Raw genomic sequence first — 142643 nt, forward strand, 5'->3', positions numbered from 1 at the left:
AGCCTTTGAGCCACATGTGTCTGGCACTGAATCACAATCTAAAGCGGTGTCTGTTTTTTTTAGAGTAGCTTCTGCTGGATTTGTCTAAGTCATAACCTTTGCATTCAGTGACTCAAAAAAAGATCTTAGACTGCACAGAAAAATGTGTTATATACACGCCATGTGGGGTGGAAAGAAAAAGACCAAAACGACATTCAACTTAAAAGACTTGTAGAGAAAAACACATTCAGACAGGTTGGTGCTTTCAGCTCTTACTTAGCCTTGAGCTAACGTCGTTGTGGTTCTTTCTGTTGTGTCAGACATGTTTGCTGCTTGTTAACACGCTGCATCTTTGACAGGCAACGATTTGTTTAGTTGGCTGCCATTTTCTATAAAAAGTTAGCTTGCACTATCACTGATAAGAAGCAGTGTTGCTGCGATTTCTTCGCCAAGTTTGTGCTACTTTAGTCTCCTAAAATGTACTGAAGATACAGCCCTGTGCAAATGTTTTAGGAAAGAAAAGTTAACTTTATTGTCCCTAAAGGGAAATTTGTCGAAGGAAAATGCTTTTAAAATGAACACATTCAATAATTTTAATTTGTCACTTGAATTAACTCCATGCAAAGTGCAGTAAACCAGAATAACTGGTGCCTTTCTTTTTGCATCTTCCAGAGCTTTCTGCAGCTCTTCTGTGGATTTAGAGTTTCTCGGTTACTTCTGTCTCTTCAGATAAACCCCAGACTGACTTGATCATGTTGTGTGGGACTCTTTGCCCATCTTCTTTCTGCACACAGTTCTTACTGATGCATGTTTGGATTTGTTGTCCTGCTGAAAAATGAATTGGGATCAAGCAGATTTCCTTCCTAATGTTGGCATGCAATGGAAACAAATCCAAACATCAAGATACCCAGATCTTCAGCACTTCTGCTGAAGGTTGCAATTTAATCGTTTAAGCTGGCCAAGACGTGAGAAGCTAAGAAACAATGCACACTAGAGCTCCATCTGAAGTATTAGAATAATTTACAGTAGAATAATAATCACATTACATTATAACAGAAATCTAATAGAAATATAATAGCTCATATAATAGCTCCTGTAATAGCTTCATATTTATAATGCAAATAAAGAACTTTTTACAGAAAACCTACAGTACTCTGCAAAATCTTCAAGCCACCCATCATTTCTTTATGCTTTGCTTCCCAGGAGCAAGACTTTCTTGTATTTTTAAACTGCTTATGAGCAATAGTTCTCCGGGCTTTCTGACATTCTTTCATAAAAGAAGCAGATGAACAGTATCTGAAAGCCATGTAATAAAAAAGTATCAAAACAGCAAAGACCTTGCACAGGACCTTAGATGTACATTTGTGCCTTCAGCTGATCCGTCTACTGAAGCCTCACCAGAAATTATAAATGCAAGTGTGGCTGTCAAAAAGAAGCCAAGGGAAACAGAAAGACAAGACTGAGGTATGCCAAATTAAACAAGATTTGGACTGAAGATCAGTGGCAACAGTGTGCATCATCAGTATGCATGAGTGGGGTCAGGAGAGAGGTACAACAATGAGTATCTACAACCATCTGTAAAAAAAGGGGGGCGGCTCTGTAATTGTTTGGTCATGCACTTCAGTCAGTGGTGTTGTCAAAGATCTTGTCAAAATTGATGAAATTATGAATGCACAAAGTCCTGTCAGATTTTGATCAGCAACAGAATACCATCTGGAAAGCGTCTGATAGACAAAAGCTTCATTTTTCAGCATGATAATGATTCCAGACCCACTGCCAGTGCAGTAAAAGCATACACAGAAAACAGTCAGTGGAGCCATACCAGTTGTGCACTGGCCTCCACAGAGCTTGGACCCCAACATTACCGAAGCAGTGTGTGATCACATTGACAGAGAATGGACTAAAAGGAAGCCAACATCCAAAGCAGAGCCTTGAATGTCCTTCAAGAAGCCTGAAGAACTGTTCCTGAAGACTACTTAAAGTAACTATAGCTTGACTAAGAAAGTTCAGGCTGTGTCAAAGAATAAAAGTGGTCAAACCAAATATTGATTTTCTATCTTGTATACTGCACTTATTTCCCGTCTCCTAGCAAAATATAAAGGAATAAGGAGCATCTCAAGACTTTTGCACATACTGTATAATCTCCAGCAAACAAAACTCACAAGTGATGAATACAAGCAGTGAAAAGAGTATCAGCCTCTCTTGTCAGTTACTTTTAAATTCTCTATACTGTCTTCGCTGCTCCAACACTCGGGTCCAGAGGTCTTCTCATTTGCCTTCAGTTTTGCAATGAAAAGCCTTTTTAATTTTTTTCTATTTCATTTTCAAGTTGTTACAACTGAATTTTCTTTATACTCTTCTTGATTGCATAAATTAAGATAAACCATTATTAAAACTTGACCTGGACCATCTACAGCAAAAAACTGCCTCATTTAGCCTTGTGCACAGTGAAAATGACCTGAGCACCTGTTTGAGCAATAGAAAAAAACTTTTGTGTGCCTCATTTCGTATTTACACAAAAACCATCATTTCTGTGGAGTAGAGTGAGAGCTGTTTTAAGGAGTCAAGGACGTCGAGGAGAGGAAAAGTTGTGCTGCTAAGTGGATTACAAGCGTCAGTTAAAGAAAATAAGCCAGTCCAATCTGGAGTGTGAGGATCCTCTCACCTTCAAGATCAATTTTAAACAGGTGCTCAGCAGTGATGTAAATACAGCGAGGCAGATGGAAGGAGGGAGGCGAAGAGCGGGTACCGTTCTGTGTTCCCATGAGGCTGTCAGGTGTAACAAGGTAATAATCAGCTAATGGTTGGATGGGTACAACTGGAACACACAAAAAAAGCCTCTGAAATAAGTGATTTTCTTGCAACAACTGGTAAAACTGATGCTATGCGTATGTATTTGTTGTTTTATACCCAGCCCATTATTTGTATAACAGGCAGGCCCACAGCTGTAGACGTGCTAATGCTGCATTTACATTGCAATATTTAAAAACCCCTTCTGGCCTCGAATAAGTTGAACAGAGCAGCACATTCTGCTCTGCTGAGTCTGCTCAGCTGTGCACTTTTTGGGGGTAGTTTGCTGGGTATTTATTCATTTCAACAATTGGGTATCTGCAGCAGCTTTCCAACGTTTTGCAAACTCGCAGGGTAATCTTACTTACAATTGCAAATTCACAGTCATAAGAAGTTTTGTTGGGGTTGTAAAATGCAGAATAGAGACCGGTGCAGCATTTGGTCGGGATCTGGGCGGCTTAATACATTTTGAAATGATTTACCGCAGCATCTTCAACTGCTGCAGTCGACATCAGCGGCGCCCCAGTCTCCTATCGACTCTCATCATTGTGGGAATGAGTGAAATTCATTTTGCCATCAACTGTCCACATGTGGTTGAAGTTTACAAGAGCTGTTTCCATAAAGGCAGAAACAGTGGGGGAGAGGCAGAAGAAGAATGTCCCGTGGAGTGACAGAATGAAAGAGGAAAATAAAAATGAGGCCAAACACAGCACACTCCACAAAGCTTTTTTTCAAACAGAGGTTTTTGCACCTTACAACAGCACCTTCACTCTAATTGCTCTTTTCTCTTCATAGCGGTGTAATCAAGATGCATGCAATTCATCAAATTCCTAAGTGCCTCAAAGTGCCGAAACAAGAAGTTGATTAAATTATTAGGTATAAGCGTTTTGATAGCTAGTTAATCATTTAATGTAATAATGATGCAAAAATTGCAAGAATTTGTTTCAGTTTCTCAAATGTGACAATTTGAATGAACAGAGTTTGATGTAAAAAGTAGTTTTTAAAAGTTTGCTGGATGAACCAAGAAGAATATTATTGCTATATTATTATTATTATTTGACATTTCAAAGACTGAACTTTTGAAAAGATCACAGCCGTGCTTCCACATGAAAAAGAAGAAACCGATATTTAGGATACCGAATGTCATTTTGGTTCACAAAATTACATAAAATGTGTAGGAAATGTGTAAGAGAAAATAATATATTAGCAACACGGAATCATATGCTGTTGCATTACTGTTTCTACACTGAGTAGTTAGTTGTAGCTTCCAATCAAGCATTTATGTCCTCAATTTGTGCCAAGGACTGAAAAATAATGGAGTACTGTCTAAAACTTTGAATTACGTTGAATTTATTGTGCAAAACGGCAAACACGTGATGGGGAAGTGCACACTGCACCCTGGGAAGATGGTAAGTCATAGCTAGTAGGAAAATACCCCCGGGCCCAGAGTGATGGCAGAGTGTATGCTGACTTCAGAGAGTCGGTTTCCTGCTGATTAACGGATATGATTTTTACTCTTTTTAACTGATCCACACTTCAGCATTACTCTTGAATTTTGATTAGCCTTGCATGAATTCACAGAGTACAATCAGTGAATGAATAACTGAACATGGAGTTCTCCCTTGCACTGAATTGAAGCTGCAGTAGCACTGGTGAGTCTTCGCACTCTCTTTTATACTCGCCAGCATAATATTTTGTGTACATGTTTATCCGGGAAGTTTGCTGAAATTACAGAAAACTTAAAGATGCGCTTTGTGTTCTTGTGGCTTTGTATGTGCAGCCACGTGAGAAAATAGGCCATTGATCATCTTGCACCATTGATTATGTTGCACTAGCTCCCAGCAACACTAGTCACACACTCAAAGAAAAGAATGGCTTCCATGCAAGTGGATCCCCGCAGAAGGATGACTTGAATCACTCACTCAGTGTGCATCCATGCACGTTTGCTTCCAACTGAGTGAGAACTAAAAGGACCTGAGAACTGAATGGATTCTTTCTAGAAGCAACTGTGTTCAGCTTATTCATCCAAAAGATTAGTTCACCTGTGACACAAACACTAATGTGCACAAATTCAGTGCACTGTTAGGATCACAGAGAAGGTCAACTATGTCTAGAAAAAAAATAAAATAAGAGAGTGTTTCTGTTTTTAAGAAAAAAGAATAATAAATGCTGCAAGAGGGAGAGCAATTTTGAAAAAGGTGGGTTTAAACAGTCTTTACTAACCTCATGCAAACCAAAAGGAAACAGCTGTTATCAGGTTATTGATATGTCACTACAAGATTGTTGACGTTCAAGTTGTCATCCTTACATTTTCCCGTGTATTAGCACGTCAGAGTACTTTGTCAGAAACTGAAGAGGAACCTTAACCCTTTGTTACCAGAGCAGCCAAGTGCAGTCACACTGATTTAAAAAGGAAGTCACTCAATAATTTTACAACATTCTGATGCTGCACGCAGCACATATCAGCAGGACCCAGAAAATACGGGTACCTCAGTGAGTAAGTGGATGCTTGCAGCATTTCACCTGCAGGTTTTAATCTGATTGATCCAGCAGTGACCGATAGCAGGATAACGTAAGAAATATATATCATACTTTATATGTGGAGAAGGTTTAGGCTAAGTGCACAATCTGCTTTCCTGCTAGGCTGTATCTTGCAGTTGAAGGCTTTCAATGTTGGAATTAGACGTTTTATTAGTATTAGCAGTAACTTACAAAGAGCAAACAGACAGTAGTGTAGCTGTTAATTGTAAAAATCTGTGCAGGATTTTATCGCTGTATCACCATCCTGGGATCCCCCTGTGCTTAGATACACAACCTGAGAGAGACTGAAATAATTACTAAATGTAAATGTATTAAAATGACTATAAACACATTTATTACTTAAAATGAGGCTTGAGTTAAAGCCAAACTGCAGCCAAACTATTATGCTTTGTCCTTATTTTCTGTGCAAACAGTGTATGTGGTATCCCCACGGCGCTGTTCTTGCATCGTCATAATTATCAGTGGCGGTCCTAGCCTGTTTGGCGGCCCGGGCGAACACTCCCTCTGCCCCCCCCCCCACACACACACACACATAAAACATATTAAGGATTATACATTAACATAAAACTGTTGTTGGAACCATACTGAATTTCGCCAGAGAAACACACACACACACATATGAAGAGAGAGAGAGTATGCATTGTATGCAAACGACTACCAAACAGCCATCATAATACGTCATACAATGAGAACAGGACAAATCAACAATTGACACTGACTAATTAATATTAAAATCTGTAACATAATGTTTGGAGTTTAGTCTGTTACTGTTACTATTTTTACCATTTCTTTTTGGAGCAACTGTAATCCACATTATTTCCTTGGGGATTAATAAAGTATCCTGATTCTGATTGTTTCAGGGTGTCCTGCCATTATCCAATGACACATCTGCTTACCTGCATCTTTTGCTCGTTTCTCCTCCTCTTCTTTTCTAGTTATGGCCCATTATGGGCTTTGAACTTTTCTTGTCCATCTTACATTGGTTTTAATTTTGCACTCCAGTATGAACACAAATCCCCCAACTCGAGGATCGCCACAACATAACCTAATAGACCTACACCTTAGTTCACAGATTCACTTTGTCTAAGGTTTATTTCTGGGATTTCACACAACCCAAGGTTCAAATCATGAATACATAATGGGCTTGGATTTACATCATTATGAATGAAATGTGCTCTATCTGGAAGCAGCAGGTCTCCCTCCCCTTTCGACAGCTTGTGTGTGAGACTTTAAATCATCAAACTGTAAATTATAAATTTTCAATTGTTATTGATCCCTTTACCCCGAGTCCTAAAGTGTATATTTACTTTCTTACTCTTCTTATATATAAATTGTTTGTTTACTGCTGTAACTGGAGCCTCGTCGTCTCGTCTCTCTATATACTGGACTGTATGTAGCGGAGATGACAATAAAGTTTACTTTGACTTCAGCACCGAGCAGGCACACCGAGGGCTCTCGCGCTCACTTTTCGAGTATAGAATTTCGAGAGAAAAAAAACATCGGTGCAAATTATAAGTCTGTATCATAATGTCTGGTGTTTTTGTGTTTGTTGGTCTTTTGGATTAAATAGCAAGTATTTTCTTTATTAGATTATTCAATATAACAAATATATTGTCAAGTTAGCTTTGCTGTTAGCCAAATTTGGGTTACTTGTGTTGGTTTACTTGCTAACTTCTTGGCTAATGCTAACTGAATACCCAGACAATATTATGATGTTGAAATAACAGCAAAACAGGGATATCAGATCGTGGATGTGCAACTAATCCCTGTGATCTAAATGCTCAGGCGTCATACTGCTGCACACGCTAGGTTTTAAACAGTTTTTCTTCTCTTGGCTCTTTATAATGTCAGTGAGGGCAGTTATTCCTAATATTGGGTTCTGTTTATCATAGGCAGCTGATAAGGAGAAAGTTGGGGTTGGAAAGAAACATATAAAAAGAAAAGAAAAAAGGCTAAAAACCTGGGGTCTGTGCCAAGGCTGGGTGTAGGATAAATAATGATTGTTTTGAATTCTGAATCACGCAAACCTACTTCAGTGAAATCCAAGAATAAAAACATGTAGTTATAGATGAGTATAGGTCCCTTTAGGGATTATAAGGAGCTCTTTTAGATAATAAACTTTTGCATTAATACGTAATGTGATGTGTAATGATTCACATTAATTAGTACAGTGTGTGGCGAGCAGTGTTGGTCAAGTTACTTGAAAAAAGTAATCAGTAACTAATTACTGATTACTTCCCCAAAAAAGTAATCCCATTACTTTACTGATTACTTATTTTCAAAAGTAATTAATTACTTAGTTACTTAGTTACTTTTTAAAAACACGATTTACAACCTGAAGAGGTGATAAAGTGATAGATCTTTCAGCCCAATTCTACTTTTTCTGCATAATCCATCATACAAAATGTAATCAAATGGAAAAGTCTCTTTTTTTTAACTTGTTTTATTAGTTTTAATCTTTTAACTTTATGCATCAAGCAAAAATTGAATTATATGCAACATTCTCTGACTTGAATAAATTAGTTTAACATTTAAACCTATTTTCTGCACATTCCAGCACATAAAATAAAATATTGTGTTTACACTCACTCTTTCAAATAGATGCAAGTAAAACACAGCAGAACATAAATAAAGTCAAAGACTCAGCGGTCCTGTTGCTCTATTTTCACCTGTAAAGCAGGAGTGGGGTAGGCGGAGGTTTACCCTGGTGCAGGTGTGCCGCAGCGGTCAGTTGAAGAATCCGCGAGTTTCTCTGAGAGTTTCCCATTATGTTGCGCACTCGGTGCTTGCTTGGAAGTTTAGGGTTTTTTTCGCTGTAAAAAGAAGTTTTCTTCCCACGCACAACGGACGCTAATGTTTTTGTCACTTTTTATGGAATCAAACTCAAACTAAGGTCAGTACTTCTGCGCTTTAAACGCTGCACGCTCATACTCTCTCCCACAATCGATATGTGATCCATTGTTGATCTGCACACAGCCGTTGTCACTAACGGCGCACTCGCTTACGTCACTGTCATGAGACATTCTCGCAAAAAATCACGGTTTTAGTAACGCAGTAACGCAGCGTTCCTACTGGAAAGTAACGGTAATCTAATTACCGTTTTTGCAATAGTAATCCCTTACTTTACTCGTTACTTGAAAAAAGTAATCAGATTACAGTAACGCGTTGCAAGTAACGCGTTACTGCCCATCTCTGGTGGCGAGGAATGACTTTTTCACCCTTCAAAGAAAGACATAGCAGTAAAAAGACCCTCACAACAGCAGCGGTAATATGGGATATTAATGAAAAATAATTACCAGGAACATCAATACTAAAAATAGCCATTCGTTCTTAATCATTAGGAGACGACAAACTGAACATTCAACATCACGACTTCAATATTTAGATTCAGCGTGTACTCAATTCATCATGTTAAATCGATCCCATGTTGCAAGTGAATCGACAGCAAAGAGTTAGCAACCTGAGAAGAAAATCTGTCTCAGCAGCAGCAGCAGCACTGGAGCTGCGAAACAACTCGTTCATGAACTATGAACACTCTCAGGCTCTGGGTTGTGTTTGCTATTGTGGCCCCCGATCCCATTGTCCCACCATTGTTAATGATAATGTCAGCGGTGATGGGTTTGCGAGGTGTGTGTGTGCGCGTCTGTTTGCACAGCGTTCCAGCCTCTGTGTGCGCCGTGTGTGTATCACAGCCGCGTGCCTGAGACCAGAGGTGACCCATTGGTGTCCCTGCTGGTCCAGAGCAGGGATAACACCCTCTGGAGGCGATGCTCATTAATCATCCCATTCAAACGCACAGAACGCAATCCATCCTCCCATCCACTCCTCCTCCTGCTCCTCCTTCCCTCGCCTCCTCTTCCTCCGCCGCTCTGCTGCACCGCCGCTCCGTAATGGGGTCACTGCTCCCATTTAACAGAGACAGACAGAGGAGAGAGAAAAGGAAAAGGGGAAGGGATAGAGTTGGGGGGGGGGGAGCAAAAATGAACTGAGATTAAATAAGAAGTAAGGAAGGGGGGAGGCAGAAATAATAAAAAGAGGGGGAGGGCAATGAGGGGAGACAAGAAAGAAATAATTACGGAGGGAGGTGTTTGAAAGTAGGGGTGATTAGGAGGAGAGGGAGGGGTAATAGAGTTAGGGAGAATATGTAAAGATGCAAGAAAAGAGGGGTAAAAAAAATGGTCTGAAAAACAGTAAAAGTCTTTCCCTCTGATTGATGTTGTGCAAAAAAGAAGCAAAAACATTGTGTTCTTTGGAAATGTGGAGAAGAATCTTTGGAATTTCTCACTGTGGGGACCCAGCACTAATTATGTGACTCCGTGTGTGTGTGATTCATTCCAGTGCTGGAGGACAAGCATGTGTACATAACCAGCACACGGAGAAGCACAAAAGCTGGCAGAGGCACATAGGCAGACACACACAAACACACGCGCGCAGACAAACACGCTAGCTAGCGAGCGATGCCAGGGGACCTCGGTAGAACTAGGTTCCTCCTCCTGCTGCATTATTCTCTTTGGAATGTTGTTTTTATTTCCTGGTTCCACACTGCGGTGCATCGCCCCCGGTTATCCAGCATCACACACACGCGCGCGCGCGAGTCGGAACGCTTCACTCATCCTCATCGCACCACCACTTTCGCGAAAACAGTCTGACAGATGCCCTAAACAAAAAGAGAATCTGAAGGCCGCAAAAAAAAAAAATAGATCTGAGCCTGACAAAGTGTCGCTTTCTCTCCCTTGTGCATGGCCTGAAAATAGCAAGTTCATTCTGTTTCCTGGTGGATGGCGGCCTCCTGTAGATGTCCCTCTATTCTTAAAGCAAAAGTTTGACAATTTGGGAAATTATTCCGTTTATTCCCTTTCTGGCAGAGAGCGCGAGTTGGAAAGATCAATAGCACTCCTCCCTCAGTGCAGAAAATATGGAGCCACAAGTTGGCTTAGACTGGCACCGAGACTGGGAAACAGCAGGAAATAGCTAGCCCCGCTCTGCCCACCAAAATCTGCCTAGCAGCAACTCTAAAGCTCTGTAATTAACTGGTAATATTTCCTTTGTTTAATCATTTGTCTAATCCAGAGGCGGTGGGGTGATTGGAGTGGGGAGAGATGTGAAGCAGAGATACCACATGAGCTGAAAGGGACAGGTGTGTACATGCCGATGTTCCATTAATAACTGGATGTTATTGTGGTTCGGCCTGCTGATTCGGCCTGCTTATCAACACTGAGCAGTTGGAGCGGCTGTGACACACAGCTCATGGAGGCAATTAAGGTACTTTGAGAGCTTAGCGTAGGGCTCAGTTGCCGCAGTTTGCATCAGAAACAGCACTACTCTTCACAGAGGTGCAGCTCAAATCTGGAACAGTATTTAGCTTCATTAAGGCTTACACTTGTTATCTCTGATGTGAAATGAACTAAACATAAGGTTAACAAAATGCTCACAGTGTAACTCGTGCAATCCTGTTTACATCCCCGTGGGCCAGGCTAGCGGTTTCCCTCTGCTTCCTGCCTCTGTGCTAGGCAAAGCTAACATAATATGCAATGAGAGTGGTATCCATCTTCTCATCGAACTCTGTGCCAGAAAGTGAATAAGCATATTTCCCAAAAGGTTTATTCTTTTGCAGAAAAGATCATGGCTGTCTCTTGTAGTCGCAGTGATTTCTCCCAACTGAGTGCAGAGCGGTCTGGGCATTTGGTGTCGACAGAGAGAGCTCTGTCTGCCAGAGACGAAGAAGCTAATTTAAATAAGAATGGGATGGAGATTAAGACCTCTGAGAGTATTATGGATTTGGGGAATTAAGCATAATGGATTTCATGTAGGGCTTTCTTTTACGAGTCCGCTGTTGGAGAGAGGTACACAGTCTTGAGAGCAGATCTGATTCATTCCACGGCTGAAGAACTGGCACATGCACGTACCAGAGGGCTCTCACTCAGCAAAACACATGCACACAACACACGCACACATTTGTTATGCTTGTATTTATTTAAACAGCAGCTCCCCGGGATGAGCTATGGTTCCAAAACTGTCTGAACTAAAATGCCTTTTGTCATCCCCAAGTGTATATTTATGAAGATTTTACACTTCTATTTCACACTGCTCTGGTTTTTGAAACATGGAACCCAGAAAATCATCAAAACCGCAAACAAATACAATGCACGACACAGCAAGTGTTGTGTGAGACAAAGTGGAACCGTCAGAAATAAAATCAGGGGGCTTTTTTTTGTAAAGAGCCTTAAAAATTGTCTGCCTCGGTTACATTTTGAAGACTAACTGTTCAAAGTATGAAGGATGTGCGCATGCTGTAATGCTATCCAGCACAAGAGCAACACCAACACTTGAATTGCAAAAGGGATTAACTGCAAGTTTGAGTTATGCACAGGTTTAACATTTAAGCGTAACTCTTAAACATTAAATGCTTGCATTAATTATTAAAGTGTTAAAATTTCAATGACAGCATATATAATGCATAAGAATGACCGTGTTCATCTCACACACATACGCATACAAATAAAAGAGAAAATTTGTTATGAATATTTTCTTTTTTTTCCTCGTCTTTTTTCCCGACAATCTTTTTAACCTTGCATTTTTTAGTCAAATTCTGTTTACTACATCAAATCAAGGTTAACTCATGAGTTTTTAATGATCTATTAAAATTCTCTATCACTTTCTTGCTTTGATCATTTCATAGTGAGTTTAATCAACAAGGTATTATCACCTGCAGAGCCGGGTGATAATTCTGTAAGTTCTTCACAACTACCAGCTCCTTTCACATTACTCGGGAGTCATTTGATCCATTGTTAATATAAAAATATTGACTTGCGTGGCTTCAAAGATTTGTTTTTCTCCGTGATGGTTTGCTAACTAATGCTTGGTGAGAGCGTCATAACTCTCACAGATGTCAATATTGGCCACTGATTCACTTGTTACTACATTATGATGGATAGGTGGATGAAACAGCAGCAGTCTAAACAATGTCCTTATTGCATCATCAGTCTACCTGGTGTGTGTGTGTCTGTCTGTGTTTGCATATCAAAGATTGAGACAAAAGCAGTGTTTGATATTAAAGTATTGCATTTGGGACATCACAACATCCCTCTCTAACTGTATTTCCTGTCAGTCTCTCTGTTGTAATCCCATTTAAAAAAAACTGGACTTGAGCTTAAATGAATTAAGGTAAGTTTGGTTTCCAGTGAAATTTAAGGCACCAAAAATGTTATAACCTTTACTAAAAGTAATATTATGGCATTTTCCACCATTCATCGGCATAAATTGCAACACTATTGATTTCTTTATGCATTTATGTGCACAGTAATAGTAATTGTTTATTCTCAAGTTTATTCTCGAGAGCTTAAGTTGTTTTCTCACCCACACTGCAGTCCTGAACTTTTGCAGACATGTACTGGCAGAGCTGAACGTAAGAGCTAAATGTCCAAACCGAGTGTCATAATGGTGAAGAAAGGTGATTTATGTGACTTTGAATGCGGCATGGTTCTTAGTACCAGATGAGATGGTCTGAATATTTCAAAAGCCGTTAATCTACTGGGATTTTCCCACACGGCCATCTCTAGGGTTTACACAGAATGGTCCAAAAAAGAGAAAATATCCAGGGGAGCGGCAGTTCTCTTGGTAAAAATACAGTGCTGATGCCAGAGGTCAGAAGAGAATTGCCATAGAGCTTCAAGCTGATAGGAAAGCAACAGTGACTCAAATAACCCACTCCTTACAACAAAGTATACAGAAGATCAGGAAACTAAAGCTACAATTCGCAGCAACACTTGAGAATAGAAGATTAGAAAAATATCGCACGCCTGGTCTGTTGAGTCTTGATTTCTTGCAACATTTAGTAGGGTCAGAATGTGCCATAAAAACATGAAAGCTTGGATCCATCCAGCCTGATAGAAACCATTTAGGATGGTTGTAATGGCGTAATATGGTTCTTAGCACCAGAGTGACTTAGTATCAACTGAACATCATTTACTTTTTTAGTATATTGTGGCATGTCACGAATGCAGATCAAACTGGTTTCTTGAACATGACAAGTACCCAAATAGTCCCCAGATCTCAATGCAGGAACACATCTGAAAAGGGAGATTTGTATCATGGATGTGCAGCCAACAAATCCACAGCAACTACATGATGCTGACATGTGAAAATAGACCAAAATCTCTGAGGAATGATTCCAGCAAGCTGTTAAATCTATGTAAGAAGAGGGTGTGCCCCAATACTAGCAAGATGCACCTAATGAATTGGTCAGTGAGCGCAGCATGTGACCATGGAAGCCACACCTACATGCTGTTCAAAACTTCTGTTTGCGAAGGGCAGCCAGTGAGAGAAAACCAAACTGAAATTAAAGGTGGCCTTAAAAGGAGTAGAGCTAAACCAGCTTGTTTCAAACAGAGGATGAACCGATGTGCACCAACAGCTCAGTATAAGATAAATAAGGATTATTCTGAACAGCGAATCAAACAAATCTATTTTAGTAGAGTCCAGTATTGAAATTATAGAGGTACAATTAAAGGGTAGATCCCCTTTAACAGTCTATAACTTCATTTTCTAGAATGAAGTTGGATAATGTCCAATTAAGCCCATGTGGGAATAGCACAGCTAACTATCTTGAGAGCAGGCAGGTGAGTGGGTATCATGTGTCCTGCCTGCTAAAAGCTCTGCCCAAGTAAAGTCATTGTTGAAACCATCAGAGAGTGCAGGCTTGACTCAAAAATCTTCGGTGTGCTACATGTGATAAACGGCGACTCCGGACAATATCCCCAGTCTGATTCTCCCAACACTGTTGGGGGTTCATGTGTGAAAACAGCTTTGAAGGCATCATTCCCCGAGGATTTTTCTGTAACCGATCGGGAGATCAAAGTGTGCGAACTTTATGTTGTGGCTGGTTGGATTTAGTTGTTTGATGCCATAACTGCAGTGATGAAAAAGTAAAGCCACGGTCCAGAACTCCCCTCTGTGCACAGGACCCATAAATCACTGTTACGGCCCTGCACACATACACATAAACACAATCGCACTCCCAGTTTCAGAGCCTCACTTGGAGGGAGAGAAGACATTCTGGGTTATCTCTATGAACGGGTGCCTTCCCCTGGCTCCCACTCCACTCGCCTTCCCCGCCAGATAAACATGTTGTTCCAAACACTGGTTCAACACACGGCGACGAGCAGAGATTAAGACCGACTTAAGTTTATCATAAATGAAGTGCAAAGTCGACAGTTGTGTGGCCCACTGCCTCTCAAAACTAAAAACCACCAGCTGGGGTATTTAGGAAGCGTTGGGAGCTGTGCAGTAGCAGCCACCAGGCATTCCAGTGTTGAGGTAGGCTCTAATCCTCTGCTCCTGGCTCGCTTCTGACTACGAAGGAAACAGCAGGGAGACACGTTCACAAATCAGAATTTATGGTGGCGTCAACACTGTTTCAGAGAGAGACAGTGATCCTCAGGCTTTGTAGTTTTTCTCCAAGTCTCAATCCAGCGAATAATTGGTATGTAGTCAATTTTTAAAAATGGAAAATTGGATTTAAAAAATCAATAATGCCAATCTCCAAGTGAAAATCAGACTTCAAAATGCCATTTCGAGCATAATTACGTTTCTGTTCGCGTTCTATTAGTGGCAGCGTTCTCAGGGAGTTGCTAGGAACCCGAGGCAAGCGGTGTCTTCTTCCAGCAGGAAACTCAAAACCTTGTGGTTGCATGGGGACTTAAAATCCGGGTGCAAATCTGTTCAATGATACCAACTTCCCTTAAAATAGCTTTTCTGTGAAGATCACCCATATTCTCCTTCTTCTGTCTGTTCTTCATCTCTCGCACACAAAAACCTTAAAACTGACAAGACGCAGACCCTGCACGCACACACAAACTCTTCAAGACAAGGCCCTGTAAAGCCTGCGTGATGTTTTCAACGTCAACCGGGCCGGTCCCTGCCATCTTAGTGTCTCCATACCAGCTTAGCGCAACAGCAGAATGACACAGTAACAGACACATATCAGCTTACTATAATAACACCTAGCCACCACGCCGAGTAATCCGCCATTTTCCTTCACAGGCCTGTAAATAAGTATTGTCATTTTACACTAGAAGACTCAAAAATCTTCATCTTTTAACTGTTTGGCAGACTTGTAATTGAGCTCCAGGTCTTTGCAGAGATCACGTGGGTGGCGTCGCGTGCCAAGGAGCAGACACAAAGCAGAGGCAGCCAGAAATGTGTGCCCCCGTAATGGACAGATACATTATCTGAGTCTGTTTCGCACATCTACTCTAAGTTCCTCTTTCTTCTCACTGCCCTGCTGCCTACAGTAACTCTCCTCTTGCAAGCAAATGACAAGTCCTCCAGCAGCCTTAAGCCTGGAAACACCCGCTTGCTGATCTTTCTCGCCTTCTTTTCATCTTCCCTCATCTGCCCTTAAATCTCTCTGTCTTCTTTAGTCCATCTTTCCCTCCCTACCTTCTCATCATCCCCTTTCTTCCAGCATCCTCCTTACTCTCCCTTCACTGTCCCCCCCTTCTCTCTCTCTCTCTCCCCCTTGCACCCTCTCTCTATGTCTCTCGCACTCTTTGTAGGTATTTCCCTTGCTGATGTTGTCCATTGAGAGCCGGTGATTGTCTGTGGGTGAGAGCAGAGGAGAAGAGCGGAGCCGATTACTGCAATGCAGAGCAACCAAACAACATCACAGCGCTGCAGCAGACGCTGTGTTTGTATATGTGCTTGTATGTACAGTTTATGTGCATATATAAATGGACTTTGTTTACTCGTGCTTACTTGTATTTGTATGTAGAAAGTGTGCACACATTTGCAGCGCTGATATATTGATGTAAATGTTTATGAGTGTGTGCGTGGCGCGCGTGTGTTTGCGAGCGATGACCAGCTCAACCACAACTATTTGTCATGGCCAAACACCAAAGCTTGTGCAGCTATGCACCATGACTTTTAAATAGATCTCTTTTCAAACCATGCCTAACTGTGCATTTTTAATACTCCGCATGTTTATGCAGAGAAGAATATGTTTTCATGCTTTCGCACATACACACACTCTCACTCAGAAGGATCCGCCTATCGCAGCTCAGGCTAAATCTATTATGCAAAATGACAGTGTTTTAATCAGGCTAATTGTCCAGCTCCGCGCCACGTCTCTGCCATCTCTACTTAACCGATGCCACAGCCGCACTGTTTTTTTTTTGTGTATTTTTTAAGGAATAAATGACACGGTGGTGGTGGAAGAGCGAGAGGCAATCTAAGCCACAGAGGCCCGCAGGCGTTTGAAGTCTAAAGACTCTTTCATCCTCGACTCTGGGAAATGAATGATTTTTTTCACACAGTGACAGGACAGCTCTGACAGGACCCAAACACATGAACCATGGCAAAGCTGTCAGATAGTCAAACACACATACACAGACACATACACATACACGAGCATACAGGGAAACGCAAGAGCCAAACACACACACGTCGACACGCTCACACCCACACAAACACACACTCTCTGAAACGGGTCCAGAGCAGAGAGGGCTGCAAAAATTAGACATGCTCATGGTCGAGGAAGTGAGAAGGAAGCATTAAAAGTGAGGGAAAGCGAGCGAACAGGACGGAGAGAATGATGCTATAATTAGTCGTTTGTTGCTCTAACTGGCATTTAGTTTTAACTGGGCTTCTTTGTCTGTAGACACAATGGGGCTGATGTGGCATGAGTGAACTACACAGCTTAGAGGATTAAGGCTGGACTGAGGCTGTGCCGCTGCACTCACCCTCCCCGTCATGCACATGCCAACAGACGAGCCGCACAAACGCCCGGCTTCACACACTTTCTTAAACACACACACACCTACAAACAAAGGCACACCCCTCTGAATGCACAAAGTCGCGACTGTGCGCACACGCACACACAAACGCACCCACAGGGGGATTATCTGTGCAACAGAGTTCTGAACACTGAGAGTGAGGAGGCGTCTGAAGAACTGCACTCATCACCGAAGGATGGAAAGAGCACAGCAGAAAGAAACAAAACACACACACACACACACTTGAATGTGAGCTACCTGTGTGTTGAGCAGCATATTGAACAGCACCTCTCCGTGTCCGTCCTGCGAGGCTGAGCTGACAGCCAGAGCAATGAGAAGGAAGGGGAAATAGAGGAGAGAAGAAAGAACAAAAGGAAAAGGTGAGGAGGAGAGCAGAGGAATAAAGAGCAGAGGAAAAGGGGAGAAAGGAGCAAATCAGATGGAAAGATGAAAGCAGAAGAGAGAGGGAAGATCATTATGAAAGAAACACTAGCAATTCACGACCTTGGCCACAGGGCCCCCAGTTATGTCCTTATTTCACCCAATGGACTTGTATTTATTTTATACCGTTAATGTGGTAGATTTCACACTATTAGATTCTATCTCCACCCTTTAGTGTGTGAGGAACCCTGCAGGCAGCCAGCTTTGCTCAACTCTCATCTGATCTCCGCAACACGCTGCATGGACAAGCTTAGAGGCTTAGCATACCTCAAGCCGTCTCTTTCATACACTATTAAAGCAACAGGGAGAGTGAGTGTGCATTTATGGGGGTCAGGGCAAGTGTATGTATGTGTGAAGCGGTTACACAGTAGTTTTTTTTATGTAGCACCCTTTATTGTATTTCGTGGGTCGGCGGTAAGAAGGCTGAACCAGATGCAGAACCATCCTATACATTAATATAACATGATCCCTTACAGGAGAGCTTCAACACGCGAAAACTAAGAATAAATATATTCACAACTGCCTCTACTATTGGTAAGAGATGAAAGCATAAAAAGGTACCTCTGTAAAAGATAATAATCGATAGTTGATAGAAGTGTCTGTCTCTTTTGTTTTTTTTAGACAAAAAATGCCTTTTTTACATCCTGGTTTTTTTTTTTTTTTTGTCCATTGATCTTTTTTTGCCATTCAATTTTCCTCTGAGAAATACTTAAAAATCAATACAATAACCTCTGTGCCTGTGTCCGATGAAAATGAAAATGTGCAGCAGAGGTCCTCCTGGCCCCATTAAGTCTGGCTGATTAAGAAATCCAAGATGCATCCATTGCCTTAATGTCCTTCTGTAATTTCCTTTGTTTTTGTCTTTCAGTCAAACAAACCAAAGAAAAAAAAAATCTGTATCTTTTTTTTTTTTCTCCATAAAACCAGAACCTTTTTATAATTTCACACAGCAAACGACTATTCCTGGATATGTCCATCATCGTAGCCCTGTAAAAAAAATTCAACCGGTTAAGCAAATTAAGTTAACTGGATGAGATGATGAAAATGAACAGAACTGCATACAAACAACTCCAATATTGACTGGGTATATTATTATTTTTGGCTGATCCAGGGGAATGCAATTACTCGGCGGGTTTTTGATTAGTCTCAGTCGTCCATCAGCGTCCCATCCATTGGTAGTCAAACCTCTTTGTTTAGATAAATAGATCTGTATTCATAGAAAAATAAGCATTGACCACACTGCTGGCTGTTCATTGCTAAGGCACTTGGCTGTTTTCAGTTACTTCTCTTCTTCTTGCTTTTCTCTGTCTGGTCTCCATCCTAACGTGTCCACCCAGCTCGCTCTAAACTTCGAGGCTGTCACAGTTCACGACTCTGTGTTTGATGATGCTTTGAAGAGCTGGTGTGTTTCACCTCCACGCAGATCTTTTGAGAGCAATATTATGAGCATCAACGCCCACTACCACCACCACCATGCCGTCTCCCGCTAATTGTGGCGCCGAGTAGAAAAGCCGAGCCTCAGTACTTTAAAAAGAAAAAGAAAAGGATACTGTAGTAGCTGCAGCTGAAGTTTTGCCTCCAGGCAGAGATCTGTGATCAGCTACTCCTTGCCAAAAAACCAACCTATATGCCAGTAGTGGGGAAAATACAAAAAGTGACCTCAGCTCGTTATCCAGGAATAAACATAGCGTGTAGTGTAGTCCCGCTCCCCCACAGGCTCCTCTCAAAGCCAACCTCTGTACAGAAGTCATTGTTACTGAATGATTCACCACCAGAGAGAGAGATGATGAAGAGACAAGAGAAGATGGGTAGCAGGAAGAGGAGGATGAGGAGGGGGAGAAAGAGGAGGCCCGTTAAAACTGGTAAGAGCGGTCTAACACCTCCATGTAGTCTGGTGTGGTCCTCAGTCTGGCTCTCTGCTCTCCAGCTCCCTGTTCGCTCTGACTGCTACCACCTGGAGTGGAGCTCGTGGTGGTGGTGACCACGAGCGTTTGGTCGGGTCTCGTGTCCTGTTTGGAGTCTTGGGGGTGAGGGTAGCGGGGCGGGGGCCTCACATACCTATCTGGCAAATCTCTGAACTCAGGAGTTGGGAGTCTGAAGAGACAGTCCACCAGCTCCACTTTAGGAGTGGGGCCCTGGCTGTCGATTACTGTGGGGCACAGGATGCCGTTCCCGTGGAGGCCAGCGAGTGGTCCCATGGCTCCTGTAACAGTGTTGATGGGTGACGAGGACACCTCCAGAGCCCACTCCCTCTCCTTCTCTGCTGCAGAGCAGTAACCCTCCTCGCACTCTTTCGAAGCTGCAAACGTCTGTTGCTGCTGCGGCCGCTGTTTCACCGCTGCGTCCTGCTCATCTTTGTAGATGGGGTTGCTACACATGTGCGATGCCGCCGCAGGGTTAGGGCCTTTGGCGGCGGCCTCTGGGGGCAGAATGGTGTCGTAGACGTGGTTGTGCTCAGGCGGAGGTAGAGGCGGCGTCTCCGGGAGGCCGTGGTGATGATGATGGTGGTGCGTCTGCTCGGTGAAGATCCCGCACTCCATCTGGATGCCGGCCAAATCCACCTCTCCCTGGCGGCGGAACGGCAGCTTGTCTCTCCTCCTCAGGGCGTAGGCGATTAGTGCTGCAGCCGCAAAGAAAGCAGAGACAAACAACACAAGCAGGCTGAGCACTAAGACCGACAGAGGGATTGAATTCTTCTCCGGAAGGGGATCGACGCCTGAGCTGGGGTAGTCAACCGACACGCCTCTGTCTGCAGCCGTGGAGGTGGCCGTCTGCTCCTCCTGGTCCTGGTCCTCTTGAGGCTCCAGCTCAGGGCATAGCAGCTCCATGGAGAGGGATCGCAGGTCTACACCTTTGGTCTTATCCGGGGAATGGCACACTACCTCTCCCATCACAACCACAGCGCTGAGCCCCTCCAGCCAACGCTTCAGTGGAGCAGCTTCACAGTTGCACTCCCATGGGTTCTGCTGCAGGTCCACCTGGAGAAATACATTAAAAATACAGTGTGTTGTCATTGTGTAGTTATAGTGTAATTACTGGTCTGCCGTGCAGTAGATAATTTCCCTGACTTTGTGCTGAAGAATGGGCCGATGGCTCCGACTCCTATTTAGATGACAACCAGAAAAATGATATCTCTAACCCTTTCCAAGTAATAAGGTTTGGAAAATGAGTTTTTCAGAATTGATATAATGGCTCTCCACACTGACCAGTAGCTCCAAATTATTTTTAAAATATGCATGTGATGAATGCACAGATTATGTAAATACTCTCATTATAGGGTCATCAAAACACTAAAGTGCTTGCATTTACCAGATGATGGTGCCCAGGCTGGATATATCCTCAATATTCAACTCTTCCCAGCAGCGAGGGCTCTCATAGAAAAAAGTTTTGAATAGACACCGCTCAGAGTTTCTATATTAGTGCTTGTTCATAAAACTCACCGGCAGCTTTTCTGTGACGAGCGTGCAAGAGTATCACAGCACTTTGTTTTTAACAGGATGTGATGCAACTCTCCCCTGTGCTATAATCCAATAGGTATGCGTGCAAATCCATTTTCTCATTGCCAGCTATTGATTGTGTGCCTTAAAACAAACTCAAATATTCACTTTGCTGCGCTCTGAAAAGCTTAAAGCAGATTATGCACGAAGGGAATCACTTACATCACGTTGTATTGTCTACAGAACTCATCTGTTCCATATCTTTAGCAATGACATTGGCAATGAAAGCTGATATTCTCTCTGTCACACTTCCAAGGAGCTCGCACAAATGTTGTCATGCTAATTCGGTTAGGCTATCTCCCTGGCTTGCAGGAATAGATGGATGCGTTCCGAGATGATTCAGCATTGCTGTTGTGGGAGCCATGATACAGCTACCTCCTCATGCCTCACACTGAACAACCGGATGCTCCTTCACTTTATTGAAGTTAGCCCACTGTGGGCTTTTTGTGTGGCTTTCCACTGAAAAGCATCCACCGCATTACTGTGACGCATCTAGCCTCTAACGCAGCGCGAATGAGCAAAGTGACATTTTAAAGAAACACTGCATGACCAAAGTGTCAGTTTGTTTTTGCTGTTTCATAACTTTCATAATGACAGTCTTACATCTGGTGGAAATTCTTGAAGCATTTTATTGTTTTCTTTCACGCAAATCCCAAAGGCTTTATCCCCTTCTCTTTTCAAAGCATCTGTCCAACACATCCAACACTGTTTACAATTTATACGCCTGGTCACCTAGTGTGCGATTTGCTGTCAACTTGTCAATCACAGCTTGTGTTGTGACAGGAAATTATAGACCCTCAGTTAGCCCGGCAGGTGCGGGGAAAATATGAGCGCATGATACCATTATGCACGTTCTGTGAACACAAAGGCTTGGAGTAAGTCACGTACACTAAATTGACAATAAAAAGTGGCACACTAACCAAACCAGCATTCGTTGCTTTAATCCAGCCTGCGATGATATATTGGAAACCCTCTTTTGTCAGAAAATATATTCAGCCTGACTTAAATAAAAGACTGAAATGGCCCTGCTTTAACCGCAGAAGAGCATATTTGCTCTTGTGGGTTTTTATCATTATGACAGAGAGCAAAGATCAGGCAATAATCATCCAAACTTTATTTGAGAGCTACAAAAGAATTCACATCAGGGGAGAAATTCAGAACGTTCTTAGTGAGCTGTGTGCCTTCTAATTGATCACTTTGCCCAAACATCCTGTCAGTCATTAGAATTGCTCCAGTTAGTTCACAGAAATAGAGTCAATACAAGCAGGTTTTGGAAGTTCTGGCGCAGGGATTCTGCTGTAGTCTCTGGTGACGAGACGCCCCTGAGCTTCAGCTTGCCAAGCCTTCTCCATACTGATGAATGGGTTTCATTGTCTTTTGAATAACACACACACAGAGCGGACACGAAAAGACTGAAGAAGAACCTGCAGCATATGCAAAATTGTGTTTATTTTGAAAAACGTGTACATTTAAAATCTGTCTTTACGGCTACAGTGGTAGAGTGTGAGATGCTATGCACAGAAAGCCAAAGAATTATGTCAAAGCACTAACGTATCGATGCTCTCCACTTACACTTCTATATTTCATCAGATTGTGGTATTGAGTGCACTCACACAGATTTTGATTTTATTCTATTTTTTGAAGTGTTGTAATTTATTTTTCATGGTGTGCTCGTGCTCCCTTCATAGACTTCTACCTCAGATAGCGATTTCCTATATTTTCCCGAGCGACTTCAACAACCCCTCAAGAAGGGGCATGAACTTTCTCTATCCAGCTGTTTGTGTTTCATGTAGCTGGAGAGAGAGCGGTAGTAATAGCACAGAGCAAAGAGCAAGAGTTTCTGGTCCACTGAGGCTGGTGTCGGTGAAGAAATTGGCATCTCTGCCTCCGTGTGATTGCTGAACATCAGCGCAACATGGCGAGCCTGGAAAGAAGCCCTTGATCTTTTATCCGGAGGGAAAATAAACACTGTCTTTTAATATCAGCTGTATGAGATATCTTGATTTTGAAATGTGCCGCAAACTGTTATTATGGGGACATGAGGGTCTGAGGAAAAAATAAAATAAAATGAGAAAGAGCACCCAGCGATGGAAGCGGTTCTATCAGCTCTTCCAAACAGACTGTAGACCCTAGAAGAAGAATTTGCTTGTCACAGCTGCTAAAGATAGTTATGGCCATTTATTATATCTCCATATGTGAACACATTATGGACAAAAATCCCAGTTTCAAGTGCACAGTCACAGCTTCTGTGTTTAAAAAGAATTATAATGGAATTCAGTTTGTTTCTTTTGAAAACTCTTTGACAAAGAACTTAACTTTTTACTACATTAAGTCATTTTAATAGCTCTTTGGTAACACTGCCTATGTGTTTAGCTACCTACACATAATTTAATTTGAGTGGCTATTAACACGACATTACTCTTATCAATCCCACCTTTGTTCTATAAGAAATTTCACCTCACAGCGCACCTGCATGAGTTGGCATTTAATGCTAAATCAGAGTACTTAGCCAGTCAATGAGACCAAAGACGTCTTTTGTGCTGAAACAGAAAACACATCTTTTCAGAGCACCGTTTAAAATGATTACAGATGCTTTCACTTTTATTTAAAAAAAGAAAAAAAAATGCCTTTCATGTGCAATTTCAGTTGAAATGCTGGCTTGTATTGCAAGAAAATATAACTTGTTTTCACCTTCATAAACATTCTGACTGCTTGTTATTGTGTTGAGAAGATTCCATATTTACATCTGCAGAAGAAAAAACCCTCTAAATATGAAGCTACAGCTAGAAGAGGCCTGGAAGCAGCTAGCATAGCTCTGTCCAGATAAGCAAATCCACCTACCACCACCTCTAAATCTCTCTAACACTTCACATCTTGTTTCTGTAATCCACACAGAACCAAAGTGTAAAAGCAACAAATGGCCATTTTACAGCTGTTATCGCCGGACAGAGACAGACTTGCTGTTTGTGTTTATATAAGTGAAACATGGCCATGGGCAAGTTTCTTCATTACGGCTGGCAATGACAGGGAAGCGCTGCTCTGCTGCACAATACGTCCTTTGCATTTACTGAGAAAGACATATGTATTTCTGAACTGTACATATATTATTTCTGGCATCCTCTCAGATACTGAGTCACCTAACTCGAGTTTCTTTTAAGGTTCATCTGCTGTTGAGCTGCTATTCGTTTTCTAGTTAAGAAATCATAAACACCAGAGTGATTTGAATTTTTCTCCCTGGTGTCACGCTAATATTGTTTTTTTGTTTTTTTTAATTACACTGACATCAGCAGGGTATTTTCATATCAGTGTATATAAGTGGGTGTAACTGTATAATCCTGCTCTTGATGGTGACAATGACTCTAAGCTATACATGCTGCTGTTTTATGATTAACAAAATGGACTGCTTTTTACTGCAGCTGCGAGCTAAACCCCGTTTCCATCTGCGTTACCCTTTGATTTTTTTTTTTTCTGTGCAAACTCTGGCTCCAAAAGCACACGCCAGCGCCCAGAAATCCCTCATCCCGAGCTTCAAACAGGCCAGCAGTAAGTCAACAGGTGATATCATTGTCACATTATTTTACGTGGTCTATGGGCAGCCTTAATGTGGCTTTGTCAGAGTAATAACAACCCTGGTAAATGAATGGATTCAATTACTGTGGCACAGATTTGAGGGACTACAATGGTCGTACCACTGAGCTTTATGAATACAGCCCACTGTGTGCTTCCATTTGGTCAATGCTTTAATGCTCTTGGACATCAGAGGTGTATAACAGTGCAAAAGAAAAACCCATAATACACTTTTACATGGCTCCTCCAGCTCCGTGAACTACTGTCGTCCCTTCCTCGAGCAAAGATTTAGAAACAGCCTCTGAACTGCCAGTCTCACCCACACTACCTAGGATCAGGAATTTTGCATGGAGCAAAGAAAAATGGAAATTCACAATGACATTCGGGCTAATCTACACCCACCTTACCTCATTCTACTCGGGCTGTCTAAGAAAAGCCTGGTACACTAAATTTGCTGAAGTGAGAGGAAGCAGGATAATTAAAAAAAAAAATGTAACACCTCGCTTTCTGTCCTTATTGGTGCGCTGTGTATAGCAACCAGTCACATAAAGCTGCAGTCAAATGTGCGAGGTAAGCTCTCACAAAAAGCTGGATTTACCACATAACAGCAGTTTATACAGTCTATTTACTGAAAGGTACTTTAATTACAAGCATTCACAAAAACTTGAGAGGTTCAGCTTTCTCCAGTTTAGCTCCTGATTTATTAAGACCACTTATGCAAATCAAGTCAATTGCAATTTTCCAATTAGAATACCTGAGGCGCAACCATAGTCCCACAAGCCACAGCAGAGCCTGCAAAACAACAGACGCTACAGATGACAGAGAAAACTGCAGCTGTGCCAGAGGCCAGGAGACCAGGGGCTGCCAGAAGTTTTTAAACGTGGCCATGGCTTGATCCAAGATTTCAGGTTGTTTTGTTTATTTCATCAAGCTGTGATAATATAATGTGTCTTGGCAATCTATTAGTTCTTTTAATCTCATCGGCTGACATTTGAAATAAATACGCTCTGTATAATTATGCACATTTTTGTGTAGCAAATCAACAGGGGTGATCCAATTCAATAATCTCTATTTTTCCACCCGGCAACTGTCAGTCAGCAAAATACATGTTATTTGGCCTAAATTAGCTGAAAGCCTCATGCCAGGTATCTGACTCATTTGCACACACAGAGGTTAGCAGACCAGAATTGTGTTCTCAAGCATCCACCTGCATCCACACCGCCACAGCCATTCAGTAAATACGGTTAGTAATGTAGTAATTTACACTAACCTGTACCAGTCCGGTGAGGTGTTCAAGCACGCCCTCCATCGGAAGCTGTAGCAGGTGATTGTTTCGAAGGTTTAGGCGGGCTAGATTGACTCTGGAGAATACACCAAGAGGGAGACTCCGCAGCAGGTTGGCATTAAGGAACAATAACTGGAGGGATGGCATGGAGTCGAAAGTGCCGGGATCGACTTCACGGATCTCATTGTACTCAAAATAAAGGTACCTATAGACAGGAGAGAAGATGGCAGTGTCACAGACTTTACAAGCAAAGAGACTATCGGTATGTTGTATCTAAGCTGTATCTCGTCATTTCGTGACGCACTAAGGTCATTTTCCTTTCTGCATAAATTAGTCATTCCTTTTGATGCCTTTTCATACATTTAACTTCCAAGTATGTCCCGCTTCCGTGCATGGCAAACACATCAATGAATATTCATGTCACAAAGTCACACCAGAAATTGGATTTCATCTTCTCATCCCCTGTTCGCAGCCATAAACTGATCACTATCAAATAAAATTGTGTAATTTTGCACTGATGACTACTAACACTGGCCTTTGCGTATCAGATTATCTTGTTAGATCAAATTAAAAGGACTCTTTTTTTTTTTAAAATAACAGAAATATGTGCAGAGTACAGCTGGAGAATTCTCTGTGCATGCTAGTCATCCAGTAGTGCAATTGCTAGAATAAGTGATGGATCTGGTTTAAATGACTTGTACAGCTCCCTCACCATTAAGTCGCTAACAAAGGCTAACAAGAGGTTAAGAGGTAGACATTTTGAAAAGTCCAGAGAGGATTTTTATTATTGATTAATAGTCAAATAAATGGCTATGGAGATTTTTTTTCCTGAACCCTGTCTTTAAATATAAAATAGTGGAGCTGAAAGCCAAAAGGCTAAAAGAGGTCTTTGCAGTCTGCTCTGCTGTCTTCCTCACTGTTTAATGACTGACTTTGGATATAGGTTATTAACCAAGGAACTGTCTTATTCTGATGATGACATAAATATGCATCACTCTGACAGTGTGCTTTTATTTTAAGCTTTTCTTATTCTTCAAAAAAGAATCCTGGCAAAAAATCCAAATGTCTCACCGCCTTATCGACACCTGTGTATGCAAATACAACAAAAACCCATTAATTTTCACGTTGTCACTCACACCCAAACTGAAGCATGGCATCAGGCAGCGTGACTAACAAATGACACTTCTGGAAGAGACTGGGCACCTTCCATTTCAATCAAACTCCGGCATAATGGTAATCAAAATGTTCTGCTCTGTGCCGTTCCAGTATTACAGTGAAATTAATTTCCACATACTTATAAACAAATCTCTAAATACCTAAGCTGATGAGGTTTTAATTAATATGTATGTCTGAAGTGAATAGAAGTAAATGGTGTGACTGATCCAAAAGGTTCTTACCTTAGATTCTGCAATCCTAGAAACATGTGGGGGCTCAGCCTCTCCAGATTGTTTCCGTTCAGGTAGAGGCTCCTCAGGCTCGTCAGGCTGGAAAAAGCGCCCTCCTGAAGGTACGAGATGCGGTTGTTCCCCAGGTGAAGCATGTCGAGGCTGGAGAAGTTCCAGAAGTCTGTGCGGTAGATCCTCTGTATTAAATTTCCACTCAGGTAGAGCTTGCGGCCGTTGAGAGGCCGAGGTGTGAGCTGGGACACATTGAGGAAGCCATTCTCTTTGCAGTTGACGGTGAGACCCAGGTCAGTTATGTGCAGGTTGCAAGTGCAGCCCAGGGGACAGATGATGGGAATAGGGGGCCGTGTTTGGTAACCAGCCACCGGGGGATTCTGGTTGGGCATCAGACTGCGTGGCGTGGGGGATGTTCTGGAGGGTCGAGGCCTTTTAGTCGGCCTTGGGTGCCTCTCCCTGTCTTTACGCTCTGCAGAGGAAGAGGATGACGAAGTGGAGGAAGTATGTGTGTTCTGGCGGGAGCCGTGCACCATAGAGGAGGGCTTAGTTGGTCTGACTCGCCCAGGTTGGTGTTTAGAGTTAGGGGGCAAATGCTGGGGTTGTGATCCTGCTGATGGACCACTCCCCACTGCTTGCAGCTCTTTATCTGGCAGGTCGGCACACAGTTCTTTGCGGGGGATTTCCCTCAGGTCTTTACCGTGAAGGTGGAAGGGATACTCGCATGTAACATCCCCAACTACCGCCGTGTAGGGAATCTGACCCAGCCACTGCTGTAACTGCACTGCCTCGCAGCCGCAGTTCCAGGGATTCTCCTCCAGCTGTATCTCCATCAGGGAGCGGCCAACGTACTCCAGGGTCCCAGCATATGCCAGGCTCTTCAGACGGTTTCCCCGCAGGTCCAGATGAGTCAGAGACACGGATCTGGTACAGGAGGAGGAGGGATATAGTTTGCTAGTTCACATGAAAGGACACTGTTATAGTAAAATAAAATTCACACATTCCATCACAGAGGAGCCAGCATTTTATCTGATGATTAATCCATCTCTGATGATATGAAATAGTATGCCACAGGAACATTAATTCAGCAGTACAGCGTGACTAATTGTGTCAGACACTGATATTTCTACAGATCAGTCCTGGCATAATTTAAAAGCTCTGCAGTAAAATAATCAGAATCCAACCTGAACAGATGAGGAGGCAAGTTAGGGATGAGGTTGTCATTCAGGATGAGAACACGAAGCTTGTAGAGGAACCTCAGAGCACCGCTATCAATTCGTTTGATCACGTTGTAGTCGGCCTGCAGGTAAGAAAGAAAAGATGTGACGAATGAGTAATTGCTCGAATTGGAAAGTAAACTCAACTGAGAGCTCTCCGTTTGCAAAAATGCACAGAGATTTTGAGGAGATCCTTTCACACAGGCCACCTGCTAGCCATTGATTATTTCTGTCACAGCTATCTATAGTAATCCTGGACAAATTTGTCAATAATTAAGTCAATTGTGGATAATCAACACGGATTAACTCTTTGGGACTACCTGGAGGTATTCCAGAGCCTCTAAGCCGGCGAAGGTGTCATTTCTGAAAACCTCCAGCTTGTTCTCGTGGAGGTACAGACGTCTCAGTTTGGCGAGCCCGTGGAATGCTCCCACTCGGATGTCCTGGAGAGCATTGTTGCCAAGGTTTATCGACACTGCGTTGCCAAGGTGCTGAAACCCGTTGCTATAGAGACGCCTTAGAGAGTTCCTCTGGAGGTTGAGTTTGAAAGGGCGGACCCATGACTGTGACACCTGAATGATTAATTAGAGGTCTGATTAGTTATCTTATTAATTACATAAATTTAGCAGTTAGAAACAGCCCTAAGCCACATTAGAGGCAGGATATTAGACTGGGAGATATATTAGATAATAAGATAAGTGACAGCGCAGTAAAGTGCAGCTCCACATGCGTGGCCAGACAAATGATGAAGAAAGCCATACCTGGCTGGCATTTGTGAAGCCCCGCCCATCGCAGTGCACGTGTAGCACACCTTCTTTGACCTCGCACGTGCACGGCTCGAAGCACGGCTCGTCCACTTCTTCCTCGGAGTTGTCCACGAGAGGGGTGTGTGTGGAGGTGGGGGTAGGGGTGGGGGTGTGCGACGCCTGGGAGAGACGCGCACACCCCAGGGCCACCGCCAGAGTGACCCACTGCATCCTCCTGCTTCTCCCTCTCAGCTCAACAGCCTGCGGCTACAGCCCGGCATCAGGCCTTCACCGCACTGCACGGTGAGGCAAACGCACACACAATCGCACAAACGCATTGTTAACAGAGGGCAAACAGCCAGGGAGGCAGCAGCAAAAGTCAGTTCAGGATGAATCAGATGGATGATACATCAGAGGCATACTAAAGCAGTCAGAAAATAAATGTTAAATCACACAGAGTGTAGTGTCATGGGGACGGAACAGCATTATAGTGGAATGAAGCTGTACAGGAAGGCCACAGTATGATATGATAGCCGTCAACCATGTATGCATGTGCTTGTATTCATAACAGGAAAACAAGGCTTAGAGGGTTTACAAAACCAGGACAAATTGATTTCAACACAAAACAACAGGCTGAAGAAGCTCTCAGCTGCTACAATGTCTCTTTTGAATTAAAAATTCAAATGTTGACATTGAAAATGCAAAACAAAGGCACGCACGTGGGCTAGTTCACCTGTGAATCACGTTTTATCCTTTTTCCGAGTGGCTTTCTGAGTGCTGGGGTAGGGGGTGGGCAAAGCTTGTGATGAATGTATTCATCTGTGTTTTCAAATGCCGGGTGAAGCCGAAATGTCACGCATGTGTTATTTTAATGTATGCAATATGAATATGGGTGAATGCAAATCAGACTCAAAACGCTTCTGTCTAATGAACTGCTCCATTTAATAAGATGAATGGCAATCAAGAGAACAGAAGGATGAGGCACAAAATACCCCATATTATCAATCAGAAAAATACGTTGGGTTATCAACAGCCATCGAGTCCTGTCATAATCATTATTGTGATAATGACAGTGGAGTGAAAAGCTTTGCTGCAAAATCAAAACTCTTCAAAAAAATTTTCAAAAGGTGGGGGTGGTGTGAATCAGTGCGACGACAGGCAGGGACGTGAACTGACGGCGATAGCGATGATGGTCGTGACGATGATGAGAGCGGCACGGTAATAACAAGAGAATGAGTTGCAGAACTCCTGGCACAACAACAAAGACAAGAAAAGCGAAAAACAGCTGAGATTGTGAGTGCTGCACGGGGATATTTCCTCTCGAGTCTTAATGAGATCTAAATTGGATAAAGCATCTCGATCTGCTCATACAGTGTTGAACACTGCCATGCGAAATGCAATAATGATCATGATGGTATGGTAGCTGTAATCATACAGCAATAATCTAGCATCAGCGAGTTAGACAAGGAGGCAGGAGTGAAAACATCACCGCCCGGGAGAGGAAGAGCAATCACGGAGATGATTATGACGGGGAAAAGATGAAGGGAGAGGTAGAAATGAGAAGAGGAGGAGGAGGAGGAGGAGGAAAAATGGGAACAAGGGGAAGGGAAGGAGTAAAGGAGAGGCAGACATATAAAGGAGGAGTAATGTGCAGAGAGTAGGTACAAAAGAAGAGGAAATGGGTGAGGTGGGAGAGAAGAGTGGGATTGCATAAGCAGCAAGAAGTCAGTCAAGGCTGCCACTCAGGATGAGAGCTCACAGTGAAACAGCTGAAATCTGATATTGATTACATCAAAGCCCTCCTCTTGCCCTGTACACAATGTACGCCCGCCTCACAGAGAAACTGTGCTGGAGCCAAGTTTCATGCGTGTGTGTTGCACACAATGTGAGAAAGGTCAAACCATATCCAAAAAGTAGGCTTTTATAGCCTGCCAAGTACAGAAACAGGTAGCTAGACACGTGTAGATGAGTGTGAGCTTTCATAACAAACCAGTGTAATGCTGCAATACTTGTTGGAAAACCTCACGATTTTAAAGGAAGAAAGCATAAGGAGAAGTGAAAAACAGTCATCAGTGTATGAAAGTGTTCAGAGCATCTGTGCTTCACAGGAGAAAACAGGCTTACATGCTCAACAGTTTTGGACAAATTGGAAAACAATACAAAATACTGCCCATTCAGAGTCCCACTGGGTCTTCAGTCTAGATATGTATTGTTTATTATTGGACCGTGGCCCCCCTGTATAGAGGAGATCAATACAGAGTCCAGATAGACCACTGGGATCCATCCTGTTAGGAGTCTGCTTTAGTGGATGGGCATCTCTACCTAATGAGAAGAAACACAGTCAAGCCTCTTTCTCCAATCAGCCGAGTGGACTAGTCAGCAGTCGGCATAGCTCTGCATCATTATGGTAACAAGAAACGAAAGGACTTAAGCACTGACTGGTGGCAGCCCAGAACTCTGCCTGTGCTTCTGCGTGCGTCTGTCTCTGTCCTTCTGTCTTCATGTCCATCTGAAAACCGTCCTGACACAGGTGTGGCTTCCCTCCCTGTCTTTCTTTAGTCTCTCTGAGTTTTTTTTTTTCTTCTCACTCTCCCCTCTCCTCCAGACCTGCACACTGACGCAAGCGAACCAGAGATGACAGTCACTGCTTATTCTTCACCATATTATTCATGTCACATAATTCCAGTCTCTATCTCTCTGTCCTCTCTGTCCGTCAGAATACACACTCACCAAGCTTCACACCGGCTTTTACATGGGCCCCTGCTCTCAGCACAGATCTGCACTATCAGGCAAGCAGCAGCATCACTGATCAAATGTATGGGGATATGAGCCTGGATAGCTCACAGCCTTTCAAGAAAATCAATTAGCCCCTAACATTACGCACACAAATTGTAATAGTTAGAATAATTAAGGCATGACCAATTAAACAGCCTAGTCATTAACAGAACCTATTAAGACATTTACCAGGCTATGTATGAAAATCCTTGGCAGAGCAACGCAATCCAATTGCATTCCTCATTGTCTGTCTCTCCTCACCAGCCTCTCTGATCCACACAGCGACGCTTAGCAGAGCAGGGATGCGGGTAATACTCACTCAGTCCGCCGCCAAAGAATTAGAGAACGACCGAGAAAACACTTTAGAGGCTGACTGTCGACATGTCGTTCACATTCAGCCGCACTCTTCTCCCTCTCTCTCTCGCTCCCTCTCTCCTCTCCTGTAGCGGCTGAGGCGGATGGGGAGGGAGGGGGGACCAGAGCGGGTGGGGGGGGAGAGACGTGATAAGACTGCAATGAGGTGGAGGATAAAAACCGGGAGAGAGAGAGAGCTAGAGAGAGAGAGGAAAAGAGGGAAAAAAACGATTGGCTTTAGGATGCAGGTCCGCTTCTCCACAGTGCAGCCCGTGGGAGCTGCGGCACTGGTCTGCTGAACAGACGTGCAATGCGCGGAGTTGTAACCTGGGCGTAATAATGGAGAATCCTCTCCTCATCTCAAAGACAACTAGGTAATTCATAGAAGGGAGGGGAAAAGAGGGGGGCAGGCGCCGGAATTAATCATGCAATAAGGCGGCTGCCCTGCTAGTTTTTATATGAGGCCAAAGCGCGCAGGGTGGGTTCCTCCTCACCAGAGGAGCCAGTTCAGTTCCTCATCATAAACAGATTACAGGAGACACAACAGAGTCACAGACAATGGGCCCCATAAACTTTCTCCTCACGTTGCCCGGTTACGCATCCCGGTAACAAAAAAAAAAAAAAAATACCCCGACTGTTCAGCTATACCGACAATAATTTATAATCTCATTAGTTTATTCATCTCTCCTCTCTTGCCCTTAAGCACCGACGGATTTCGTGAAACCGGTGTGTGTTACCATGGCGACTCGTGCCAGCTGGCTTTCGTCGTGCGCGCGCGCGCGCTCGAGGACGCACACACGCGCACACAAACACGGTACCGGTCGGGAAAACTGTGGTGACTTCTATGAGGGGGGCCGCAGCGGAGATTACAGCGAGACCCAGAAGTTTGTGCGCGGCCTACATCAAAACACCTGTCCTGCCAAACGGGGGTGGTGGGCGCAACAGATGCCGCCCAGATCGAGAGCAATGAAGCCCCCCTACCAACGCTGAATTGAGCTCCCCACATCAGCTAATCACAGCCTGCTAGGTGGCTGATGCTCCATCGATACTTTCTCTAAGTGGCGGCTATGGAGCCCCCGTGAAGCCCGGCGTCTCCAGCGGACCAAGGGGAGGGTCTCAATAAAACACCCCATGGTGCCATGGTTTTGAAAACACGCATTCAAAAGCGTTCAACTATCAGTCAGCCGGTTTCATGGCTATAGGAAAAGATTTAATAACAACATGTCTTCCACATTACTGAGCTGAAAGTTCAATTTTCAGTTCAATTTCACATTGATTTCAGCGTGCATTAAGGTGAATAACCTTGAGGAAATGGAGAGGTGCATTTCTCCCTTAGTGCTCTCTTTCCTCTCTCTCTCTCTTTCTCTCTCTCCTTACAGGAGTAAAGATTGGGGGGGGTGTCCTCTGGAGATTCCTATCAGAAACAGTAAGACGGTTCCAGTAATATCAGGGAGATGTAGATGATGGTTATAGATTTCAGGGCTCTCAGGTGCATTAGTCTGTATTACAGCTTCCCCACAAGGCTACTTAACGCTCACTCGCAATGGAAACAGGCTGGCTAATGCGGGGCATGTATGCCCAGCCACATGAACACATGCATTCGTGGGGATTGCTTACTGAGGCATGCACACATTTAATTCGCCTAGACCATGCAGGGATGCTTGTGTTTATAAATAAGCTTCAATCACGCATGGGGTTTTTGTCCTGAGATATTACTGTAATCTCTGTGACAGGGGTAATGTGATGCCAGACCTGGGGTTATTACTGTCCACCTCAGGGCAGAATGCTGCCCGTGATGGAGAATTTGGGAGAAAAACACTCTTTTCTCACAGAGGTGTTGTTGTTGAACCGTGGAGGCTCCCTAAATTAAGAAAACAAACGGAGAGGAACTGAGTGAAGATGGTTATCAGGCACCATCAGATACCTGTGTGTCTGTTCTCTGGGGGCAGGAGCCGCTCTGAGCACATAAAGTACTTTTTTAGAGTGTTGACGGGGCCTCTAAAGTAGGGGATCTATTTATACTGGCCTAGTGCTGTCTATGGAGCTGTCCAGTGTTGAAATGGATGGGGAGTCATGCTGTTTCATTTGAGCCACTTCTCCTTTCTTCCTCCTCCGCTTGCTCCTTCTCCAAAGGCTTTCCCTTCCTCTCATGTGAATTATTTTCTGTCAGAGCATACTTTTCCTTATTCCTTATTTAATACACATCTTTTCTTCCTTCCTTTCCTTCTCTCTCCCCTTCTTTCCTCGTTACTCTCTTACTTTGATTCTCCTGTGGGCTCTTGTCAATTCAGTCTGGTTTACTTGCTTTGATTTCTTCCTCCTTTGTTTTCCTCTCCCTGCTCACTCCATCTTTCTTTCCACCGAGGACACATCACACAAAGTGGTCATCCCAGTTTTTGCAGCTCTTTCCAATTATGCCTTCGCTCACGCGATCTCCGGCGGGACTGGCTTCCGTGCGTGAGGGCACACAAACTCAAGACTTAAGAACGAGCACCAACAAGAATAAGGACGCAGATTATTCCTTGGTCGAAAGAGCTCCTTAAAGCTACATCTTGCTCACATAGCGTTGAGTCGTCCCCAAACACGTGTTTGAGTTTCACTGGGGCCTGCACTGCCCCCTAGTCTCTGCTTACTCAATGCGATGAGGCAATCAGAGATGCAGGCAGAAGTATCATGCACTCTGTGGCAGGATGTGGAAAGCAAGTGAAAGAGAAGAGGGACAGAAGGAGCGAAAAAGGGAATAAAACAAGCTGAGTGTGGGAGGGAGACAGTGAGCATTTTGGGTAAGGTTGTGAGGGTTGGCTGAACATGTAAAGGGGGGAGTGCAAGAGGGAGCCAACAGATAGACGGAATAGGTATTTGGAAGGAGGGGGAGGATGGCCAGGAGGGCAGGTGGTTCTGTCATTAGCTCCAGATTAAAGCAGAGGGCAACTCCAAAGGCCTCACCTCTGATTCACACAGTAGTACTGCAGGCAAGGACAAGCCTCCCGGGAGACATAGCACACACACACACACACACACACACACACACACACACGCATGCTGGAGACACGGCAGTGATTCAAAGGATTACTCACAGGCTCACGAACACACACATAAACACACACGTATAGGCATATATAAAACCACCACCCCTCCCCATCCTCATTTACACACGAGATACATCGTGACTCACGAGAACATGCAGACTCCCACACACATGCAAACAGTCATGCCACACACACATTCTCACACACACACACACACACACACACACACACACACACACACACACACACACACACACACACACACACATCATTGAACTAATTAATCAAATCTCCTGTTTTAATTAGGATTCAAATCAGTTGCTATGGGAACCTTGCCCTCTCAGAGTCTTAAGGTAAAGGCTGCTGCTGCTGCTGCTTCCCGTGACTCAAGGAAGGTGTCCGAGGGGGACACATTCATATTACCTATGTTGATTCAGCTGGCTGCATTCTACATTCCATTTTCACGCAGACACATTTTGCTGGGCAGGCCTGAGGTGCCCGATGTGAACTTCAATTTGGGCTCAGTCATACAGAGGGACCAAAAAAAGGCGGAAAATTATGATGGCTCACGTTGCAGCCAAACGAATACAATATATTTTACCAGGAAAAGGCCATGTGTGTTAGCGTTAAAGGTGAGGTTCACAGTCTGTGGACGCCCGTCCAATCGATCACCAGCTCAAGCCTGCCATTTTTGCTCTGAAAGTTTTCGCATGGAGACACACATAAAGGCACTTTCACAGAGTTTCTAATACGGTGCTTATCCTTGCTATTACCACGGCCTTGCAATTTTGGGTGAGCAATCGCTTTGTGCTCACATGCCTTGTCCCAGTGACAGTGTTTTCACAGAGGCTCCATTAGTGATCAGTAGGATTTGTTTGTGAAAATCGCTGTCAGAAGAATCAATATTCCTGCATTTGCGTTAATACTATCCAGACAGAGGAAATATTTATTCAGTGACTAATTCCTGAGGTCTAATTAAAGCAGTGTGCATGCTTTAGTGTTAACACTGTTTCATCTCACAAGCTGATAGACTCTTATCTTAAAAGACTGGATGAGAGAGCTCAAAGTGTAGCGGAATCACGGCGCCTTCATCTGTCCAGAGAGCCTTAATATCAACTCAGGTGAAGGCCGGACCTGATGAATTAAAAGAGGAGAGGATGCCAAGTGAAGCCATTAGGATCCAGGAACTCAGGCGTGTGTCTGGCTCGCCGGTTGTCATGGTTGCGGTGTTTATCACCTCTTTCTGCCGACAGAAGCCCAGGGGCAAATCAGATTGGCTTCAGACAGGGAGGAAAAGAGAGAGTTGGTGAGTGAGGGGGAGGACATATTGGCACAGCGGAGGGGGGGAAATGCCAACACGCTGCTGAGTGAAGGCCGAGGAGGAGCGCTGGACAAATGGCAACGTGGCTTATTCATAGGATGATGCTTTTAACTCTTTGACTGTGACATAACGTTTGAAGTAAAGGTATATTAGACCAATTCAGTAAACCCTCGCTTTAGGTCTTTTTGTTAACATACCCAAATGCTGTAATGTGGGGCAATAAAACTTTCTTTTTTCCCCCTCTTGTTATCTTCTCATCTGTTGTGGTAAGTATCTCCCTGCAAATGTGCTGAATGCATTAATGCACATCTTAAAAGCTCTTGGCATTTGATGAAAACAACACTAAAGGATAGTCCTCTAATGGAAGTCTTAAAGCTAGATAAACCTCAAGGATCTGGAGTAAATCCCCCCCCCCCCGCCCCCCTATCCCCCGTGGCCTGTGCCTGCCACCTAGTGGTCCCTAACCCAATGATCCATATGTGAAGACTTCACAAGTGCAACCTGTGTGGTGAGGCAGTTTTTCTGAAGTACAGATACTATTATTATTATGTCACTAGCTGACAAGACAGCATTCACTTCAAAGAGCTCTGAGAGTTCATGTTGCATGAGGAGATGAGAAACTAAGACATTTACCTGTTATGACAAGCGGCCGGTAAGATATATTATCAGTCTATTGGTCATAATCATAAACAGATGTCTGTTTGCATCCAGGTGGCTGCCTGTCGTTGCCCGTCCAGGGCCTGAAGCTTGTTACAACGTAACCGCTCCTGACTGCTCAGCGCACACGTGTTGACACCCAAACCACGCCTCCTTGTCTCTAGAGCCAATCGTCGGCCGTCATAGTTCAGCGCGTCTTCCTCTCAACAAATCACAGCACTCGTTGTTGCTGTGGGGGACATTCGCAGGCACCGAGGCCCTTCTGCTGTCGGCAGAGAGAGGTATGGCTTCATTGTTTTTGACCGGCTTCGTGAAGTATTTCTAAAAAGAAAAAAAAGAAGAAGTAGAAGTAGATTAAAAAATAAACACTCCGGCTCTATTTTGTTTGTGTCAAATACCATCTAACAGAACCAGACACGGCTTGTTAACATTAAATCCTTCCTCTCTCACTCGTGTTTCCTCTCAAATGTCCACTTGCTCTTGGTGGTCTGTGAGATGATAGGTTCAGGTTTCGCTGCGGGCTGGTGAGACAGGGTCGGATTTTAGCTGACATCCAGCTGAATAGAGCGAAACCACCAGACAGTTGTATGAATAGCTGTATTGTGGGCGCTGGCTAGCCGGTGTTGTGTGTGTCCATATGTGTGTGACAGGTCAGTTTCACATCTATAGGCCCACGCCACAGCGAGAGTCTTGGTTAATCTGTGTTGTTTTAGACGCAGAGCGCTGAACTTTAGCTTTGTTTTTTCTCCCCCACACTCGTATGTCAGGTCTTCATCATTGCTCTGTCCAGGCTTACACGGTGTGCTGCCGCGCTAAGGAGTAAATTGCCGTTGACAGCGACTTGTCCTGTTGTTTGTGGTCGCCCCTGGCTGTCAGCCTGCAGTGCCAGAGTCTCGTCATCTCTGTCGAGGATGCCGCAAACAAACAAGTCAAGAAACGCTCCGGCGGTTGACTCTCCGGGCTCGGTCCAAGTGGGAGCTTCAGCAGAAGCTACAGAGCCGGCGTCCCGGGAGGAAATTCAGGCTGCCGGGGACTCGGGAAGAGGGGGGGAAGCTGAGGATAATGTCGGTGACAGAGAGATCATCAAATCACCCAGTGATCCCAAACAGTACAGGTAAAAAAAACAAAAACTCTTCTACCGCACAGTCAAGCATTCCTACCAGATTCCCATGAGGATTTAAATAATTCATTATGCTGTTTAAAGAAAGGAAAAGTTGCATGATTTATCTGTTCTATTATGTATGTTATTCTCACTCGAAGGTATTAATAGGATTTCATGTGTAATGAAATACATCTTGCTAAAGTTCTGCATTCATGACTGTGAAAGTGCTGACAAAACGACCCAGATCCACTAACCCAGATCCAAAAATGATATTGAGCCTCCCATCCAGCTGGATCAGTGCAATATTATTGTAGTCTGATGGGATGATTTCATGCTTTAAGCACAGATCAGTGCCTCAGGCCTCTGTGGGGCATGGATGGAATATTTGCTGTGAAAAAGCACAGCACAAGATGGGCTGAAAGGGTATAAGATACAATCTGCAAAGGGATAACTGTTAAGCTGTTAAGAAAAAGCAGTGAAGGCTCTAAAACTCAATTGATACCACAGTGCTTCTCCTTGTGTTATCTCACCTTTGACTTTACTCTCCTCAGGTACATTGTGTTAGAAAACGGGCTGCGAGCTCTGCTCATCTCAGATTACAGTGGACCGACAGAAGATGGAGAATCAGATGAAGGTGAAGAAGAAGAGGAGGAGGAGGACGATGATGAATCTGAAGATGGATCAGAAGATGGGTCTGAGGAAGATGACGAAGATGAGGGCATCGATGATGAAGATGATTACAATGAGGGGAAAAAGAAGAAAGGAAATGCAGAGAAACAGGTACAGGAAACAAGAGAGCATTTCATATAGACTTTATTTATGTTTTGCAAAACTACACTGTTTGAAATAATGTAAAAAACAAATTGACACCATTACTCCACACACTATTTAAGGTGCATCTTTTATGCTCTTCTATATTTTCTGCAACATGTACAGTGGCTAATACTCTGATGAAATACAGCCAGAGTTTCAAACATTTAGAGTTCAGGGTATGTGCTCAGGCTTGAGACTGCACTAAATGCTTTGTTTCAGACAGCTGTTTTTATATATGATCAGTGGCAGATCTAGAAAATGTTCCATGGTGGGGTAACGCAAAAGAGGTGCAAGAGATCTAGCAGTGTGGCACATACCTCTTCAGTGAAGCTTGTGAAAATCCCCTATAGGTAAATAGAGTCAACAAAATACTTTAAAAAACACACTTTAGTTCTATCATTATCTCTTCTAAGAAAATAAAGACAAGTTTGATTTTTTACAAGCTTTAAAGTAGAAGAAGAAGAAGAAGAAAGTGTGTACATTATTGTACTTTATTGAGCCCCGTGGGGAAATTGCTCTCTGCATTTAACCCATTCACTCAGTGAAGCAGTGGGCAGCCATTGGGCGCCCGGGGAGCAGTGTGTAGGGACGGTACCTTGCTCAGGGGTACCTCAGGGTAGCTGTTAAGGGGAATCGAACCCCCGACCTTCCGATCATGGGGCAACCACTCTACCTACTGAGCTATCCCCGCCAAGACTTTGCTCATGCCCTGCAGTACTCACTGTCAAAACAATGGCAATATTGCACATTTAAAAAGTATTTTAATAACATAAAAGTTGGAGTGGATATCTCAACGCTCAGAAGCTCCACCCACCTTTCCTCAAACCTCCTTTTGCAGATACGAACCAATGACGAGAAAGTTGGCTTAAAGCTACAATGTTTAAAATCTCACCACTAGATGTCAGTAGATTGCAATCTACAGAATTTTGTTTTCTTTCCACTCCCGATTCAAGTGTATACTCTTAGCTACAGTGGCTGCTGTAAGACAGACAACCCTTGCTGGGGTTCATCTGCAGTGAGTATAGGGTGTCGGTGGCTCTAACTTTGTTGGATTGGGGCAGTTGACGAATAAACTGAGAATGTAATCAAAGTCTTTATCAAAGTGTGAGCTTTAGAAAACAAGACTAACGCTAGCTGGATGTTGTTGTTGACAGCATCTCTGTAGATGTGAGGTTCGCATGTCTAATCTGCTGATAATAAGTAATTGCGACAATATCGGAATGAATAAGCATGTTAATGCACTGTGTTAGGTTGGGTGTGTTAAATCCTTGACTTAATTTCAGGAGATGATCGAGGTGTTTCTTTGCTTTGTATTTTCACTTCTTGGTGAAGGCACGCCTTCTCAAATGATAAAAAATAGTTGTGATAGTTTAAATTTTGAGTCTGTAGGTGGAGAGATGAATGAATATTTGCCTTTATGACATGCAAATCCCTATGATTTCTCAATTCCTCTGCCTTTAGTAAACTACGTATGTGGCTGGTCTCTGAGCCATATACATATATGCGCTTATGCACCTCTCTGCATTTAATCATTAGTTATTATTATTATTAATCTCTGGCTCTCGTCTACAGCTTGTCGTTGTCTTGTCTTCCTCCCCTCATGCCAACCAGTCATGGCAGATGGCTGCTCTACCCTGAGCATGATTATGCTGGATGTTTCTTCCTGTTAAAATTGAGTTTTTCCTTCCCACTGTCGCTAAAGCGCTTGCTCATAGGGGGTCATGTGATTGTTGGGGTTTTCTGTTTTCTCTGCATTGTTGTTGCGTCTTTACCTTACCTTATGCATCAGAGGTGTTATATGGGCTTGTTTCAGATGGTGGATGATTGGAGGGTCTCCACTAATGCCTAGTATTAGATCAATCAGAACTACCCCAGTGCAGTAAGCATCAGGAGCTAACACTACTTTAAACATGTCTGTACCTGAAAGTTCTTTTCATATATTGCTTTTGGCATTTAAAAGATAAGATTAGTTTTTGATATTGTCAGCTAAGGCCATAAAACTATCAAACTCAACAATTTTGTTGCCTGCGTCTCAATACTTTATTACATTGGTTTCTGTCTTTATGGCCTTTTTTGGCAGCAAGATAAACAGAGTATCATTCAAGTTTTCCCTGAAGTGCAATGCCAGACTCAGATATGCCTCGATATCCTGTGTTTCAGTCTGCGGCAGCGTTGTGTGTTGGTGTGGGCAGCTTCAGTGACCCCAGCGATCTCCCCGGCCTAGCTCACTTTCTGGAACACAGTGAGTAATTAATCCAGTAGACAAGTATTGTCATCTTTTTTTAAAAAAAGTTTTCATTGTTCTTTAATTCAGTGGTTTCTCCGTCCCCAGATACATCCTCAGATATGTTTTCAATGTTTCCTATCACACATCCTAATTTTAAATGCATCCTTGTGTAGTTTGTTTTAATTATTTAGTGTGCCTCTTAGCCTTTTTTGTCTCGTTCAGTATCAGTTAACAATATGTGACATTTCCCAGAATATCCATCTCCAGAGGGACCAGATCTACCCACTGTGGGGCCACAGGGCAAAAAATTAGTTTTCAGGCTCTATTTGACCCACTTTTCTGCCTGCTCTCTGTGCATTATGCATCTAACTCATCACTTACAAATGCCCATTTACTACATAGAATGCATGATAATGTATCCCAAGATACAGTAAACAGCAAACAATCCAGCAAAGATTGTTGTATACCAGTTGCTTTTGAACATTTGCAGCTTTCTCCTACTGAATGTCCCTTTTTTTTAACTCCTATACATAATATAAGCAAAAATTAATGTATTCCTGCATAAGGAAAGTCTTAGAATGTGAGGTGCAAATAATTAATTTACTACCAACCAAGTGACGCTACACTGTTCGTGGGGTTTTGGGGCTCCTGGAAATCTGGGGCCTGTGGGTTAATGTGTGCCTTGCCTTGCTGGCAGATTAACTTTACATCACCTACAAGAACAAGGCAAGAAATCACTGCATTCACTATGAGGAAGCAAGCAAGATATTTTTCAGTTGGGGGAAAAAAAAAAGCTAGGCTTGCACAAAATGCCACATAACTTCAGAATTGCAATCCAATCTATTGATGCTACTGTCAGCAGAGAAATTGCTATCTGTCTCCTCTACCAATTGTGATTGTTGAACATTGTTTCCAAATGATCATTCTGAAAGGAAACCTTTTCTCATGCTGTCACCAAATATTCCCGGCACTATTTAGAGTTATGTACGCGGCTTCATCTGAGACAGAGTTATCAAAATTCTATTAAAGCTGAGCCAGAAATGTGATGTGTTATTGTCTGCATTTGTCTCATTGTCCACATAAATAAGAAAACGACAAAAGACACATCGTGCAAGTAGCTTTAATAGATTATTTTCTTTGGATTCCTTTTTTTTTTTTGATGATTTGTAATCCCTTCTCCCTTATCACCCTTACTGTGATTTCGTTGTCGCCTAGTGGTGTTCATGGGCAGTGAGAAGTATCCATCAGAAAACGGCTTTGATGCTTTCCTCAAGAAGCACGGTGGGAGCGACAATGCCTCCACGGACTGTGAGAGGACCATCTTCCAGTTTGACATTCAGAGGAAAAACTTCAAAGAGGCTCTTGACAGGTTAGGAGTCAGTTGGGCTTTTTCGTTTTTGGTTGTTATCTTATTTTTCGAGCAGTCATCCTTACGAGGTGGTGAGGATTTACAGGTAAACACAAGACAGAAACAAGAAAAAGGAGAATATAAACTCATATGAAGCAACGGAGACAAGTTAGAACAATTAACAATTAGTAACTAGACTGAAACCAAAGACTCATAGAGGCTATAAGGGAAAATCTATGGTCTAATCCAAACAGTAAGGCACTTAACATGCTAGAGCATAATTTACCAAAGGAAAGTTCTAGCAGACCTGATGATTATATTGTGAAAATGTGTGGCACGTTACAGGCATATTCCCTGTTAGCGCTCGCTTTTACTCTTCAGTCCTAATATTTTTGCTTTGTGGAAATAGCCACCGAGACATCATCCATGGGTTTGTGGACTCTACATTTTGAAACCTCACTATTGCAGTTTTGACTGCCGTTAAACCATTGTGTCCAAATATTGCCAGAAATGACCTTATTTTGATCAGAGGGTGGTTTGGCAAGTTATCAGCTAACCATATCAAATTTAGTTAGCAAGCTGAATTCATAAACTGAACGGGTGAATCAAAGAGACGCATTTACCTGGTAATTATAGTGGGAAGTAGGAGACGAAGGAAATGCTTTTGGACACTGCCAGTTTGAATTTAAATTATGTCTAAATCCTCTTTTAGTAATAACTTCAAACTTTAAAGTTACATTTAAACCACTGGTATGTCTGATGTCGCTCCATGTTTTAGTTAAATTATGGGTTTAGTTCAATCTAAACAGTGTGGATGTATAAAGTAAGTGATATGAAGTAAGAATAGTGAAACTTGGATGTCATATATTCAGATCTCAGAGGCCGATAGATGTAGTGTGGATCATGGTGTGCACTTGGATATATATTGGATGTTGTTTGTCATGTGCGTCCATCTACATCTAAATGTTTATGTCTGATCTGTGCTCTGTCTGCTTCTGAACATTACCACTTTGTCCTGTTGTTCTCAGGTGGGCACAGTTCTTCATCTGCCCCCTAATGATTCGGGATGCCATTGACAGGGAAGTGGAGGCTGTTGACAGTGGTGGGTCTTGGTGCCTATGTGCATCACTCCTGCATTCTGAGAAATTAATCCTGGTTCATATAAAGTGTTTTAGTGCATTTTCTGCATTTTTTTTGTCCCATCTTACCTTTTCCTGTGTCCCTCCGTCTGTCTATCAGAGTACCAGCTGGCTAAGCCATCTGACTCCCACAGGAAGGAGATGCTATTTGGCAGTCTGGCCAAACCTGGACACCCTATGGGCAAGTTCTGCTGGGGTGAGTTAGTAAAAACAACTGCTGGGACAAATAATACACGCAGGGCCTCCTTGGGGTATGTTCAGCAATAACAAACAGGAGAGCTGAAACCTGCACCAGTTTACCTGCCTTCTCATATCCCTGCATGTGTTAGGGCTCCTCTCTGTCATGTATTATGTTTGTCACTTGATTGTTAACTTGTCACAATACCAGGGAATGCGGAGACACTGAAGCAGGAGCCCAAAAGAATGAAGATCAATGTGTATAAGCGGCTGCGTGCCTTCTGGAAGAAATACTACTCTGCCCACTACATGACTCTGGCTGTGCAGTCAAAAGGTCAGGAAAATCATTCCCATTTATTATGCATCAAGAACTAGCCGATTAGTAGATTGACAGAAATGTAATTTGTTTCAATAATTTCATACACCAAATGAACCGATTCATTGAAAAAGCAATCTGTGGATTAATCAAAAATTCAGACGATCATTATCTCAAATGAGGATCCACTTCATCCATGTTCAGCCAACTGTAGATAATCATTCCCGAATCAGCTCGAATTGCTGTATTACTCAAAACAAAGTCACATACAAAGTATCTAATGTATTTTCTTGGTTTCACAGAAAATATCACTCAGCTAATTAACTACAGCATACAAGTAAAATGATGAAGTGTTGACATTTGGTGCTGAGAAATGCCATCCTCATGAAACACTTACTCGCCCTCAGTAAAATTCACTCTTGTTGCACCTCTTTTGTTGTCTAAGATTCTGCCAGTGTAGAGGGATGCAAAGGTGTTATAGTAGATCGCTAATTGGAGTAAAACAACCGGAAATATTTATAACCATCATTTCTGTTGGAAAATGATGAAGCATCAAACTGCTGATGATTGCAAACACCTTTCCTTGCAAGGTTTTATAATATGGGTTTTATAATATTCATAAAATTGCACCTTTTTTTCTCTTTGCTCGCTTCAATTTTTTGTTCACCTCTAGCGCTTTGACTTGCTTGGTGCAGTAATATATGTCTGCACCTGTGTGCATTAGGTCATTATGATGTCACTACATTGCACTAATCATTCTGGTTGTGTTCAGAGGTGAAATTAACCTCAGGCATCTGACTGGAGAGTGCGGTTAAACTTTTTCAACCTATAGGCCAAAGGATTTTTGCTTATAATATCGATCAGTGTTGCCTGAAAAAGCTGTTTTTAGGAGCTTCCATATCAGCAAGGGGAAACATCTGTTTTGAAGCCCAGCTGAACAATCCTACCTGGTTTTTACATCATGTTTCATTAAAGAGTCCATCCATGCATCTATTTTCTCGACTGCTTGTCTGGTTCAGAGTCACGGGGGAGTTGGTGCTCATCCTAGCTGTCATGGGGCGAGGTTGCCAGCCTGTTGCAGGGCCAACACAGAGAAACAGACGACCATCCATGCTCAAATTCAAACCTACAACCAATTTAGAATCACCAGTTAACAAGCATGTCTTTGGACTGTGTGAGGAAGCCAGAGTACCCGGAGAGAACTCATAGAAGCGTAGAGAGCACAGAAAAGCCCCAGCTGGCTGGCAAATTCGAACCAGTAACCATATTGCTGTGAGGCAACAGTGTGAACTGACTGTTGACTTGGCACAAAAGAAGGGATAAAGAATAAAGAAGAGCATTGTAAACAATTGCTCCTTTGTTATTGAATTAAAATTATGTACTCTAGTCTTGAAAAACAACTTTGACTTCCATTTAGTAATTTGAAACATGCATAGGAAAAAGCTGTCACAATTAAATTAACCATGCTATACATTAAAATGTTTGTAAAAAAAAGGCTGCAATGCAAAATACAAAAGCTGCATCTCATTATACAATAATGTAAAAGCTCTAAATGTAGGCTTTTAGTTTGTTTGCATTAGCAATAATTAAAAGGAAGAAGGCTCTACCTTATTTAGTTGGAAACACAGAAATTCGTGAATTTTCATTTACATTTTAGCATTAAATTAAAGCATGTAAAGCCACACTGTAACATAGTTTCTTTTAAAGCAAGCATTTTAGTATGTATCGTTACTGCACTGACTTCTCCCCAAATCTAAGTGGTTGTTTTCAGCCAGAATAATTGAAACGCACTCAAACTCTAATTTATCCTCCTTCACTCACTGCGTCCTTTAGAGAAGCTGGACACTCTGGAGGAGTGGGTCAGAGAGATCTTCAGCAAGGTGCCTAACAAGTGAGTATTCAAGAAGAGGCTCTCAGTTGCTGTGATGAGAAGCTGGCGCTATATAGATTGAGTCTCAATATCCTTTGCTCAAATGTAAATGTCAAGCCTTTTTACCATCTCTTTCTCCGCTTTCTTCATCTCAGATGCTTTTTTTCTTCTTCAAAATGATGCACCTGGAAGGGATCTCTTCTCCCTAAAGCGGAGCTGAGCTGAATTAGTGTTTTTTTTTTTTTTATGTTTGTGTTTTTTTGCTGCACCGCTTCCGTATGCTTTATGAGTCATTGCAGAACCTTTTTTTAGTGAATCAGAGTCACTGTTACACACATAAAAAGCACATAACCTCCAGTTTTTAAGGCTTTCATTTCAATTAAAGGATTACATTTCCACATGCTCACATCTATCCTTGTAAAATTGCCTGAAGTGACTTTAACTTCTTTAGATGAACTAAATTAATTTTCATCAAGCTTTAAATGAATGAAAGGATTTTATAGCTCTGCCTGACAGAAATAATGTGCTATTACTTCCCCGATTGTGTAAACAGTAATTGGAGACATCCATCCTCAATCTTATACTTGAAACCTTTTCCATTAACTGTTTTCTATGTTACTTAAAACATAAGGGTGGGTTGAAGTCGCTTTAATTACGTCTTGGAACTGTTTAAGTGATGGTATTGTTTTTGTGTTTGTAGTGGTTTGCCCAAGCCAGATTTCTCTGATATGGTGGATCCTTTTGACACAACGGCTTTCAGCAAGCTCTACAGAGGTACTGATACACCTTACCGGATATCTCTAAGCACATCTGGTGTACTGCAGGTTCCCACATATAAATAAGCCCTAACAGGTTATGTAAGTAGTGGTTCTCAAAGTTGGACCTTTGGGTCCTCCATAGATCAATGACTTGTAGCCCGGGGTCTCCAGAGTAGTTTGTCATCATTAATAAAAACATACTGTCTCATTTAAAATCTCATATCCAGTTTCAGACCATTTATTTAGAACAAGCACATTGGATCCATTACTGCCTTCTACATTTGGGCCAGTAGAAGCCCTGACATGATCGGGACACATCCTGTGAAATCCTTTGCTTCTCTGCTTATTAGCCAACTGGCTAGTTATTGAGCACAAAGAAATAATTCACTTCACATCTTGAAGTGACACTAATCCCAAAACAGCTTTCACTCAGTCCCTGTGATGATGCATATAAGACATTTATAATGAGTCCGGATGTATTCAAAAGAGCCACTGAGGACCAGAATGTGTAATATGTCAGCTGAGACGAGTTACTCGAGGCTGTCAAGCTGATTCAAATTGCAGTTTTAAAGGGGACTTGTTGTTCTCATTTCCAGCTCCATATTTTTATTCATGGACTCTGCTAAAGTAGTTTTTCACATAGTTAAAACTGAAAATGAGTAGAATGTACAAATATTTTTTATTGTGTACAGGGACTTGTTGCTGATGCTCAGTTTATCCACTTTCTTAGACAAGCAATTTTGATGACATTAATGGGGTTATCATTTATCACTGACATACAGACCCAAGAATAGTGGAAACGGAGTGTTCTAGATGGCTGAACAGTTGGGAGTAATTGGCAGAGTTTAATGTTAGCATACGAAAATAAGAGCATGCAAAATAGGCTGCCTTTATGCAGTTTTATTTAAAATATATGTAACAGAAAGAGGAAAGAGCTCTGAATCAAAAAATCAGTGGTTCCATTTGCTTTTTCTGTTGATGTCAGGTTTACTTCTCCAGGCCAAGTGTCCGTTTGATTCAGGTGCTTGATGGTGTTTCTCCACCTGTTTGCATTCACAGTTGTCCCCGTCGGGAAAGTTCATGCACTGAATATCACCTGGGCTCTTCCTCCTCAGGAGAAATACTACAGGTGAGCGCCATGCAGAACATATACAACAAATATAGAGTCACACAATGCTCTCCATCTCTTGAGAGAAATTTCATCAAATTCTTTTGTTTTGTTTTTTCCCCACGCATGCATTTGATTTGCATTGATGTCTCTTTATATAAATATAGAATTGGGTCAGTCAAAAGATACCATGCTTTTCCCCTGATTGTAGATGGATTGCATCAATGTTTTTTTGTTTCTACTTTTCATTTTCGTCAGAGTGAAGCCTCTCCACTACATCTCTTGGCTGATTGGCCATGAAGGCACAGGAAGCATCCTCTCAGTGCTTAGGAAGAAGTGAGTGTTATTGCTTCTGTCTGTTTGTTTTTCTGATTTGAGGGCACTCCAAAACCCAATTAAAAGCTCTTCAATTTGCTGGGTATACATGAGCTTTTTTTCCCGCTCTGCGCCAGCCCTGTGTGTTTGAGCCCAATCTTCATACTATACACTTTGCCATCCCACTTGACAATGTGATTCATACGTTCTCATCTCTGGATATGGCTGTACAAGTGCATTTCAGCCTCTTGTTGCTAAGTGGTGAAGTGATTTACCAAACCTTGTGTCATCCCACGTTACCAAGAGCCCATCCAATGCTCCCTTTACCATCAGCACCACTTGGATAGTGTAAAAGAATGCTCCTATTTAGTGTTTATAATCCTTTCAATTGTTGATAAATGACAACAGTGAAATTTGAGTGTACTTTGACTTAATTCCCAAACTGCAAAGGCAGTGGAGTGGTTGTTTTTATTGAATTCAGACAATCCTAGCAAAAAGGGCCAAGAGACGGGTTTGAAAATGGGAACATGTTGTCCTGCTCTGTCAGATTTGGAAATGATCTCTATGTCCGTCTGTAGAACATTACTGATCAGAGGCCTCAAATTATCATACCATGTTCTTGCTGATTATTTACCATTGATAAATCCATTAGAAATACGCCATGTAATAGTACATTTTTGTAAGTGCAGTATAAAGACTGCAGTATAGAAAGGTTTTAGATTCCTCCTAGTAGCCTATTCTGATACAGAGCAGACTTCTCAACCAAACTTGTCCTTTAAGTGCATCATCAGATGAATGAAAGATGTCTTTATACTCTTAAACAACTGAAGTGTTCACCTTGATTTATGGTCCAACAAGTCTCAAATGTGTGTAAGCTGTTCAAATGAATGATTTAATATTACATGTATTTTTGTGACTGTTCACTCACCCAGTAGAAAGTGAAGTGTTTGCAGCCAGGAGTCATCAAGTGACATGTCTTGAATGCCCTCTATTTATTGTTCATTCATTTTACCGCATACAACAGTGAGTAATTCTTTAGTCGAAGGCCTATTTGTGGTAATTTATTGTTATGTTTCTATGTTGCATTTTCAAAGGTGCTGGGCTGTGGCTTTGTTTGGAGGAAACAGTGAAACTGGCTTTGACCAAAACACCACCTACTCCATCTTTTCAATCTCCATCACCCTAACTGATGAGGGTTTCCAAAACTTCTACAAGGTAAAGAAAACTCTTAACATTTGTTATTTCCTCTGCATTTCTTTCAAAATAAAAAGGAAAAAAACCTTGGGACTGGGCAAATTAAATTAATCAGCGGTTTAAGCATCAATCTCCCACGCAAGGTTTATTATTAATTGTCATATCATAAAGAGTCAGGTTTTCTTCATTATTAAGATACTGGAAGTAGCTGGCATACAACAGTTAAGGTCAAGGAAGCACTGTGCGTCAGTTGCTATGGCAACTCTTGTATTTAACACAAAGGCAGTGCCTGATAATTTGACAAGAGGACCATTTCGTACTCTTAAGTATGCAATGGAAAAATATCCTGTTCACCGTTACTGAGGTAATTTCCGTATAAATACTTAAACAACCTCAAGAATATTGTTTATTTGGATCAATAGCAGAATAACCTCTCAATTCACTGACAAACTCACAAGAGTTTTATGGATAATAATATGAAATGAAGTGAAGTGTAAGAGTTAGTGATATATTTCTGGTGGTACACCCGAACAAGTCGATCAACTACACAATCCAGTCAGTTACTGAGGTTCAACAGAAGGTAGTAATGGAAGTACTACACACGACTTTTGTTTTTCCTTGCTGTCAGATTAGGTTTAGACATTTTTTAGTCTTCTGTTTTTTTTGTGGGAAGACTAACAATGGAATTAGGAATATGTAATACCAGTGTACTAAAGTATGTATATCGTTTTGTTAAGGGCCAGTAACTAAGTGCATAATCATGATGATCTGGATCTGGGAACACCTTCAGTTAGTTTGCCCTATGGCGACAAAAGCTTACTTTTGAGGGATATCCAGACAAGACTTTCCTGTTGACTTGTTGCTTATTATAAATGGTGAAAAGGCCAATATAAAGCTTTTGTGAAACAATAGTTAATGGTTTCAAGATTTCCTTTTCAGCAGATAAAGTCCTTTTGAACTTCATATGAACTGCTTATCTACAAAGGCTGCTTAAACATTGTTGGTCAATGGAATTTTAACTACAAAGGGAAACCTTACAACCTTCAAAAGTCTTATCACTCACTTGGTTATATACTTATGCGGACTTTGGCTTATATAGATTAGCTTTTTTTTCTCGTCTTTAAAAAATTGTTCTTTAAATAAAATGACTTGATCAGCAGACTCGAGGTGGATGACACTAAAGTGTGTCAAGCTTGACATCAAAATTACAGTGTGCCATTGGATTACCAGTGACATGTCTCCCACTTCTGAGTGTGGACGCTTCATCTCTTTGCTCTCTAAATGCTTTGCTTCTTTTATTGATTTTTACCGATTTTTATGCTGATTTTTTCCCTTTTTCCATATGAGCTTACCTGCGATAGCTTCTGGACACTTATAGATCATTAGGACTAAAGTGTTCTTAACAGAAACAGCAACATTTTTATAGTTACCTTATCCTCAGCGCTCCGTGTGTCTGTGGCCTAGACACAGCTGAAGCCTGATTACAGCGTCTGGGCACCGAGCAGCCTCGATAGCCTAGAAAGGTGCTAACCGCTAGGCTAACTAGCAACAAGATGCCTTCCCTCTCCACAGATGACTACCACAGCCTCCTGCAGAAGATTGCAGCACTGGAGACAAAAATTCATCGCTTAGAAGTAAACGTGGAGGTAAATGGACTGTGTGGAAATGAAACAACCTTGCCTTTGACTCAAAACAATAGCGATGAGCAAGCTAGCACACAGCTAAGGAGCACAGATAACATGACCAAGAAAGTAGACTTTGTGCACTATTATAAATCCTCAAGCGATAATCCCCCCTTGGACTGTCTTGGTGCAAAACCAAGACATAAATCATGTCTCCTGGAAGGGGGAGGACGTACCACAGGCAGGGCACAGTGAGCTGAAATCTCTGAAACCGACTGGCCTTCACTTCCTACGAGACAGAGAAGCTCTTCTACCCCTGTATACGAGAGGAAACAGGACTGGACAACCGTGAATAGGAAGGTTAACAACAAACCCAACTGAATGTGAAACTGCAGAACAGATTTGCTCCACTATCAAAGGACCCTGGATCTATATCGGACAACCATCCATCTAAAAGTAGCGAAGTAAGGCCTGAAAATCCACGGGGAAAGCTAAAGGCTAGGCCTGAAACGCTGATTGTGGGTGACTCTGCTGTAAAGGATGTACAAAGCATGTGCGGTAAGAACACTAAAGTCCTCTGCTTTCCTAACGATATGGTCAACATCCTGAAGGAGAGAATTCTTCAAATTGCAGATGAATATCCAACTGTGACAAACATTGTCCTGCATACAGGGTCAAACGATGTGTCCAAACAACAATCGGAGGTTCTGAAACGGGACTTTATTGGATTATTAAACACTGTAAACTCTCTGAATGCAGCTGTATTCATCAGTGGACCTGTACCGCCGGTCAGAGGAGGAGACGAGAGATTCAGCAGGCTGTTTACACTGAATAAATGGCTTATATCAGCATGTGCTGACCACTCAGTGCATTTTATCAACAACTTTAATATTTTTTGGGAACGCAGGCATCTGTTTAAAGCAAATGGATTTAATTTTAACAAGTCAGGGGTGAAACTGTTCACCTTCAACTTGTTTTATTCCATACGTCATCCATCTGTGCTTGGAGCCAAGGCTGAGATAAACGAGGAGTTATCTCATAAAGAAGAACAAACAGTACTCCAAGAACAGACAAAGCCCAGCAGAAACCTTGAGGAGGAGCTCCATCTGCCCCCACCCGGGAAGAGCCTCAGAAAGGAGAGACATCTGAGGCAAGAAGAGGGGTCCCTATTTGCCTCCAACTCTCTCAACAACACCAACGACCAGGACCAGGATCTTCCCCAGTCCCCCAAACCCCTGACAGGCCATCACCCCCATCACCCTCCTCCCCCTCCCTTTCTCCCTCCTCCCCACACCTGAAATTCACTGAAGAGATGATGGAGCGGGTCAATGCTGGGCTCAGATCTACCCCCCGGCCCAATCCCTCTTTGTCCCCCATAAACCCCCCACCAAAGCAGCCAAAGGTTCGCCACCGAGCCCCACCCTCAACAGAGCAATCGAAGTCACATTGCCCAGCCTCGCCCCCCTTAGTTCCTCCTTACCACCTTCATGCTTTGTCTCCGCAGTCTGATGTGTGATGTGTGGAGGGTCCGGGCTGCGAGGATTATGGCAGTGGTGACTTTTCCCAGGAGAAGCTGGGACCCTGTTTACTAGAAGGTTTTAAAATTTCTGTACTTTTAGGTGACAGAAGGAGACATGTGGCCTGGTCAAAACACAGAGAGCTGCACTCTAAAAGATCTTTAAACATAGTAAACATACCTTGTGTGCCACAGACTGCTCCCAAACACGAGGGGACAAGTAATGCCTCTAAAACACTTAAGTTGGCTTTATTAAACGTTAGATCTTTAGCTGGGAAAACATTTTTAATTAATGATTTAATCACTGAGCACAGCCTTGATTTTATGTTTTTAACTGAAACTTGGTTGGACCAAAATAACAGTGGAGCTGTTCTCATCGAGACGACCCCTCCTAACTACAGTTTTATCAGTGAGGCCAGGGTGAGCAGGAGAGGAGGAGGGGTTGCTGTCTTATTTAATGAATCATTTCAATGTAAGCAGCTATCTCCTGGAAGTTTTCAGTCTTTTGAATATGTGGCTTTACAGCTGAAGGCCCCATCCAAAGTTGTGTTTCTTAATGTTTACAGGCCTCCCAAATACTGCACAGACTTTTTTAATGACCTCAGTGAACTGCTGTCTGTGATCTGTGTTGATTTCGACTGTGTAATTATTGTTGGGGATTTTAACATCCATGTGGACAACCCTCAGGACAAAGGGACTAAAGACCTGAGTAACACTCTGGGCAACTTTGGGCTGACTCAGCATGTAACAGAGGCCACACATAATAGAGGACACACTCTCGACCTACTGATCTCCAAGAGCCTGAGCATTTCAAACATTACTGTGTCTGATGTGGGCTTATCTGATCATTACTGTGTTTTCTTTGAAAGTAAAATCTCAGCCCACACAAATATATCAACAGCAGTGATCACAAAACGGTGTATAACTGAACACAGTAGTGAGATCTTTAACCAGGTCTTCCCATTAACACCTGACCTGTCCAAAGGTTCAGTCAATGAGCTCGTCAATAGCTTTAATGCAAAAATGTTAAATGTAATGGACACTATTGCCCCCATTAAGGTGAAGGTTATCTCTGGAAGGAAAAAGTCTCCATGGAGAAACTCCACACTGGTGAAAAATGAAAAAAGAGAGTGTAGGAAAGCTGAGCGCAGATGGAGAAAAACAAACCTCCAGGTTCATTATGACATCTATAAAGAGAAACTTCACAATTATAATTTACAACTGAGGAGTGCAAGAAGGTCCTACTTCTCTGACATCATCACTAAAAACAGCCATAATGCTCGGGTCTTATTTTCTACAGTTGACAGGCTAACAAACCCTCCTGTGCCAGTGGCAGCTGAACTTCATTCAACCATGGCCTGCAATGACTTTGCCAAATTCTTCACAGACAAAATCCAAAAGATTAGACAAGCAGTTGGAACATCAACAGCAGATCCAGGATATGTACTGTGTCCACCGAAAAGCTGTTTAAACACCATCAAACAGTTTCACCCTATTAACAGCAAAGACCTGGAGGACATCTTAGGTCAACTGAACTCCTCCTCCTGCTGTTTAGATGTCCTGCCAACAAGTTTTTTCAAAAAGGTCTCAAAGACTTTAGAGTCAGACCTGTTACAGATCGTCAACTTTTCTTTATTATCAGGTGTGTTTCCAGAACCACTAAAAACTGCTGTAATCAAACCTATACTGAAAAAGGACAATCTTGACAAGACACAAATGAACAACTACAGGCCGATCTCAAATCTCCCATTTTTAAGTAAGATCATTGAAAAAGCAGTTTCTCAACAGCTCAATTACTTCTTAACACAGAATAACTGCTACGATGCCTTCCAGTCAGGTTTTAGACAGAACCACAGCACTGAAACCGCTCTGACAAAAGTGTTTAATGACATATGTCTGAATACAGACAGTGGAAAAATGTCAGTCCTAGTTTTACTGGATCTCAGTGCAGCATTTGATACAGTTGACCACAACATATTACTCAAACGACTGGAGAACTGGGCAGGTCTTTCAGGAACTGTACTAAACTGGTTCAAAACATACTTAGAAAACAGGAAATACTTTGTATCAATAGGTAACTTCACATCTGAGCAGACAAGTATCACATGTGGAGTTCCCCAAGGTTCCATCTTGGGACCCCCTCTGTTTAACATTTACATGCTCCCACTGGCACAGATTATAAAGAACAACAAAATAAACTACCACAGCTATGCAGATGACACACAAATATATATCACAATGTCACCAGGAGACCGAGGCCCTGTACAGGCTCTTGGTAAATGCATTGAGGAAATCAATGACTGGTTGTGCCACAATTTTCTCCAACTAAACAAAAACAAAACTGAAGTAATAGTCTTTGGCGCCAAAGAAAAACGATTACAGGTCACCAGAGAACTTCAATCTATACATCTAAAAACCACAAACCAGGCGAGAAATTTGGGTGTAGTGATGGATGCAGACCTAAACTTAGAAAAACACATTAAGACAATAACAAAGTCAGCTTACTATCACCTCAAGAATATTTCAAGGATAAAAGATCTGATGTCTCAACAGGACCTGGAAAAACTAGTCCATGCATTCATTTTTAGTAGGCTTGATTACTGTAACAGCATCTTTACAGGTCTACCTAAAAAATCAGTCAGACAACTACAGCTCATTCAGAACTCTGCTGCTCGAGTCCTCACTAAGACCAAAAAAGTGGACCACATCAGTCCAGCTCTGAGGTCTTTACACTGGCTACCTGTCCGTCAGAGGATAGACTTTAAAGTTCTGATGCTGGCCTATAAAGCTCTGAATGGTTTAGGACCAAAATACATCAGTGACCTGCTGACCCAGTATGAACCTTCCAGATCCCTCAGGTCATCTGGATCCGGTCTTTTATCAGTTCCCAGAGTCAGAACCAGACACGGAGAAGCTGCATTCAGCTTTTATGCTCCTTATATCTGGAACAAACTCCCAGAAAGCCTCAGATCAGCTGAAACACTCAGTTTATTTAAATCCAGGTTGAAGACTCACCTGTTCTCAGCTGCATTTGAATAAAGCACCAAATCCACACTTTTAAGCTTAAATTTCAAAACTTACACTAACTACTGATCTTATCTATTTCTAATTTTATCTGTTTTGGTTTTATATACTGTTTTGTTTGTTTGTTAAGCTTAAATTTCAAAACTTACATTAACTACTGATTTTATCTACTGTTCTGATTTTATCTGTTTTGATTTTATATACTGTTTTGTTTGTTTGTTTGTTTGTTAAGTGGGTTTAGAGCTCTGGGTAGCTCCCCAGCTGGGTCTAGACTGGGTCTAGAGAGTATTTTAAATTCAGGGAATTTAAAATAGAAAGTAGCTCGTCCACAGAAGGACTGGTAGCTCCCCTTACGATAAGGGTTCAGATCGCGCGAACAGGTGTGGGATTAGAGCTCTGGGTAGCTCCCCAACTGGGTCTAGACTGGGTCTAGAGAGTATTTTAAATTCAGGGAATTTAAAATAGAAAGTAGCTCGTCCACAGAAGGACTGGTAGCTCCCCTTACGATAAGGGTTCAGATCGCGCGAACAGGTGTGAAATGTGTGTGTTTAGTTAGTTAGTTTGTTTGCTTGTTTTAATTAATTTTAAATCATGCTTTTTATTTGTTTTTGTTTCTAATGTCTCTGTAAAGCACTTTGAATCACCTTGTTGTTGAATTGTGCTATACAAATAAATTTGCCTTGCCTTGCCTTGCCTTGCCTTCTCCTCCTGTTAGACACACAGCAAGCCAACTTAATATGAAACTGGTGCCGGCAATAAAAACCTCCTGCAGTTCAGAAAAGTGTTCCCTCACAGGTTTAAGGCTGTATTTGTATAAGGGGTTAACTTTGCTTGGAGCTTGCCTTAGGTAGCCCATAGAGTATTACAGAAAGCATACAGCTCTCATTTAAGTAAGTACAATTTATTTATATAGCACTTTTCACATATAAAAATCAAAAAGTAAAACATAATAGCAGGCAAAGAGCACCATAAATACAAAAAGGACAATTTCTTTTTGTATTTATTATGAGGCTACTGCTGGCTAACTTGACTAGCATAAAAATGGACACTGACAAACAGCTATTCTAGTGCTATTCAAAGATAACAGAATGCACCCCACCTGCATCTCATATGCTCATGAATAAGCATGCTGCTTCTTACTTGTACAGTCTTCACAAGGATTGGGGATTGTGCCACAAACTGTGTACAGACACTAGTGGAAAAAAGATCAGATTTTGCAACAAGACTGAGACCATAAAAATCTGCCTGCATTTTTAAAGTGTCTGCTTCGTAGCTGGTCTTGGCAAGAAACAGTCTGGTGCATAATTCCACTGTAATGAAGATATTATGTATTAATTAGCGAGACTATGAAACCAGTGGACTTTCCAGTCTTTGTGCTAGCTAAGCAAATCAGTTACTGGCAGTAGCTTCATACCTGGTGTACTGCTATGAGAGAGGCATCAATCTTTTTTATAACTCTGGGCAAGGAAGCAAATGCATATTTCAAAATATCAAAAGGCCCCTTTAAAATTGATGTCTGGAGTTAGAAAATACTAATTTTAAGTTATTGTAAGTGATTTTTTACTTTGTCACAACTGATGAACAATGGTTTTGTTCAATGGTAATAATTATTTTTTTACTCTTACTATTACTTTAACAGAGATTTGATATTTTCATTTACATGTCTGATTCTCTAAAAGTGGGATCAAGACATGTATTACTGAGCTGTTTAGTATTCTGAATGAAACCACTTTTTCCAACTCAGTTTTCAGAGCTGTTCTAATGACTATAATCAGGTAACCATAGTTAACATGATTGGCAACTTCTTTTTGGCATCACTGTAATTGTTATGGATCATAAAACTTAACAATACCTCCATATCGATTGATTGCAGAAAGGAAGGAATCATTTTTTGCTGGAATTCTACTAACAATAAATGTGGTTATACACTAATAATTTGCTTGTCTGTGGCTTTTAACAGGTGACTCGCCTCGTGTTCCAGTACCTGAAGATGTTGCAGACACTTGGTCCACTGCAAAGGCACTTTCTTTCACTCACTTTCTCTCTCACTCACACACACCTTCAAATCAATCTTAACCCTTAAACAGTGCTTTAAATGGGGTCTATAAAAGTGAACACAGGTCCACCGGTCCTCATTTTTCCAAAAATATCCTCACTAAGATAGGTAGATATAAGATAGGTATATTTCTCAGTTTGAAATCAAATATACAACATGGATTTTCTGTCTGTTTGATTGTCTGACTCATTGTGTAGTTGTAGTAAATGCTGCTTTATTTGAGATAGTGACAACATAATATGTGTGGTTGGCTGTTATTTGTATATTTATGGTCTTATTATTTTTGTTATTATTATGTTCCTTATTCTGTCTTAGAGAGTGCTGGTGTTGTGGCGTCTAAGCAATTTTATGAGGTGAATAAAAGTTGTAATTCTTTGTTTCTGTCTGTCTGTGCACTCAGGATATATGAAGAGATTCAGAGGATTGAAGCAAATGAGTTTCACTATCAGGAGCAAGTAAGGCTAACAGCCTTCATTAGTCGCTGAGTTGCCGTGTTTTGGACATGTAGCAATGTATCATTGTTATTATCAATGAGATTGTGTGAGTAAAGCCTCTCGATTTTGATTTTCTCTTTGCCAGATTGATCCTATAGAGTACGTGGAGGACATTTGTGAAAACATGCAACTGTTCCCTAAAGAAGACTTCCTGACAGGAGATCAGTTGATGTTTGAGTTCAATCCAGAAGTAAGTAGTTCAGTAGTTCTGGGAGTGAACCACTTTCAGGGCTTTTATTCTAAAATGCAAAATGTCCTTTTTTTAGATAAAGATGTTAATGAAACAGGTCACTCAAAGGTAGAAAAATATAGATGTGTTTCTCATCGCTCCTTTAATGATTTTGTTTCTAATATATTTCTTAGAGCTGAGATCCTCTTTTCTGCTGGTGGATGTTATTTTGCATCAAAAGTTACAGTCTAATTGTGGCTTTGCATATTTTTTGTGTTAACGCCTGTTCTCTTTTTTTGTCTCATTGTTTTTGGCTGCTAAAACTGTCTCCCATTAATGTTGATGTTCTTTAGAAAGGGAGGAAATATGATCTCTCTCTGTGCTGCAAACATCTTTTGATTTGATTTTGTGTGTGTGTGTGTGTGTGTGTGTGTGTGTGTGTGTGTGTGTGTGTGTGTGTGTGTGTGTGTGTGTGTGTGTGTGTGTGTGTGTGTGTGTGTGTGTGTGTGTGTGTGTGTGTAGGTGATCAGTGCAGCTCTGTCTCTCCTCACCCCTGAGAAAGCCAACCTGATGCTGTTGTCACCAGAACATGAGGGCCAGTGTCCCCTCAGGGAGAAGTGGTTTGGCACACAATACAACGTGGAGGGTGTGTGTGTGTGTTTTTACTGTGACTGTAGCAGTTGCTTCGTACATTGTAAGCGTTCAGTGAATACATTGTCTTTTTTTCCCTTGTGTGGTGGTATTCAACCACATATAAAGCAGAGCCAGCAGTAGAAATGCCAGCATTTATCTCTGTCTTTTATATGGCAAACAATGGCGTTGGAAAAGCATTTAAATTAAAATATAAAAGTAGAGAGTTCACTTTATTCAGCAGTTGAATCAAATTGGCAAGTATTTCTTATGTGTTAATAGATGTTTAACCTTCATACAGATATCCAGCAAGAGTGGATGGAGCAGTGGACAAGAAACCTGGAGCTTACTGCTGACCTCCACCTTCCTGCAGAGAATAAGTTCATTGGTAGGTGAAGAAACTTCTTTTTTGCATTATGGGCAAAAAAGTAGGTCTTTCTGGCCTAATCTGCTGCATGCTGTATCTGAAAAGTGTCCAATACGATGATCTGGACAAGATGTGCTCCAGCAGTTTGGACTTTAGCTCTCCATTAATCCATCCACGAAATACCGGTAATCAGATATATTGACCAAACCTGGAGGAACTGAGTGTTTTTGTCAGTGTATTTTGTCATTTCTAATGCTCCCTTGTTAGTCACTGATCTAGCTGAGGTGTATTAATTCAAGCTAAAATTTGTGAAGTCAGGATGGTATTTTTCACTCTGGGGGAGGTTGAGTGATTTGAAACCCCATTCGGAGCATTTGCAGTAAGTTTTCTCCCCCTTACCTCGGCAGTTATTAAAGCAGCAGTTAAATGTTGTTGCACAGCATGTTTATCCTCCTCCTATAATTTAAGTCCAGGGGAGAGAAACTTTGCTTTTTAGAAGTGGAGTGTTAAATTAGCTCAACCCATATTTTGACAACAGCGCAAGATGGAGAAAAATGTTTGAGAGATCACAATAGCTGTGTCGGAGGAAAGATGGTCCTGTTTTTGTTGGCTTACCCTTGTATAGCTTAACTGATTTCATGTGTGGTAAATTATGTATTTAATACTATTTTATTCCAGGCTTTTCTTGTTGTAGTCTAGCAGAAATTCTTTGTTTTTCTGTACAAATCAAGCCACAGCTTCTGTTGGAAAATGAAAAACTTAAAGTGCCACAAACTGTAGTTCCTCGAATGGCCACTTGAGGCTGGCTTCAAAAGCAAGTTAGTCCCCATAAACCAGGGTTAGAGAACTCCAGGCCTCGAGAGCCGGTGTCTTGCAGGTTTTAGATCTTACCTTGGGTCAACACACCTGAATCAAATGATTAGCTCATTACTAGGCCTCCGGAGAACTTCAAGACATGTTTAGGAGGTAATTTAGCCATTTAAATCAGCTGTGTTGGACCAAGGACGCATCTAAAACCTGCAGGACATTGGCTCTCGAGGCCTGGAGTTCCATACCCCTGCCATAAACAGTGTTACCAGCTTTAGAGCACAAATACACTTGCTTTCAGCCTGGTACAGAACACCACATTGGTCTTTATCACTAATTTCCCTGTTCATGGCGGGAGTACAGGGAGTACATTTAGTTGAACTTCGATTTTAAGTTGTATTAAGGCTCAAAATATAAGAGGATGCGGTGTCATCCTGTGATTGGTTTTTATTAGAGGACACACTCTGAGAAGTCTCCTGCTTGTTTTGTTTTATAACCTTTTTTTCCCAGACATATTTAAATTCCATTTAATATCACATTGAATTATTGATGCATCTTGATAACCAGACTAGTTAAATATTGCTATCCATATCTGATCAAAAATCAGTCAAATCAGTCTGTAGACGCCTACGTTATCCATGATGCAACTCAACGCCTTGCAGCTTGGTCAGACATGTAAGGCTAATTTGACCATAAGCCTGTGGCTTGTGGTTATGGGGCAAGCATGGGAATTTTTTTTTCCGACCTGCAACAGCAAAATGCCCCCCAAAAAATACAGTTGTGGAAAAAAGTAAGTATTCAAGATTGAGATTCAGTTTGGGGGATGTTATTAGTTTTACAAATAATTGAAGTTATTTCATTACAGATTACAAGGTAAACTGTATTTTAGAATCCACTAATAAATAAAGGTTATAATAATACAACACCTAACACCTTAAATATTGTAGCAGAACAAAATTATGGAAAAGTTACAAATCAGTTTTGAACAACTTGTCGTTATAGTTATAAAATTTCACTGTGAAATAGATTAAATCCATCACTGTCTGCATTTTCAAACGTACCACATATTTGGCTACAACAAAATGAACGAATTTTATTAAGTGAATTAATTTAAAAGTAGAACGAAAACACACAGGGCCAGCTCCTGTAATGTACCAATGGATAAAGTTTGGATTGTAAATTCAGACCGATCGGCACAAAAATGGTTACACAGCACCAGTTATATTTGCTGATTGCATGGATTGAACGGTGTATGTTAATTAAAGGTCAATATTTTAATTTAAACACAGAAAAACAAAACACCTCTGGCTCACTTCTGGCCAAATGCAAAGGTTGATTCATTCTGTCGTTGCAGTTTGCTTACAAACTTTGTAAAGTGACAGACCTACGCGGCCAGCTTTACTAAAAGCTGGCACCTTCACTTTCTGGCCCAAGGGTTTCTGAATCATTTATTGTGGGGGTAACATCTTTCTCTGTGTTGACAAGCGACTACATGTTTATCCCTAAACTGTATATAATGAATTGTCGAAAGTCACGCATTATTTATGAGGCTGCACCGAGTGGAATGGTGATTTATTGTGTGTGTGCACTTGTTCAGCCACTGACTTCACCCTGAAGCCCTCTGACTGCCCAGACACCGAGTTCCCAGTCCGGATAGCCGACAGCGACAGGGGCTGCCTGTGGTACAAGAAAGATAACAAATTCAAAATCCCAAGAGGTAGACTGTGTGTTAGTGTGTGTGTACTTGTACTGTGTGCATCAATTAGCATGCAAGATGTTACTTTAAAGGTATTTAATGTCATTAGGGAATGGTTGACACCTGCTTGCTCTCTCTTCTTCTTTAGCCTACGTCAGATTCCACTTAATCTCTCCAGTAATCCAGCAATCCGCTAAGAAGTGAGTTTAAGCTCAGATAAGAGTTTGTGAAAATAAGTGTTTGTTTTTTGCTATGACCTTTGTTAATGACTGCTTTTTAATCGTCTCTCTCTCTCCCACTGCCTCCACTTATGTCTTTTTGTCACTTTTACCCTCCCTCCCCCACGTTTCTCCTTCCTCTGTCCTTCCTCCTTCTTTTTCTATTTTGCCTGTTTTTTTTCCCTCTCTATCCTCCATCTCATCCTTCTTACCTCCTTCTGTACTATTCCCTGCCCTCTCTCTATTTCACTTTTCTCTTATTCTCTTTATTTGTCGCCTTCCTCTTGCGCTCCAGTGTGGTCTTGTTTGACCTTCTGGTAAACATTCTGGGCCACAACCTGGCAGAGCCAGCCTATGAGGCTGAAGTGGCCCAGTTGGAGTATAAACTGGTTGCTGGTGAGCACGGACTGGTCATCAAAGTTAAAGGATTTAACCACAAGCTTCCTGTGAGTAAGCATACATACACACATAGATAAACAGTTTGGATAGTGGCAGTTGCATTTTAGGCTCTGTACACCACCACAGGGGATTTTAAATCAAACATTCAATATACAGCTTTAATTCAAGGGGCTTTACAAAAATTTTGCTTAACTGTTTAGGAATTATATCAATTTTTATACATAGTCAACATTTTTAAAGGCTCGAAGTTAATTGGACAAGCCGATATAATTTTAAATTCATGCTTGGATAAAAATCCTTTGCAGTCAGTGAGTGCCTGAAATCTACTTGAGATGGTCTGCCAGGCTTTTACTGTACCCGCCTTTAGTTGGGACTCGCTGCCTTCTGTTTCGTCTTCAGTAACTGAAAACCATGCTGTGTTGGATTGAGATCAGGTGACTTACTTGGCCATTGAAGTACATGCCTATGTCTTTGTCTTGAGAATCTCTTGGGTTGCTTTTGCAGTATGCTTTGGATCATTTTCCCATTTTAACTGTGAAACAGTATCCAATCACTTTTGAAGCTGTTGGCTAAATGTGAGCAGAGAGCATAGCCCTGTACACTTCAGTATCCTCCCTGCTACTTCTATCAGCAGTCACATCATCACTAAACACTACTGACCCAGTTTTACTGGCAGCCATACACGCCAAAACATTGCCGCCACCATGTTTGACAGATAGCGTGGTATGCTTCAGATTATGAGCAGTTCCCTTCATTCTCCATACTTTTGGCTCCCCACTATTCTGGTACAAGTCAAACTTGGGTTTATATGTCCAAGAAATTTGGCATATTTTCTGGATAAGTCGAATCTGGCTTTCCGGTTCTTATGTCTTTGTCACCTTGTCATAAACCCGCTATAATCACATTCACGAAGGTGTTTCTTGATTGTAGATTTTGTCAATGACATGTCTACGTCCTTGTGACTGTGAAAAGGTTTTTCTCAAACAAGGATTGACTTATTCGATGTAGTTGTTCCTGTGGTCTCATCAGTGCATTCCTTTTAAAGAATGTACCAGAGTGTTGATTTGGAAGCTCTGATAGGTTTATTGCAGTTTTTCAGTGTAATTATGGACTCCTTCACTTGAATCATCTCTTTGGAGCTCATGTTGACGATTCCAGAGAAAAGACACCAAATGCAAGTCCAACAATTGGAATAAGCTTCAGCTTTTGATCTGCTTAATTGTTATAAAATAACAGGAAATGGGCCTCAGCTGGCCATAAAAATGTCTGTCTGTGATACGTTTATTTTAAAATCCACTCTGTTGGTGTTTAAAGGCTAAATTTATTTTAATCTCAAAACAGTTACAAACACAACTGTACGTGTAATTGTTTTGCATACATTAAACCACAAACTGAATAAGAAAGAATCTTATGTAATGTATGTGTGACTTGTTGACCATGTTTTTGTCTGTAGTTGCTGTTTCACCTGATCATTGACCACCTGGCAGATTTCTCGGCCTCCTCTGACGTCTTCAGCATGTTCGCAGAGCAGCTGAAAAAAACCTACTTCAACATCCTCATTAAACCTGAGAAACTCAGCAAGTACGTTGCTTCCCCATTGCTATGTGAGATTATCGAGTGTATGTTGCCTTCTAGTGGTGAAATGTGTGACAGCCCTAAATAGAAGAGCCTCCGGTCGTCACCGTCCTCTTTTATCTTCTCGCTCTCATCCTTTTTTTTTCTCCTCCAGGGACGTGCGCTTGTTAATCTTGGAGCACTCTCGCTGGTCCATGGTGGACAAATATCAGGCTCTAACAGCTGGTTCGACCACTGAAGAGCTGACTGAGTTCAGCCGGAGCTTCAGAGCTGAGCTCTTTGCAGAGGGACTGGTGCAAGGGAACTTTAGCAGTGCAGTGAGTGGACAGCAGACAGCACACAGACAAGCATACTGATTGACAATAATATTAGCTGATTAGAGTGAATCAGTCAACGTTCACGTCTACTCTTGCCTCAGTTGCTACTGGGTGTACTTGACATTGCCCTCGTGCTTGGCTGATTGCCTCTCCTCACTCTCTTTCTCTCTTATCTCTCACTATTCATTACTCTTTATTGTATTTCCTCCACAGGAGTCTGTGCAGTTTCTGCAATATGTCACAGAGTAAGTCAGTTATTACACTGAATGCACTCCCTAATGAGAACACCAATACTATACAATCAAATAGATTTGTTTGCTATAATACGCCGTGATTCACATCAGCTTCAGTTGTTTAGTCCATGATTCGCCTTTGCTTTTTTTTTCCTCTCTCCTCTTTACCTTCTCACTTATTTTACTCCCTCTCTCCTCGTGTCTTGCCTGGCAGTAAGTTGCAGTTCTCCAAGCTGACAGCGGAGGTACCGGTGATGTTCAGAGTGGTCGAGCTTCCACAGAAGCACCACATCTGTAAGGTCAAATCACTCAATAAAGGAGACGCCAACTCGGAAGTCACTGTTTACTACCAGGTATACACACACAATGTACATGCACGTCTACAGGTCATCAAGTCGTTTTATCTCTGAAGGTTCATTTTTTTACGCACACAAATTCATTCCCATTTTCTTTCTGTTTGCGTTTTATTCAGTCTGGCCCCAAGGCTTTAAGGGAGCACACGCTGATGGAGCTGTTGGTGGTGAGCATTACAATATGTTGCTTCTCTGTTTCCACACACTCCCTCTTTGATGCCGTCATCCCTCCATTGTTGACTGAGTTGTTTTGGGGGGGGTTTCAGATGCACATGGAGGAGCCCTGCTTTGATTTCCTCAGGACCAAAGAGACTCTGGGGTGAGTTTCTGCTGCGTTCGATAATATTTTTCTGTTCATTTAAAACCAAATTTCTGAAACTAAGCGAAACAGTGAGTTTTTCCATTCAAATTAGCATTACACGCTAATATTTTTCTAAAACTAGAAAGCTGCAGTTAATTTGATTTATTTGCATTTGTCCTAAATGTGCTCCATATGGAAATACACAACTTTTCAAAGTAACTTTCTTAATATATCCAGTTCTCTTCCTCTTCCTCTTTTTTTTTTTTGCCATTTTGAGGGTATTGAAGTTATTTTATGTGAAAATCAAAGGTATGCAGAGAAACTAACCTTCTGTTTCCACCTACACATCTCTGTCTGTATTGTATTTCATTACTTTGCCTTCTAGAAGGAACAAGTCTGTGCCGACCTTGTTAAGAGACTGTCGGGTTTCTGTTTGGTGTGTCTGAAATGTGGGAGCTAGTAATATTTAAACCTTTGCCAAGCTGCTCTAGTTCTACTGGGACAAATGCTTTTCACATTGAAATTCAGTTTTCATACTTGCCAGACTGGTTTTATTACAGAGTGCAAATCAGATGTAATGCAGTTTTTCATCAGCTTATTTCACCCGTATTTTCTCTAATCCTAAAGCGTTCTTTTTGTCTCCGTCTGCAGATACCATGTCTACCCCACCTGCAGAAACACCTCAGGCGTTCTAGGTTTCTCTGTCACAGTGGAGACACAGGCCACGAAGTTCAAGTGAGTCTGCAACACACAATGGAAACCTTTAATTTGCCCAAAGCAAGATACGATTTATCTTAACACTTTTCCCAAAACCAAGGTAAATCTATCTTGCTATTCATCCAAACCCAAGCTGCAATTTATCCATGTGGCCATGGAAAGTGAAGCAAGTGGAAGTGATAAATGACTAAAGGAATCCAATGCGTTCTATACCCTACAATATATCTCTTACCTCTCATCTCTCTCAGCACCGAGCTGGTGGAGTTAAAGATTGAAGAGTTCTTGACTTCATTCGGAGAGAAGCTCAATGCACTGACTGAGGAGGCCTTTAATACTCAGGTCTGCGTAAATGTGTTTTGTTTTTTCTTATTGTATTCATGAGTTTCCCATTCTTATGGAAAAAGATACAGAAAATGCTGCCTATCCAGAAATTTTCTAAATGTCAAAAGTTGTATCTCATTCCATTAATAACACATTTCTGAGTCATGTAAAACCCGGCTGAATGCCTAAATGTGAAGCTGCACTGTGGAAGAAGTGACTAGAAAGCCTGTGTGCTCGTGTTTTCTGCAGGTGACTGCTTTAGTGAAGCTCAAAGAGTGCGAGGACACACATCTTGGTGAGGAGGTGGACAGGAACTGGGCAGAGGTGGTTACGCAGCAGTATGTGTTCGATAGGCTCAATAGAGAGGTGAGGACAACACGATGTTTAAAATAACGGCTCTGATGTTGTTTAAGACGTGCTCGTGCTGCTAAAGTAGTTCTGAGCCGTGACCTTGATGACCGTGGGACAAATCCTTTGGTTTTGAGGGTTGTGGGTTAGTGCCTTTTTGTTCTGGTGCATTACAGGGTTGCAAAACATTGTTAATATAATTAACAGAATGACAAATGCTATTCACTTGCTCTATGAATGTATTGCTGCTGAATGGGAGTATATTCTCACATAATTGCAGTTGCCTTACTCTTAACAGTTTGCCCCAACTTTGTCATCTAGACTCCACTATGGGCACATGTATGGTCCTACCACGGGTCCTCCAATTTAGTGGAAGTCTGGACTTTGTTTGGGACATTGCAACAGCGCATTCTTTTCTTTTTCAGCCATTCTGTTGAAGATTTGCTGCTGTTCTTGGGATCATTGTCCTGTGGCGTGAGCCCAGCTTTTGCTGTTAGCTGACAGATGGGCTCACGTTCGACTGTAGAATATTTTGGTATACAGTGGAGTTCATGGTTGACTCATTGCGGTCCTGTGGCTGCAAAACAATCCCAAATCATCACCTCACCACCAACGTACTTGACAGTTGCTACGAAGTGTTTGTGCTGATGTGCTGATTGGTTTTCACCGAGTGTGGTGCTGTGGATTATGACCAGATATCTCCACTTGGGCCGTGTCTGGACATTGTTCCAGAAGTTTTGTGGTTTGTTAAGATGCCGTTTTGCAAAGCTAAGGCTTGCAGCCATGTTTTTATTATTATTATTATTATTATTATTATTATTATTATTATTATTATATACAGAAAAGGCTTTCTCCTGGCAATCCTTCTAAACAATCCACACCTTTTCAGTCATTTTTAAATGGGACAGTCATACGTGTTAACATTTAATATTATAGCTGAGGCCAGTAGAGTCTGAGATGTAGCTCTTGGGGTTTTTTGCTGCTTTTTTTTTTCTCTGAGCATTGTGGGATCCACTCTGGGGAAGATTGGCAGCTGTCTTGAGTCCACTGAATAATCTTTCTCACTGTAGAATTAATGGACTGCAAATTGTTTAGAAGTTGTTTTCTTAACATCATTGTCAATGTCTTCTTTCTTGGCACTCTGTTGCACACACCTGAATGCACCAGACCTACAACCTGCCAAAACATCTGCTTTTATAGAGGCGGTCACTCTTTCTGATGATCAGTTTTATCAAGTGCATTTTATCAACAGCACCTGGCTGCTACTTACACTCTTAGTTCCTCTGGAAACATTAAGGATATTTTTAGTTTTTAACACGCTGATTTTACATTTATGCTTTTTTTGTTTTTGATAAGAAAATGACGGTGAAATGTTTGGGTTTTTTTCTATCCCAGGTTATTTGAATCCACTTTTAAGATCTGCTAAAGACCATCTTTAATTATGGCCTCATACATAAAACCTTAAGTATAAATAGAGGGTGCGCTTCCTTTCTATGATGGCTATATATGTCTATATGTATATATTCTCAGCGCTCTACAAAATATGAACATAGTTAATGCAAAGTATACAGCAAGCAAGAGAGAAATAACAAGTATTAATGAGAATGTTCACACCACTTGCATTTTCAAAGTTCAGTAGCTGAAGTTTGTGTTTTTAGGTCCTCAGATAGACATTGCCAAAGGAACAGATCACAGAAAACGTATTACAGAACCTGTTTTATTTGTGCTCTATGAAAGCACAACACTATCTCAAAACTAATTGACCCACTGGGGACAGATAAACTGGCTGTTTGGTACTGTCAACATTGTTACCTCTCTAATTCATAGGAAAAAAAATGTGGTTTATCCTTTTAAAACATGCTTGGTTCTGACACTGAGAATTAAGCTGTTACATTTCCAGTGAATGGTTCTGTCTTACCATTGGTCTGTGCCACTGTGTGTTCAGATCGAGGCTCTGAAACAGATGACGAGAGATGAACTCGTCTCTTGGTTCAAAGAACATCGTGGACAGAGCAGCAGGAAGCTCAGTGTGCATGTAAGCAATGCCTTTGTGTTTATGTTACACAGTTCTTCACTTTTCTTTGTGTTTTGGACATGATATACTTTATATCTGTAATAATTTCGTCTCTCTGTGTCCTTAAGGTGGTGGGATTTGGTGCTGAAGAGAATGATGAGGAGGGCAGTGGTGAAAAGCAGGAAGAAAAAGGCAAAGATGAGGATTTAAGGAGCTCAGCCTACGGTGAAGTGTCTAAGCTTAGTTTCCTTCCCGCCTCTCCCAAAGTGGAAGGTGCCATAGCCATCGTGGACATTCCTGCTTTCACTGAAGGCCTGCCCCTCTTTCCCTACCACAAGATACTTAAATAAACTTGTGCTCAGACTGTGAGACGGACTTACTCAGCCACATTCAGGGACTCTGCCTCATTAGAGATGCAGGCACTTAATATGAGGTGAAGGAAGGTTGAAGCAGCTTTGGCTCCTTTCTGGACCTGGATTTCGACTCTGGAGCCCAGCTGTAGGTTTTCCCCACGCTCTGCGCATAAGCAAAAAGACTGAGAGTGATGATAGAGTTTTCTTTTAGCTAACTGATAGTCTGTTCTGCTTTCTCACATTCAATTATTTTATATCCTCAGCAGCTGCGAGAAACTGAAATTCTTTGAATCAGATTCTCATTTATTTGGTTCTCCGAGCTGTAGTGCTGCTACAGAAGTTAAAATCTGTATTTTCCGCTGTCTGCGTCACAGTCCAGACTGAGTATAATTCAATTTAAAAACACAAATCGACTGTGAAAACAGCAGAAATGCTTTGAACTCCATGCGTGTGAATTTGTGTGCTGGATTTCAGGCTCTGGTGTGTGCTGCGGTTATTGGGTGACCTGGATCGTGCTGTGCTGTGAAACTGCAAAGAAATAAATCATCATCAGTCGATGTTGAGTGAATGAATGAAGCCGTTTAAGCTGTCTTCACAGCAAAAATACACTGAAACTTCAAATCATTGTGACTCTTATGTGACTCATGTTAAATTTGAAAGGAGTTTTGATGTTCTGGGTGCAGTTTTCTTGGCATGCAGTCACATTAAATAACACAGATGGCACAGAGAGACGAGTAGTTGCTAGAATCAACTGCGTCACACACTCAGGTTATTTTAAAGTCAGAAATGTTTGCATGCCGGTGACTCAACGTGATGTCATTTCTACAACTTTAAATTATGTGAAAATTATACATTACTCACAGACGCTCTGCCCGAACCATGAAGAAGAGGCTGCCGCAGGTGATTTTGTCTTGGTCTTGTGCTTGGAGATACTTTGCATTATTGAATGTATTTAAAAAAAAAAAAAAATTAAGCCCAGCTCAGTAGAGCATGTTAACAGAATTGACTAATATGCCTCATACTGTAGAAAAGCCTTCACCTGCTGCAGCTCCACACGTGATGATAATTGTTACAGCTTTGTGATGGAAGGCAAAACAGCTCGTTGGCATAAGATTCACATGGTTCCTGTACCACACCACACATGGCTCTTCTTCAGGCTATGCAGAGGCAAATCCACGGCTCATACTCTTACTGCATTGGGAGTGTGTTTGACAATGTAGCTTTGCTAATCAGATGCTTTCCAGATGGTATTACATGATGGATCAAATTTTGATGGTACTTCTCTGTGTTCATAATTGCATACATTTTGACAAAATCCCCAAAACTACTGGCTGAAATATAGCCCCAAACCATGACACCAAACACTGTTGTACCTCTCCCCTGACCACCTCCTCACGTGTTGACAATAAACCTCAAATTTGGATTAGTCGTTCTAGAAGACCTGTTGACCTTTTTCATACCTCAGCCTTTTCTCTGAATTTCCCCTTGTAAAGATTTTCTCCTTGGCAGCCACACTTCCACTGAGACCATTTCTGATTAGTGAACAGTAGACGCATCAACTTAAAGGATCAGGATGCATCTCTTGGGTCCTGTTTCAGGTCTTTGCTGGATATCTTAAGGATATGACTATTAGATACTGTTCCTCTGCTCCACTTCTGTCCTCTACTTGTCCAATTTCCTAAGAATTTTTAAGAACACACTGCACTGCTGAGATATGCCAAGTTCACCTTGCTGGTACAAAAATACTCTTTTATTCCTGTCAAACTATGTTATCTTTGGCATTTTTCATAAAGTTAGATAAAAAGGCTAATTATGAAATAACTGATGTGTTTTTACAAGAGGTTGCTAGTAAAGTGCTTAAAGATAGAGTTTATAACTAGTTCTGTGCTAAGTTGTCTGTTATGTTTCGTCACGACACTGCTTCATCCATGAGTTAGGTGCCGTTATAAGTTTGATTGATTCGTAGGGCAAACAAAAGAAAAAGTTTTTATTTTAATAATGATGGAAGTACAGTCCCGATCAAAAGTTTAAGACCACTTGAAAAATGGCAAAAAAAATTATTTTGAATGGTTAGATCTTAACAAGGTTCCAAGTAGAGCTTCAATGTGCAACAAGAAGAAATGGCAGAGCGACAAAACATTCTTTTGAGCATGCAATTTATTGAAAACAACACTTAAACTGAAACATGCTGTTTTAGAGCTGATCAAAAGTTTGAGACCACATGCCTTTAAAAGGCCAAATCTGCAAAAATGTGGATTCGTTGTCATTTTCTGTCAGGTAGTCACACTGTCACAACGTTCTAATGAAAAAGGCAAAAAACTTTCCCTTTTTGAACGTGGTCGGGTTGTTGAACTGCATAAACCGGGGCTCTCGCAGAGCGCCATCGCAGCTGAGGTGGGATGCACTAAGACAGTCATTTGGAATTTCTTAAATGATCCTGAGAGTCATGGAACGAAAAAGTCAAGTGGAAGACCCAAAAAAATTTCACCAGCACTGAGCTGGAGGATCCAATTGGTTGTCCGTCAAGACACTGGACGATCCTCGACCCAAATCAAGGCTGTTACTGGTGCCGACTGCAGCCCCGTAACCATCAGACAGCAACTGAGACTGAAGTTGGGCATCAAAAACCAAACATGTCTTCAAAGGCCTCGTCCCCTTGAACGCCACAGAACTGACCATTTGGACTTTGCAAGAGAGCACCAAACATGGGACATTGAAGGGTGGAAGAAAGTTTTATTCTCTGATAAGAACAATTTAACCTTGATGGTCCTGATGGTTTCCAAGGTTACTGGCATGACAAGCCACCTGAGATGTTTTCTACGTGCCACAGTGGTCTGGGGTGCTTTTTTCCTTCAGTTGAACAATGGAGCTTCAGGAGGTGCAGGGGTGTCAAACAGCCACTGGCTATGTCCAGAGTCAGCGGCCAGAAGTTGCAACCCAGAAGTTGCAGAGAGCATCCCTCATGGCCCCCAGATTTGACCCATTTAGTCAATTTTTTACAGATTTGGATTATAATGCATATTGATACAAAATATAATCAACAAATCATAGATTATAATAGGGTGAGATAATAAAAACAACTGCTTCTTGGTAATACCACAAAATAAGGGGGGGGGGATGAAGCCTGGTTAAAATTTAATCAATGCTACCTGTGGGAAGGATCATGTTTCTACACTCCTTTTAATGGTACAATGTGGAATTAATTTGATCGTTCTGGATGTATGGCAGCAAATATGTTCTACTCTACAGCACCGCAGAGCATTGCTGGTGGTGACAAACAGATCTAATTAGCTTTGACTATATTGGTCTAAGCATTGCCTCAGTGGTAGATCAGCTGCATAAATCTCCTCTGTGGAGAATACAGGATATTAAGAACTGGCTACTTGTCCTACATAACACTAAATTCAAGATACTGCAGCTTTGAAGAGGAAAGGGAGGGCATTTTGAATTTGAACTAATAAGAACAACCGCTAGCTTCAGGAAAGCTTCAGTCCTCTCTGTACTGCTGCTACAGGCCTGCCTCTCCCAAACTGTGTGTACTACACCCAAAAACATCTTTAAGGTTGAAGGAGTTGAAAATCTAGTTTCACACTCTACTTACTCACCCTCCAGGATTTCACATAAAGGTTTATTGATGCCTCAATCTGGTGAGCTCAGAGGCCACTGAAGGCACTTGAGTTTATTTAGGTGTAAAAAAAAAAAAACCACTTGTGAAGGCTATTTGGCCTTTGGAAGAGTGGTGCATGTAAGCACTCATTTAAAGTGGGTGCAAGGGAACCAGACTTTCAGCTTAACGTATTCACTGAGGTTCTCTCAGAGTCTGGTCCCTTTCATGCAATGTTCCTGTTTTGTTATCCTGCTAGTAATGTACTGTATATAAGAGCAGGTCTATTAAAGGTTAATCAGCTTGTGCTTTTACTCGGATAATTTAAACTGTAGCTATATTCTCTTTGACATAAATGGGTTGTGGGACATCAGGTTTTTTTTTTTTTTCTTTACTTGGCAAGTTTTCAGGCTTTGTCTGAAGTTTGAAGTGGTGTGTTTTTGATATGTTTTTATTTTAGACAAGGTTCATTGCAATTTCTTGGTTATATATTGTGTTTTCTGTGTCTACAGATATGTTAGTGACTCTGGTTTGGATAGAGAGCACACTCCGGTTAGACAAATGACATTAAAGTCTCATGATTTCTTATTTGACTGTTCAGACTGAGGAGAGGAAAGAAAGTATCTCTTTTGGGACCACATATAGAAGTGGCCCACTTCAGGACTAAGAAAAGACCAGATTCCATGTGATGTGTTTTGTTCACAGTTGTCATGAAAAACAACTACAACAACAAAAAAACACATCTTACCCTGCAGTGTAGCCTCTGAGACAAACAGCGCTTTGACTTAATATAGACGCTACAAAGCCAGTCTGCTCACAGGAGCAGTGCTAACGTTCTGAGGATAATTTTTACCATGTGCACAGCTTAATTTGCTCTACCAGCATGCAAAAATGACCTAATTAGAAATCAAATCAAAATTCAATTGAGGCTTACAGGAAAGTGTTTTTGGGGGTCTGGAGAAGTTTCTCGGATGAGAGGTGAAACGTCTTCAAGCAACTTAAAGAAGGGTTTTTTTGTAAATATTAAACGGATTAGCCAAAATAATCTCATTTTGAACATTCTGTACTTTATAACAAACTAATAGTTCAATCAAATCAATCAATCAATCAAACCTTTATTTGTCACATGCAAGTTTGCACCTGCAGTGAAACACATACATATGGTTGCTGTCATATAATCACTGGGCACTTCATTGAGTACACCTTGCTAGTACTGGGTTGGTCCCTCTTTTGCCTTTAGAGCTTTCTTAATTCTTTTATGGTGCTGGAAACATTCCTCACAGCTTTTGGTCCATATTGACATGGCAGCATCACATAGTCGCTGCAGATTTGTTAGCTGCACATCCAGCATGCGAATCTCCCGTTCCACTACTTCCCAAATGTGCTCTATTGTATTTTGTTGAGATCTGGTGACTCTGGAGGCTATTTGGTTACACGGTTTCATGTGTAGGAAATCAGATTTGAGCTCTGTGACATGGTGTGTTAAAGAGCTGGGAGCAGCCAACAGGAGATGGGTGTACTGCGGTCAGCCGCAATACTCAGGTACGCTGTGGGACTTAAACGATGTTCAGCTGGTACTAAGGGACCCAAAATATGCCAAAGAAATATCTCACACACCATTACACCACCGCTAGCATTGTTTACACCACCAGTGTTTACACACCTGCCATCTAAATGTGTCACAATGACGCAACCTTCAGACAGATCAGACAAGCCAATGTTTTCCAGGCTTCTAGAGTTCAGTTTTGTTAAAGCCATTGAAACTGTAGCCTCAGTTTCCTGTAGCAGCACCCAGAGTTGTCCTCCGTTGCTGTAGCTCATCTGCTCTAAGATTAGACTTGTTGTGCATTCATAGACACTCTTCTGCATACCTTGGTTGTTATAAATGATTATTTAAGCTACTGTTGCCTCCATTTCGGCTCAAAGCAGGCTGGCCATTCCTCTCTGACCCCTGACATAAACTGTTTTTTGTTTTTTTGTTTAAACCCTAGACAGGGTTGTTTGGAATTTTTCCAAACAACCATGACAGTTTCTGAAATATTCCGACCAGCCTGTCTTACACTAACAACCAAGTCCCTTAAATCCCCTTTCTTCCCCATTCTGGTGTCTTAATTTTACACTCAAAGGAGTCACCCTATGCTTCTGCACCGGCTTCACTTTTCAGGCCAGGAAAATGTATAAAGTACTGCAAATTTAGACCAAAGTCTAGAGTCTCAGTGATACAAAGTAGGCAAACAAATGACAGCCATTCAATACTGCTCGCCTGGGTAAAAATGTATTTGTCTTTATCTTTAAATGCTACACAAATAAAGGATGACATTTCTAACAACTTGTTTCTAGACCAACCATGAAGCTGGGGTAAAATTTGCAGCGGAAACAAGGCATATATGCAGCATCCAATCTGCTCATTCACTGCTAGTGTCTTTTGCTTTTGAGGAACTGGATAAGTAGCCTTTCCTTGGTGTCTAACCATGGAGACCAGCAGCTTCCCAGTGCTTCTTTGGTTAAGAAAGTTCTAAATCAGCCTTTGGGCTATGTAACTGTGTCACAAGTTGTACTACCAGCAAATAAACTCAGCCGGCACTGTCAACAGTAGCTGGTGGTCCTGCTGAGAAAGGCTTTGCGACTTTGTCCCAGAGAGTTGTGCTCATGCTGTGCTCTCCTGTCAGAAGCCATTCTGTCTCATCTGCTCTCTGTCTCCATCTCCTAGCCTGGGTACATACGCAAAGAGGAAGTGTATCACAAATGCATGCAGACAAGCTTGCCCATGAATCGGAGACGATTAGATTAGATTTGTTTAACGTGCGCACACGCACACACTCTCTTTCGATTTCACCCTGTGTAAACTTTCCACTGCTACACTCTGTGTCATTCCTGTTGTCATTCTAATTTCATAGGAGGACTCCTGCCAAGGCAGTAATGAACTCAAGTCATGAGGCAGAGGCCACGGCGAGCGGTTGTGAGCCGTGTGTGTGTAGCAGAGAGAAAATGAGAGAAGGTAAATGCAGGAAAAAATGGTGTTAAAGAGGGGGGCTGGCCAGGTTTATGCGCATGGCTTGTGGGCTTTGTGTTTATGTGTGTTTCTGTTTCCCGTGTATAACACTGGGCTTGTTTTGAGTTAATCAGTGCAGTGGGGTGTATCATCTAAGCTGCTGTAATGTGTCGACTCCTTTATTCAATTTGAGCAGTAATCTCAGCGCTCCCCACTGGCCTGCCTTCATCAGCCGCGTGCTACAAAGCTAGCTTAACTTAGCCAGGGAGACACAGAGAAGCAGAGAAATGCTGAAGAGCCATTTTCTGGATCAAGATTATACTTAGAAGAGTTTAGCCAGACTAAATCTCCTCATTATACTGCACACACAATTATTAGGCAAATTGTACTCCTCGGGATTAAATGTATTGTTGAATAAATGCAATGAGCTCGCTGTATCCAAAACTGAATATACACATGCGTAAGTATTAGGTGTTCAGTTATCAATATTAAAGCATCTGTGGAGTCGCTTTTTTCTCTCCATCTGTTTGTGATCAGATTTCACTGAAGCAGCAACCACAACCTTCCAAAGGCTGTTTATAAAACCTTTGACCAAAAATCTATCGTGAGGTATTCCTTGGTCAATAATGATGCCTCAACTTGTAAACATTCTCTCTCTTTTATGTACAATCCTGTTGAATATTTGCAGCAAAACATGGACTATCCACCGAGCATGCCTAAATAATTCAGCTATTTCAAGGGCATTGCATCTATATGAAAGACTTATTTTTATTTATTTATTTATTTTTTTACATTTTCTGACTTTTCAGTGTGAATTAAATCTATTTTTCATATGGAAACATGCCAAAGCTATACAAACCTTAATAGGATTTCAAAAATAACATAAAGAAAATACAGATTTTAATAAAATTAGATTAGGGGCGACAAATTATGCAGTGCTGGTGGAACAAGGCTAACATCATGGTTGTAAAAAGGTCACTCAGAGAGCTTGACTCTCTATGAAACACTGATGAGAAGAGTGTTCACTGCTTTGTTAAACACCGTGTGAGCCAATAGTTTAGAATAACATATTTGTGGATCTAACCTCCTATCGTACGTCTTTTAAAAGATTTTTTAAATCTCTCTGCGCAGGTGGTAAGACTAGAATACTCAATGCAGAACACTTTCCAAATATTTATGCACACAGTGTATGCTATGTGGATATTACTGTCAAGATGGACCTTGTTTGCTCAAGTCATTTGAGAGAGTTGTCTGCAGCTGCTTGAGGGACTTAAAAGGATGACGATGAGATTTATGGAACAGTCCTTTAGCTGCGTATCACCCTGCCCTCTGTTTTGCTTATAGTCGACTTCAGCACCAAGGACAGCACAAATAGTGGCTCGAGTTTTTTTAGTAGCTGTTTTGTGTAGCCTGTAACCTACTTGTTGCATTTTGTAGTCCTTAACCAGAGAGGAAAGTAAAAGTGGAGCACTGAAGCAAGGTCACCGCTCACCCTTGAGTATGACCTCTATATTTGCTATATAGTTGCTGCACATTAATCAGATCCAGGGGCAGCTTCAATTCAGAAGAGATTTTTTTACAGTCTTAATGTGTGTGTGTGTGTGTGTGTGTGTGTGTGTGTGTGTGTGTGTGTGTGTGTGTGTGTGTGTGTGTGTGTCACTCAGCCTTTTAACCTCTTCTTTCCCCACAACTTTTCTTTTTTTACTGGGGAGATTTTCCTGTCAAAATATCTCCAATCCTGTGTAGACATGATATGGCGGGTTGGTTTTCTGGATTCTTTCAAGCTTATGACTTACTGAGACAAGTGGCATGACATGTTTTGGATGTTCTTTGGATTCCGCAGAGTCCGTGTGTACCTCTCCCACTGCAGCCGAGTATATCATGCACCCGTTTTACGCTTTCATGTCATACTGGTGACGACCCTCTGCCCCCCACCACTACCATCACCACCCCTTCCACCGTCCTGTAAAATGATATCACACGGTACAGCTGACACAGTCTCACTCTTCCCACTGTTCTTTCTACCCCGCCCCACCGGGCACGGCGGTAGCAGGTGCCGAAACGCCCCCAGAGAACCTCGCTGAAAACGCGGCCATGCCGAGCGGTGACACTCTGCAGCCGGACTGCCGCCTGGTCTCATCCGTCTTTAGCGCTTCACAGAGCTGTCGGATGCCATGAGATTTCCCACAGGCCCTCACTGGCTCCATGCTGTGAGTAAAACCGTGGTCAAGAGGGGATAACCAACGGCGGATAATGACGTGATGATTCCGGTTGTAGAGCCAGCACAGGGGGGCTCCGGGCACCTTTAATGACCGGTGCTGGAGAGGAAATCACTGGACTTTATTGTCTGTGGAGCCGCGTAACACCGGACCGACAGCGGTGCAAATAAGAAGAAGGGAAGAAAAGAAAAGAAACGTCTCTCTAACAGGTTGCTGAGACATTCAGTCCGAAAAGGTAGGGCATGACTGGATTTACAGTCATCCGCGCGCCACTTAACAGCTGTGCGCATTAATTTATCTGCTTAATTGAGTAAAATGAGGCTAATCAGTGATGTAACAGCTGTTAAATTGACCTCCAGCCGCCAATTCGGTTAAAGCATTAGATGTGTTTATATCGTAAAAGTAAGGATTTTCAATTTTATTTCGCCCCCCAAAAAAGAAAAAGAAAAATCGCCTCTACTGTAGTAGTAGTTTAGACGTTACTTGAAATGATGTGGACAGTAAGGTGAGTAAAATCGATTTTTATTTTTAGAGGGTTTAACATCTATCTCACAGCTCTTTCTAGTAATTTTGCGCACAGTTGTCTGATTGCATTGGACTAGGATGAAAAAGATGTCAGAGGTTATTGTGGCGTGAATGACCAGAAAATGTGCTTTAATTTGCACGATTATGACAACTTCCATATGTCTTATGAGGTAATATGAGCACTGACAGGGGGCAAAATGTGTCAGTGATTGTGTGAGCGATTAATGATGTGAAAATTGATGGATGAGTGGATTTTTGATGGGAATGCAGACAGATCCATCCCCACTTTGAGACAAACTCCTTCATTTACTGTAGCCGCAGTGCTGACCACATCACATGCTGGGGCCCTGAGGCATCTCTTGAAATCATTGTTATAACTGATGTCAGGTCTTTTTTGGGGTTTTCCAGGGGGGATTTGCAGCACAGCAGAGAATGCTCTCCCCCAGATGCTGACTTCTAAAGGTAAGGGTGCTTTTGGTACAGCTATGTCTCTGGCACTGTTTGTTACAGGAAGCCAGCACTGTAAACCTTTGGCCACAAGTTCGTGCAGTGCCTCTGATCTCTATTCTGAACCTCTGGGCAAACTGTGCAAAGGAAAGTTGTGTTTCTGCTCTTGCTGTGGATCTTCAATTCTGATCTCAAGAGTGTACTTGGATTTCTGTATAACCCCCCTCCCTCCTTTTTTTGGCATACTCTGAAAGAAATTCATCCCCAGAACCCCTGAGATGCATTCAGTCATAAGTAATGCAAAAAATAATTGACAATGAGGTAATTAGGACATGCGGTAACCGCATCAAACGCAACAGTCATAAGGAAAAAAGTGTATTTCTGAGACTCATTTTCTGAGTATTTCATAATGAAATCTAACACACACACACACACACACACACACACCACCTTCCTCCCTCTGGCTGCCTTTGTTCCCTTCTGCACCCTTCTGATAGTGGGTGTTTCTGTCTTAGATGTGGATGTGTTCCTCTCCTCACACGCTGAGATGAGTGCTTTCAGAGGCAGACAAGGCAGAAAAGTCCCCAATTTTACTACCTGGCTAAATTGTCCTGTGATGGAAAAATATTGTTAAAGGAATGATACCTGAATAATTTAAGCCCCGGGGCTTTAAAATTGCAAGGACCTGCTGTGATTTGCGGCGCAAAGTTGAAGGCCACCTCAACGAAATATTCATATCATTATTTAAGAGTGGGTATATCATTCAGCCACTCAGGCACTGCCACCTTCTCCTGCTTCCCTACTCTCCCGTTTGATCCCTCCCTTTCATTCTCTCTTTCTTCCTTTCTCCATTTGTAAACTCATCTCTTTATTTATAAAAAATTAACCACATGCTAACCCTTATCCATATCTTCTAGCTCTTATTAAATAAGAACTTAAAAGGCATATATTGAAAATCTTGCATACCGCCTTTCTGACATAGTAGTAGTAGTAGTAGTAGTAGTAGCTTTAGTAGTTTTTCAATGATATGTATATAAGTTTTGAGCAGTTAGACATCCATTCATCCATCTTCTGATGCTGGATGCATCTCTGGCTCATCTGGAAGGACATCAGGGCGTTCCCAATCCAGTCGAGAGATATAATCTCTACATCATGTCCTGGGTTTGCCCCTGGGCTTCCTTCCAGTAAGACATGCCCGAAGCACCTCACTTGGGAGGGACCAAAGAAATGTCCTGGACAGATGACCAAACCACCACATCTGGCTCCTTTTGATATTGAATAGTTGCAGCTCTTTGCTTTCAGGCTCAGGTCTTTGTTCACCACAAGAGAGTGACATAGTATTCATTCTTTCATGAAAAAGACCCCCTGATACTTAAACTCATCTAATTTGGGCAGTGCTACCCATGAACTAGCCTAACATTCAAGTCTGTCCTTTCAATGATACATAATTTATATTAATCTTTCACTAATCCACTCAAACAAGCAACCATAAATGGATAGGAGAAATCGACAGAAGTGGACAGATCACGATAGTTGTGTAGTAACATTTCTAGGGAAGTGCACTTCAAGTTTTAGCATACGTTTTCAGAGGTGTGGTTATGACACTTATACAGTATAGATTTAACACAAAGTCCCTGTTAAGCAGTCCTGGTAATACTGGTATGCAGGTTTTGTTATCTTCAAAATAACTAAGCCACATGCTTTACTCTCTCTCCTGTAGGTTGCCTTTTGTGCTCACGCCCACTCTGCCCCTCCCTGCACCTCGTTCTTCCTCTTAAAAGGGAGTTTTTCCTTCCCACTGTGGCCTACTGCTTGGCTACAGGGGGTTGTGTGATTGTTGGGCTTTCTATCTAATATTGCAGGGTCTTTACCTTACCACATAAAGCAATTGAAATAATGTATACAGTAAGGTGCTGTTGTGATTTGGAACTATATAAATAGACTGAATTGAACTGAACGAATTAAATTTCCTCCCCATTTCCAGCCTTTGCTGCAAACCTAAGCTAATTTTCCTTTTAGCTTCAGATTGACTGAACAGATACGGGATCACTTTTCATCTAATGATCTGCCGTCATCCACTGCTTTACTGTATAGCAGAGAGTTTTCTAATTAAAGTTTCCTGTCATAGCTTCTCTAATTTCCACAGTTCACTCAGGCATCACATGGGAGAAGAACCTCCCAGCTTCACAACACTAATCATCACCACATCGTCCCACATGAAAGTTCTGAGGGAAGCGGTGTTTTTTACCTCTTCAGCATTCGATCAGGGGTGTTTTTGGTTGTGGGTGCGTGCGTGTTCATTGGCATGCAGCTGTATGCGAGGATCGTTTCATTTCCCGCAGAGAAAACGAATTAAAATATGACACCTCTCTCTTCTGCCTCTCATCTCGTGCTTTTCACTGTGTTAAGAGATGGCAAAACTGCTAAATATAGTTCTGCAAGTGGAGTGTGAAACCTCTTCACCTCTCTCAGCGTTTCTAACATTGCGGAGGTCGAAATGAGAGGATTTTGTGGTAGCATGAACAAAGGTTTAATCATCTTTCTAATGAACTCTTCATGTGCATGTTGTATGTGAACGAAAAAGGGAGGGAGAGGAGAAAAAAGCAGAACAAGAAGAAGAAGAGCCACTTTTCTTATCTGTGATACAGCAAGGCTAATGTGATTTTTAAGTAATACTAATTATAAAGTATATCCTAGAGACGAATATAACATCAGGGTAAATATGGTGTAATGCAGTATAACAGATTTAGTTTTTCTTAGCATGTGTATTTGTGTTAAAGTTGATGATTTATTGTCTTTGCATGCAAGAATTCCCGTTTTCTTGGTCTTTAATGGCTTTTCACAAGTAGAGAAGAAGAGGAGGCCAGTCAGAGACTATAGCAACTCAATGCCTTGTATTTTCTATGAGGAAGGTTCCCAACCTGCGATTGTTGACTTTATCTGCTGTATCATTAACCCAGACTCCAAAATTCAGACAGTTGAGTCAACTTGCTGGCTGTTTCCATACAGATGCGTTCGCTCGAAATATAAGAATAACTTCCCAAAGGATCAATAAAGTTGTGGTATTGTGGTTGAATTTTTCTTTCTGAGTCTTTTTCTTTCAAAGTCAACTATCTGGTAAAGATTTTTTTTTTTTTATGCTCACAGATTTTGAGACTCGGATGTTCAATAAAGTCATCTCTCTATGTTCTTTCTGATTAATCAATTAATCAAATCGTCTACAAAAATGTCAGAGAATTCCCAGAAGATGGCAGAAATTTTAGAAAACCACCAAGGACAAATTCTTGATGCCTAAGATCATTCATAATAAATGAAATCTAACAGTGTGTCCAATATAAAGCAAAAAGCATGACCTGATTTAAATTTTGTCCCATCGAGGTTTCTCCTTGTGCACCTCTGAACCCTTCCAGCACTGCTGCTATGTTTAGATCATTAATTGGAAGTCCTGTTTTTACCTGTTGTATGTGCCTATTTGCGGCAGCACTATGAACCTCAAATCAAGCACAAACTTCTCTTTAAAACTCAGCCAACCTGTGAGCCAAGAATCATCACTGCTGATGAGAAGCAGGTGGTCGCCACAGTGAATTCTCTGCCTGTCCCTAGCATCCCCCACTGTCACACCAACCTACTCCGTGTCCTCCTTCACTTCTACACTTTGTGTCAGTCCCACCATCTCCAAACCATACCTCATAGTATGTCTCCGTACTGTTTTGTAAACCTTCCCTTTCACTCTTGCTGCTATCCCTCTGTCACAAATCATCCCTGACACTCATCTCCACACACTCCACCGTGCTTGCACTCTTTTCCCCTCTCCGTTACACTTTTCGCTGGATGGCGGACCCCCAGATATTTAAGCTCATCAACCTTCTCTACATCTACTGCTTGAAGATTCAGTCTTACACCTGTCTCCCTCTCAATCAGACATAATCTTTCATGCTTCTTCCGACTTTCAGTCCTCTTCTCTCCAGTGCATATCGTCACCTCCCCAGGTTTTCCTCCACCTGCTCTCTTCTCTCGGTACAAATTAATTGACAGTGAAAATAATAATGAGCTGAAGCCAAAATTGAATTTTTGCCCAACCCTGCTAGATGCTCAGTGTTTTGAGTCAAGAGTGACAATGTTGCTGACTGCTTAAGAGCCTCCCTGTCTCTCATTTGCACATATACTTTACATCATTTCTTGGCAACTCTCAAAATCCCTGCAAATCTCAGGGATTTACATTTCCTTCAGCGCTGCTTTTTGTACAGTGAGGAAGTGGATCCTTTCTTTCTGTGATTGAAGCTGACTTGACCGATACACTTTGTATAACTAGAGTGTGCAGGTCACCTGGGACTGGTACACATAATGACTTTATGTAGCTTCTGTGTTGTGGAAATCAGATGCCTGTTGGCTCCTCTGAGACAGCTTCATCCCCCTTCTTCAGTGTCACTTGTCCAAGTCAGCCACTGACAGGATTGTGGCAGATCCTTCTTTCAGACCACAGTTAAATCTAAGGGTTTTATGTGGTATTATGAGTGTGAGTGTGTGTGCTTCCCAGCTAAATCAGACAGCTCTGAACCCACTGGGAGTCGTACATGAATTGTGTTGGATAAGATGACAGCATTAAAGTTGAGTCTTCCAACCTCTGTCACTTGGCATGTTTGTCTCTCCAGTCTACTGGAAACTCTCTAATCTGAGGCTTTACCTTAGCGCTCCCTCTCTAGCATAATTTGGTCGCGTGTTAGTCAAAGTGACTTATTTTTCTTTCTAGAAAGATTCCATTGCTGCGCCTTTGTTGATATATTTCAGAGAAGGTTATGAATTTTGCATGCATGTGCCACAGTAGTTGCACACAGGTCTTAAATTTAAGTCGATAGCCTGAGCCCGGAATTCTTCAAAGAGTAAATGAGAGACAAAGAGAATGAAGAAAAGATAAGATGCACAAAGAGGAGTAAGGAGACATGAGATTGTGAGCTAGACGGGGAGGGGATGGAGAAATGGGGAGCAAAAGAGACTTCACATCGCTTTTAACGACATTATCGCGGTCCATGGTGTATATAATTTAGTACGATGACGCAATGGAAGATACTGCAGAAGGGCGCTCTCTGAGAGGGAGGCTCACATACTCATTTCAGGCCGCACATATAATGAAAGAGATCTAGTGCTTTATGTGATTGTACCATCTATTTAAAATAGAGATTCAAGTTTATTCATTGTTCAGGGTCATTAACCTCATTAATGATACATCGGACAAACAAAGGGACAGAGCAGCAAAACCGCTCGCTGGCAGCTGACCAAGCCACCCAATTATGAACTATTCTTTTTATTTAACCTTCCTGCTGAGATTTACCAGATGTCAAAATATCAAATCCCAGAACAGTTAAATCTATTAATTAGTCAATGAAATGTAAATTAACTGCAAATTACTGCTTTAGAAAGCTCACAGCTTTCACAAACGTGCATTAATATAAAGGGAAGTTGGGTTTTTTTGTTTGTTTGAATCCATTTAATTGGCATAATTAAATGCTGTTACTCCAGTGAGAAATATCTGGATGTTTTAGTTAATCAAGTTGAACGGTAGATAAATAGAGTCTTCTGGTGTTGTAATTACTATAATGGCAGTGCCTAAAATGAATATTTCTGCCCGAACGCAGCCATGCAAATTTGTCTAAATTAATGTCGAAATCATGAAATTTAAAAGCTGATATAAGAGGTCACTCTCTGAGCGGATTAATTTGGGTATTCTGCGCCGTGGTTGTTTGTTTATTTAGTATTTTGATGTCACTGCCAGTAAAATGAAATTAAGACATCAACACACACACACACGGGGTTCTTTATCGCTCGCACGCAGCTAATTTAGTGCTTTCTCTAGACAGGCTTGTTTAGAAGCAGATCTTTTTGAGGCGAGACAGTAAATTTGCTGTGCGCTTTGGAGATAAATATACGTGCATCTGCATTGATTTATTTCTTTTCTTTTATTTCTTTACACTGCTTTGGTTCTTTTGTGTCTCAGTGTCAATCAGATCGGTTTGCTTAAGGTTATTTACCTGCAAAGCAAAGAAAAGGGGAGAGGAATTGGGTTCATGTGACAGTATGCCCTGATAATATCCAGGAGATTTCATGGTGGCAGCTATCAGCGCAGCAGTGAGAGGTGATTTTGAAGCTGTCACAGTAAAAAAAGGACAAGCGACATATCGCTTGAATGTATTATTATTATTATTATCCTGAAACTGTGCTGCACATACTTGTATGAAATGCCACACATATTATTAGCATGCAGAGAATGTGCTGCTGCATTCAGCAGATTAATTCAACCACACGTTGAGTGTTATTTTTCAATTCAAAACAGCTCCCAGTTGTTTTAAGTATTCTGGAGTGAGCGTGATTCATTCCTTTGTATGCCTATTTATGGGTTATATAGAAAGAACAGATTCTTTGTCATGAAATAGCGGCTGTAATACAAACCCACCAGCCACTTCATTAGGTACATGTGGCTTTACTCCTTTTTGCATTCAGAGCTGACTTAATTCTTCATGGCATAGATTCAACTGGATGCTGGAAACATTCTTCAGAGGCTTTGGTTTGACGTGATAGCATTATGCATTTGCTGCAGAAATATTGCTTGCACATTCGTGATATCAATCTTCCATTCCACTCCATCCCAAAGTTGCTCTATTGAACTGAAATCAGGTGACTGTGGAGGCCATTTGAGAGCAGTGAACTTACTGTCATTTTCAAGAAAGTAGTTTGAGATGATTTGAGCTTTGTGACATGGCGTGCTATCCTGCTGGAAGCAACCATCAGAGGATGGGTACACTGTGGTCATACTAGGATGGACATAGTCAGGGACAACACTTGTGTATGGAGTGGTGTTTAAACAATGCTTGACTGGCACTAAGGGCCCCAAAGACTTCCAACCTTTTACATCACCAGCAGCAGCTGGAACTGTTGTGCTTTCATGTTGTTTATACCAAGTTCTCAACCTATTATTCTAATTACTTACAGAAATCAGCAGAGCAGGTAACATTTTCCAGTGTTTTATTGGCTAATTTTGGTGAATTGTAGCCTTAGTTTCCTGTTCTTTAGATGGCAGGAGTGGCAGTGGGTGTGGTCTACTGCTGCTACAACAGAAGACCACACACACTGCTTCAAGGATTTGATGTATTATCCCTTCACAGATACTCATTTGCATACCTTTGTCGTTATAAATGTACTTTTCTAAGTTGCCTTCCTATCAATATGAAGCAGTCTGGCCATTCTCCTCTGAGCTCTGAAATCAACTAAGCACTTCTTCAGACTTGAGCTGCAATGCATTGGGCTGCTCCCACCTGAGTGGCTGATTTGTATTAACAAGCAGCTTAAAATGTGGCCTGGGGGTGTATTTTATAAACTACTTTTAGACATTTTAGGCAACCATGTGTGTTATTTAATTTTTAAAAGCCACACATTATATAACTACACTGTATTTATGGGCTAAACAGTTGCTTGGTTGAATATAAATTACATAATTACAGAATCATAGAAATTATCAGCGGCATAGCACAACAGCTGCTATGTAGCGTTTCTCATGCCAAACATTTCCTCCTGACAGAAGCCTCTTTTTCTACCTGCAGGAGTTCCAAAGAGAGGTGATTTTGAGAGTAACAGTCCTCAGGCCTGCTATGGTTTCCTACCTCCTTACATTCTCCCGCTGTCTTCTTATGTGTGTGTTCGGTTGGTTTGTTGGAATTCAGACCTGACGGCGCCTTGAAAAGATTATTTTTGCTCTGAGCACTTAACCTCTGAAAATTAAAAAAACAAAAAAACATTAGCCTGGAGGCTATAGCCTGCAGATGGGTTACAAATGAAAGAAATAGTTCAGTATTGCAGCTCAGCATTCCTCTCATGTTAGTTCACTGAGTGTTGAGCAGAAGCTGGGAGGGGATGAGCTCAGCATTAAGACAGCATGCAGTGCTAAACAGCTACCCTTCATGTGCCAATGTTTAAAAACACAACTACTCTCTTGTTTTATCCCTAAAAAGCAAATGTCAAAATTAGAATTTGTGATATCCTATTTATGCACAGTACCCTGCAAAAATACAGGGAGTGCAGAATTATTAGGCAAATGAGTATTTTGTCCACATCATCCTCTTCATGCATGTTGTCTTACTCCAAGCTGTATAGGCTCGAAAGCCTACTACCAATTAAGCATATTAGGTGATGTGCATCTCTGTAATGAGAAGGGGTGTGGTCTAATGACATCAACACCCTATATCAGGTGTGCATAATTATTAGGCAACGTCCTTTCCTTTGGCAAAATGGGTCAAAAGAAGGACTTGACAGGCTCAGAAAAGTCAAAAATAGTGAGATATCTTGCAGAGGGATGCAGCAGTCTCAAAATTGCAAAGCTTCTGAAGCGTGATCATCAAACAATCAAGCGTTTCATTCAAAATAGTCAACAGGGTCGCAAGAAGCGTGTGGAAAAACCAAGGCGCAAAATAACTGCCCATGAACTGAGAAAAGTCAAGCGTGCAGCTGCCAAGATGCCACTTGCCACCAGTTTGGCCATATTTCAGAGCTGCAACATCACTGGAGTGCCCAAAAGCACAAGGTGTGCAATACTCAGAGACATGGCCAAGGTAAGAAAGGCTGAAAGACGACCACCACTGAACAAGACACACAAGCTGAAACGTCAAGACTGGGCCAAGAAATATCTCAAGACTGGTTTTTCTAAGGTTTTATGGACTGATGAAATGAGAGTGAGTCTTGATGGGCCAAATGGATGGGCCCGTGGCTGGATTGGTAAAGGGCAGAGAGCTCCAGTCCGACTCAGACGCCAGCAAGATGGAGGTGGAGTACTGGTTTGGGCTGGTATCATCAAAGATGAGCTTGTGGGGCCTCTTCAGGTTGAGGATGGAGTCAAGCTCAACTCCCAGTCCTACTGCCAGTTTCTGGAAGACACCTTCTTCAAGCAGTGGTACAGGAAGAAGTCTGCATCCTTCAAGAAAAACATGATTTTCATGCAGGACAATGCTCCATCACACGCGTCCAAGTACTCCACAGCGTGGCTGGCAAGAAAGGGTATAAAAGAAGAAAAACTAATGACATGGCCTCCTTGTTCACCTGATCTGAACCCCATTGAGAACCTGTGGTCCATCATCAAATGTGAGATTTACAAGGAGGGAAAACAGTACACCTCTCTGAACAGTGTCTGGGAGGCTGTGGTTGCTGCTGCACGCAATGTTGATGGTGAACAGATCAAAACACTGACAGAATCCATGGATGGCAGGCTTTTGAGTGTCCTTGCAAAGAAAGGTGGCTATATTGGTCGCTGATTTGTTTTTGTTTTGTTTTTGAATGTCAGAAATGTATATTTGTGAATGTGGAGATGTTATATTGGTTTCACTGGTAAAAATAAATAATTGAAATGGGTATATATTTGTTTTTTGTTAAGTTGCCTAATAATTATGCACAGTAATAGTCACCTGCACACACAGATATCCCCCTAAAATAGCTAAAACTAAAAACTACTTCCAAAAACATTCAGCTTTGATATTAATGAGTTTTTTGGGTTCATTGAGAACATGGTTGTTGTTCAATAATAACATTATTCCTCAAAAATACAACTTGCCTAATAATTCTGCACTCCCTGTATGGTGATAATCAACTGCAGCTCAGCGAAAATATGACAAAAAAAATCTCACTATTTGAACCCAATAACGATGTAAGTAGACCTAGTTTGGGGTATGGACAGACTTCTGGCAAATACAGTTTGTAAAGAGTAAATAGTCTTATAAATGTTTCCTGTTCCAGAGTTTGTCATTTGATTCAATCAGAAACAGAATCGTTTGAATCATATTTGCTCGAAGCAAAGCAGCTTTGCTTTTTTACATCATGAAAACCCAGAAGGACTTTTATTTTGGAAGAATGGTATTTGTGCATTTTTATCAGTTGCAATTGTATAATAATGGCATATAAATACACTAATCCAGCCTATTTTGGTTATTTTTTTCAGGCATTAGAAACCTTTGCTGGACGTAAGTATGCTAAATATTCTGCGGAAGTTATTCTAACATTACTGAAATCCAAATGTAATTCTTGACTCATTTTCGCCTCTTTTCTGTCTTTGTTGATTCTGTGTGAAGGGTTTGATGGAGAGCTGGTCGGATGTCAGCGGGAACTATTGTCATAACCGGAGGAATACTTGCCGGAGTGATACTGCTGTGCATTGTAGCAGTTCTCTGTTACTGTAGACTCCAGGTATTACTGTGCACGTTCATGTTTCTTGGTCTTTTAGGCAGTTTGCTCTTCACCCAAAAGCTCTTTTTACATTACTGATGTTTACTGGCTTAACAAACTCAACTAACTAATCTAGTTTGTGACCGTGTGCAATGAACTTGCAGTCTTATTGTCTTTGAAATACTTGCTTCAAAGATGGGCACCACTCGCACTCAGCTGGCATCTTAAAAGCCAGTGAAAAAATGGCAAATTGACACAGTCTGCTATTAGTCTGCAATTAAGTAGGGTCAAGTTGGCAGTTACTTGCTATCTGTTTGATATAATACTGTGATAAATTACTGCAAATCTGTTGCCATCTACATGCACAGTAATTCACACTAATTGGAAATTCGCATTAAATTGCAATCAGAGTCCAGACTGAACTTCTCAGGCTTGAAACAGAAAGGTTTCCACACATAGTGTTGTGTCCAGGATTTTAATTTACTAGCAAAATATCATAGACGCTAGCCACTTGCTTTTATTAATAAATATAACCACAAGGCAGAGCTGGTTGCCAAACAAACAAGTTGGTAACCAGCTGGATGAAGTCACCTTATCCAAAGAGACCCATTGCAGACTAGTTGCACTTGTTGCCACATATTGATTTAGCTGATTGCAATCTGTGTGCGTTTAAAAATTAAGATATAAAATTCATTTCAATGCAATTTTATTTATATAGTGCCAATTTAAAGCAACAGTCAGCCAGTAAGGTAAAGACAGACAATTATAGAGTAAAAAAACAAGAAATTTAAATCACCAGACCACCAACCAAGTTGGCAGACTTCAAAAAGTAGTAACAGGGATGAGTACTCAGCTGTCTGACCGTCCAGCTGTCATTGTCCATGTCCACAACAGAGTAAATTCTAGGCTTCAGTCATATTGCAATAGTTAAAATAGAAACAATCAAACAAACAAGCAAAAGTGGTTGCTGTGAGATTGAGGTTGTCGAGCGCTCAACCTGGAGGCGACCTACTTCCAATCGTTCCCTAAATTTGCCAAAAATTCACTTCAGTCACCGGGCAACTCGAGGATGTTGCAGTCCTATTTTTAATCTAGTGAGACTGAGCCATAACCCAGTCTAATTGTCTGCCACCTTAACATGGTTTTCCACATTCTGTCTCATTTATGTAACATAGCACTCTAGTACCAAGTCACAGCTGGATCTGGTTACAATAAAAGCAGATGTGGTGGCCAGAGCAGTCAGTGGTTCAACATTTGCACAAAGCACAGTGCAGACTGCCCTTCCAAAGCCTAGTGACAGCTGTCTGAGTATACTGTCAGTCTTTTCACCTGCCTCTGAAAAAAAACTACTTCTAAGTATTCCCACCATGTTAAACTGAATTTTGTTTGTCACTGTTCATATTTTGATTTTGATATCACAACTTTATTTTGCTGTGATAAAGCAATCAGAATCACAGAATGTTTAAGAAGACATCCAAACCCTTGTTCTTCTTGCTCACACCTTGGTGCCTTCTTTGTCATCCTCCTGCAGTATTACTGCTGTAAGAAAAATGATTCTGAGGTGGACGTGGCCTCCATGGCAGGACCGGATCCTCTCGCTCACTTTCCATGCAACGCCTGCAACGCCCTCGCCATGGACGGCACTGCCATCACCCCCGTCTCTCTGGATCAGCTGGATTCGGGTTCTCACCACTGCCCCAGCTGTTCACCGTACACCCTGCGCTCGGGACTCACAGACGACATGCGTAACGGAGGGGAGCGTCTCGGCTTCCATACTTACTACGAGAACCCGTCTGTATCTCTTCCCCTGTCGGTTCACCCTCAGAGCTCCTCCCCTCTGAGCTACTGCAGTCCCTCGGACACGTTTCCTCCCCCGCCGCGCTCCTACAGCACTGACGTCTGACCTTTGCTTCACTGTACAGGCACACACACACACACCTACAGCGTCTAGCACATGCCCTTTTGTTTGAGACTAACTTCAGGTAATTGATTAGAGGACAGCACAATTATACACACATGCCCATATTACTGTACATGCCCACATAATTTGAAGGGAAGTGACCCATAAACTAAGCCTACTGATAGAGCCCCATGGTGGGTGACAAATCTGGGCATGATCTGCAGCAGGGAAATATTACATAAAATTGGCCACATTACTCTTTAAAAAAACTCATATTTTAATCTTAGTACGACTTTTACTTAAACAAAAGCTATAAAATGTATAAGTACCATTACAGTTAGCATCTCATTGAGCCCGGTCACACATGATAGTGTTTTTAGTAAATGGCTCAAAGGTTGGAGCTAGTCTACACACTCTATAAATGCATCTGGGGCAATGAAGTCATTCAGGTTACATATGATCAGGGACACATAACAAAGCTTTTAGTACAGAGTAAGCTCAGACAGTCCCCAGGTAGAAAAACAGGCGAGGTTTTGGGGCGTTAAAGTCATTTAGGCTACGTTCACACTGCAGGTCTTAATGCTCAATTCCGATTTTTTGATCAAATCCGATTTTTTTTGTCTGCTCGTTCACACTACAAATAAAATGCGACAGCAAACGCGCTCTAGTGTGAACGCTCAAAGCGGCCCGCATGCGCAAAAGAAGATGTCACACACAACGCGCTCTGTTTAGACCCAGAGCAACAGTATTGTTTGACTGATGGCCCTTAATATAAAGACTTCGGACTTCACGTTTCCCAATTTTTGCTTTAAGTTATTTTGTTATTTACATAATAATGTAAATAACCTAATAATGATCCTTATTGCTGTTTAAGAGAGGAGCGGTGCTTCAAAGATAGCTGCAGATTTCTGTCAGAATCTGCAGATTATACAGTACAAATAAAATGTTTACGTTGTCTTCCCAACAGTTTCACTGACATCTACACTGGATGGCCAGGAAGCGTTCGCGATGTCTTCTCGGGCGCTTCTCTGGCGCTGATAATTGGCTTCAGTCTTGTGTCGGTGACGTAAAAGGCGGATTTAATGCGACTTGACCGTTCAAACAGCAGTCGCTTTCTAAAACATCGGATATGTATCGGATTCGGTACCACATACGAAAGTGACCCAGATCGGATTTGAAAATATCGGATTTGCGCCGTTCACACTGTCATAGCATGATCGGATATGGGTCGCATAGGGTCAAAAAAATCGGATTTGATGCGCTTTCGCCTGCAGTGTGAACGTAGCCTAAGTCATTAAAAAATTGTGACATATAGAATTTGTTTTTTAATTTCTGTGAAGTTTTGTGAATGTAATTATGTAATTTATAGAGAAAAAATGCATTCAGTTAGACAAGAAAAAGCTTAGTACTAAATTACAAACATGTTTTATTAAACTCAGTGGAAAAGCAGGACATTATTTGCAAATTCTGCAACTATAAGTCATTCGGCAGTTATTTATGGCTCAGGACCTCAGTTGCATTAGATTAGATGAACACAGAGTTTATGATCTCATGTTCAGCTCATTCTCTGGCAAATGCATCCTGGATGCAGGGATCTAGTAAAAACCACCATTTTTCCGGCAGCAGACAAATGTCAGCCTAATCTGAAGAATGACAAAGTTACATAAACACACATAGATATAGTGCTGCATCTATCATTCACCCTCAATGTGATTAAGATTAACCACATAAATACCTTTCTGTTAGGTGTGAGCACTTTGAATATATTTTTAGCAGCATTTTCCACTCAATAAATCAAAAGTGACTGCTGATGACGAGGAGACAGAGCTGAGACACACGAAGAAGGCATGCGCAACCCCATATTTGAGCATCACTTCAGTTATTCTTATTCTTTTCTCCAGTTTCTCCCTTTTTCCCTGTGTCACAAAGGATTAATGGTAGTGTGAACCTCTTACCACTGCAGCTTACACTACATGAGGGCTAACAGCTATATAACTAATGGAGCTTAACTGTTTTTATCCAGAAGAAAGACCTGACGAGCGAAGAAGGAACTACAACTTTTTAAGCCTTTTTTTGTTCTTCTTGCAGATTACCAGAAAGTCTGTGAGAAAAGTGTCAGTTTTGTCTGTTTCTGTTTTCACTTCTGACATGAAATTGCCATGAAACTGAAGAGAGTTTGTTCCGCAGTGTCTTCCATAGAAGCTGATGTATTTACCTTTTCTGTGCTTACAGATTGTGACGTGTGAAAGCCGATTTTTAGACGTGCGATAAGCAGAAAAGAGAGATGCTGTACCATATTTAATGATCTTAAAGCTTAGGTTTTATATCTATATATGAGCCATCATATCTGCTACAGTACAGTAATAAGATGCAGTGTTATTGCAGTATATGCCTGAATCTATATATTTTTTAAGGAGTATTGTCATTTTTTTGTGAGGGATGTTCGGGTTTAGATGTATTTCAGTACTTTTCTCTTCAGTTTTGGCTTCTTTCTGTGTTCCTGTGCACTCCTGACAGCTGCACAGGAACACAACTGTGGAAATGGCAACTCAGTTTAAACATAAATTGTGCTAGAGGTGTGAAAAACACAGGAAAATGTGTGAAACAGTGATGTTGAGTATTATTGAACATAGGCTATTATTTAAGATCTAAACTATATTTATTCACTCTAATGTCACATTGTTTTCACTGAGCTCTAAGCTTCATTATATTTCCTTATTTTCTTGATCTTACAGACTCGTTCAGACGTACGTCCTAAATTTTATGCAGTACTGTGGAAAAGTCTTGAGCCACATGTCATTTCTTTATAGGAAAATGGGAAATGGGTGCAGGGATGTCATGAAACATACACCGACATACACAGAAATATAGTTTATAAGGCAAAGAAAAAAGTTTGTAAAATTCTAGCAAGCCCAAAAGTGAATTTTTGGGTATGACCATTTTTACTCTTCAACACAGCCTGAATGCTCTTAGTCAGCTTTCTTGTAATTTCTTTGAGAAGTCTTCAGGAATAGTTCTCCAGGCTTCTTGAAGAACATTCAAAGCTCTTCTTTGGATGTTGGCTGTTTTTTATTTCATTCTCTGTAGGTATGATCCGTTATAGTAATAGCAGTAAGTCCAGGCTCTCGGTAGTCCAACCCATGACTGATGACCATAGGGTACTTTTCAGCGTTCATAATTCCATCAACTTTAACAAAATCCCCAACACCGTTCACTGAAATACAGCCCGAAACCATGACAGAGCCTTGCTGTGTTTTACAGATCGCTGTAGAAACTCCTGATGACCTGTTTCTGCTGATTTTCAGTCCAGTTCTTGTGTAATTTAGCATATCTCACCCTTTTCTGCCTGTTTGCCTTCCTTTAAAATGACTGTTCATCTGCTATTGAACTGCTACTTCTTCTTTTTGTCCTCTGCTTGTCCTCTTTCCTCTCATTTCTCAAAGACACACTGCACATCATGCTGAGGTATGTAGTTTTCAGGAAGTCGCCCTTTGGTAATCACCTTGTTTGTGCACAAATAGTATTTTAAGCCAGTCAAACTACCTTTGGCATTTTTTGTAGTTTCAATAAAATACATGAGAAAATAATTTTTTATGTTTTTGCAGCAGACTTCTAATAACAAAGTGCCTAAAGATACAATTTAATAATTGGTTCTTTGCTAATTTGTCTGGTGCGTATAGACATGACACTGGTTCATTGCTTGGGTTAGGTGCCTTTTTTATGCTTGTTTAATTTATAGGTCAGTGTTAAAAAACATTCCTCTGAATTTCTCATGATCCGGCGCAGGGAGTGGACTATTGCTCAAAACTGGTTTAAAAATACCAACAAGTCTGCCTCCTTAGAAGCTAAATCCAGATAATGGAGTGCTGACTTAAGACTTTTGCACAGTATTGTATGTAAACTGCTTTATTTTTATTTTTAAATGTCTTTGTCAGTTTAGATGTTCACTGAACACTGGCGTTCACTGCCACCTACCCAACAAATATCCCCTTAGTCTGATGACAGTGGCTCAGTGTTTGTGCTCACAGGTTTGTTGCACCATAATGAACACAACTGTTGTGTCAGAACTTAACTTTTATTTTCAGGTTACTGTTTCTGTATTTAAAAAAAATCACATTCTGCTATGACCTGAGGAAAATCCACAATGTTTCACATAATGTTCCTTTTTTTCAGGAGGAATAAATATGTAGATATCTGCATATTCTTATGGTCTGTCTTTTTCACACAGTGACTCAGACAGTAGATACACAGGATTATGAAATCGGTTTCTGTTCATAGAAGAAGAAAAAAACAGAAAAGAAAAGAAAACCACAGACGTACACGTCAAGAGTCTGGACACAGCTTCTCATTTTTAGGTTTTTCTTTATTTTCATGACTATTTATATTGTAGATTCTGACTGAAGGCATCAAAACTATGAATGAACACATATGAAATTATGTAGTAAACAAAAAAAAGTGAAATAACTCAAAATATGTTTTACATTTTAGATTCTTCAAAGTAGCCACCCTTTGCCTTGATTACTGCTTTGCACACTCTTGGCCTTCTCTCGATGAGCTTCATGATGTAGTCAGCTGCAATGGTTTTCACTTCACAGGTGTGCCTTTTCAGGGTTTGTTTGTGGCATTTCTTGCCTTTAAATGGGGTTGGGACCATGTTGTGCAGGAATCAGGTTGGTACACAGCTGACAGGCTTATTTGACATCTGTTAGAATTCATATTAAGGCAAGAACCAATCAGCTACGTAAAGAGAAACGATAATCCACCATTACTTTAAGAACTGAAGGTCAGTCTGGAAACTTTGAAAGTCGCAAAATCCATTAAGCACTACGATGAAACTGGCTCTGACTGTGCAAATCAGGCCTTTATGGTCAAATAGCTGCTAAGAAAACATGACTAAGGAAAAGCAACAAGCAGAAGAAATTTGTTTGGGCCAAGAAACATAAGGAATGGACATTACACCAGCGGAAATCCAAGCTTTGTTCTGATGAGTCCAAATTTGAGCTCTTTGGTTCCACCTGCTGTGTCTTTTTGCGACGCAGAAAAGGTGAACGAATGGTCTCTACATGCATGGTTCCCACCGTGAGGAGGTGTGATGGTGTGGAGGAGCTTTGCTGGTGACACTGTTGGGCATTTATTCAAAACTGATGGCACACTGAACCAGCATGACTACCGCAAAATCCTGCCATCCCATCCGGTTTGTTTAGTTGGACCATCTTTTATTTTTCAACAGGACAGTGACCCCTACGGGCTGTGTAAGGGCTATTTGACCAAGAAGGAGAGTGATGGAGTGCTGCGCCAGATTGCCTGGCCTCCACAGTCACCTGACCTAAACCCAATCAAGGTGGTTTGAGATGAGACGGCAAAAGGGCCAACAAGTGCTCAGCATCTCTGGGAACTCTTCAACACTGTTGGAAAACCATTTCAGGTGACTACCCGATGAAGCTCATCGAGAGAATGCCAAGAGTGTGCAAAGCAGTAATCAAAGCAAAGGGTGGCTACTTTGAAGAATCTAAAATATACAAAATGTTTTGAGTTATTTCACACTGTTTTGTGTACTGCATAATTCCATATGTGTTCATTCATAGTTTTGATGTCTTCAGTGAGAATCTACAAGGTAAATAGTCATGAAAATGAAGAAAAAACAGAAAGTCCAAGCTTACTGGTAGTGTAGAGCAGGAAATGCTGATTGAAAAAAAGCCACAGAGGGGGAAACAAAAAAACGTAACTAAACATATGCAGTAGATATTGGCGTATATTTACATGGTTTGTTGGTCTGTCTTTTCCACATGGTGACTCAGACAGTAGATACAAGATGTTGAAATCAGTTTCTGGTCACAGAAGAGAAAAAAACAGAAAACCACAGACGTACATTAGAGCGGGAATTGTTTTTGTTTTTTTTCTTTAAAGCCACAAAGGGGAAACAAATAAAAATTACAAAATTCAGATAAAGAAAGGTAGTGAAACACTGAAGTTTAAAGAAAGGGAAGTGAAACTTTAAAAAAGAAACCGGTCTGTCATCAAGAAAGAGAAGATAAAAACTGAGAGGTTTATAATGCAAGTAAGGAATTAAGAGAAACCATGCATCATTACATGAAAGTGACACCGAGACCGTGGGGAAAAAGAGGGCGTCGAACGCAGAATCATCTTTGTTATTCTTTGGTATTTGAGTGCTTTACCTGCTCGACCCGTTTCATACCCTGTCAGGCTGCTTCGCCCATGACAATAATAGAGCGACAGGTCTCTGTCACGCCAACACCTGCGGATGACAGATCGCAAATACGACATCATTTACTCTTTAAATACATAAGCAGGGTCTGGCAGCTTCACACAGCACCTCTACCTGGCAAAGAAAAGTGTAAAGGGGGAGAAAAAAGTAGAAGAAAAGATGACTGGAGTGAATTTTTAAAGAGGTTTGAAAGCCTAAAGTGTGAGAGAGAAAAAATTTATAGCGTGAGCTTATTTTCACCAGATAAATTAGAGTGAACTAGTTTGAAAAGTTCGGCTCCAAAAACACGTTTCTTTTTTTGTTCTTCTGTATATGTATACGTGTGTGTGAGAGAGAGCATGGACACGTGAGTTGCTAAGAAAGCAGAGCTCTGCTGTGGGTGTGTGTAAGATTGTCTTGTTGTCACACTCCCTCTCAGGTTGGTTGTAAACCCTGTTGAACCTGTTACCGCCCGAATACCTGTAACACTGTTTTTCCTGAAACAGTAGGCAGTTCTGACTGACTTCTAACAAGGATTTAAGCAGAGCTACATTTTACCTTTGGCGTATTATTCTGTTGCTCACCTTTGGACTATAAACAGACTTTCCTTATCCTCGAATGACTTGGACTTTAACCTGATATTTCCTGTTTATGCTCAAATACTGGACTTGCAACCATCATCACTGCAAGGAAAAAGAAGGTGACTGCATCGCTATGAACCCGCTTCTTTAATTCACTTAAGAGACAGATTGTCCTTCAGGCCTGACGGGATCCGCATTACTTCTCGTGGGTCTGTTTAAAATTGGAACCTCGACGTGCAAAAGCTCTGACTGTTTACATCTGATTGAGCGGAGGCAGCTCTCGTAGCTGCATATTTGGACAAGATGATGGAAGAGGTGTCCATGGTCAATGCTTACGATGCCCATGCAATCGAGCAGATGAGCGAGGAGGAGATTTTTGCCTGTCTAGAGTCTGAAACGGGACCTAAATTCACAGTAAGTTTCTTTTTCTTTCAGTTTGTGCACTTAGTGACAACAGCTGAGCTATTTTTCTTCATAATTCAGCAGTGAAGTAGTAGAACATGAGTCTACATTTACTCAAGTACTGTCCTTAAGCAGATTTGTACTGCCTGTGTGTATTTCAATTTTTAGATGTCTACATTTTAGAAGAAATATTACACATTTGGCTGATCTATCCAACAAGGCACTACTTTTATCCTCTACAGCAACAAAATTCTTCTTACTCGTTAATGCATATTAACAACCTATTAATATAAATGATTATGTTAGTAGATTGTAACACTCACACACTCATTTCAAGTTGCAGATTATCCTTATTCGAATGTTGATTAGGAGCAAAGCATTAAATGGGTGTAGTGCTGCTCTTAGCTTGCCTCTACGGGCCTGTTTGGATTTGATCTTTACAATATTTCTACATCTATTACACGAGCAACTGGCTAAACGGTAGCTGCAAGTACAATCACAACACATAAAACATTCCTTTGGATGTTTTATGGATGGATTTTAATTTCAGAAAAAAAAGGGAATGATTTCTGGTTGTTCATTTTAGATATCTGAGATATGGAAATTGCCATTTCAGACTTCCCTCTACTATTATTCCCTCAGGCATTCTAATTTGATCATTTCCCCATGTGCTTATTTTATCTTATCTTGGTGCTATCTCCTTCTGGATCTCTTTCTTGGGCTCGTTCTTGATTTGTCATGCTCATCCCTCATCCGGCACAATATCTGTGTGGAGGAGATAGCTTTCTTCAGCTCACTCAAATATGACAGTTTTTCTGCGTTGTTATATTTAGTGCATTTTGACTCTCTGCCATTAGGTACCAACAAAGAAAGCTAAACTGAAGGAGTGCCGGCTTCAAATAATGGATGACGAGGAAGACACTTTGGACAAATATGTGGTGGGGGATCTTTGTCTCTAAAGTCAGTCCTAACATTCTTCTTTTGCTGTGATAAGTGCTCGGATCAGGTTCAAGTTATTTTCTTATTCTTTATCTAAAATGTCTTTTTTTTTTAAATGCTGAGACTTTGATAGATTGTTTCTGTGGTTTGCAGAAGGAAAACCGTCAGCTTCAGCAGGCCAGCCTTCGTCTGGAGCAGGAAAATGACAATCTGGCCCACAAATTGATCACCAGCAAGGTGGCCCTGAGGAACACTCTAGACAAGGTACAATTAATTACTGCCCTTTTCAAAAGGGTAGCGAAACCCCACAGGAAATGAATAAAGTGTAACCGTAATAGAATAATATATTTGGCGTTCATTTTACATTTCATTAGAATAGCACAGTGATTTTTTCTTATTGTATTATTATTAACTTCTGGTATTGTGCATGGCCCTGCAGTTATATGCTACATCGATATAAAAGTTTCATTCACAATGAAAGCATAATATCCTGAGCTGACTGCTGCGATTGTCTCTTTGCAGGTGGAGGACAGAGTGGACGAACTAACCAAAGACCTTATGGAAACTAGACAGCAACTGCAGATCACAGAAGAGGAGAAAAGAGGGAAAGAGGAGGAAGCTGCCATGGTGAGATTTAAGTTATTCATGCTTCCTCATAATCATTAGAGATTTTGGTATTTAACTGCAGGCATAACTGAGCGAAGGAATGTTATCTTTCATTATAGCTGAAGGAAGTGTTTCGGAGAGAAATAGAAAAGGCCGAGCAGAAACTCAAAAGGTCGTCTGGTATCATTGCAGACTACAAACAGGTACAGAGAGTTTCTAAAATCGCTACATTTCTTCTGCTGATGTTTTGCTTAATTATGTTAAAGTCGTGATCTTTGGCTCAGATCTGTTCTCAGCTGACAAACCGCCTTGAAAGCCAGCAAGCCGCCCACAGAGAGGAGATGGATTCACTTAAGGTGAGGGTAGCACTCTTCCTTTGGAGCTTTGCTGTCATCTCTTCTTCTTTTATCTCACCTCTTGCCTCCGCCATGCTTCATCTCAAATCCTGTTGTTGTATAAAATGCTTTCAACCTTTCTATTAACTCATCAGTTACTCAGATTATCTATTACATATGTCACGTTTGAGAGAAAAAAAAAATCTGTATCGTTTAATTTTTGCTACACTTTTTTTTTCACATCACAGAGTGCAATAAAAGCTTGCTCCCACTGTCAACACATCATGAATTCAGATGAAACGTCCGATATAGGTCGGGACTCAGAAACGGCTGCGCAGACGGAAGATCAGAAAGTGACTGAACAGGGCGTGGAGGAGAAGGATGAAGATCCCACGCTGGAGGAGCAGAGGAGGAGGGAGCAGGAAAAGGAGCTCCTCAGGGCTCAGATTGGGGAATTGGAAAAGGAGCTGGTCCAGACCAAACTCCAGATGGTGGAGGCCACGTGCAAAATCCAGGTAAGACCAGTGAATCAGACCGGACTGGACCATTCATAGATACATATCTTGATTAAATCTCTGACCTTCACAAATATCTACAAGCATGTAACCAAAACATGCACAAATTGTCAGTGTTTTGCAGATAAGAGGATATCTGGATATATGTCAGCCAATAAATGGCAACAAAATGCAGCAAAGAAATGTTTTTGTCATAACATGGGTTAGTAGTAGTTTTACACTATAAAATATCTCTCTCAGTTTGCTTCTTGGTCACAGTTAAGAAAAATCAAGGAAGATCTGGATAAATATTGGTTGCCACCCATCCAGCTGTCCATCCATTTATTTTCTTCCGCTTATCCAGAATTGGGGTGAAGTGCTAGCAGGCTAAATAGGGTTTTTCTTTTTTCCCATTTCCTGCTTGGGGATACTGAGCCAGTTACAAATATGATGAGATTCATAATCCTTCCACCATGTTCTGGGGTGTCTCCCTGGATAGATGGATAGACGTGGCCGGAAAACCTGATGGGAAAGTGCCCAGAAGGCATCCTGATTAGCTGCTCAAACGACCTCAACTGGTTTTTTGAGCATAGGGTGGAGAGAGATCAGTGGCATTCAATAAAAAAAAAAAAAGATTATTTTATTTTAAAGTGGTCATTAGCATGACTGTGAGCTCTGCTACTCTAGTGCTGCATTAAATCTGGCTTTTTATAGGGAATATGTTGACACCTGACCTCTAATAAAGCTGATATGATATTTTTACTAAGCATAAGCCCCTGAAGACAGACAACAGGACCAGGTTCTGAGATATTGTCGCTGTTCCAGTAAAACAGGTTTGACAACACTGGAAACTGAAAGTTACAAAGGAACATTTTCAGGAAGAAGTAACAGAAAACAGAGACTTCAAAAGCTGACGGGAATTACCCCGGATCATTTTTGAAGTCATTTGCTTCATAAATAACACAGAAATAACATAATGGGATAATCCTGACGAATGCTTCAAGATTCATTACTTATTACTTTATTACTTTTAAGTATTAAAGTACTCTAATTACATATCTGGCATGCTTAAAATAGGCATATAAATAAATTGCATTACTTCCACAATACATTATCATAATTCTACCATATTTAATACGTGTGTTTTTGTGAGCTTTTGAGATTTCTAAATCATCTGTGCAACTTTTTTTCCTGAAAAATGTAACTAAATTGTGCAAAAAAAAATGCTTAATGTAGCAAATATGATGCAAATTCAAACTCGCATGTACAAACTTTGGTCAGAAGGTTCGGTAAACACTGCAGTTCCAAAAAAATTTTATTTTCTGACAATTGTTTCATGGTTCAGGATTTACAGGGTTGAAGTAATTCATAATGGTGTCCAGTTAGTGAATTATTTAAAACTAATCATTACAGTTAAATTCAGGTATAACTCTGACCCATAATAGATTAAAAACTTGAGTGTTAATTTGCCAATAATCATATGAATTGGCATTGTTATTTAAAACTATTAAAAGTATTTTGATAATGTAAATAAAAAAAACATAAGTGCATATTTAGTAAAAACATAGTAAAATTAATTGCACAATGCAGTATTTGCAGTCATACATCTGTGTATCCTCATGCAGGAGCTGGAGCACCAGAAGGGAATCCTGACCAGTGATCTGCAGGAAGCAAAGAACAGCTGGATCAGCAAGGCCTTCACCTCGCTGCGGACCTCCAGCGAGGGGCTTCACAGTCTTAACATACACAAAGCCGGGACTCACACAATGGGTTGGAACGTCCACAGTGCCTCCCTCTCTGGATGGAGCCCCAAGAAGCTATCGTGGCCTCACAGAGTCAATCGAGAAAATGTCTGAGAGCTTGGACTGTGAATGCGCAGTTGACATAAAACTGGACACTAGAGGGGGGTTATACCTCTGCTGAAGTATGACTTTATTGCCTGAGTGATAACCAAAGACTGTATATACAGAATGATTTAAACCTGTACCTGCTGATTCCTAATTTGTGCACTAGATGGCAGTCAAGACACCATGAGCTGAGGAGAGTACCAGAGAGCACTGACAGTTGATATGAAGTAGGGACTTTCTTGGCTTTGCTGATTTTGTCTTTACTGATAAGTTTCTTTGCATATTTGTAAATCTGTGTGAGTCTCCTGGAGACCAGTATTTTCGTTTGTGCCATAAATGCACCATTAAAGAAGTAACCACTTCAAAAAAAATTCTCTTTCATGACGTAAGGAAACCTTAATCAGCATGCAGTAATTCATAACTGTTCAGTTCTTATAAGGAATTTCCTGTGCTGTGACTTCTCTTCCTCTTTCGCAATGACCTCTTTGGCTTTTATACCGCGATCAGCTGCGAGGCGCTCAAATACACAGGGGAGGCGAGACTGTGAAGCAACTTGTTATTGCTGTACTTTGACACAAAGACAGGTGTAGATCTGCAAGGAAAAGGGCAAAGGACAAGGGAATAACAGAAGAGAGTAGTATTTAACTTGGGCCCGGGGTTGGGAGTTGACTGTAACATTTCTAAAACTACTTTGAAAAACTGCTCTTGGCGAATAATCCCTCCTTTGAAGCAATGAGGGCTGCAGTGTTTGGTGGTGGCTATGTCACTGTGATTCTACTAATTAGCATTGTTGAAAGTCAAGCACTGGACCTGCTGAGAGGAGCTGGAACATCACAGAGTGAGTGCTAGTCTGTGCTTGACTACATGTTTCCCACTTCCACTTATTCTTTCTTTCTTTCATGTTATGTTATAATATTATTCTCAAAGTGATACCGATACAGATATTAAATTTTGTATTTTTCTTTATTCTGTATTTCTGTCAGTGTTTATGTTTTGCACTCAGTGACTAAATCCAGTTTTTCCCTGCCAGATCCCCTCTCCGCTCCCAAGGTGCACTGCTGGTGTTCGAGCTATCCGAATGCGACGCTGTGCACCTGGCCTAAACCACCCCACTTCCCTACCACGCATTACATTGCTACATACAGGTAAGTCTGTGAATAGTTTTAGTGGGTGCTGACCCAAACCACTGACCCCTTTTTAGTAGAAGACACTCTACTTAACAAGTGTCATTAAATAGCCTTTTTTTTTTTCTTAAATGTGTTTATGTGTAAATGTTTGTGTTTACCAGTGAGAGACATAATCAGGCAAGCACCAAGGAATGCCATCTCCTTCCACCCGGCTCTTCATCCTCTGAAAAGGTACCAGTTTATAACCTTAAGAGATCATCTGATATTGGCTGTGCATCTAGGAATTTTTGGATATATTCTTGTCTGTTATGAGCAAAAATCCCTGGATCCTGAGACTGAAATCATGCATCATGCATAGTGTGGAGGGAATTTTCAGTCATGGGGTGACGTTAACCCTTAGGTTTGCGAACAGCCAAGAGAAAGGAGAAGAGGTGGTTTCCAGAATTCATGCAACAAAATTTAACTCATTTAGATAAGTTGTACTATATATATATATATATATATATATATATACACACACACGCATACTGTACTGGAATGATCCTGGAATGATCCACAAACCTGACGGGACAGGCTGAGTTTTGGAAAATCCCATTTCTTTTCTTTTCTTTTCTTTTTTGGAATCATTTCAAGTTTATCTTGTGAGTCTGAGGGAACCAGGGTCTCAGTAATTTGTGATCTGTGGTTGATTACTAATTCTGATCATCTCGAGTGCTCGTCATTTTGTGAATTCCCCAAAGTTTTCTTTCATCGTCTCTCTCTTTTTCTGGTTTTTTTTTTCTTTTTTTTTCAGTTCTGGATCTGCCAGCTGCCCAACCTGAAGCTTCTTACTGACTACATCATCAACATCACAGCAGTTCATTCTGGGAGAAGCAGCTCCCATCTAACAAGCTTCATGCTGGAGGATATAGGTGAGAAATGAAATTACACAGAATGTGGTCAAACTTCACTTAGCTTCATAACCCAATTCCCGTTTTTATCTAAACAAACAAACAAAAAAACAATTCAAAAAAAATCTGTTCTATGTGTTCAGTGAAACCAGATCCTCCCGTTGATGTCCGGGTTTCCCCTACTAACAACAGAAAGTTGTTGGTTGAGTGGTCTCCTCCACCTACTTGGACCAACTTGGCAATATTCCCCCTAAAATACCAGATTATCTACCAGTGGGAAAACAAGGGGATCCGAAGGTCTGTTAATGTAAGTATGATTTTCATCACACCATATTTGCATAAAAGTGTTGCAACCACAAGTTTTGTAAGCAGCACATCACACTTAACGCTTACACGGATATCACATGTGCAAGTTCAAAATTACCCAAGCTTTTTTGAAGCAACCTCGAATTGCTTTTTTTTGTACTTGTTGTTTTCCTAAAAAAGTTCCCATCGTCTACAGGATCCAGTTTTTCATTTAATCATTTAATCATCAGTAGCTTTTCTGTTTCCTTTTAAATATTACAACACTCATTAACTTGACTTCAAGTGTTCAAAATTGTGTGAAAATATTTTCTCATAAACTGTTTTTAAGATGTTGGTCATGATTTACTGAAATTTAAAAAAAATGTGCATCAGCACATGCTGTAACTGATTTGAAAGTATGACTAATGATGGCAAACACATTTGCATTATTACTAAACTCTTCCATCCACTTTCATGAAACGGTTTATGATTCATCAACTATTTATAAGTCCTTTACTTCTATTTTAATATGTGACTTAAAGTAACCAGTATCTTTTCCCACTGGGCTGACTTGTAGCCTCCTGATGTTAACTATGTGTTTTTTTACACATGTATCCTATATTTTCTCCTCCAGCTGGGTCCTTATGAGAACACCACAGTTGAACTGAAGGCCCTGACCCCAGGGAGGCCATACCTGTTCCAAGTGTGTGCTAGGGAGCTGCTTGGTCTGGGCAAATGCAGTGACTGGAGTATGCCCGTGAAGATCACAATACCAAGAAAAAGACTGTAGGAAGTTCCACTGACTTCCTTTTTTTGTTTACCCATTTCCTGTTAAGCTTGCACTGAAGTAAACAATTTCATTTTCTGGTATTTTAACTGCACGAAAAATGCAAACACAAACTATTTATATTTTGTTTTATTTATTAAAGAGTATTGTAAATGGATATCATGCACACAGTTTACATTTCCAGTTTAAGTCAGTATTTTTTTTATTATTGTTATTTTGTAACAGTGTTGGTTTGTCAAGTCAAAAAGAATAAAAATAAGGTGTCTGAAGCAAATTCTCATTGTCAGTCAGTCACATTTACCACAAGTGGGGTGACAAACTCAGAGTGTCTGATGCCCAGAGTGAAGGATGGTGGTCTTGGAAGGTGCAAATGAAATCTCTCCGGGCTGTAGGCGCCAGGGCCAGGAATAGCAGAGGAATAATTGGGCCTTTTAGTCCTCCCCTGCATGGTGAAGGACGGATGGCGATGACGGTAAATGTCCGGGTTGGTGCTGTTGTATTTTCCTGGTCCGGGAGTTGTGGCGAGATCTTCAGAGGGAGCGCCGACCTTCCTCCGGGCTGAGAAACTGTAGCTGGCACTGGAGGGTTTGTGAGGAATATGATGTCCCAGAAGATTAGGAAGACTGTAACTGGAAGATTGACGAAAACAATATAAAGGTTAACAGGAGCACTGAGTGTGATGTAAGATGGTAAATCTGGTGTTATTCTCTGTTTGATTTCTAAATTCCTCATGCTGTCTTGGGCACCTACTCCCAAGCCCATTCTTCTTTCCTAAAAAACAAAGGAAACCATATTTATCAAAGACTGTGGACTTAGTAGGAAATGGCTGAGGTGGATATAGCAGGCTACCCCCTCTAAATTTAGGAAACAAAGGAGCTCAATCAGACGCTATTAAGCAACAACCTCTGAGGCTGGGAATGATATTCAAAGCAGAAGTGCTTAAAAAGTTGAGGTTCCTCAAATAGCCACTTAACCCTTACTCCGTATTAGAGGCAATCTTCCGTCTTGTACTGTCGAACTTTAGAGCAGAAATAAATATATTTAGAGCCTAGTAACAGTGGCTGCAGGTTTTAATACTCAAGAATGCTCAAGAAATCTGGGCACAATTTTAGATGAATTAAAGCCTAGATTAACACTAAACGCTAACTTGAACAGCGTTTATGGATACTAGAAGGCTTAAGCAAAGGGATCCACAAGCCAAAGGGTGATGTCACAGCACTTTCATTGACCTCTAATCTACCTCTCCTCCTCGCCTTTACCTGTTAGGTGAGGGTACAGCATCCACAGAGCGGTATCTGGTTCGAGCTCCAATGATGTGTGATGGAGGTCTGCGGTGGCCATTGAGGGGCGGAGCCTTCTCTGGACTGTAGGCTCCGGGCCCGGGAGTCTGGAATAAGTCACCTAACATAAAAGGAAACTAGTTTGAAATTATTCCTTTATTTTAGGGGGAAGATGGATGAATGTGTGGATGGACTGATAAATGGATGGATGACTAATGCTTGTCCAAATATCTGACATCAATCACACAGGTTGAATGGTTTTTCCTTCTTTTTTACCTTTACTTCCTGTGCGCCCTCCTCTGCCCAAAATAGAGTAAGATGGCGTTTCCATGCTGCCAAACCGCGTGACCTTTGATCCAACGTGGTACCTCGGTCCTGGGCTGGAATCCACAGAGACCACTGCAAACAAGGCCAAAAACCATCAAAGTGCTATTCCTTTACTTTAACTGCTCCAGCTTAGCATTAAGTACTTCTTTGTAGCACTCCTTAGTCAACGATTGGTCCACTGAGGGCAAGTTTACCAGAACATACATAAATAATTGACAACTTACTGGCACTGCTCATACGACTGTGGAAGGTATATGCTGCACTTCTGGGCTTGGTGAAATCATGGTTGATGTATCCAACTGTAGGGGGCAGGCTGTAGCGTCCAGGGCCTGGGCCTGACAATGAGTAGGTGGAGGAGGAGGAGGATGGTGGTGAAAATGATGCAACAGATTGCACTCCAAGCAGCAGTATAGCACACCCACCGCTCTTTGGCTCCGGCTGCATCGTCTCTGATGATTTCCATATGGAGCTCTTTGACTTATTTTCTATGGTTATGCATTTTAACCTACTTCCTCTGCTTTTTGGGGAATGGATTCTAAACAAAGTAGAAATCTCAAACAAGTGTGGAGCAACGACTGTATAATGCTGTGCAAGATTTCATAGCAAAAACAGTTCAGCTATAATACAGTCCATGTGGATGCAAACACACACACACACACACATACATAACCACACATGCAGGCATACACATTTCTCAAACTGACCTCTTTCTCGAGCAGAGATAATCGGCCGTTTCTTCTCCGCCTCCTCCATAGTCTACCGACCACTTTCTTCCCTCTCCTCGGCTTTTCTTTTTTGAGTCCACTGTTACTTCAGACACATCCTTTTCTTACTCCTTTTCTTGTGTGGCTCTGTCCAGGTAAGTCTCGCAGGCTGAATTATTCATTATCATGAGGTAAAGAAATCCTATCTTGACTGAGGCCCTGATCTGCACAAACTTGTTGTCAACCTTTTTTTCTCCAAGGTTCCTCAGGACAAATAGTTTCTACCAAATAGACACTTAAAGAGCTCAAATAATTGTTTAGCATGTAAATCTAAATGTGAAGTGCTCTGCTGAAACACGATCTTGAAGTGATGTATAATGATCATGTTGGTAACGTGTAATGTAGTTAATTTGTAACACTATTCCAAAGTATTTGGTTACTGTACTGCAGTATTTGTCTTCACTCATGTATGTATGCTCAAGTGACAGCGTCTCAGTGGACATGCTATTAAAGCAAAGGACCTTGAACATTCCTCTGCAGCATATTGATATCTGAACATTAAACACTAAGTTCTTTATTGAACTTGTAAGGATATTCATGTGAGTACAAATGCTTGCAAATTTTATGTCTGCACTTTTAAACAGGGGGTTCTTCTTATTGACGGGTGGACACAATTTTATTTGAAAAGCCTTACAGGCCCTCTGCAGTATTTACGTATATATTTAACAGCAAAAAAATGTGGGACTGACCAAAAACATTGTTCAGATTCAGATCATTCAGATTTCTTGATGTAATTTTTATTAGTACAATAAATTTCACAACGAATTAGGAATTTTTATCAGCAAAAGGTTAGAGGACCTTTTCTGATTCCCGTTTTCTGCTGCTGTTTTTGTCCTTAAAGTCCATTTTCCCCGATTATTTATGCACTTTAAACTAAGAGTTTTAGTTTTATTTAAATAAATTACAGTATTTCTTCCAAGACATAAGATTTCTGTCATCGTCCCAGGTTCTAGTGTTGCATTTGTTGAGTTTTCGGTTCCTGTTTTGATTTTGTGATTAATTCGGGTGTTTCTAATATTCTTTTTTTCTGATTTCCCTAAAGTTTCCCTGGCTTGTGTCCATATGTCTTGTACATTAGTGCCATTGTCCTTCTGTGTTTACCTGTCTTTTTGTTATTTCATCTATTCATCCATGAATAATGGAGCCCATCCCAGCTGTTACAGTGCCCTGAACAGGCTGTCAGTCGATCACAGGATTTTTTGCCCAAAAAGCACAAACAAAAACAATGGCATTAAGACTTAAAGTGTCACTGCATGAGTGGCTTCTTGTTTCAGCTTATCTCTTAATCTGGTTCCTGTCTTACTTTGATAAATCACATTCTCATGCGTCCTGATTTTATTTTCTTGCTTTTGTTCCCTTCCTTGGTGTTTGTCAGCCCCTCCATCATGGCAGATTGTGCCTCCGAGAATGCATGTCCGAGGCCAAGAAGTGGTTGTTGTCGAATTCTCTTATCCTTAATGAGAAGAAAACCGAGATTATGATTTTTGGTAGTAATGCCCTTCGTGCCAAACTCCGGGATGCCTTTGGTTTTCTTAGTTGTTCTCTCTCTGATACTGTCAGGAATCTGGGTGTCTTATTTGACAGCTCCTTTTCACTTGACAAACAAGTGTCTGCTGTTGTCAGATCTAGTTTTTACCAGCTTCGTCTTATCTCTAAGGCTAGGCGCTATATCCCACATAAAGATCTCGAAAAGCTCATCCACGCCTTTGTAACGTCGAGGCTAGACTATTGTAATTCACTTTATTGTGGTCTCCACTCTTCCCTTTTACAGAGATTACAGACAGTTCAGAATGCTGCAGCTCGCATTCTAACCAAAACCAGCAAGTTTGCCTACATTACTCCTGTCCTTGCCGATCTGCACTGGTTGCCTGTCAAATATCGTATTCAATTTAAAATTTTGTTGTTTACTTTTAAAATTACTAACAACACTGCACCCAGCTACCTTAAGGACCTTTTAAACCCTTATGCTCCTGCTAGGGCTTTAAGGTCATCGTCACAGTTACTGCTGGCTCAGCCCAGATCTCGACTTAAGACTAGAGGTGATCGATCGTTTGCTCTTGTTGCACCTGTGCTGTGGAACAATCTCCCGATTGGCATCCGGGCATCTGATTCTATTCATTCTTTTAAATCACAGCTTAAAACATATCTTTTTAAACTTGCCTTCTCCACCTTTTAATTGCTGGTTTGTTTGTTTGTTTGTTTGTTTGGTTGCTGTGACCTATTGACCTCTTGTATTAATTCCCTCCTATCTTTCTATTGGTGTCTTTTATTATGGTGGTACAGCTTTTATCTTGCTATTACCCATGTGCTGTAGTCATTCTTATTGGTAGCTTTTATCTATGAACATAACTCGTTATTTTTTATTTTTTTTATCCGTTATCAATGTTTGAACCTTTTATTGTTTTATGTAAAGCACTTTGGTATGCCCAAGGCTTTTAAATGTGCTCTATAAATAAAGATTGTTGTTGTTACATGTGTCCTGTCTGTTGTGCTCGCTTGCTCATGCCCTTTGAATTTGCCTGATGATTTGGATCCCAAAAAGTCTTGCCTTGTGTCCAGTATTTGGTCCTCAGTACTGTGCAAGGAGAACCACAGCACATCAGTATATTAATATTTATATTGAACTTATAAAAGGTTGTGTCAGTGCACATGAGAACAATGGATTTACAGCCACAATTCCCATATCACTGCGGGCCACTGTGGCTACTGAATTAGCACCTAGACACCATCTGAAAAGAGTCAGCTGCGGCAGAAGTTCGGAGTAGGATTTAGCATCTGGCATACACATATAGAGCTCCCCATTGCTGACATTCAGGACCCTGGACACTGGATGCAGAGGTAACTAAAGGCTTGAGAGCAGAGCCATGACCAAGAAGAAGTTAAATATTAAGTTAAATATTAAGCACTGCTTAATATTTAACTTAATAGTGGTTTAAAATGGAGCACTGTAACAAAAAATAATTTCCCCCAGGGATCAATAAAGTATTCTGATTCTGATTCTGATTCTGCTGACTGACTGCTCACAGGCACAGTAACAAGATACTGCTTGTCAGACGAAGATGAATTCACAGCATGACAGAAAACACAACCAGCGTCTCAAGTTTCCCAGATAAACACTGACACCATGTAACAAGCAGGGATCAAAGATGTTACTCGCTGTCGAGCTCTAACATGGATTCATTGATTCGATGGAGACATAAGCTTGTTATTGCTTGCTCTGCACTCTTTCACATGTGCTATTTGTAGATTATACAGCCAAGAATCAAAGGAAAAACAATAAGATGTAGTAAGAGACAGGTCCACTACATGCGTAGCACTTTTTGTTTTTACTCTCAATCATTGACTGCCATGCTCCATGTACGCCACACCTGTTTCTGCTTGTGAACATTTTTATTTTGTACACCTAGTCATTCTGACTCATTTAAGGTGTCTTTCTTTTGTGCTGCTCGACATACTTCATCATCATTCTTGAACACTTGGCGTTTACAGCCCAGCGTGGTTGATGCACATGTTTAATATGTGAAAAACCTTTATTTGTAATCTTTTTATACATGTACAGTGGTCCCTCGCTATAACGCGGTTTACCTTTCGCGGATTTTTTTGGTGCGATTTTGCGTGCTTTTTTTTTTTTTTTCTTACAGCGCATTGAGTTCTGCGTCCTGATTGGCTGTAGATCATTGTCAGTCAGTCTCGTGCTGTGTCTCCTGTACAGTACAGAATGCGTTCAGCTTGTCAAGTTAACATAAATCTTCTATGCTAGCTGTGTGACTCTGAAGTGCTGTACTGTATGTTTGCAAGTTTTCTCCCCAACAAACACAACAATTTTGACGAAACGTTTTGCACCGTCAAAGGCAACCGCGGGCGCTTTTGGTTTCATTCTATAATACTGGACTTATTTTTCTACGAATGTTTTATCATTGAGAGTTTAAATAAGAGAGAAAAGTGTAAAAATGTTCGTGCCTGTCTGAGAAAAGTGTATAAAGTGTGTAGTGAGGGGTTTTACAGCCTTAAAACATCTATAATAATTGTAAAAAAAATTAATAATAATAAAGTTGGCTACTTCGCGGATTTCACCTATCGCGGGTTATTTTTGGAACGTATAATTCCCGCGATAAACAAGGGACCAGTATGCCCACTTTTAATTTATTTTTAATTAATTAAACACCTTTAATGGTTTTTTTCAGTCTGGTTTTGTTCTTACTTGCACCAGATTATATATTTTTTATATATTTTTTTTAATTGTGATTTTCTTTGTATAACTTTCCTAATACAATCCACCCATCCATTTTCTATCTAGGCCTGTGGGGGCTGGAGCCTATACCAGCAGGGCAGGAGGCAGGGTACACTCTGAATAGGTTGCAGGTTTGTAAAAGAGCACATAGAGAAAGTCCCACATTTATGCACTGCAGTGCATAAATTTAGACTCACCACTTCTAAAATGTATGTCTTTTGGACTCTGGGAGAAAGCTGAGACTAAACTGGAGAGCAGCCATACAGGCACTAGGAGAGCATGCAAAAACAGACAAGGGCCCGAGCTAGCTAGTGGATTAGAAACTAGGACCTTCGCACAAGGCAAAGATGACACTGAGCCGCTCTTGGCTAATATTTTGTATTCCCGTCAGTCCATCTGCCTCCGCTTTAAAGTACTTTGGGTCAGCTCCATTTTCACCTCTTATGCACTGTGGAGTCAACATGATATGTTATTAAGAATCCATATGATGTCTATTGCTTTGTTTTGTTTTTTATCCACTTAAATTTCCATTTGCATTTTGGTCATCTGATAAGGTGCAGAGTTGTGTTTTTCAGTGCTTGGCGACTCAGACAACTATTTTCCAAACCCTGGGTTTCTGACATCATTTTATAGAACAGCATCAGAGTGATAACAACTTCAGTCATTGTACAGTCTTTACTAACTAAACATAATTTAAGAATTAAAACATAGCTTTATACTTTAAATATGCTGGTACAATTTAGTACAAAAATAAAAGGCAGAGAAATGCTTCCGTACACAAACACCATCACGTCATCAGTCACTTACTGACACTCAGAAACAGAAGAATCCTGAGTGAACCAGTTTGGTATAGTATCCAGCTATATAACAAAGAAGAAATTAGAAATACTGTATGATAATTTACTTTTGCCTTTTACATGGGGGCCACGGTGAAGGCTGAGGTGGGAGTATCCATTGAAGCTGAACCGCCACTAGATGGTGCTTTGGATCCACAGGGGAAAAAAAGAAGTCCAAAATGTAACTGAATACTTCTGATCTGTTTGCCTTTTTGCACACAAATACAAAAGTCTTTACTATAATCCAGGTTATTCATGCAAATGTGTCATTTTTGAAAGAAGAAGGTAGTCCAAATGGTGCCTCTTGTGATACCAGCATGTCTGTGATGAGTTCACCTTCCTTGCGTTGACTCAAAAAGTTACATAAAGGAAGAATATCCCACTTTTTCTTCGGATGTCCTCTTGTGGCCACAGCTGGTAGCCGTACAAAAAATGTCCGGAGCAAACTGTCTTTATAATTCTGATATATGAATACACTCTCTTTATCTCATATACACACATAATAACGAATCACATTCACTCAGTTCTTTTCTTGATTTGTTTTCTGCTCGTAAAGACAGCGTGTGCTATGATTTATCCCCTTGGAGAACCTGCAAAAAAAATCAGCGTTTATAAAACAGTTTTAGATTTCCATGTATTTGTGTTAGCAGCATGTGTACGCGTGCATGTTTGTGATTTGATTGGAATGATGATGCTTACCTACCTGGTTGCGAACTTTGTGGGATTTCTGCATCAGCACTCTCCATTGATCATACAACTTCATGGACATGCTGCTACAACCGTAGGCGTGTTTCCGCACCCAGCCGAAGAACTGCTTCAGCTCCCTGCGCAAGGTGGAGTTGGAGTCTCCGCTGGATTTTGAGTCGCAGGAGCCTGACATCATTCTCTCTGCAGGGAGGAGAAACCAGTAAAAAGGTATTAGGCATAGAAAAGGAGTGTGTGTGTGAATGAAGCTTGTAATAAGAAAGTGCTTTGAGTATTCAAATTGAGTCGAAAAGCCCTATATTAAGTACCAGTCCATTTACCATCTGACAAAACTTTAGTATAGAGTCTATACTATAAACTCTTATCAGGACATTGCACATTGGATAAAAACCCCTTGGATGTCAAGAGACACTTTACACTCATTGGATAGCAGTTCCTCAGTCACAGGGTTGGCTTGCCCTAAAGTAAGGGATTAAAGTGGGTGGGATTGATCTGGAACAGCATTCTGGCACTTTTAATAAATGAGTAATCAAATCTGAAGATTAGGCTGATACATAATGCCGAGGGAGTTAAATGTCTGTGTTGCAGTCTGGCATTGCTTTCAGCTGCCAGCGTGGACACGAGATCCCACACCCCACTTCACCCTCAAATCAGTTTTTAATTCCTGTGTTATGTTCACCTGAGGTGTCAATGTTGCGTCTGCGGTACTTTAGCATCTAGCTAGCACTGCAGAAGGGGAGCTAGCATAAAGATGTAACTTTTCAGTCAGCGCAGGTGTTTCTGTGCAGCATCTCATGCATGGTGTCTTGGACGCTTAATGTATTTCCCAAGGAGAGGAAGATAAGGACTTTTCAGCAAGTATTATACTTTTAATGTCCTAATTCATTCTTTTTTCATGATGTGAAATCTATTTCTAAACAAAATGAAGCAGGATTTTGTGTTATTCAACATTTGCATTAAAAATATTACGTTAAGAAATTCAGTACAGTTTAATAGAGGCTAAACTGGTTAGTTTTCATGCTATGAAGTTACAGTAACGCAGGGTCAGTGTTAAGTTACATGAAGGGCAGCAGATAACAATTTGAATTCAAGCCGATGATGCTGATGAGACTCATTCACCAAATTTTTACTTTTATACTGGCTTTATCCCGTCTAGACGTCAGAAATCAGCCATACAGTTTATTTAACATCTCCTTATATCAATTTGAATTCAACTGGATGCACCTGGATAAATCAAAAAAGCAGCAGTGATTCAACTTCTCAAGAAGATGACTTATTTAAAAGGGCTTAACTGAACCTCAAATGATCAAAACACATGCAGAAAACATCAAACATGGAAAGGTCATACTGTGCGTGCAGCAAAGTTAGGAGCTGCTGCTGATTCTGTTATTGTAGCTGTGGTGCTGGTATGGTAAATGGTAAATGGTTTGCACAGTTTGAATTTTGAGGTTATACACTAACAGTTAGTGACTAACTGTATATTCTGGGCTTATGCCATGCAAAACACCAAGGCAGAATTTTCACCTGGCTCAAATTTGGGGCTGAAAGTTTAAAGTAGTTATAATGGCAAAGGGAAATAAGCAAGTAATGCTCCAGTATGTTAAGAATCTGCAGAGCAGTACTCAAGCAAATGCAATTTTTCACTGTCAAAGACTTTTAAAAAAAGACAGATGAGTGACTGAAAAGACTTTGAGGAGAGAAGGGGAGACAGGATTAAACCCCCCTCCCTGATTTGTGCTTTTTCAGCTTGCCCTTGCAGAAACCCTTCCAGAAAATGGAAAAAAAAAATCAAGGTTTTATGAGCTGGGTTTTGTTTTCATAGTTGTGGTCTTTATTCCGATCAGTTATGATAACATTTTGCACAGCAGTTATGTCTGGGGAAGAAACAACCACAAGTGCTCACTACTTTGTGAACATGAGTAATGTTTTTTGAATTTTTTGTTGGTTCTGAAATTGTTTATTTTACAACCTATTGCAAGTAAAACATTATCAAAGTCTGGTTTGATTTTGTAATGTCAGGTTGGCCAAAGATTGCATTATGTTACATTGATGGTTAGGTTATTATTTTTTATTGTCTTTGACTGGATTTGTCTAACATAAGTAAAACTGCCAGTGCTATAAAAAACAACCTGGAAGACTGACCAAGAAGTGTATAAAACAGTACCACTGAGACATTGAGGCTGCCAGTTTTCAACAGCAGGAGCGATCTGTGGGATATGCACCCTATGATGCCTTAAAATGCTCTTAAAAACCTCAATAATGGACAAAAAATGACTTCTGAGTGCCCTTCTGACTGTGTACGAGTGTGTGCTCACCACTGTGGGGTGTGGAAGCAGCAGTCGGGTGGCTCCACTCACTCCAGATGCCAGCCTTGCGAGAACCGTAAATGCCCACGGGATTACATCGAACCTGGAGAAAATACATCATTAGAAAGGCTGAAAGCTACTCTGAAGTACTTAATCATTACACATCGAGACATATCCAACGTACCTGGACGAAATATACCGTTCCAGGTCTCAGTCCAGCCAGTCTACAAGAGGTCTGATTCCCAACATCCTCCATCACCTACATGACAAATCAAAGACACAAACACAAAAGCGCTGAGCGCTGGAGGTCTGACCACAGTATTAAATACCAATGGGCAAAAACGAAAACACAGGACCAAGTCAAGATGCAGAAAACACAACCGCAAACCATGTACAGACCCAAACATGCATGAACCTCACATTGTTTGGTGGCTGCTGATCAGCATGTTTATGAAACTATTTTAATGTAACCGTGCCTGCTGGGTAAAATCTGTTCTCTATTATTTATTACAGAGCTGGATATGCTGGGACACACACACAGCAGCGCTTACAGGTACTCATGCAAACAGCATAACTGAAGACAGGCAAATAGAGAAGAAGAAAGGCACACATGCTGCAATTAATAATCTTGTCTAATAATCCTCACTTTCTCTCTGGCATCAGTCTATAAACACTTGTTAAAAAGGACTCAAACAAAAAACAGAACATGGAAATTACTGGCATCAAAAGTCTAATGATGTGATGTGGGGGAGCCAAACAGGCAGAAGTTACAGCTGAGCGTCTTACAGACATATTGAAGACATTAACAGCTGAGATGTATCCCTCCATTCCTCAGCATGACCTCATGATTAGGGCTGGTTCAGAGGGAAATGGTGCTTTGTTTTCACCATCGACCCTTTAAAACCACTCTGTGTCGAGTCTCCAGCTCTCCTCCTTCAAAATCATATCATCCCTCCTCCGCCTTGCTCCACTCCCCGCCTTTTCTTTTTCCACTTTGCGAGTCAAGACTTGCTTATATTACATCGGTGTAATTCCCCCTTAATTACAGGAGAATCTTCACTCTTACCCAGAGGAAAATGATTTCTGGGAAGCACCATCTGTGCGTCTTAAGGTTTTACACTGTGTTTTTCATTCATTAAAGGCTCGTGCGGAGTTACACATACAGTGGCTTTGGGCTGTAGCTTCTAGATTTATGACTAATGAAAATTTTTGACCAGCCCAACTATTAACTCATCTGGCAGAGGAGGCCTCAATCAGGCTACATCAGAGGTGATTACAGCACAAGGATGAGAAACAGCTGGGACAGTGCTGCTGTTATACAGAAAGAGACAAAGAGAACAGATTTGCATCCTTATAGCTATGGATTCTTGTCCTCTACCTTCCAGTCTTGGCTGTCCTCCAGCCTGTAGCGGATTTGGTATTTGGCCTGAAACAGGAAGTCTTTGAGAGCAGGCGGGGCCTCCCAGCGAACGCTCAGCTGGTCCTCCAACTGCCCGACGCGACTGACGGTCACACCCGATGGAGGGTCTGTGGTCACTGGAGAAGGAGGAATGGCATCAGGACATTAAGCATCACATGCAGAACTGATAATGAAAAACATAGTGAATATATTTAGGTCCTGTAGTGCAGGTGGAAACTGCTTCAACATCTGCACACAAAACATCTGATCAGTGGCATGCCACATGATGTTTATCCGTTACTTTGATAGTGGCAAACATACAGAAAGTGCAGGAAGACAGAAACAGAACGCGTGGATGTAATGGTTCCATCTTTTTATGTCTTAACCAACAGTTAATAGCTGTTCATGAGAGATTACCCGACTCATACATTTGATTCCCTGCTGTAAGCTGTTGCCTGTATTACTAATGTATGTGTTATAAAGAAATCAAGATAGGAAATAGTCTGCTCTGCGAGAGAGGCAAATACTGCCTTGAATTTTATCAAATAACTCTAACAGATGCTGTGGCTGACTAGAGGTTGATTTGAACCACTAATCTGAATTAAAACATTAATGTCACAAGCATTTTTTCTAGTAAAACAAAGCGTATTACAACAACAAAACTCTTTGCTTAGGGCCTTTTCTCTACTTCCTTATGTTTACACGACCAAGCAATCCATTCAATTTCAATTTTAAGCAGTAGGAGTGATGTCTTTATGTGTAACAACACATTGAAAGATTGCTCAGTGTTGCCGGAGGTTTGAGGTCTCTAGGCGCCTTTTAGTTTTGCAGAGTTGACCTGTGTGAGCTGGAAGAGGCATGTTCATCTGACAACAATTATCTTTTCAGCAAACAAACATGTGGTGACTGAGCATTATATTAACTTTTCTCGTTTTGGGGCTTTTGAGATCATTTCAGTATCTACTTCAGCTCCTTTTTTTCAGAATGCCATCATTGAATAGCTAGTAAATAAACAAGCTGATCAGAGGGAAGAAGAAGAAGATGGGAAAGATTCAGTGCAGGAAAAAATGGGAGTTGACACAAGAGGCTTTTTTCTTGAGAGAGATTATACAGTAAACCTAAGAGTAAAATAAGATTACTAATACTTTATTGGACACACATAGGGCTCAATGCAATTATAGCCAATGACATCTGCAGATGGAAACATAGGTTTTGTTAAAGTACACTGTAAAAAATACTTCCTTTTGTACAGGAAACTTTACTGTTAAAGTCTACCTTCTGTACTCTGCAACAACAGTTTCTTACTGTATATAATATTTTTAAACCTGTATTTCATATAAGCTTCACTGCTTTCTGGCTATCATTACACTGTAAATGTAACTGCATGTGCTACGGACACAAGTCCTGGGCACTTGATTTTATCCACCTTTGGCAAAGGGACTGAAAATACCTGCATGCAAAGATGGCCCAGTGCTTTTTTCCATATATCATTTTTCTTCTGGCTCATATGTCCACAACTATAAGAACGGTTTATAGGCGTATTCAAGACACTGAAGATGCACGCAGGCTATATGCAACTATAGGGGTCTTGACCAAACCATGAAACCACACAGAACATCCACAGCAGTCAGACTAATTGCAGCACAACGGAAATAAACACGAGAACATGTGTAAAATAATGATTTGAATGTAAACATTTATATTCCCATAAGTTCTTGCGCTTGCCAAAGAAAAATATTTCATTATGTGCAGTAGCTTGCTCTTAACTTCTTTTCCTCAAAGGCATCAGAAGTTACAGTATTCGTCCGCATTCACCAAAAAACGGTACATTGCTGTAATTTTACACCAATTTGTTGCAGTGTTTTAACTGAAATAATTGATTTTATGCCACGGTTGATAACAAATGTATCTCTTTCACAATGCAAAACCAACATTCGACATGGGTTTTTGTGTCATTTTCTTGAAATGTGAGATTTCTTTTTTCCAGTTACATAATAATAAGGACCAAGGAGATCATTTTCTTTCTTTTGAATCGTGTTCTTCTATCCACTAAGTCATTTCCTTTTGATTTACTCAATAAAGGTAACAACTTAAAAATCAACAGAGACAATTTCTTTGTCCCGTGTTAAACTTCTAGAAAAGAGTGTTCCTGTTTCCTCACACTGTGATTGTTAGGCATGTGGCAAAAAACAGGGCTCGCAGGACTCGAGGCTTTAAAATAACAGAATATATATTGAATATGTGAATATATATAATACAGCATCTTTGTTCAAGATGCTAGCATTGAGCATAATTTAAAGTTATGACAGTAAACTATTGTTAATTGAAAAACTCTTTTTAACATCTATTTAAAAAAGAAAGACAAATGTTCCAGTATTAACAGATAAAACACACTGGGGCAATAACAGAATGATAGAAAAGTGTCAAATTGTTAGAAGAAAATGCTTATATATATATATATATATATATATATATATATATATATATATGGTAATGGTATTGTTCTCAGTCAACAGCAAATGTGTCACCCTGAGCATTATATGCATTTGGCAGTAAAAGTCAATGAGACGTGACAGATTACGGATGAATCATCGTTAACATATGCCTTTCCTCAACACGTCATCATTTCAGAGTCAGCGATGCAAGTTTCCTCTAGCCTCTCTGTTCAGAGGATTCCCTGTGAGTAAGAAATGCAAGGGAAACTGTAGGTGTTTCCGCCTCGCCTTCATAGCTGATCAGACATGACCATATACTCCAGTGAGTCACGGCACCCCGATGCAGGTGTGGTTGGTTGCTGTGTTTCATGACACGCTGCTGCTGTTGTGGTAACTACTTGAATAAAAAAGGGAGGCCAGTGCAGAAACCTCCCACTCTCTCTGCCTCTGTCTCTATACTGTTACCAGGACCTGCCCAGCCCTCAGGGTGTGTAAACAGGTGCGTGCATGCATACATTAGGAAGAAGAAAGGGATTACAACTTGATGGACACTTGTTTCCTTGCCAATGACGTGTTCACCTTCGAAACTCCATATGGGCTTCTTCCAGTATATTGTCAGGAACATGTCAGGAGTAAACCAGGTGAAGAGTTCTTAGCTAATCAGGTTGTATTATTTCCGGCCCATGTCATAAAGCCTCAAAGCCCAAACTTTTCAAGCCTCGGGCATCTACGGCCGCCTCAGAAACAGGATTAGTCCCAAGGATCAGCCAGGAACATTCCTAGACTAGATAAAAGGGGGTTATAAGGTGGTGTGCATGTGTGTTTTTTCACATTTGTGTATGTGTGTGTGTCCAGTGAGCATGAGTAAAAAGAAAACAAGCTCATCAAAAGGGAGGGCGTTTCCAGTCATCACACAACTTTGCCTATCCAGGTGTCAGCATGCATGTGACTAAATGTGTGCATGTGTGTCTGTATGTGTGAGTGAGTGTTGAGGATAATGATGTATGCTCCGTTGGCTTAAACCGCACTAAGCTAGGCATAACAAAGCTTTAAAAGGAATTGCCTCTCAGTTTCTATCAGCGAGAAGCCGGATCAGTGCTTGTGAACAACTTTCTTTAAAAGGCAGAATTCACAGAAGTCAAGCCAATGACCTGTCGGTGGAAATAAAAGTTGTTTCAATCACAGGTACTGACTTGGGGGCCACAAGATAAATCGAAAAGGAGTCTTGAGATGATGAACCTGGCAAGGAATCAGCGGCTTAGTCTCACTGAGGAGCTTTAACGTTATTTAAAAATCCCCCCACCCCTCCAAAACCATCTGATAGTATCTTCTAATCTATACTATGTAGTGTGTATATTGTATAGAGCTGAACCGAGTATAGAATACTGTATATGATATTTACACTTTAAGAAATGCCTTAATAAAATGTGGCAAAGAAATTTGACATAATGGTAACAAATTAGAGTGAAAATCGCTCTTTACGAAAAATACAGCATTTTATTTTTTTACATCTTTTTTACCTTCCTGTTGGATTAGAAAGCACTCTCATATTCCTCAAATCAGTATGAAACAACTGAGACTTTCAGCTTAGTTTAAGATAAGACTAGAAACAGACAAATTCATTAGGTATCCTGGCTTTGTGCAGACTTGAAGTAACTGCTGCTGGCTAAGAAAAGTTTTGGCAAATAACCTCCTGTAAAACCACAAATTGGTGTCGTTACACTATGTTTTAAACAAATGCGATGCATTTTAGTGGCACTTGAAGGTATGTTTTAGATTTAGCATTCTTAATGACAAGGGAAGCTAGCTGCACAGCAAAGAAGGTGGTCTAGATAGTTTCTTGTCACTCTCAGTAAGAAAGATAAAGGCTGTATTTCCATAACTGTGGGAGTGTTAAACTAGCCTGGACTGGACAAATTGGCGGTACTAGAATTGGCTAATTTTGTTAGAAAACATCATGGCGTCCTGCGTCAGGTACAGTGTTTTCTCAAAGTTTGCTGTTGGTCTTGTTCTATTTGTAAAAATTACAGTGTTTCATCTTTAATGTTTTGAATCAGTTATTTTCTCATGTTTAATCTTGGTTTTGCTGTGAATGTTCAAATAGTGAATTAGCACAAGGAAATTCACTCAGTGGTTGAACCTCCGGCAGATTGGATGAAAGATCAGGTAGACATTTTTTCCTTCTGAAGGCTAACAAGCCTGAAAGGTTGCTGCAAATCATCCTAGATTACAGCCAGAGGCCTCATCGACACTGAGATCAAGGCTCTCAGAGCAGCAGATGAAGCACAAGGGTCAAAGCGAACTTCTTCTCACACTCACCCACGTCTAGGATGTCAAGGGTGATGACATCAGAGGTAGCCCAGCCTAGCTGGTTTGAGGCCTCCACCCAGATCTCGTAAGGTGTGAAGAGGTGCAGGTCCTGGGTGATGCTGCAGGAGTACGGCTGTGTATGAGTGTAATCTGCACACTCTTTCTCTGTCCCATACCATCTGAAAGAAAAACAAAAAATACTGAACTCCACACAGCATTCAATAATGATCCTTCTAAAACACAATTTATTCCATGACGTGGTACAAGTTGCTAATTTATCCAGCTCTAGCATTTCTCTCAAATCTTTATACCAATTGAAATTGAATACAAACTATCTGTAGGTGCAGCATATAGACTTATTTTCCTTTTGGTGTTTTAAAACGGTTGATTCTTCTTATTATTTTTATTTAAAATCTATATATTTTATAGCGCTTATACCCCATATGAAAATCATTTTTAAATGTTTTGCTTCCACACTGAACCAACGTCTCATGACACTACTATTATTGAACAGCGTTCACTCTGGGTATCATGTGTGTTATTGTTCTTGAAAATAAATCCAGTGGTATTTGGATTTGTTTCCACCTCTACTTAGACTTCTTTCATGGGATTTTCTAAGGAATGTCAGTATTGTAAAAAAAAACCCAAAACAATCTTATGAAATATACTGATTTTAACTGAAAACATTTGCGGTGGGCTTACTCGTTTAAAACCTTGGCTGCATTTTCATGTTTTATTTTGTTTTTCACTTCATCCATTAAGTTAGGCTACTGAGAAATGTTACTAACTGGCCAAAAGCCCTCTGTGCCAACTGGACAGTCATAGCACAATAGTAGTAAGTAAGCATGAAAGGTCTCGATGCTTGCTTAACAATCCAGTTAAGGAAATCCCAGAGAGTTGATTGTGTTCCTCTGGATGCAATGTTTTTAGTGGGATAAAGCTTTCATCACTCATCCAAGTGAATTCTTCAGTCTCTAAGACTAAAGAAATCACTTGGATGAGTGAAAATGCTGCATCCAGATGAAAAGAATCAACTTTCTGGGTGAAAGGCTTTCTTTTTTTCCCAGCATGGCGTTGATAGGTCCACTATAAGACCAACTGTACAACTACTGAAAGACTTTTTTAAAAAATGGTTTAGGTTTCTCGGACAATGTTGGAAGAATCTATTGCTGTGAAAGTTATTCCTTTTCTGCTTTTGCTTTGTGTGAAAAGTGAAGCTTTGGCTGTCTTGTTCAGGTTGTCTCATTCACACTCTGTGAGCATAACTCTGGTTTGGGGTGTTGCTGTTGTTGCTCTGAGGCTTAGAGGTTTGATGGTGGGTTTGCAGTGGTGGATTCCTGTTTTTCCATGAAGTAGTTTTGCTCTTTCTTGTCCCTTAGTTGATCATTGCCCCTTAGATCATTGATTTTTTCTATCCACGAATCGTGCAAACCAAAGTAACTATGTTGGTCAAGTCAAGACAAAACTGTCTGATTAGTAACTGCAATCTGATTACAACGTTTAGAACAGTGATGTAATGAACAGTAACTATCTGCTTGTCCAAAGCTGAACATTCTCACATATAGCACACAAGCAGAGATTATCTGTCACAGATGTGTTCTTACTAATGGAACTACTCCCTTTGGTTTAGGAAAATGGGTGTCGGCTTTCTAGAGTGACACATGATAGCCACCAGCTAACTGTTCTCACATGGGTTCATTTGGATACTACACAAACTGTGTATTAGGGAGCTGGCAGGATAAAGTGTGCTTAATTTGCAGTCCGAATGATTCAGATGTTTGCATTCTCGTGCAAAGCTGTGTGTGTGTAGGTAATGTGTAGATAGTAGTGTAATTGATTTAGATCATTTAAAAAACAGTGAATTGAGTCACTTGTAAAAGTTAAGCTGCAGTGCGTGTGTGCATACCTGAGTTTATACTTGAGCTTGTACTGCGTGCTGATATTAGTCTCTCCTTTTCCCCCCGGGGCCCAGCTACAAGTCAGGTCTTTGGTGTTCCTGGACCAACAGGTCAGATTGATTGGCTTCACTGGAGGCACTGGGAGACAATGGGGTGAAGATGGACAGAGAGTAGGACGAAGACAGAGGGTGGGGGAAATTTGTGAAGAGAAAAGAGAGGAGAAAAAACATGGCAAAGGAGAAATGATGAGTGAGGGTACAAAGTGATATTCCTCTGAAATAGCTGTTGTTTTGGGGGTTTTGTAACTGGTGTGTGTATGTGCATGTTCATCTCTCAGAACACAAGGTGCTCAGGTCTAGTGTCACACAGAGATGAAGATCTTGTTGATTGCATCTTTCTGTGTGTGTGTTAGAGAGAGCGTGTTTATGGTTTTGTGTTCTTGCAGTTCTAGTAAGCATTCTCATCACGGGTAATAATAGTAGTAAAAGCTCTTTAAACTTACTGTAATGAAAAAAGACCAAAGAATACAAAAGGTAATGAACACAGATCGCATTTTAAAGACTTAAATGATGTAGAACATTATTATCAACACCAAGTTAAGTGATTTATATAATTTGGTTTCTTCACTTATCTCTCACTATGTTTCTAAATCCAAACATAAAGTACACAGGCTATACTCACTGGACACTTTATTAGGTACACTTTGCTAGTACTGGCTAGGCCCCCTTTTACCTTCAGAACTGTCGTAATGCTTCATGGCACAGATTCAACAAAGTGCTGGAAACATTCCCCAGTTTTAGCCCCTGTGGACACGAGAGCTTCACCCAGTTGCTGCACATCCCCGATGTGAATCTCCTGTTTCTTTACATCCCAGAAGTGATCTATTGGGTTTAGATTTAGTGACTGTGGAGGTCATTGAAGTACATTATTTAGAGAGATTATTTGAGCTTTGTGACATGGTATGTTATCCTGCTGAGAACATCCATCATCAGAGGACGGTGGTCAGCAACTACACTCGGCGGGGGCTGTGATGTTTAAACGATCCTCGTTTGGTGCTTTGGGATCCGGAGTATTCTAAGAAAATATCCCCCACACAATTACACCACCACTGCCAGCAGACTGAACCACTGATACAAAGCAGGACGGATCCATGCTTTGATGTTCTGAACCTACCATGTGAATCTTGCAGCAGAAACTCATCAGACCAGACAACATTTTTCCAGTTGTTTATGTCCAATTTTAGTGAGCCGTGTGAATTGTTGGTTCAGTTTTCTGTTCTTAGCTGACAAAAGTGGCGCCTGGTGCGGTCTTTTGCCGCTGTAGCCCATCTGCTTTAATGTTGAACATGCTGTGCGATCCAAGATGCTCTTTTTCATACCTCGCTGCAATAAGTTGTTATTTGAGTTACATTGTTACAGTCTGGCCATTCTCCTCTGACATTTGACATCAACAAGGCTTTTTCACCCAGAGAAATGCCATTCATTTCTCTTTTTCAGACCATTCTCTGTAAACCTAGAGAAGCTTGTGTCCCAGTAGATTAGTAATTTTAAAATGCTCTGCAACCAACAGCCACGTCACATTTAAAGTCACCTTCTTCTCAGCAAGTTGTGCTGACCATGTCTGCATGCCTAATGAGTTGCTGCCATATGATTGGCTGATTAGATAAATGGGTATACCTAGCAAAGTGGCCAATGAGCGTATGTTTTTTTCCAGGACCCACACCTGCCAGTTCCCTGCCATAATAACATGGATGGCATTACTAAGTCTTGCCACCCTGTTAGTGAGATTATTGCTATTTAACTGTCACTATTCAAGTCCTTATATGTCTACTTGTATTCTGGCTACAAAAATAAGCACATTTTTCATAGTCTCATACTGTTTCAGAGCAAACAGGAATACGCCATATTAGAGTTGTCATAAGCCCCAAATCAGTAAGTTCTATGAAGTTTACTGTACCAATAAAAAAAAGAAAAACAGTACGTCTCAAAACTGTAGAAGTACAGACATGTGTGTTTGTGCGTGTGTAAAATGTCAGGCCCATACTTTATGAGTGATAGTGCGAGTAATGGACCACACAGGTGGTTAAAGCGTCGGGCAATAGAGGCCTCTCGCTGGGCCTGAAGGCAGGAACACTAAACATAAAATACAGCTACAAATGTGCAGGGACACTTAAAAATCTGCCCACTACCTGGTTGCTGTTTCCTTTTACTCCCATTTCCTTTTCATTCCATTCATCTCTTTGGTGTATTGCTCCTCTAAGTCCTCGCCTGCACTTATACATTTATGTAACATTTCCTCGTAGCGAAGCAGAGAAGCAGATGCAGAGAATCGTCAGAGGAATAAGATTATTTTAAAGTTATACATTTTATACTTCAACTTACTGCCAACATAGAGACAGGAGCCAGCCAGTATGTGTCCCTTGTGATTGTGACAGACAAGGTTGTCACCAGATGTTTGCTTGGAGGCATTGAGTCCTGCCAGCGTCACACTGAGGTTAGTCGCGCTAAGCACTCTGTAGAAGGAGCTGGGCAGCTGTTGACCATTCAGTGTCCAGAAAAGCGAGCTGGCGTGGACGCCAAGTTCGGGGTGGACCCAGCAGCTGGCTGTCAGGTTAGACCCAATGCGAAGTACAGGGTCCTGAGGGTAGATGATTGCTACATCTGGAGGAGGGTGGGAGGACATGGATATTAGAGGGAGTATGTCTTTCGAATGGTTTTAAAGTTTAGGCTAATATTTGAAAAAGTTACTGCCTGTGTTCAAGGGGCACTTCAGATGTACTAAAGTGTAGCTGAAGACAAAATATCCAATTATCTGCTGGAACCTTTATTAACAGTTTCAGAATTGTGCCCTACTTCCCTTTCATTTTTGGAGCCTAGTGACTTCGCTCTCGGCCCCTCAACTTTCTGATAATGCTCTGGTGCTTTTCACCACCTCCAGCTGGATAATGTTGCTCTATTTCAAATTCCTGTTCCCTGCTTTCCAGAACCACTCAGTCCTGCACCGTGCTCTCAGGTTTAGTGTTTCTTGGCTCTAGTGGAGCTTTGTTAGCAGGGCAGTGCTTATCTTGTAAGCTGAAGGCATGCTGTTTCTGGTCATAACATGGACATGTCCTAACATATTAGTCAACGTGTTTTTATCATCTTGAGACACTGCTCTGGTTCTTTTACTCGGAATCTGTTTCCAGCATAAAGTCCCTCACCCACAGATGGGTTCTGACTCGTCAGACTCCATCGACAGCTAAACTGGTCCTGCTGCAATGTGGATATGAGGGGCTGCCAGGCATGTTAGCAGAATCCCTGGCAATTTTATTTCACAGCTCCACTCCAACAGCTTCCTGAGCCTCTTACTACAAAGCCACACTGTACACCCTACAAGCCTTTTCCCCCCTCACTGAAACCCCTAACAGAATGCTACACAGTGCCACCATCAATATATGCTTGATGCCATGCCTGTGCAGGGTTTTACACTCTGTGCTCCCTGAGCTCATGAGCACAGGAGTTCAAGAGTAGCAAAGATAAGTTTCAGTATTTATGGAATGCAATGGCTGAGCGTGAATCAACTTATTGTGAACAGTGAGACCACTGAGGCACACACAAATCCATATGGAATCTCATCAATGGTGGAGTTAGACACTCCCATGGTTGTAGCTTGGTTGATTTTGCATGCCTGTCTCAGCATATGCATTCATGTTTGGCCACCACATGTAGCTGCGGGCCAATGTCTTCATTCTTGAAACCCCTGAAATGGCCTCATGAAGTTGTACTTGTGCTGGAATTATCAAAAGGCTTTCCCACAGTATGAAGCCCTCATCCACACATCTTCTACCTCCAACTCACGTTGTCGCCTTACGTAGCACTGCATGTAAACTCTACAGGGCACCACATCACAGTCAGCCCAGTCCTATGTCTGATTCACCTGTAAAGGTTTGCTGTGCCTGGTTTGCAGTGGAAATCTACTGAGTTGTCAAATTTAAGCCTTCCTTATATTCCATGACGTAAACACAGGCTGCCCAGCATTTTAGCTGCTGTAAGTTGTGTGATGCCCTATTTTCCTCTAAAAGTCAGATCAGCTCTTTTTGGTATGTCACTATCACCCTGTGTTTTGGCAATTAGGTATTAATTCTTTTGTTCTTATTTTACGTGTAAGCGGAAAACGATGGGCAAAGCCTCATTCCACAGCCTCATTCCTTAGTTTGTGTTCCAACAGTGCTGCCCTGCCCAGCGCATCACATTTGAAACATCACTGTCATGAAGGTGGTTTGCTGCCCCCTTGCTGTACCGCGACAGTGGGTTTGCTCACTGTCTGCTGCATGGTTGGCTAGCTCAACTCCCTGCTCCAATCTGATTTTGTCCTCTGCTTGTGGTGGCTGATTTCTGCACACCATCCTCAGTGAAGCCACATTTCAAATTCCCGCACTGAGAAAAAATGGCTTTTTTTGTACATTACTTGAAATTTGTTGAAGAAAATTCAGAAGAAAATGAACTCTGAGTCAGTTTTTCTTGTTTTTCTGTAAATCCACCAAATGAAAATAATCCAAATGTTAAAGCATTAATGGGACAACTGGCATTGCACTGATTAGTTAGTGCTATTTGTGAAGAAATGTAGTTAATGTTTGGGATTCACAGGTTTGCCAGCCTGTTATGTAACAATTTACCAGTGAGCAAAAGATAACTGCTTATTTGTGCCATATTTGTTGCCCGTTAAGGAACCTCGTCCTGTTGTAGATTATAGCTTTGGTACCTGTTTAGGACTGTTTGTTTTATATAATAGCCTCGCCTCTGTCAGTGCACCCCAGGGCAGCTGTGGCTACAATGTAGCTTGCCATCACCAGTGTGTGAATGTGTGTGCGAATGGGTGAATGACTGAATGTAGTGTGAAGCGCTTTGGGGTCCTTAGGGACTAGAAAAGCGCTATACAAATGCAGGACATTTACCATTTACCATAATTGTTGAAGGTTGCGAGACCCACTTCTGCTGAAATATAAGTTTTAATATAGAAAAAGCACAGCCAACATAGCATGACGCTGATTACTTTTGTTTTGCCCTCATTTAGACCCCTAACAGAACGTTAGAGTAGCAATAATTAAAATCTTACTGAGAAAAAACCCTCCAAAGTTTTTCTTTTTTCCAGTGTCCTGTCTAAACCATCTGCTTCATGATTCTGTGACAAAAATCTGCAACTAATAAGGGATGAAATGTCTGAATTGGATTATCTCTCACAATCAAGCAGATGTGCATGCTTGTGCATGCTGAGCTTCATGCTGTAGTATGTAGTGCAAATGCTTCTATGTAAAATTATTTGGGCAATGCAGAGTTTGCGCTATTTTGCGATAAAACATCTGACAGAAAGAGCACAGACATGCGCTAATGCAGTTTCGTTAGATCTCTTAACCCTCCCTCTCTCACTTGCATTAGCTAACACTGACGCAGTTCAGTTTCGTTGCGTTTTTGTATTTTTAGTTGTTTTAGCAAAGAAGCTGCTAAATGGTCAGAGAAAGAGTTTAGCTGTTTATCTCTTTATCTTATCTGACAACTGAAAGTCAAACAGTGGAGCTTTGATCTCACTACACGTGAACAAAATGATAAAGGAACAAAAAAAGATGGGGATATGGAAGAGAAGAGAGGAGACAAGAGGAGACGAGAGTTGAAAAAAATGACGCTAAGTCCAACGTATTGAAAAGCGCGGAACTGTGGAAAACCTTTTATGAAGGAATGAGCGAGGAACACTGACTGAGAGCATCAATACTTTGTTAGACCTCTGTAAATCTGTGCCCGGGGCCACATCTATTCAGCTGCCAGCCACCTTGCGCTTACAGACAATGTTGTGGGTCTTTTATGGAGGAGTCGCCTTTGAACAAGCGAAATCAACTGTAACTCCGCTCCAATATTAATATGGTAACCCCATCTTGAGCTCTGACACAACACTTGCACACATTTATGCACACACAAATGAACACAAACAAACACTTGCACAGAGGCTGGGTTGTCTTTGTCACCGGATACAGTGAACTGCGATCCATCTGAATAACAATCAGTGTTTATGTATTCCAGGCACTGAGGACATTGCCCCTGAGCAGGGTGCTAAGCCCCTTTAACACTCCTTCAAACACGGCGGTTCTAGACGAAATTACTGCTGTTTATTGCCTCTTGGACACACTCACTGGAGGAAATGGTTTGTAAAATATTATTTGTTTGGAGAGGTTGAGGCAACTCGAAACACAGCTCTCATTGGGGCAGGAGACGAGCTTAAGCCTGCGATGGAGATGGATGAAGTTACGGGGCGAGTTCAGCCGAGGAAAAGTTTTGAACTTTTGTTTGAGAGTGAAAGGTCTCCAGTGGACTTAAGCGGTATTGAGGCTGTCAGTCTTCAAAGGTACATGCCACCTCCTCTTTGTATTAAAAAGCTCCTCTCACTCATTCATGCAACGCTTGAAAGGCAGCCAATACTTTTCTCTGTCTGCTTAATAGAAGTACATGTGGAACTTTTTGAGGGGCCGCTTGGACAAGCCAAGTGAAAGAAGTCACGCAACATTTAGTGACAATGAGCCATGCAACGTCGTTGGTAAAGAGACCGAGGAAACAGCAACGGATGTTATTTGTTTCTCTTGAGTTTTTTGTTTTTTTACAGGTTTACATTTGAGTTATTTAACTGATGGTCTTATCGAGAGAGATTAAATTAGCTTATCTTAGTTTAAATAGGGCGCACAAAAGGAAAATATAGGATAGAATAAGTTTGTTTCTGATTAAAAGTCTGTTTTGTTTTTAAAAAAAAGTTTTAAAAAAATACGATAATATCCTACATAAACGTCTCGTTGTTTGTTCACAGAAAACAAAAAATGTAAAAGTTTATGAGCTGCAATGAAAACTAATTATATGTTAGTGCAAAAAAAATCCACATTTAAACTGTTTTACTATGGTGGCATTCGTAAACCGCAGCATAGTCAGTGAAAGGGAAGCAAAGTCCATTATTACAATGAATAACATGGTAATGACCGATTATGTCGTATAATAAACAGCAGGGTGGCTTATGATCAGGGCCCATTGTCTCCTTTAAGCCCTTAAAACTGTAGTTTCTTTTATTAGTGCCTTTGAAACAGGATGAATAGCAGGAGATCCTCACAGTGGAGCTGCTGTTTGCCAGCAAGCTCGCCATAAAAACTAATCCAACCACTTAAAGAGTGAAATGGACATAACTTTGATTTATTTAGATTATTGTGCATTAAGCTGGTGGTTAACATTCTCCACAACCCCAGCAGATGATGTCATTGTGTTGATGCGGTTCGTAAAGCCCCCATGCTCTCCATGTGTTTAACGAGTTATGGCCTGACTTGTTGAAAATCAGCCTCATGGGAGATGAGTTCTCTCTGCAGGGAAACGACCAGTTTACTACAGCAGGAGCCCATCTATAACATGAGCTGTCAAGTGGACAAAGTGGCCGTTTTCTTTTTTCGTTTTTTTAAATGTATCCAGAAAGCCAGCAAAGTGGATCCAGTGTGTGTCCCAAGGAAGTGATCTGCTGTTATGTAAGGCAACTTAGGAAAGAATCCGTGGAATTGGTGTTATTTTAGATTGGAAACACATTGTAAAACAGTATTATTAAAAAAAAAAAAAGACCCCTGCAATTCCTGCATGTTCTTATATGGGGTTCATACAATATTTCTTGTATGGAAACTATTTGTGGTCAACTATTTTTACTCTACTTGATATGAGCATAATATTTATTAGATTTATCCTTCTGTGTGTTTTTTCCAATGACTAATATTTCTTCTTAAGTAATTGTGTCCCACGTGGTATCACTAAAACACTGTTGTGCAAAAAAAAAACTGCATTTCCCCCTTCAAAATCGTATTACTACAGCGTAATAATCCAATATTAACTTGCCTAATACATTTCTAAAACGTTTTACTGTAGTAGCAGCAAAAGTCTATTTTTACAACATATTTATCGCCAGAATCAAACATACCGGAGCAGGACTTACACTGTCACATGGTGCTGGTGTTTACATTGGGATATTTGGGTGACACTTGGTTTGCATTGATTTCTTCCGAAAACTACATGAATATTAAATTAAAAAATAAAATTAAAAATTAGAATAAAATAAAATAAAACATAACAAACATATATAGCCAAACCCCCCAAAGCCTTCCCCAGCACTATCGTAACTTTGCGCATCGATGGACATCTGTGTGCAACTTACGTGTGGACAAGGACACCACGCCGGGAATGTGCAGCGTGAGGAAAATCAAGCAGAAATCCAAGACGCCTTTCATTTTCCACCAATTACTTTTCTATATGTCTTGACTTCTCGTCCTCGTGTTGTTGCTCTGTCGCCTTTTTTTCCCGATCGATCCTGGATACAAATTACGCACAGCAGAAAGAGGAAAAACACCACGGGTTCCAGGACCGGATTTTATTAACTCTCGGGACTGAAGAAGCGCACTAGAAAAAGTGTGACCAAGTGTGGAGGCAAAAAAATCACCCTCTGATAAGTCTTGGAGTAACTTGTCCTCATTAAAGCCAAAAAAAAAAGCGTGGGCATTACCACGTCCTGTTTGCAGTCTTCTCCCTTCTTAATGCTTCCTGCAGCTAAATCATACACAAGTTCATACTTTTTAAGCCCCTCCCCTCTCTCTCGCTCTCTCTTGCTCTCTGTCTCTCTTCCCACACAGTCGCCAGTCATTTCCCCCTCTTTCCGTCCTTTCCCTGCTTTTTTTCTTTCTCTCTCTCTAAGGCTCTCCCCCCTTGAGTGATGGTTAGAGCCATTCACTTTCACTGAATCACTCTGTCTCTGTTACTTTCCATGCCTCGGGTCTGTGCTTTACAATTTTTCACCATATGAGGCTATTGAGTTAGTGAGTGCTACAGGAAAGGTTGCCAAAGCTAAATCTTGTCTCTCCATTTTAATCCTTGTGTCAATGAGGAGATTCTTTTTCTTCCTAACAGACTCCCAAGTGAATTATGACATTTCCTCATTAATTCTTGCCGAGTTCTGCTCAGATATTTAACAGTGTTATATTATGATGTAATGATAACTGTATCCCTTAATCCTTTTAAATAAATTCCTAAGATCTTTTAATGTGCAATTTTTGTTTTCTTTTGTTTGGTTTGTTGCAGGGATGTTACCATTGAAACGTGTATCTTTGTTCAGCCTGTGGATAGGGAATATTTTCATTTTATTGTTATTTTTTAATCTGCATTGATCGGTCTTGGAGCAAACATCTAGCCTACAGCTGTTCCACTTTTTGGGCACACTGGCATCAAAAATTAAATTGTTTAGCATTAGAGACTCTTTTATGTTGGCCACCAGGGTTTATTCAACGGGAATGCACGTGACGGAAATATGAAAAACTCGTTCCTTAACATTAACAGTTCCAGCTCTATTGTAGTGAAACTGCCAGCCACTATGGCTAGACACTGAATAAGCAATAGTCAAAACACAGAGCTGCCAAACACCCACAGACTGCTTCACTCACTGCTGATTTATTTCATCTTTATTCAGTGTGACCTTTCAGTCTAGATTATCATCATCAAATATGTAAACACAAGAGCCAACAGACTCATAGATGCTGGGAAGATTAACCAGTCTCCTGACCACAAAAATAACAGGCCTTTTTCTCGGCAGTCATTTTGTCTTGTCATAGTCTGGGTCGTTAACGTTAACAGTCTCGCCGTTCCCCCTAAACGTCCCACCGAATCAGTGGCTCCCTAAAATACATTTGCACCTGTGCTTTTACTTTAACAAGTTGAAATTTCACACACAACGTTTCTGAAAATGAAGCAGCTAAATGGAATTGGACCATTATTCATTTGAAGTTGTTCTCTGACAAGTCCAAATATCTCCTGTATAAAGGTCAGCTAGGCAAGGAAACGCCTCAAGGAAACTCATGAGTGATTCAGGGAAAAGGCAGTGGTCATAAACATCATGTTGTCATACATCACCGTTCATGTAACTTCAGCTTTCAGAAGACATGCAAGCAATGTAAAATATATGAATATATATAACTGAATATACCAGCAAAAAGCTGCAGACTAATCCAAGCAATAGAAATTCTACTTTTTGTCTTTATGGAAGAATGGATAAAATAAACAAAGTGCAGTCCTGTGGATGCCAGTAACATAATGTGCATAATTTTGAAAATAGGAGCAGACAATGAAGATCTCAAGGCTGACTTTTGTTTCCAGAGAAGAAACTCCAATTCCACAGAGGAAAAGTTGCCCTCCAGCGGAGGTGTGGTATCAGCTCAGTTTAAATTCATCAGGATCTGAGTGGGAGTCCTCTGACACAGGAATCCGGCAACTCGTTGGCTGCTTCAACAGACGCTAGAGGAAATGCAGTGACATGGGTCACACTGCGATTGAGAACAGTGAGACATGTGGGGCCCAGAGTTTGTCTGGAGAACAGGAACATTTTCATGTTCATGGTTTAAATGGGCGCTGTGACTAATATTTGACTAACATGAGTTAGTCTTGCTTGTCCTTTCCTGGTTGAGTCAGCAGGAGTGCGCCCACAGTGCCAGCCTAACAGCCACGATGACCTTTAGGTCCTGGCCTACAGGGTCCGCCATTATCCTCCCTCAGAGAGGGCTCTTGTTTGTGGGACAGTTCCCGCTCGTGCTCTATAGTTATTTTCCAGGAAGCGTGAAAAGAACTGTGACACTGACGTGACTGTTTGTGTCACTTTTCCGAACATTTCGCTCATTCGCCTATTCGCAGTGTTAGAACAGTTAATTCATGGCAGACCTTTGTCACCATCTTGGCCCTGTGAGTGAAATTGATGTGTCAGTGTCTTGGCTTGTGGGTTTTATGCTGCTATTGTCTCCCATTTTTATTGGCACGCACACATGCACGCCTCTCTCACACTCAACATCCACGAGCTCCCTCTTCCTTCTCTGTTACATGTCGGAAAACACATGCATACAAAGGCAAACACTGCCATTGCAGTGTGGCATAAACAGTCACAGTGCCATGCAAATAAAACCTCTTACAGCCCAGCTGTCCTTAATCCAAAACCCCACGGGCACAGAACGGAAGTGTTGAGAAAGTCAGCGCTGATAGTTACGTGAAGTAAGACACGGAGAATCGGAAAGATCGCGAAAGCAGCAAAGACAATGGTGAACATGACGGGGAAGCCTCCTCTGTAGTAACACCAGTCATATAAGGACCACAAGATGAGAGTGCAGGCTCGGTGTAAACAAATGGCAAATGTCTGTCAGTGTCGTGGCATTTCTTATTGTCCTGCCCTGTACAAGAAGACTGGTTTCACATTTATCTGCAAAGTGCTTACCTTAATTCTGAGTACATTGAAGCTTTTGTAACATCACTAGGTTGAAAATCATTCCGCCTTAATTAGAGTTACAAGTGAGACATGGAAGCATTTTAAATGGGCTTTCAAGCAGATCAAGATATGCATGTTGTGCAAAGTCATCTAATTAGTTCAGTGAAACATTTCTAAAAAGAAAACATACAATTGTAACTCAGCTTTATCTTTTTATAAAGACAGTCAAACTGATTGTCAAGAGGGCAAAGACACACAGACAAACAGACACACAGACGGAGTGGGAGTAATCAAGGAGAATCAGGACATTTCCCCAATCAGGACTGTTGGAATACCAAATTCTTCAAAAAAAAAAAAAGTAAGCAAAACGTCTAAAATGATTTATTCCAGCCCTCTTTAACCTCTCTGAGACATCTTTCATCAGAGAGATGAGAAATGAAAGATAAATAAAGAAGGATATAAGCAGATATCATCGTCATTTGACAAAATACGGAGCAACAATGTTTACGCAGAGCAGCAGAGGAAAGCAGTAGCTCTGCAGAGCTGAATACACACGCGCCGTTTGTTGCCTTTTCTTTCCTACGCTGAGTGAAAAAATGATTAAGAAAAAAATGATGGGATTATCCATCATATCAAATTTATAAAAAAACTTGCCAACTAAAGCCGCTGTTATTTCCACAGCTCAGGAGTGCCATTGCAATCAATGGCACTCCAAATCCACCAAAAGCTGCTAAGCTCCAAGAAGTTAAAGAAAAAAAACTACTTAAGTCACTAGATAGCATGCATTGCACTGCTTGGATTAATTAGGAACTGGAATTACAAGTAATATTTTCTTCTTTTCATAGTTTAATGTGGATAAAAGAGGGTGGGGACATTTAAACATGTATATACATGTATTTATGTAAATATGTAGCACATGAGTCGATAGAAATAGTGGTGTAAAAATATTTAAAACATTAGATTACATAATTGTGATTGAACTTTTTAACTTGAGCTAATAGATGCAATCCTTTATCTGTGTAAACTAAAAACAGAACCAAAGGAAAAAAACTTTACACTTTGCAGCCTCTTTTTTTTTTTTTTTTTTTAACAATGCTGCCAGACTCTTTTTTTCCCAGCTTTTGAAGCCAGGATGGAACAAAGTGTCTTAGGTTCCTGGAACAAGTGTTAAAACTATACCAAAAGGCTTTTCCTTCATTTAAGCATTTTAAATTAAAAATAAAAGGGAAAAAAATATTTAATGTAACAATCATGACAAAAACATGAAGTAGTAAATAAAAACAGATATACATTATTAAAACTGAAAAATACATTACATAAATACAACATTAATTGGGTTTTTTTTTTTTAAGTGGAAATAGAATAAAAGTTAAAGATTTTAGGATATAAACAAAATCCTGTGGAAATTGACAGATTTACATCTTGCTTGGCAGTCATTAACAGTCAAATACTGTAAGAAGTTCAAAACAATAGTCAGTGGCTCCAGATAATTATATCCTTCAATGAGCGTTAAGTTGCCTTTAGAAATCTTACAAGTCATGCACTAATCTAAACAGACCCATTAAAGTCTTAACTAAAGGATTTGTTGACTTTGTTGTACTCTGCTGAAAAAAAAAAAAACGAAAGAAAAGAAAACACAGAGTAAACAATTCATTACCAGGAAACTGGAAAGGCTCTGAAAAGCAAACCAGGGACTAATCAAAGGAATAGAAGCAGAAGAGAAGAGAAGGAAAACACAGTGAGCAGACGGAGACAGCAAAGAAAAGTTCGAGATTGGGTTAAAGACAACAGAAAAAAGAGCAGCCACTGAGACAGACATATTTGAAGAGAGAGCAGGGGCAGGAGTGTGTGTGTGTGTGTGTGTGTGTGTGTGTGTGTGTGTGTGTGTGTGTGTGTGCGTGCGTGTGTGTCAAGGGGGCAAAGACAGACAGACAGACACACAGACAGACAGACGGAGTGGGAGTAATCAAGGAGAATCAGGACGTTTCCTCTGTAATACCCACAGGCCCCGGCTGAGCCCCAGCTCCGCAATCCTCGCTGATTGGAGGGAAGGGTTTGTTTGAAGAGGAGGTCAAGACCATCAGTACCTTGTTAAGGAAAAGTTTGTGTCCAGAGGAATGAAGAAGGCTGACTCCTTCCTGAGGAATTCATAGGGGGATAGTGAGCGGTATGTGTATGTGCGTTTGTGTGCGCATGTCAGAGGAAGGCAAAAAGAAAGCGCGTATGTAAGTATTTGTGTGTGTGTTTGTGCATGTATGTGTGGATGCAGTCACTTAAAAGGAGCGACGCAGAGGAGGAGGAATCAGATTGTGATTTAAGGAGGACCCATCAGCCCCCCCCCTCACACACACACACACACACACACACACACGCCCCACATAGTTTCTAAAGCCAGGATAGCAGCACTGGCATTTGCGGCAATAATGCATGACAGATGTACATCAACTCTCTCTCTGTCTTTCTGTCTCTGTGTCTCCCTCTTTGTCCTTCTTCTTCTGCCTCCTCTCATCTGGGGCCAATGTGTTGTTGATGGTGGGCATCGTGCATCAAAGCATAAGCGGCTTTTAAATTGAAAAAGGAGGATTACAATCTCGCCTGAGTACTCCTCCGCGTCAGATGGCTAATTACCGACTTGATAATGAACCGAAGGCGAGACTTTTGGCTCCAATATGTCTTTTTGCTTTCATTTTTTTTAACCTCGAGTTTTATCATTTACATCATTACCTTTGAGGTCTTCGTTGAAAATGAAATCACCCGTAGTTTGTTACTTTGTAGTTAGTAAAAATGTCAGTTTGGTCTCAAATAATCACAGAGGTCACAAGAGTTTAAACTCTACTTAAATTCAAATTAGAGTGTAGTATTTTCTTTCTTCAGTTTGACGGCTGGATTCAGAATGCATTTCAGGTACATAAAATATATTTATTTCCTCATCCAAGCATTTGGATGCATACGATTGCAGAAAAACCTTTGTGTTTTCTGTATTCCTGTCTAAATAAAACTTTATCCAAGTCCTAAAAGTGGATCCAGATAACACAATTAAACAAATGAAATGAAGATTTGATAGTTGTTTATTTAATTATTGAAAAATATGCTCTGTTAATAAGCTACATTTCTCTGAGGGGCAAAAGTATGTTAACTTTAGGGATAAGTGGTTAATTTGAAGGTGTAATCAGTATCAGGAGTTTTATGACAATTAGTCGTGAGTGGATCTTTTTTTACAGTCAAGGAAGAGCGATCTATTAAAGCTTCACAACATATGTTCGAGGAAGTTAACTGAGGCGCAAACAAAGGAGATTTATGGCGTCTTTAGAAAAAGTTGTTGATGCTCATCAGGGCTGGAAAAAATTACAAAACTATCTCTGAAGAGGTTGGACTTCAGACTGTGTACAAATGAAAGGAGTTCAAAAGAGCTGTTACCCTCGAAAGTAGAATTGCAGGTAGAATTGCAGGTTTCTCCAAAACTGGCTATTTTTCATGAGTCCATCAAGAGATCACTGAACAACACTGATGTTCCTGGCATGGCTGCAAGAAGAAAGCACAGCTCTCCAAGAAGTACACTTTTGCCCGTCTGCACTTTGCTAAAAATCACACGAAGACGAAGACAATGATAGAAAATATCAGAATTCCTGTCCCATAAAACAGTGCTGCATTAAATGTTACACTGTACAGATGAGGACTATTTACTGTACACCAGCAAAAACAAGCACAGTCCTCCTGTGATATCTTTGAGCCAATAGAAACTCTGATATAGATGGTTACCCATCATATCAGTCTGTCTTTGATCATGTGTCCTTTCTCTCAACGTTAAATAAACCTGCATAACATGGATTATTATCCAGCTAGCCAGCTGGCAAGCTTAGAGAGAAATATTTGAGTTAGACTGCATCATTAGGTGATGCTGAGGCCAGAACAGCTAAAATGGTGTTTTGGTAGATTATGAGGGAGTCCTTGGGAAATTCTTTATTCTTTCATTTTATTGTTTTTTGAAAATAAATGTTTAGAAAAATGAGGAAATGTGAATTACTACAACCCAGGATTGCAATAAAGCAGAACTGATTTTTAAAAATACTTTAAAGTGCATTTTTATAAGAGAGTATTAAACAACTGGGTTGGTTAGTTTTATAATATTCAAAGCAGAATGTTAATGTTTCAGTGTAGCCACAGTAGAACAAGAAACCTTCAACCTTTAAACCATCATAAGTTATTTGTTTACTCACTTTCCCTGTAATATATATAAAGACTTCTGTAAGTATGCAGGCTTTCTAATCATTCTTTTTTACTTCATGTTTTTACGTAAAGAACTGCAATAATGTAAAATACTTTCATGCAAAAACAACAATGATTGTAACTAGGCCTTAATTTATCTTCTATAATTTCTATTTATTTTCATATATCTGTCTTCTTGTGCTTCAAGTTGCTCACCATGAGTCAGGGGGAAATGACATTTCCACCCTGTTTGTCCTGCACATATTGCAGAACTGAAAATAAAGATGACTTTGAAAATAATCAAGCCCTCAGAACTGTTCTGATGTGTAATGCACATATAAGCATATATAGCAGCACTACACCATGTGTTATATTGCATTGGAAAATGTTAACATGACGTAAAGTAAGAAGAGGAAGATCAAAGAGAAGCTTGTGAGAGAAGAAGATGTTTAGGATACGGTGAGATGAAGGCAGATGATCTGCTGGGGCGACCCCTAAAGGCAGCAGCCAGAAGAAGAAGAAGAAGAAAGTACTGCAAAACTAAACTTGACTAGAGTGTTTGAGAAAATGTCATGCTGCTTTTTATCATCACAGTGTGGTTTTGTGTTTCTGTGTTCAAGCAGAAGAGGGCAGCACTTTCCCAGTGCATGAAGTCAAGCTCAAACCATCCCCTGTCACAGTAACACTAATGAACAATATCACAGAGGTTCTCCTACCAGACACAACAACAACAACAACAACCTAGCAGCATGGCGTGTGTTTGATATCCAAGAGTTATTTAATGTAAACTGCACACTGCTGGTGCCAAAAATGCTATAAATTATGGATCTGTTACTGAGGAGAGGCGAGGAAGAAAATGTGAAAATGTGAGAAAGATAAAAATTAAAAGAATGCTGAGAAGATGGAGCTAAATTCCAATATGACGTGAAGGTGGAAAGACAAGAAGTGTATCTTTGCAGAAGTGTTACAGTATGTGGTCAGTGTTGTGCTGTGTCATGATGCTGTTGTACTTTTTACTTCCTTGTAGCAGTAAATAGGACTTGAGTGTGATCCCATGGCAACAGGTCCAAATTTCAACAGGTGTTAATAAAGCAAATACTATCTTTTATTGGTACTTTAATATCGCATGGTGTATATCTATTAAAGTACCAATGTAAATATCAAGGGGAAACCCTCGGTGTTTATCAAAACATCAGTGGGTGACTCACCCCAAAAAACAACAAAAAAATTCAAAAGGTTGTGCAAGGGACATGTTGTGACTCATCATTTTTAAGAAACATCTCGAAGCAATGGAAATGTAGCAGTCTCTTTGACAAATGCGCAAATTATATAATGTATGTTTACATTTAAGTGACAACTAGTGCTTCAAGTGCTTCGTTTCTTATTTCCTTTAGCACTGAAGACACCGGGCGAGCCTTAGCGATTGGATCAGTGTGGGGGAAGCAGCAGGAGGTTTATGGATAGCTGAAGAAGAGCTGATTCAGTCTAGCACCAACTGTCAACAACATCTGTCTTCACCTAATAAGCCTACAGTCAGTACAGTTAAATTCCCTGAACACTGGAGTTGTCTTTTCCTCATTGTTTTTTCCTTAACATGTTCCAAAAAGTGTGGCAGTATGTAATGTATTGACTTCATCTACATCAATTAACCAGATAAATCATATCAGAGCACTTAAAGTCTTATCCTCCATCGTTATTTGCTTTTGTTGGTTTGTATTTTTTAATTTTATTTATTATTGCTGCATGTATCCAATCAGGAGTCTGTAAAAAAGTGCTTAGTCACTGTGGCTGTGATTTAAAAAATAATAAAAGTTGTACATGTAAATGTTTGGGTTACTGATGTACTGTTAACTTACAGTAAAACTTATTGTTCAGGCGTTACCGTTGCTTCGCCTCGCTGCTTTGGTTCACACTCATTGCTCTTACGTTATTTGCGTGTGCGTGTATGTGTGCGTGGGTGTGTGCAGTAGCAGGGTAAAATAAAAGACAAGAAAAAAAAAATGAGAAAAGCAAACAAATGCATGTGCTAGTAGCAACCAGGCAAAAAAAAGATCCAAGTAGATTTTGAACATAGTGGAAAATTTTCCATGTTAACAGTCTAATATTTGACATAGGAAATGGCTGGACCTAAAGCAAACTGACTAAGAACCATATCTTCAGATGGATGAATGTTTTGTTGGGCGTGCCTTTTTCGTATTGGAAACTTTTGTTTTTTTGGTACTTGTGCAAAATGTTCACCTACAGTTGGGTATTCATTCTTGTGTTGATCATTTTACTTCTATAAAGGATCTCAATACAAAAGCAACTCTGGATTTATCTGTATGCTGCTGTGAGAAGACGTGACTTATGGTATTCTTTGTTCTTATAACTGAGGCTCATAGAGCAGGGAGAAAAATGTCAAATATTTGTACATGCCCATGCAGACATTCCTGCCCAAGCTCTTACCCCAACTTTAATTGCATATTATGCAACACAGAGCACCTGTATAAAAAAGCCCAAAGCCGACTGTACTTCCTCAGGAGGCTGAGGTCTTTTAACATCTGCAGGAAGCTCCTGAGGATGTTTTACCAGTCAGTGGTTGCTGGAGTACTTTTCTATGCTGTGGTGTGCTGGGGGAGCAGCACAGCAAAGAGGGACTCATCCAGGCTGGAGAAACTGATCAGGAGGGCTAGCTCTGTGGTCGGCATGAAGCTGGACACTCTGGTGACAGTGGCAGAGAAAAGGACATTAAAGAAACTGATGGACATTATGGACAATGCTGGGCATCCTCTGCACACGGCCATAAACAATCAGAAGAGTCTGTTCAGTGACAGGTTGCTTCTCCCCAAGACAAGAACTAACAGACTTAAAAACTCCTTTGTCCCACACGCCATCAGACTGTTTAACTCCTCTCTGGAGGGGAGAGGGAGGGGAAACAGGAGGACAAAGGAGGGGGGAACAACTAAGCTGCAGTGCCTCTGCACCTCACTGTACAATACCTTGTGCAATACTTTTTGTAAATAGTCAACAGTGCAATAGACTCAATA

At 41.0% G+C, this 142643-nt stretch overlaps 7 protein-coding genes across 12 annotated transcripts; 4 read left to right on the forward strand and 3 right to left on the reverse strand.

Annotated features, from left to right (window-relative positions):
- Positions 1 to 18598: 18598 nt before the first annotated feature.
- On the reverse strand, positions 18599 to 32946 carry LOC146686293 (SLIT and NTRK-like protein 3). Of its 2 annotated transcripts, none has more exons than XM_085441286.1 (7): positions 32326 to 32946; positions 29247 to 29527; positions 28806 to 29057; positions 28453 to 28568; positions 27269 to 28192; positions 25857 to 26076; positions 18599 to 20500 (listed from the first exon to the last, which is right to left on the reverse strand). In XM_085441286.1, the coding sequence occupies exons 2-7, from the start codon at positions 29460 to 29462 to the stop codon at positions 19376 to 19378; spliced, it is 2853 nt and encodes a 950-aa protein (XP_085297412.1). In that variant the 5' UTR covers positions 29463 to 29527; positions 32326 to 32946; the 3' UTR covers positions 18599 to 19375. The 2 variants fall into 2 exon arrangements, with proteins under 2 accessions (XP_085297412.1, XP_085297410.1); XM_085441284.1 differs by having other exon boundaries at positions 32196 to 32946.
- Positions 32947 to 37578: 4632 nt separating this feature from the next.
- On the forward strand, positions 37579 to 69819 carry LOC146686294 (nardilysin-like). Of its 2 annotated transcripts, none has more exons than XM_085440618.1 (32): positions 37579 to 37648; positions 38135 to 38481; positions 39021 to 39249; positions 41443 to 41524; positions 42725 to 42878; positions 43886 to 43959; positions 44097 to 44192; positions 44385 to 44507; positions 46323 to 46380; positions 47060 to 47133; positions 48177 to 48246; positions 48484 to 48561; positions 49635 to 49755; positions 57857 to 57915; positions 58353 to 58407; positions 58532 to 58636; positions 59138 to 59261; positions 59547 to 59633; positions 62017 to 62136; positions 62264 to 62315; positions 62629 to 62779; positions 64186 to 64313; positions 64462 to 64624; positions 64838 to 64869; positions 65072 to 65210; positions 65330 to 65377; positions 65477 to 65529; positions 66163 to 66246; positions 66477 to 66567; positions 66799 to 66915; positions 68843 to 68932; positions 69040 to 69819. In XM_085440618.1, exons 2-32 carry the CDS (start codon positions 38279 to 38281, stop codon positions 69259 to 69261), a joined length of 3282 nt encoding a protein of 1093 aa, XP_085296744.1. In that variant the 5' UTR covers positions 37579 to 37648; positions 38135 to 38278; the 3' UTR covers positions 69262 to 69819. The 2 variants fall into 2 exon arrangements, with proteins under 2 accessions (XP_085296744.1, XP_085296745.1); XM_085440619.1 differs by having other exon boundaries at positions 37607 to 37648; positions 38158 to 38481.
- Positions 69820 to 77900: 8081 nt separating this feature from the next.
- On the forward strand, positions 77901 to 95347 carry LOC146686295 (protein FAM163A-like). The gene is made up of 5 exons (XM_085441954.1): positions 77901 to 78314; positions 79013 to 79066; positions 89025 to 89046; positions 89155 to 89269; positions 90780 to 95347. The coding sequence occupies exons 4-5, from the start codon at positions 89177 to 89179 to the stop codon at positions 91149 to 91151; spliced, it is 465 nt and encodes a 154-aa protein (XP_085298080.1). The 5' UTR covers positions 77901 to 78314; positions 79013 to 79066; positions 89025 to 89046; positions 89155 to 89176; the 3' UTR covers positions 91152 to 95347.
- Positions 95348 to 97091: 1744 nt separating this feature from the next.
- Positions 97092 to 102941, forward strand: LOC146686296 (rab GTPase-activating protein 1-like). The gene is made up of 8 exons (XM_085441807.1): positions 97092 to 98348; positions 99194 to 99274; positions 99429 to 99539; positions 99798 to 99902; positions 100001 to 100084; positions 100166 to 100237; positions 100465 to 100731; positions 102336 to 102941. The coding sequence occupies exons 1-8, from the start codon at positions 98238 to 98240 to the stop codon at positions 102564 to 102566; spliced, it is 1062 nt and encodes a 353-aa protein (XP_085297933.1). The 5' UTR covers positions 97092 to 98237; the 3' UTR covers positions 102567 to 102941.
- A 38-nt stretch (positions 102942 to 102979) lies between these two features.
- On the forward strand, positions 102980 to 105920 carry ebi3 (Epstein-Barr virus induced 3). The gene is made up of 6 exons (XM_085441811.1): positions 102980 to 103395; positions 103588 to 103702; positions 103846 to 103915; positions 104478 to 104595; positions 104718 to 104881; positions 105494 to 105920. The coding sequence occupies exons 1-6, from the start codon at positions 103290 to 103292 to the stop codon at positions 105647 to 105649; spliced, it is 729 nt and encodes a 242-aa protein (XP_085297937.1). The 5' UTR covers positions 102980 to 103289; the 3' UTR covers positions 105650 to 105920.
- On the reverse strand, positions 105914 to 108006 carry odf3l2a (outer dense fiber of sperm tails 3-like 2a). Of its 3 annotated transcripts, none has more exons than XM_085441810.1 (5): positions 107958 to 108006; positions 107478 to 107588; positions 107209 to 107325; positions 106906 to 107047; positions 105914 to 106275 (listed from the first exon to the last, which is right to left on the reverse strand). In XM_085441810.1, exons 1-5 carry the CDS (start codon positions 108004 to 108006, stop codon positions 105930 to 105932), a joined length of 765 nt encoding a protein of 254 aa, XP_085297936.1. In that variant the 3' UTR covers positions 105914 to 105929. The 3 variants fall into 3 exon arrangements, with proteins under 3 accessions (XP_085297936.1, XP_085297935.1, XP_085297934.1); XM_085441809.1 differs by having other exon boundaries at positions 107203 to 107325; XM_085441808.1 differs by lacking the exon at positions 107958 to 108006 and having other exon boundaries at positions 107203 to 107325; positions 107478 to 107697.
- A 4855-nt stretch (positions 108007 to 112861) lies between these two features.
- Positions 112862 to 132732, reverse strand: crlf1a (cytokine receptor-like factor 1a). Of its 2 annotated transcripts, none has more exons than XM_085442192.1 (9): positions 132334 to 132732; positions 126519 to 126797; positions 124146 to 124275; positions 122249 to 122418; positions 117474 to 117631; positions 116280 to 116354; positions 116105 to 116198; positions 113788 to 113972; positions 112862 to 113674 (listed from the first exon to the last, which is right to left on the reverse strand). In XM_085442192.1, exons 1-9 carry the CDS (start codon positions 132404 to 132406, stop codon positions 113651 to 113653), a joined length of 1188 nt encoding a protein of 395 aa, XP_085298318.1. In that variant the 5' UTR covers positions 132407 to 132732; the 3' UTR covers positions 112862 to 113650. The 2 variants fall into 2 exon arrangements, with proteins under 2 accessions (XP_085298318.1, XP_085298319.1); XM_085442193.1 differs by having other exon boundaries at positions 113784 to 113972.
- Positions 132733 to 142643: the final 9911 nt, after the last annotated feature.

The sequence above is a fragment of the Copadichromis virginalis genome, linkage group LG19 (genome assembly GCF_057382275.1).
Source record: "Copadichromis virginalis isolate Kocher_CV1m ecotype Utaka linkage group LG19, C_Virginalis_male_GT1.1, whole genome shotgun sequence".
Classification (NCBI taxonomy): Eukaryota; Metazoa; Chordata; class Actinopteri; order Cichliformes; family Cichlidae; genus Copadichromis; species Copadichromis virginalis.

What these genes read in the sequence shown, in the direction of transcription:
- LOC146686293 (XM_085441286.1), bottom strand. Translation starts at nt 29,462, where the DNA reads ATGCAGTGGGTCACTCTGGCGGTGGCCCTGGGGTGTGCGCGTCTCTCC. An exon ending in TTGCCTCCTCATCTGTTCAG is followed by an intron (nt 28,193 to 28,452) that starts GTTGGATTCTGA and finishes CTCCTGTACCAG; the next exon opens with ATCCGTGTCTCTGACTCATC. An exon ending in CTAGGATTGCAGAATCTAAG is followed by an intron (nt 26,077 to 27,268) that starts GTAAGAACCTTT and finishes TCCTGTCTATAG; the next exon opens with GTACCTTTATTTTGAGTACA.
- LOC146686295 (XM_085441954.1), top strand. Translation starts at nt 89,177, where the DNA reads ATGTCAGCGGGAACTATTGTCATAACCGGAGGAATACTTGCCGGAGTG. An exon ending in TCTGTTACTGTAGACTCCAG is followed by an intron (nt 89,270 to 90,779) that starts GTATTACTGTGC and finishes ATCCTCCTGCAG; the next exon opens with TATTACTGCTGTAAGAAAAA.
- crlf1a (XM_085442192.1), bottom strand. Translation starts at nt 132,406, where the DNA reads ATGAAAGGCGTCTTGGATTTCTGCTTGATTTTCCTCACGCTGCACATT. An exon ending in CTCCTGTCTCTATGTTGGCA is followed by an intron (nt 124,276 to 126,518) that starts GTAAGTTGAAGT and finishes ATTGTCTCCCAG; the next exon opens with TGCCTCCAGTGAAGCCAATC. An exon ending in CCTTGACATCCTAGACGTGG is followed by an intron (nt 117,632 to 122,248) that starts GTGAGTGTGAGA and finishes CTCCTTCTCCAG; the next exon opens with TGACCACAGACCCTCCATCG.
- odf3l2a (XM_085441808.1), bottom strand. Translation starts at nt 107,697, where the DNA reads ATGCAGCCGGAGCCAAAGAGCGGTGGGTGTGCTATACTGCTGCTTGGA. An exon ending in CAGTCGTATGAGCAGTGCCA is followed by an intron (nt 107,326 to 107,477) that starts GTAAGTTGTCAA and finishes CCTTGTTTGCAG; the next exon opens with TGGTCTCTGTGGATTCCAGC. An exon ending in GCTGTACCCTCACCTAACAG is followed by an intron (nt 106,276 to 106,905) that starts GTAAAGGCGAGG and finishes TCAATCTTCCAG; the next exon opens with TTACAGTCTTCCTAATCTTC.
- LOC146686294 (XM_085440618.1), top strand. Translation starts at nt 38,279, where the DNA reads ATGCCGCAAACAAACAAGTCAAGAAACGCTCCGGCGGTTGACTCTCCG. An exon ending in TTCAGCAAGGTGCCTAACAA is followed by an intron (nt 46,381 to 47,059) that starts GTGAGTATTCAA and finishes TTGTGTTTGTAG; the next exon opens with TGGTTTGCCCAAGCCAGATT. An exon ending in CAAATTCAAAATCCCAAGAG is followed by an intron (nt 62,137 to 62,263) that starts GTAGACTGTGTG and finishes CTTCTTCTTTAG; the next exon opens with CCTACGTCAGATTCCACTTA.
- ebi3 (XM_085441811.1), top strand. Translation starts at nt 103,290, where the DNA reads ATGAGGGCTGCAGTGTTTGGTGGTGGCTATGTCACTGTGATTCTACTA. An exon ending in GCTCTTCATCCTCTGAAAAG is followed by an intron (nt 103,916 to 104,477) that starts GTACCAGTTTAT and finishes TTTTTTTTTCAG; the next exon opens with TTCTGGATCTGCCAGCTGCC. An exon ending in GGATCCGAAGGTCTGTTAAT is followed by an intron (nt 104,882 to 105,493) that starts GTAAGTATGATT and finishes TTTCTCCTCCAG; the next exon opens with CTGGGTCCTTATGAGAACAC.
- LOC146686296 (XM_085441807.1), top strand. Translation starts at nt 98,238, where the DNA reads ATGATGGAAGAGGTGTCCATGGTCAATGCTTACGATGCCCATGCAATC. An exon ending in TGAGGAACACTCTAGACAAG is followed by an intron (nt 99,540 to 99,797) that starts GTACAATTAATT and finishes GTCTCTTTGCAG; the next exon opens with GTGGAGGACAGAGTGGACGA. An exon ending in TCATTGCAGACTACAAACAG is followed by an intron (nt 100,085 to 100,165) that starts GTACAGAGAGTT and finishes TCTTTGGCTCAG; the next exon opens with ATCTGTTCTCAGCTGACAAA.